General features: G+C 43.8%; 1 protein-coding gene across 1 annotated transcript; it reads right to left on the bottom strand.

Annotated features, from left to right (window-relative positions):
• Positions 1 to 25,960: 25,960 nt before the first annotated feature.
• On the bottom strand, positions 25,961 to 104,561 carry LOC126456880 (carbonic anhydrase-like). The gene is made up of 8 exons (XM_050092701.1): positions 104,499 to 104,561; positions 83,693 to 83,719; positions 70,972 to 71,004; positions 54,097 to 54,267; positions 52,569 to 52,707; positions 45,324 to 45,429; positions 36,550 to 36,780; positions 25,961 to 27,487 (listed from the first exon to the last, which is right to left on the bottom strand). The coding sequence occupies exons 1-8, from the start codon at positions 104,551 to 104,553 to the stop codon at positions 27,239 to 27,241; spliced, it is 1,011 nt and encodes a 336-aa protein (XP_049948658.1). The 5' UTR covers positions 104,554 to 104,561; the 3' UTR covers positions 25,961 to 27,238.
• Between the last annotated feature and the right edge of the window lie 39,618 nt (positions 104,562 to 144,179).

Below are 144,179 nucleotides of genomic sequence, written 5' to 3'. Positions count from 1 at the left end.
ACACAGCAACAGAACGTACCGGCGTGACTTCAAATACTTTGTCACAGGAAATGTTCAAAATGTCCTCCGTTAGCGAGGATACATGCATCCACCCTCCGTCGCATGGAATCCCTGATGCGCTGATGCATCCCTGGAGAATCGCGTATTGTATCACAGCCGTCCACAATACGAGCACGAAGAGTATCTACATTTGGTACCGGGGTTGTGTAGACAAGAGCTTTCAAATGCCCCCATAAATGAAAGTCAAGAGGGTTAAGGTGAGGAGAGCGTGGAGGCCATGGAATTGGTCCGCCTCTACCAATCCATCGGTCACCGAATCTGTTGTTGAGAAGCGTACGAACACTTTCACTGAAATGTGTAGGAGCTCCATCGTGCATGAACCACATGTTGAGTCGTACTTGTAAAGGCACATGTTCTAGCAGCACAGGTAGAGTATCCCGTATGAAATCATGATAACGTGCTCCATTGAGCGTAGGTGGAAGAACATGGGGCCCAATCAAGACATCACCAACAATGCCTGCCCAAACGTTCACAGAGAATCTGTGTTGATGACGTGATTGCACAATTGCGTGCGGATTATCGTCAGCCCACACATGTTGATTGTGAAAATTTACAATTTGATCACGTTGGAATGAAGCCTCATCCCTAAAGAGAACATTTGCACTGAAATGAGGATTGGCACATTGTTGGATGAAGAATTCGCAGATGTGTACCCGTGGAGGCCAATCAGCTGCTGATAGTGCCTGCACACGCTGTACATGGTACGGAAACAACTGGTTCTCCCGTGGCACTCTCCATTCAGTGACGTGGTCAACGGTACCTTGTACAGCAGCAACTTCTCTGACTTTGACATTAGGGTTATCGTCAACTGCACGAAGAATTGCCTCGTCCATTGCAGGTGTCCTCGCCGTTCTAGGTCATCGCCAGTCGCGAGTCATAGGCTGGAATGTTCCGTGCTCCCTAAGACGCCGATCAATTGCTTCAAACGTCTTCCCGTCGGGACACCTTCGTTCTGGAAATCTGTCTCGATACAAACGTACCGCGCCACGGCTATTGCCCCATACATCAAATGGGCATCTGCCAACTCCGCATTTGTAAACATTGCACTGACTGCAAAACCACGTTCGTGATGAACACTAACCTGTTGATGCTACTTACTGATGTGCTTGATGCTAGTACTATAGAGCAATGAGTCGCATGTCAACACAAGCACCGAAGTCAACATTACCTTTCTTGAATTGGGCCAACTGGCGATGGAATCGAGGAAGTACAGTACATACTGACGAAACTAAAATGAGCTCTAACATGGAAATTAAGCAACTTCCTGGCAGATTAAAACTGTGTGCCCGACCGAGACTCGAACTCGGGACCTTTGCCTTTCGCGGGCAAGTGCTCTACCAACTGGGCTACCGAAGCACGACTCACGCCCGGTACTCACAGCTTTACTTCTGCCAGTACCTCGTCTCCTACCTTCCAAACTTTACAGAAGCTCTCCTGCGAAACCTGCAGAACTAGCACTCCTGAAAGAAAGGATATTGCGGAGACATGGCTTAGCCACAGCCTGGGGGATGTTTCCAGAATGAGATTTTCACTCTGCAGCGGAGTGTGCGCTGATATGAAACTTCCTGGCAGATTAAAACTGTGTGCCCGACCGAGACTCGAACTCGGGACCTTTGCCTTTCGCGGGCAAGTGCTCTACCAACTGAGCTACCGAAGCACGACTCACGCCCGCTACTCACAGCTTTACTTCTGCCAGTACCTCGTCTCCTACCTTCCAAACTTTACAGAAGCTCTCCTGCGAGAGGTTTGGAAGGTAGGAGACGAGGTACTGGCAGAAGTAAAGCTGTGAGTACCGGGCGTGAGTCGTGCTTCGGTAGCTCAGTTGGTAGAGCACTTGCCCGCGAAAGGCAAAGGTCCCGAGTTCGAGTCTCGGTCGGGCACACAGTTATAATCTGCCAGGAAGTTTCATATCAGCGCACATTCCGCTGCAGAGTGAAAATCTCATTATGGAAATTAAGCGTTTCCGGACACATGTCCACATAACATCTTTTCTTTATTTGTGTGTGAGGAATGTTCCTGAAAGTTTGGCCATACCTTTTTGTAACACCCTGTATTATGTGGCAGGTGTCATTAGAGCACAGTTAATAAAGTAATTTCTTGAAATAATGGATAAACTAGGCACTCATCTTTTAGTGTTTCCCACGCTGGTCTCGTTGTGAACTCATGGCTCAATCGTCGAAAATCTAGGTAGTGATGATTCCAAGCTCTGATGCAAAGAGGCCTAGGTGTTATTCTGCGATATTCAAAAGTTTTATAGATGTGTTTCATAAACCATTCTTGAAGAGTAAACTTTTGCAAGTTAGGACTATGGTGATGTAAAAAAGTAATCAGCTCTCCGAACTTAAGTTACAATTCTTTTTTATTACTTTTGTTGCAATATCACGTAACTCGTTCCAAAACATCACTTCACGATATAAAACATACTTGAAAATATCTTCCTCACTGTTAAATTTCACATTTCGTAAACTGACATCAATTTGCGTCTTTTTAACATGACGGCCACAGCTTGACTCTCTAATAACCGCTTATGCGGCCAAAAATCAGAGTTACAAGTACGTCAAAGATCATAGTGACAAAAGAAAGAATACACATAAGAATAATATCATTGCAATATATACATATCGATGTATTGAAGTACCTCTACATTAATGAAATCAAATCTAAATGTTGTCCCAGAAATATGTTAACTATTTTACAGAAACAGTAGAATATTGCTGGTATCGAGAGGTTGAGGTGAGGTGCAGTAACGGTTACTTAATTCAAGTACCATTACAAATTGTGCACGTTTTAAGGAGCTTTTGAGCATGCGCTCGTGACGTAATTGCCTTATCGGCCAAATGCATAAGATTTGGTAAACAACGAGCACGGTTCACCTTGTGCACAGCTAGCCCATACCACTCAACTAGAAGTTTACGTCAGTGCCGCCAGGTGGTAGCACACTGCGGCTGACTCTTATCCGAGTTCGCTCAGCATAAATCCTGCTAGATGATAGCACACTTGTCAGCCATGTTAATTTACTCACTACATACTGTAGTAAAATTAGATCGGACGTCAAAAAAAAAAAAAAAAAAAAAGAAAAAAAAAGGTTCAAGTGGCTCTGAGCACTATGGGACTTAACTTTTGATGTCATCAGTCCCCTAGGACTTAGAACTACTTAAACCTAACTAACCCAAGGACATCACACACATCCATGCCCGAGGCAGGATTCGAACCTGCGACCGTAGCGGTCACGCGGTTCCAGACTGAAGCGCCTAGAACCGCTTGGCCACTCCAGTCGGCAGATCGGACGTCATTGTATGTTAAAAGGTGCACTGACAGTAAATCTATTTTGTGGGTTTCTGAATGAGTTATTGTATATTAGCTTAATAATTTTATCGTACGGTAAACAGCCGCGCGCGATGGCTGCGTAGTCTGAGGTGCCTTGCCCCGGTTCGCCCGGCTTTCCCCGTCTGAGGTTTGAGTTCTCTTTTGAGCAATTGTGATGTGTGTTGTCCTTAGCGTAAGTTAGTTTAAGTTAGATAAAGTAGTATGCACGCCTAGGGACTGATGACTTAATCAGTTTTGTCTCATAGGAACTTACGACCACCAAATACAGTAATCCTTTTGAGGCGCTGAGAATATAAGTGGCTAAAGCACATCGCCGTCGATTGTGAGATTGCAGGATTTATTCATGCTTCTGGAATCTGTTGTTGTTATAGTGAGTCACGTTATCTGTACAGTAGGCCCACGCTGCATTGATGAAGATTCACGATAAGCTGTCTCACTGCGAACTGTCGTTTTTAACCGGGATTTGTGTGGGAATCAACGTTGCAAGGTGTAAGTAGGCTGTTTAGATTTTTATGTTGGTAACGCCACGTAGCGCTCTGTATGAAAATCACAGACTGCACGGCCCAAAACAATTTGTAAAATTTTTTATGGGGACCATGGGGGCTAAGTAAGTAGGCTGTTAGGGTTTTTATGTTGGTAACGCCACGTAGCGCTCTGTATGAAAATCACTGACTGTGCTGTGTGCAGTCTGTGGCTGTTTGGCATATATATATATATATATATATATATATATATATATATATATATATGAGGCCTGTCCAGAAAGTAAGTTACGATATTTTATTTGTAACAGTTAGCTACACCTTCCAGATACTTCTCTACGTAGTCGCCGTTCTGACTTAGACATTTGTCGTAGCGTTGTACCAACTTTTCAACACCCTTATAATAGAAGGTAGCCGCCAGTGGTTTCCGCCAATTCTCCATGCTGGCCTACAGCTCGTTGTCTGTGCCAAAATGTTCTCTTCATAGACAGCGCTTCATGTGACCATAGATGAAACTCAGAGGGAGACAATTACAGGCTGTATTGTGGGTAATCAAACATTCCCAATTGAAAACGATGCAGGAGCATCTTCATTGCCCCTGCAGAATGCGGCTGAGAATTTTCTTGAAGAAGAGACAGCACGACAGTTATGTAATGTTGGCTGCATAGTTTCTGGCGAAATTTCTCACCAGGCCCTAGTACTTGGCGGGAGACACTATTTTCTAGACATCTTTACGCGCTCACTGTGAGTTCAGAAATGAGAAGAGCGACGTGATGCTGCCTGAGGTCATACTATAGACACAGCCCAACACAAATGTGCGAAGCTTTATCGGATTTTCTAAGTCGTTTCCATTTCGCCACCGATTGGAACTTACTTTCTGGACGTCTCTCCGTATATACAGGGTGTTACAAAAAGGTACGGCCAAACTTTCAGGAAACATTCCTCACACACAAATAAAGAAAAGATGTTATGTGGACATGTGTCCGGAAACGCTTAATTTCCATGTTAGAGCTGATTTTAGTTTCGTCAGTAGGTACTGTACTTCCTCGATTCTCCGCCATAATTTCATACGGGATAATCTACCTGTGCTACTAGAACTTGTGCCTTTACAAGTGCGACACAACATGTGATTCGCACGATGGAGCTCTTACACATTTCAGTCGAAGTGTTGGTATGCTTCTCAACAACAGATTCGGTGACCGATGGATTGGTAGAGGCGGACCAATTCCATGGCCTCCACGCTCTCCTGACCTCAACCCTCTTGACTTTCATTTATGGGGGCATTTGAAAGCTCTTGTCTACACAACCCCGGTACCAAATGTAGAGACTCTTCGTGCTCGTATTGTGGACGGCTGTGATACAATACGCGATTCTCCAGGGCTGCATCAGCGCATCAGGGATTCCATGCGACGGAGGGTGGATGCATGTATCCTCGCTAACGGAGGACATTTTGAACATTTCCTGTGACAAAGTTTTTGAAGTCACGCCGGTACACTCTGTTGCTGTGTGTTTCCATTCCATGATTAATGTGATTTGAAGATAAGTAATAAAATGAGCTCTAACATGGAAAGTAAGCGTTTCCGGACACATGTCAACATAACGTATTTTCTTTCTTTGTGGGTGAGGAATGTTTCCTGAAAGTTTGGCCGTACCTTTTTGTAACACCCTGTATATATATTAAGGTAAATACATTGTTTGTTCTCTATCAAAATCTTTCATTTGCTAACTATGCCTATCAGTAGTTAATGCCTTCAGTAGTTAGAATCTTTTATTTAGCTGGCAGCATTGGCGCTCACTGTATTGCAGTAGTTCGAGTAACGAAGATTTCTGTGAGGTAAGTGATTCATGAAAGGTATAGGTTATTGTTAGTCAGGGTCATTCTTTTGTAGGATTATTGAAAGTCAGACTGCGTTGCACTAAAAATATTGTGTGTCAGTTTAGTGTTGATCGGAATAAGTAAAGAGCGAAATGTCTGAGTACGTTCAGTATTGCTCAGCTGTTTGAAAATAAAATAACGTAAGAGGTTTATCAGTACAGTAATTCAATAATTTTTCTAAGGGGACGTTTCAAAGGAAAGGATTGACCTTACTGACGCCCTTTTTGTGATCCCCTAAGGCATTTTCGTTGTCATTCTGAGCGGTTTGTGCCTAAAAAATGTACCTTGGCTACCCAAAATTCATAAAACAGATTTTCCTTTGAGATCAACAGTTAGTGCCATCAATTCCCCCACGTACGAAATAGCGAGATTTCTAGCAACTCGTTTACAATCATATATTAGGAAAACTGACACATATATAAAAGACTCGCGTCGTTTTATTGAGAAACTTGAAGGACTAATTCTAGCTCCTGAGATATTCTTCTAAGTTTTGACATAGTGTCCTTATTCACTAAGATTTCAGTTAATGAAGTTATGATTTTCATAACGGATATTTTTCCAGGAGATTTGACTGCTCTTTCTGCACATTGCCTTACATCGAGTCAGTTCCAGTGGGACAATGAATTTTATGAGCAACTTGATGGTGTACCAATGGGTAACTCATTAGGTCCTGCGATCGCTAATTTCTATTAGGAGAAATTCGAACAGTCGGCTCTAGACAAGGAAAATAAGAAACCATCTCGCTGGTATCTGTTTGGAGATGACACATTTGTGGTTTGGCCCCGTGGTAGAAAGGCTTTGCTCGAATTCTTTGATCATCTAAATAAAATTAAAACTTCCTGGCAGATTAAAACTGTGTGCCCGACGGAGACTCGAGCTCGGGACCTTTGCCTTTCGCGGGCAAGTGCTCTACCAACTGAGCTACCGAAGCACGACTCACGCCCGGTACTCACAGCTTTACTTCTGCCAGTACCTCGTCTCCTACCTTCCAAACTTTACAGAAGCTCTCCTGCGAACCTTGCAGAACTAGCACTCCTGAAAAAAGGATATTGCGGAGACATGGCTTAGCCACAGCCTGGGGGATGTTTCCAGAATGAGATTTTCACTCTGCAGCGGAGTGTGCGCTGATATGAAACTTCCTGGCAGATTAAAACTGTGTGCCCGACCGAGACTCGAACTCGGGACCTTTACACACTCCGCTGCAGAGTGAAAATCTCATTCTGGAAACATCCCCCAGGCTGTGGCTAAGCCATGTCTCCGCAATATCCTTTCTTTCAGGAGTGCTAGTTCTGCAAGGTTCGCAGGAGAGCTTCTGTAAAGTTTGGAAGGTAGGAGACGAGGTACTGGCAGAAGTAAAGCTGTGAGTACCGGGCGTCAGTCGTGCTTCGGTAGCTCAGTTGGTAGAGCACTTGCCCGCGAAAGGCAAAGGTCCCGAGTTCGAGTCTCCGTCGGGCACACAGTTTTAATCTGCCAGGAAGTTTCATATCAGCGCACACTCCGCTGCAGAGTGAAAATCTCATTCTGGAAACATCCCCCAGGCTGTGGCTAAGCCATGTCTCCGCAATATCCTTTCTTTCAGGAGTGCTAGTTCTGCAAGATTCGCAGGAGAGCTTCTGTAAAGTTTGGAAGGTAGGAGACGAGGTACTGGCAGAAGTAAAGCTGTGAGTACCGGGCGTGAGTCGTGCTTCGGTAGCTCAATTGGTAGAGCACTTGCCCGCGAAAGGCAAAGGTCCCGAGTTCGAGTCTCCGTCGGGCACACAGTTTTAATCTGCCAGGAAGTTTCATATCAGCGCACACTCCGCTGCAGAGTGAAAATCTCATTCTGGTAAATAAAATTAATCCAGTTCACCATGAAAATGGAAAATGATAATAAAATATGTTTCGTGGATGTTTTAGTTATGGGACGATCCGATGGAAGTTTGGAACATAAAGTTCTTCGGAAAGTAACACATACCGACAGATATTTGCATAAAAATTCCAGTCATCATCCACAACAAAAGAGAGGTGTCAGTAAAAGTTTTGTCGATAGAGCCGAGCGGATATGCACATCGGAACACCTGGACACTGAAATAAAACATTTGAAGAAAGTCTTCGAGAAAAATGGCTACTCTGGGAAAGAGGTAAAAAGAATTTTACGACCAAGGAACAGAAGACCGAAGGACAAGGGTGAACCACAACGACGGAAAAATACCATTCTTTCCCTTTTATTAAAAAGCTATCGGATCAGATCGGTAGAATTTTACGGAAACATGACATCAGACCGGTCTTTAGACCAACAAAGAAAATGAGTCAAGTGCTCCGATCTGTGAAGGATAAACGCCCTCCTCTGCCGACATATGGTGTATACGAAATACGGTGTACGTGTGGTAAAGTTTATATTGGAACTACCAAGAGGAGCGTAAATACACGGCTAAAAGAGCACAAAAGTCTTTGCCGACTAGGAAAAATAGAGAAATCACCTGTAGCTGATGATGCTCTTCAGTCAGGAAACCACGAAGTGAAGTTTTCTGAAACAGAAATTTTATCTACACGTCAAATTGTTATCCACGACTATGTAGAGAAGCCATTGAAATTTGTAAGCATCAGGATAATTTTAATAGAAAAGAAGAGACAATGAAACTTGGTGGTATATGAACAGTATCTCTGCAGAATCGCTAGACAGTTTTATCTTTGCCAAGACGACAATCGATAGTTAAGTTTTATCTTTGACAAGGACGATCTCTGCTCATCACGTGTTACTTCGACCACGCCACTTTCCTACAGTATATATGTCGCTCTCTGACGTCCGACCAGGCATCAGAGGGTTGGATCCCCTCATTCGAAGGCGCCAGATTCCAAAGCCTGGGCTACTCTCTGGTTGGAATCTCCGCTTTCGAAGATTGTGTCCGTCTGTCTGTCTGTCTGTCTGTCCGTCCGTCCGCCTGCCTGCTCGCTGTCCGTCTCCGCTGCTGCCTGCTGTCCGTCCGTCCGTCCGTCCGTCTGTTCGCCGCCGCCGCCGCCGCCGCCGCCGCCGCCGCCACCGCCAGCCGGTGCTCGCCGCCGCCGCCAGCCGGTGCTCGCCGCCGCCGCCGTCGCCGTCGCCGCCAGCCGGTGCTCGCCGTCGCCGTCGCCGTCGCCGTCGCCGTCGCCGTCGCCATCCGCCCTGGTCGTCCGACCCTGGTCTTCGTCCGTCTGCGTCTTCGCCTGTTCCCAGTTTGTGTCTTTTCCTTTTCGTGCTGTGCGTTTTTTCTTCCTGTCGTCATGTCCGCCCCCACCACCACCGTCACTACTACCACCACCGCCATAGTCTATACATCCCCTTCCGCCGCCTCCACCACTATAACCTGGTGTGCCCAGTCCCACCCCCCTCCTTCCATCCCACCTCTCCTCACTCTCCCTTCACCCTCTCTCTTTGTCGCCCCCTCTCCCCCTTCTTCTTCTCGCTCCTCTCGTTCTAATCCTTTCCCCCCTCTCCACCAGCCTGTCACTGCAGCTCCGGCTCGGGTGGTGGCCCGTCGGGCCACTGTCCACGCCCAGCTATCCCCGTCGCCTTCACCATCACCGCCACCACCATCATCATCGTCGCCGTCGCCGTCGCCGTCACCGTCGCCTTCGCCTTCGCCTTCACCGTCACCGTCACCGTCTCCGGCGCCGACTGCTGCGTCCACGCCGGGACCTGTCCCTTCCCACCACCTCCCCATCGCTCCCGTCCCTCATGTCACCACCCGCCCTTCTGCCGCCGTCAAACGCCCTAGTGGCACCCCCACCTCCTCCGCTCCCATAAAGGCCCCGCCCCGACCTCCATCCCCCCCCAGAGTGCCATGGATGTCTCCCCGCCTGGCCCTGGTCCCACCTCCTCCTCCTCCTCCTCCTCCTCCCCCCCCCCCCAGTTTATACAAATATCCCCTGTCCCATCCCGATCCTTCCTTTCTCGAGGCCCAGAATCTCTCCCTCCTCCTCCGCCAACATTTCCCTGGTGCCCCCATCTCTCTCCTTACTCCCAGACGGGATTCTGTTCTTATCTCCTCCCCCAGCCCAACCCTCCATACTGACATCCTCTCCCGCCTCCCCATCACCCGTTTTGGTCCTAACGCCTCCCTTACCACTGCTCATTCTCCATCTCCTACCCGCCAACCCCAACCCCCGCGTCGCCCACCGACCCTCACCGCCGTGATCACGCGGCTCAGTCCGTCGATCACGGAGGAGGAGGTGTTGGCAGAGCTCAAGGTTCATCCCACGCTGGAGGTGCGGGCGGTCCGCCGCATTTACAACTCGACCGGCCCCACCCGCCTTATGCGGGTTTTCTCTAAGGACGCCCCCTCCATTGACCATCTCCTGAAGGAGGGTGCCCTCCTCTTCAACCAGTGGTACAAGGTCGACCCCTCCCGTTCCCCTCCTCAATCCCTGCGCTGCCAGAGGTGTCTGCACTATAATGCACACCCAACAGCTGAATGCCGCGAGGCCCCCACCTGCCCGCATTGTCGGCAAGCGCACTTCCTCCAGCAGTGCCCTAACCTCCAGTCCCCTCCCTCCTGTAATACCTGCAATTTCCCCCATCCCACCTACTCCCAAAAGTGTAAAGCCCGACCCCCTCCAACCACTCCTGAACTCACCATACCTGTCCGTCCTCTCGACGCCCCCACTCCTCCTGGCAATTCCCTTCGTCCCCCCCCCCAACCGCTGAGGACATCATCAGGTTCCTCACAATCGTCCTTCAAAATGTTCATCCCTTTCAGCGCCCCCACACCCTCCAGCAGATCTCCCTCGCCGCCCGTTCCATATTCCAACTCAAGATGTACGCCACCTACTCCAACAACCAGGCCCATTTCATCTTCTCCCGCCTTGACACCCTCATCTAAATCCCTGTCATGGCGCGACAGCATCGTATCCTTTTCAACAACATCCGCTCCCTTACCGCCAACAAGAACCTCTTCCTGCACACCCTTGCCACCCACCGCGTGGATGCCTTCCTCCTTAATGAAACCTTCCTCCAACACCACCACACCATCCACACTTCGCCCTATCTCCTCCACCGCTCCGATAATCCCCTCCCAATTGCGCGTGGTGGAGTTGCTATTGGTCACCGCCGCCAGATCCCCGTTCGGCTCCAACCTCTCCTTCCCGACCCCACCGAACACCTGATCCTTAGTCTCTTCTTCCCCGGCCTTACTGTTACCTGCGCCACCATCTATGCCTGCCCCAACGCTCCTCTTCCCTTCGACTTCCTCTCCCACATCGACCGTACCTTCTCCTCCTACGTGATCGCCGCTGACCTCAACATCCATAGTCGTTCCGCTGCCCAGTTACAGCAGTGGCATCGGTTCCGCTCCACCCTTCAAGGTGATCTCATCCCCATCCCCCAGCACACCCGTCCCGAATCCAACTCCACTCCCGATGTTATTCTCTCCTCCCCCAACCTCCTTGGTCGCATAACGGTGGATGTCCTGGAGCCTATTGGTAGTGACCATCTCCCTGTCCTCATCACCGTTTCAGACGGACGTCGCCCCCGACCCGACCCCCGTACTGACCCTCCCCCTACATTTGTCCATGACTATTCCCGTGCCGACTGGAATGCCTACCGGGATACCCTCTCCACCCAGGTCGATAGCCACCCCTTTACCTACCGCCACCCTGCCGATGTCACCCATGCCGCCTCCTTTCTCCAGCATACCTTGTCTGAGGCCGTGGAGGCCCACGTCCCTACTGTCGCCATCCACCCCCACCATCCTACCTTACCCCCACAGGCCGTTCTCCTCCTCCGTGAATCCCGTCGTCTCTACCGTGCCTTCCTCCACATGCGTGACCTGGACACACTACGACGCCACCGGCAACTCCAGCGACACATTCGTAATTTGCTCGCAGCTAAGAAACGCCGGGACTGGCGACAGACATGCACCCGTTTAAATGCTACCCTACCACTCAACTCGTCCAAGTTCTGGTCAGCCTTCCGTCGCCTTACCGGAACTAAACCCTCCCCCTATTATCCTCTTCTCCATGATGATCACCCTTTCCCTGACACCCTCAGTAAGGCCAATCACTTTGCCTCCTTCCTCTCCGATGTATTTTCCATCCCCGATGATCCCCAGTTTGATTACTCCCTCTTCCTGGATATCCGCGATCGGACTGACACATCCGTCCCTCCCCTCGCCCCTGGTTTCCAGTACTTGGGCAACATTGCACACACGGAACTCAATGCTCCTATCACTACACAGGATCTCATTGTTACACTCCGCACCAAACGCAACACCGCTCCTGGTCACGATCGTGTCACCTACCGTCACCTTCGTGAAGCTCCTGTCTCTTTCCTCTCCACCCTGGCCCGGCTCTACAATGTAGTCCTGTCCACCGGTTACTACCCCGACCTGTGGAAAACCTCCCATATCCTCATGTTCCTTAAACCTGGCAAACCGCCGTCCGCCGTCTCCTCCTACCGTTCCATCAGCCTTACCTCGGTCTTCAGCAAGGTCCTGGAATCTATCCTCACCCACCGCATCCACCAGCATCTCCGCCAGCACCGCCTCCTTCCCGTTACCCAGTGTGGCTTTCGGCTGTCCTTCTCTTCCGACGACCTTCTCCTTCACCTCACTCATCTCCTTTCCGAGCAGCTTAATTCCCGTCGCTCCGCAATCTTCCTCTCCCTGGACCTCGAACATGCATATGACCGCGTATGGCATTCTGGTCTCCTCTTCAAGCTCCAAACCTTCGCCCTTCCCATTAACTACGTCCGTCTGATCGGCTCCTTTCTCTCCCGCCGTCCTTCCTATGTCACCATCCATAACACCGATTCCTACACCTTTTTCCCCTCCGCCGGTGTGCCCCAAGGCTCCGTCCTCTCCCCCCTTCTGTACCTGTTGTACACGGCGGACATGCCGCCGCCGTCACCCCCGTCCACCTTCTCCAGTTTGCCGATGACACCACCTTCCTTGCCCTTGCCCCCACCCTACAGCGCTCCCAACGCCTTCTCCAATCCCATCTTGACCGGTTCACCGCTTGGTGCAACCAGTGGTTGCTCAAGGTCAATCCTTCCAAAACCCAGGCGATCATTGTAGGCAAAACCACCCCTTCCTTCCGCCTCCTTGATTTCTATCTCACCGTCTATGGCCGTCCCATCGCCCTCACTCCCACCCTTAAGTACCTTGGCATCACCCTCGACCGTCGCCTCTCCTGGACTCCCCATCTCCAGCCAATCCAAGCCAAGGCACGTTCCCGCCTCCGTCTCCTCAAGCTCCTTTCCGGCCGTACGTGGGGTCTGGACCCCTCCACCATCCTCCACACCTATAAATCCCTCATCCGCCCTATCCTTTGTTATGCCCATCCAGCATGGATCTCCGCTCCCCCTACCTTTTATAAATCCCTCCAAATCTTTGAACGCCATGCTCTCCGCCTCGCCTATCGCATCCGTCTCCCCTCCCCCATGCGGATCCTCTACGATCTCATCCCCTTCCCCCACCTCCTCCTTTTCCTTGAAAGGATACAGATCCTGTACACCTCCTGCAAACTCGATCCTCCTCACCCGCTCATCTCCCCGATCCTCTCCCACCCCCGCCCGCTGCCGCGCCTGTATTCGCACGTCCCACCCGGTCTCCATCTCTCCACCCTCCTTACCCTCTCCCAAGGTGGCTTCCGCCAGCCCCCCCTCCCTGATGATGCCCTCCTCCCCTCCATCTACCCCTCCTACGAACTTTGATCCTCCCGCCCTCCTCCTGTACTTACTCCTCTGGGCATCCTCCCTCCCTCCTCTGCTTTTTCCCTCCCTCCTCCTTTTCTTCCCCCTCCTCCCCCGGGCCTCCCCTCCCCTGTTCCTCTCCTCCTGCCCCCGACTCCTCAGCCATGGGCATCCTTTTTCTCCCCTCTCCCCCACCTCACCCCTGTTCCCCTCTTGGCAGGTCCCCGGACTCGCACACGTTACGTGGACATTCGCGCGCCGGAGATCACCGCCATCAGTGTTTTGTGTGTGTGCCGTCGTGTTTAGTGTTCAGTGTTCACCGTCCACTCCATCGTTCGCCAGTGCCATCGTCATCTTCAGTGTTTGTGCGTCGTCTCATCAGCTAGCAGTGTGGATTATCGACGAGTGTGAACGGCTCCGTGTTTGTCTCTATGTGTCTCCTGTTTTATTGCCCACCGTTCTGTGACTTACGTGTCTTCTCACTGTTTTTGCTCCTTGTATATTCTATGGCTGAAGAGCAGCGTAGTGTGCTGCTGACAGCCTGCCTGTTGTACAGGTTTTAAAATAACAATAAAGTAAAAAAAAAAAAAAAAGTCCGACCAGGCAGTCGGCAAGACTCAGCGGAGGAGCGCCTCTGAAGACGTCCAGCGCAGTCCTGGACGAAACGTCAGGAACGGAAGAGTTTCTGGGATCACGATCTCACATTCCGCAAGGTTTACCAGTCATCCCGTTCTGAAAGCCTTCATGCTATGATACGAGGCTAATCCCAAAAGTAAGGTCTATTTTTTTTATAAGTACATACACCTGTTTATTTCTACAATGGTTTACATCAGTTTACAGCTTGAACATTTAGCTATTTTTCGACATAATCATAATTTCTGTCGATGCATTTTTGTAGACGCTGTGGCAATTTCTGTATTTCCATGTCATACTAGCTCGCCGCCATGCTGTTCAGAAAGTTATGAGGCTCTTCTTTAACCTCGTCGTCGGAGCTGAATCGCTTTCCGGCCAAATGTTTTTTTTAACTTAGGGAACAGGTGATAGTCACTGGGAGTCAAGTCAGGACTATAGGGTACGTGGGTGATTATGTTCCACTGAAACTGTTGCAGGAGAGCAACGGTTTGACGAGCGATGTATGGGCGAGCGTTGTCATGGAGAATGTGTACGCCCTTGCTCAACGTTCCTCTTCTCCGGTTCTGAACTGCCCGTTTGAGTTTTTTCAGAGTCTCACAGTACCTGTCAGCGTTAATTGCGGTCCCAGTGGGCATAAAGTCGACCAACAATACCAAAAAAACGGTTGTCATGACTTTACCGGCAGACTGTGTTTGTTTGAATTTCCGCGGCTTTGGTGAAGAAGAATGTCGCCACTGGCGTGATCGTTGCTTGGTCTCAGATGTAAAGTGGTATGCTCAGGTTTCGTCACCCGTGACAATTGAGTCCAGGAAGTTGTCCTGTTCGGCTGCAAGGCGGTGAAGAAATGCGCCGGAAGCATCAGCTCATTGCCACATGTGGTCCTCAGTCAGCATGCGTGGCACCCATCATGCGCACTCCTTCCGGTAGTTCAATGTTTCCGTTAAAATTCTTTGAGCGGTGCTTCGGGAAACCTCAGGAACCAACGTGCAGAGATGATCCAGGGTGATCCACCGATCTTCACACATGCTTTGCTCAACCTTCACACTGTCTCCTCAGAAATTGACGGTCTCCCGGTTCTTTGTTCGTCGTAAATTTCGGTCCGACCAGCTGCAAACTCTCTGCACCACTTACGAATATTTTTGACATCCGTGCACGACTCACAGTATACATCCGTCAATAGGCGATGGATGTCAATCGGCGCAGTGCCCTTTGCGTTCAAAAACCGATTAACTGGTCGTAATTCGCACTTGGCGGTAACATCCAACGTGAGCTCCATTCTCAACGGCTGCCAAGCCAAGATTGAGCGCCTCAGCGCGGCGTGCGCATGTTTACACATAGCGCGTGATGCGCTCTTCATAACAGTGTGACAAACTGCCACACAAATAGAGTTCTGAACTCGTAAAAAAATAGGAGACTTTACTTTTGGGATTACCCTCGTACCAAGAAGAAATCCGTGTGGTTTCAACGCTGGGCGTCTCTGTTCCGAGCTCCGAAACAGAGGCACCAAAAGAACTTCTGACTTTTGTCCTTAGTTCCGTGTGTGTCGACACCCCTGTTGTTTGATGTGTCGCCGAACTACAGGGCGACTTGGAAAGGCGCCCGCAGTTTCACCGTAAGAGAGACATGCTGTAGGCACGTTTGAGCCATATTTGCAACTTCTGTGTAGCAATGGGAAACAATAATGGCGTTTCGAACAAAGTGGTCCTTTAATTGTATTGTTCAGTGCAGCTGAAGTCTGCGTCTGCTCCGTCAGAGTTAGAGCCTTCAGTGACTAGCACTTCAAGTGAAAGAGATCTGCGTGTTTCGATTGCAAGTTCTGGGTTTTCATTCTTTATTACTGGAGTTGGGATTTTGTGCAGTTCGACCGCCACCTGTGCACAAAGGGAAGACACCACATGTAGAGTGCTTGTTAATGACTGGGACAAATAGTTATATGTAGCATGAACCACAGTTCATATATTTTTCAGATATCACAGGAATTAGGCAAATTACCAAATTTGGTTGGAAAGCTACGACTTACGTCGCTTCGTAGCACGACCTTTTACTCTCATGTGACTAAATCATGATAGAGGAAATTTTATCCCCTTCAGTCACTATGTTGCATTGTCTGTTTTATTAATAATATTAATATTATATTTGCATTAGTTCCCAGCTTTTCCGACTTTACTTTTGCGATCGCTTGCTCTAGTGTTTCCTTAAGGTTATATTTAACCCTGGTTCCTCCAAATGAGGGTCCATATAGATTATATTGTCAATCCGACGTTAGGTCATGTATTCCAATCATAATAATAGATTCACAGTTTTAATCAGAGTTGTCCATCGAATTTCTCTCCTCGCCATGTGTACCACACATACTCTAAATGTTCCCCGTAAAGCAACAACCGAGCCATATGAGGAGGGTTTCACAACGACGCTATTTAATATTATGATCTTGTTAGAGTCTGAAAAGTTTCCAGACTGTCGACATTGCACTCCGGTTGTCTAAGAGTGAGACTTGAATTACACTTAGCCGGCCCCGGTGGCCGAGCGGTTCTAGGCGCTTCAGTCCGGAACCGTGCGACTGCTGCGGTTGCAGGTTCTAATCCTGACTCGGTTATGGATGTGTGTGATGTCCTTAGGTTAGTTAGGTTTAAGTAGTTCTAAGTTTTAGGGGACTGATGAGCCATGGCTCAGAGCCATTTGAATTACACTTATTACCTGGTTCCTAATTTCGATAACCCAGGACAAGTAACAAAAGTGCGTGATAAAAGCCGCTTGCGTTACTACACACTAATAGTAACAGGCAGTCCTCGCAGGTTATTTACATTATGTAGAGCGACATCAGAGTCAAATTGGTATACCTAAAATAGTTAAGTCTGATTTTCATTTATCATGCCATATTATAGAGCAGCAACCTTGCCCTCTGACGTTCCTGACAAGTTTTTAACAAAAGATTCTGGTAGGAGTAGTAACCCTGGAAGTTTACCTAAATACCGTTGCCACAATACACATCAAATGCGTGAGATAGAAAGTTATTAATAAAACGTAAGTTGGATTTCCTGTTTTAAATTATTGTACCAAATTTATGACTGGAAGCATTTGCTAGATCGTATGTGAACGGTGCATGCTTCAGTTCACTTCATCCTTATTTTCCATGAATGGGCAAATCATGGTTTATCAGTGTTGTTAGTGAAAGCATCATTTTGTTTTTTGTTTTGTCCTGTCTGGTATGAATACTTAATATTTCCACTGAAATCGTTAGAATTTTTTGTAGCTGGATCTATTTGAATATTTCAGTCGGTGATTTTTTATTCGTGCATTCATTATCAGTACAGTAGTAACACGTACAATTTCTCACTGCTCTATAACTAATCTCACATCAAGAGTAAAATAGCCGTCGTAATTCAGAAGTTAGGCTTCCATACACCGAGGATACTATTTAAACGTGTCTCACAATCAATACAAAAATTTTTATAGACAGTGTGGCTAAGACGGAACCAGAAAGAGAAAATTTATTGTGACGTAATCAAGATTTTCACTGAGCATCATTATAATTTTACCTGAATTTGGAAACAAAATAGCCGTTCAAAATAGCAAGCCGATGTCCTGCATCTACATCTTCATTCACACTCTTCAGTTTTTTCAGCATTTCTGTCACTCTCTCCGATGGGTCTAGCTTTGGTGCTACCCTTCCAAGCTGTTACACCCGGGTATTTGTATGAGTTAAATAATTCTAGCTGTGACTCATTCATATTGTAGTTATAAAATTGTACGTTTCTGCGTTTCATCAAGTTCACATTTCTGACCATTTAAATCAAGTTGACAAAGATTGACAATCTTTGAGCCACTATAAAATCTTATCGTGATTTGATAGAACATTCGCAACAACTGTTTTACATTTGCTTCATTACCCAGGGCGATTCGTATAAGACATTTTTTACATATCGTGAACGGTTCAAGGTATCAAAACGAGCTTTTCGGCAAATAATAGTAGGCAGAACGGGTTCGCAACTCCGTTAGACGCTTAATACTCTGAACTGTTGAATCAGTCGAGGTACTGAAGCAAAGGGGAAAATACACTGTTATTTAACCATCGTAAATTTTGCTAGACCATATTTTATTCGAAGAAGTCATAATCTATAGTTTATTCACTAGTTAACTACTATTGTAAGGTTCAGAACAATTCGACAAGATTCGAACGTGATCCGAAACAGCAAATGATGTACACACTTTTTCAGCCCTCCTGCTTCGCACCTTCCTGTGGCCTGATCACAGGAGCGTGCGAAATTGAGACGGGAATGAACCGAACGATATCCTCGGTACTAGTGGCGAACCTTTGTTGAACACATGAAAAATGTTCCAGAGATAGCTCTTCACTGATTTCTATTCGCCATTCCATCATGGTTGGCATCTCTTTCGATTATTAGATTTCACATGCTGCTAATAGACGTCAGATCAGCGACGTAGCTTCATACAACTCATCGGTGCCGAAATGATTGCCTGTCACACGGGGGCGTCGGAGTCTAAGAGTGACTACCTCTGTACAGGTACATTTCTAAAGTACCCAACAAAAGTTCATCGGTGTCACCGAAGATGTTGCCGAATTGGGAGGTCTTTTAGAGACCATTTGCCGTTTTATTCACGCATGTTTCAAGGTCACAAACTCACATGATGACGCCACAGGACGGCGCAAAACAGGAGGGCTCAAAAAGCTTAGACAACACTTGCTGCTGCAAATCACATTTAAGTTTCGTCGAGTGGTTTTCAGCAGTACCTTGCGGTACGAACCTGTACACCAGAGCGAAAACTGTGGTTACTCCACGCTTCATAGGGATGCGATCACACTCAATGGGACTGCAAGCCCACGATGTTCTTCGAGAAGGATTAAACTGTCTTGGAGGGTGGTTAAGTAGTGTGAAAGGCTGTCAAGAACGTCTTTATACTACTCATCGCCCTTCGAACTCTCGTTTTCGAGCATGAAATGTTTGAGAATCAGCGCCCCAAGGGGGCGGATAGCTTCATTGATGCCTTTTATCTCGGCCCACGAGGGCTTTTCGTGTCCATGCCGAACGGCGGTTGTGTCTGAAATGTTTTCCCCAGCCAGTCATAGGAAAACCGCGTGATTTCAAAGCTGGGCGTCATGGTTCTGACCATAGCACAGGTGTCAAAAGTAGGGGTTAAAGGTGGATAAGAAAGGATGTGACAATCTTCCCATCGTATGATACGTCCATGGTGGCGTTGGGAAGAATTTTGGTGAAATTTCATGCCAATGTGACATCATTAACCCACCTTACTCCTCACATGAACATTTCAGCTCTGGCTCTTTTTTCGCGTGCGTCAATACCTGGCAGGGCACCACGCTTTCGCAGGGTTGTAGGCAACTTTGACCAATTTTTAAAACTTCTTTGCGGCGATGAGAGACAATTTCGTGGCTTTGAAGAGTGACAATTAAGTTGTGTTTTATCTATGACGTATGAAATGAGGCCAAGAAAAAATAAATTTTTTGTTGGTATCGTAGGCCTAATTTCCCGATGCATAAACGACGGAACATGGGGTAAGAGTTCCACTTGGCTGCGGCATTAGTCTATTCAGATCACTTTGTCTTTCAATTTCAGCTCATTTCTGGGGTACTAAAGTGAAAAGTTTTAACGCCAATATTAAGAAGCATCATATAGCTGTAACTGCGTTTCATGAGTTTCCGAAATCCGTTGGCAACATATCACAGTTCTCATATGCACAAAAAAACGATGATTAGCGCGTGGTTCAGAAAACGTAAGGCAGATCTGTGGAAGTGACTTCGCCATAGGTCGTTCAGAAGCTCACAGAACTTTCCTTTACATTGAGTTAGGTTCGTCTCAAAATCTAACAACATTCAACGAGCTGGAACAAACACCACTTTGTGCGAGGCGACTCGTCAGAGAAGTTTGTCCGAAATTGAAACAATGTAAAGGCACAGCAGAAGGATGTCATAAAAGCTGTTAGCTGCATCGGTGACGTCTTTCACTCAAACAAGTTCTTTGTGAGTGAAACGTTCCGCTTGTTTATTACTGGTAGCGAAGGCTAGGCTGCCCCTTTCGGAAGTAGTTCAGTTTTCTGTTGTTTCATATGTCCACATGCAATACAAATGACTCAGAAAACGGCATTACAGATTTTAAATAACTTTTGGTTTCCTGAAGAACATTACTCTTCAACTACATTCAGTCTTTATTTCATTAGTATACATTTGAAGAACAAGGTGCAATTTCATTTAAAAAAATGCTGTCCTCAGACAGATAAGAAATATAATACTGTGGAGGTTCATATGTTAACCCCTCCCCCCCCCCCCCTCCCTTCCATCGAAAGTGTGGTCACCCACGTCAAGTGCTTTTCAGGTAAGCTCTTTGTCTCGTGACACAACTGTCACTCTACACAATTCTTGATGCTAATATATATTGATGACTTTGTTAATTAGACGCTGATGTAGTGCTCCAAGTTGCAGCCAAACTGTACGTAGCCAAACTGTACGTAGGTATTTGAACAGAACGGAAGAAAATGGCTAGATATTATAGCAGTAGAAAAGGAATCACTGTATGAATACATGACTGCTTTCATTTGTAAACAAGTAATACATTCAGTAGTGCAGCTAAAGTGATTGCTATTATCCTTTAGAAGCTCACTTAATTTCTTACTCTGAAGTATTTGAACCTAAACAATATACATCATACCACCACACAAATACTAGTGCTCTAATTTAACCGGGTGTTAGGTATTTTGAGGTATATGGAACAATGTCAGTCAGCCTTTGACTGGGTGCTTTAGGAAGTGCACATCATTGCCTTTGGGTGATGTATCGTAGCTGACTGATTTGTGGCTTCCATCCTGCATATGTGACGTGACAGGCAGTGTTATTATACGCATAGCTGCAAAACACCACTGTAGTAGGTGTTTAGCAGTAACAACCCTGGCTGATTATCATCACTTACGTTGATGAGCAAAGCACTGAGTGAAATTCGCAAATGTATGTCTCCCATAATGCAAGCAAGTGTCTTACAGTGTGACTATCATCAAGTTTCCTGTCTGCACCGTCATTCTGAAACGTTCACCCTTGGTGTGTCCTTGCGTTTTGTATACCGTCTCAAACTCTTCGTCCCTCCTATAAAATTATTTCTTAGCAACTGATTTTTCTCTTCTGCGCCACTCTCTATTTACACACTAGAGAGCATACACCTGACAAAAAGCGTTTCGTGTAAACATTCCACAGCTATACTTAGTTTTGCAAAGTTTCTCCTAGAACCTTTAAATTCAGTTTTCTGTTGGGTAGTAATAATTATTTCACTTCAGTCAGATGTGTGGCTTGTATATCGCACTCGATCAACACTGAAAAGCCGACCAAACAAACGAGACTTCTGTACTGTAACTTTAGAAATAGTCCTGTACCCTTGCCTTGGGTACCTCTGTTCGACAAGATAAATTTTTCCCCTGTGTGGACCTTACCATGTATAGGCAGATAAAAATATTATTAATATATTTAGTACAGCTTATAATAAGTAACTGAAAACATGTGGCGTACAACTCCGCAAGACTTGCAACGAAAACAGTTACAACATGCTGGCAATACAATTGCTCCTGGTGTGACAGCCATTTGTAACTGTAGCGTGTCATCATAAAAGCGTACAGGCTGACACTTATTGAACTTTATGAAATGAAATCGTCATAACTTCTGAACCGTTTGCGTTAGTACGTTCAAACTGCTCTGTCGGCCGCGGTGCTTGATGAGAATTAGTAAGTGCATGCGCATTAGCGACGAAGCCCACTTTCATTCGGATGGATTGGTGGTGGGTGTGAAATCTTAAGGGGCCAGACTGCTGAGGTCATTGGTCCCTAGACTTACACACTACTGAAATTAATTTAAACTAACTTACGGTATGAACGACACAAACACCCATGCCCGAAGGAAGACTCGAACCTCCGTGACATGGAAACTCAAACCACGCGGCCACTCCGCGCGGCCGGATGGGTTGGTCAATAAGCAAAACTGGTGCATTTGGAGGACTGAGAATCCGCATTTCGCGATCGAGAAGTCTCTTAAATCTCAATGCATGACAGTGTGGCGTGCAATGTCCAGTCACGAGATAGTCAGAGCGATATCCCTTGATGGCACAGTGACTACCGAGCGTTACGTGAAGGTTTCTAAAGATGATTTCATCTCCATTATCTAAAGTGACCGTGATCTCTACAAGATATGGCTTATGAAAGACGGAGGTCGACCCCATCGAAGCAGGAGAGTGTTTGATGTCCTGGAGGAGTACTTTGGGGACCGCATTCCCGCTCTGGGGTACCCAGAAGCCACTGGCATGGGCATCGACTGGTCGCCATATTCTGGGGGTAGGAACACGTGCGATTCCTTTTTGTGGAGCTGTATTAAAGACAGGGTATACAGCAATAACCCCAAAACAATTGCTGATCTGAAAACAACCATTCAGGAAGTCATCGACAGCATCCATGTTCCGGCTCTTCAGTGGGTCACGCAGTACTTCACTATTCGCCTGCGTAACATCGTCGCCAATGATGGCAGGCATATCGAATACCTCGTAACCTAAATCCAAATATCTGTAGTGACGTTGACATATTGAATAAAGTGTGTGCACGCCGTAGTTTGCAGATAATTTACATTTTTCTCATACGCTTCAATAATTGTCACCCTGTACGTCTACGCTAACATGAAGAACAATCTGGATTAGCATATAAACTCAGCAATACAGTTAAAGGACCACACTTCTGATACCCCGAAATTATTTCCCAATTTGAAATTTGTCTCAAAGGTGCCTACAGCCCTCCTCTGTAATACTCCAAAAGCGTGCCGCTATAGGACGTCATCCAAGATCTCGACACGTGCGAAGTGTAAGGAGAGTTAATGATATCATATTGTAAATAAATTTCGCCACAATTCTGTCCAACGAATCCACGATGGAGATCAGAAGCGCCACACTCAGCGCTGAAATCATGCGGTTCTCTCGCGCCTGGCCGAGGAAGATGTTTCAGTCGCACCGCCTCTCAGACACTATCTCGCTTCCCGCGCCCGGGTTCCCGGGTTCGATTCCCGGCGGGGTCAGGGATTTTCTCTGCCTCGTGATGATTGGGTGTTGTGTGATGTCCTTAGGTTAGTTAGGTTTAAGTAGTTCTAAGTTCTAGGGGACTGATGACCGTAGATGTTTAGTCCCATAGTGCTCAGAGTCATTTGAACCAGAACAGACACTAGAAGGCTTCAGGGTGTGACGTGAAGGGCGTCTATGAAACCACTCCTTCCCTTCAGGCCCTGATTCGCACATGTTTTGCTGCCTAAAACGGCAGTTACAAGTGTGATAAGCAACACGACGACGCTCTTGACAATATCTGACACCTTTGACACCCCGTGGACGCTTCAACTCTTTTCTAAGGACATCGTGGGCTAGCAACACAACTGGACATGAACGCATCCCTCCGGAGCGCAGTGCGACAGCAATTTTTGCTCTCGTGTACAGTGTGGAACCACAAGGGGCCGTTTAAAACCATTCGACGAAATCTGAACGGAGTCCGAAGCAGGAAAGAGTGCTAATGATTACGTCTGAAATATTTTCCTTGGCCATATACAAGAAATCAGCGTGATTTCGACGCTGGGCGTCGCGATTCTAACCTCAATCGCAGAGGCCTCAAAGAAGGGGTAAAATGTTGGTATCAGGGATTGCGACAACCTTCTCATAGTGTCACACGTCTATGATGGCGTTGGGCACAATTGTGGTGAATTCGGTGCCAAGGTGACAGCATTAACCCACCTTACACCTCACATGAACTTCTGTCCTCTGGATTCCTTTACGAATGTGTCGACATCTTGCGATTTGAAGCACCAACGAGCCCGAGGTTAACGTCGCAGGGCGCCAAAGGAAGGTTGTAGGCACCTTAGAGCTAATCAAACTTATTCAAAATGGGATATAATTACGTGGTTTTGAAAAAAATGATAATCTAATTATGTTGCACAGTGTTGGTTGATCGATGGAATATGTTACTTTTGCTACATTTCTTCATATTTGTATTTCTGTACTGCGATGTTTGTTTGCAATGACATGCTAATCCACCTGGACGTACAGACAGAGACACAAACAGAAATGCCTTCCCCCAGAAACGCCTTCTCCCCAGCTGGCTAAATGTACATTACTTAAATTTATCAATGAATATTTTTTGAGAGGACCAGTTTTTAGATTATGTGTGTATCTTAGAACTGATCACTGTTTTGTGATTGTGTCTAGTATGGAACAGCATTAATGGCTTACTGAAGTGTGAAGAGATAAAAGTATTCAGTAACTTCCGCAAATAATTGTACCATTTAGAAGTGTTAGTTACATTTAATTACAGGTGAGTACGTTAGATGTGCAAGCTGGTTCCAAATTTCATTCATTTCTACACTAACTGTACGGGAGAATGCAAAGAATAAGGTCGCAGCATTACGGTAATACCACAAATGATTCACCAAAAAAAGTTACAATCTTTGGAATAACGTGTCATCAGTTCCAATATCATAGCCATTCCTGTCTGGTTCAGTACACGACTCACGTGTTAACTGCTTAATAGTAAAGAAAAGGAGGAAAAAAGTTACATTTTTAAAGAACAGTTGTGTAATGTGTGGGAGCGTTCAACATCATGCAAAAATACACTGGAGAGCTAATGGAATTGATATAGGCATGCGTATTCAAATACAGAGGTATGTAAACAGGCAGAAAACGTCTATTTAAGACAATAAGTGTCTAGCGCAGTTGTTAGATCGGTTACTGCTTCTACAACGGCAGATTATTAAGATTTAAGTGGGTTTGCATGTGGTGTGCCGTGAATATCAGGAATCCGGTAAAACATCAAATCCCCGTCATCGCTCCGGCCACAAAAAGATCCTGCAAGAACGGCACCAACCATGACTGAAGAGAACCGTCCGACGTGACAGAAGTGCGACCCTTCTGAAAATTGCTGCAGAATTCAATATTGGGCCATCAACAAGTGTCAGCGTGAGAACCATTCGACGAAGCATCATCGACATGGGCTTTCAGAGTGAAGGCTCACTCGTGTGCCCTTGATGACTGCACGACACAAAGCTTTACGTCTCGCCTGGGCCCGTCGATATTGGTTTGTTGGTGACTGGAAACATGTGGCCTGGTCAGATGAGTCTCGTTTCAAATCGTATCGAACGGATGGGTATGGAGAGAACCTTATGAATCCATGAACCCTGCTTGTCAGCAGGGGACTGTTCAAGCTGGTGGAGGCTCTGTTAATGGTGTGGGGCGTGTGCAGTTGGAGTGATATGGAACCCCTGATACGACTGTGAGAAGTGACGCGTACGTAAGCATCCTGTCTGATCGTCTGCATCCATTCATGTCCATTGTGCATTCCAACGGACTTGGTCAATTCCAGCAGGACAATGAGACACCCCACACGTCCAGAACTGCTACAGAGTGGCTCCACGAACGTTCTTCTGAGTTTTAACACTTGCGCTTTCCACCAAAGTCCCCAGGCGTGAACATTATTGAGTATATCTAGGATGCCTTGCAACGTGCTGTTCAGAAGAGATCTCCCACCCCTCTAGTCTTACGGATTTATGGACAGCCCTGCAGTATTCATGATGTCTGTTCCCTCCAGCACTACTTCAGACCATGTCAGGTCGTGTTGCGGCACTTATGCATGCTTGCGGGGGCCCTACACGATATTAAGCAGGTGTATCAGTTTCTTTGCGTCTTCAGTGAATAAACTTCGTTACAGCTTGTTCTTAGCACATTTCTGAGGCTCATAAATCTGTATCATTTAGCCTGCTTCCGCCATTAAGTTACTTGTAATTTTATGCTGTTGATAAATTATTTGTCAAAAATTTTCCACTGAGTCTCACATGCGAAGTAGTGATAATAGTTGAGAAAGCGTCAGAGAAGGTAAAGGATTGAGGTAAGTTTTGTGAAACATAACAGCTTTTGAATGTGGAAGTTCTTTATTGTACACGTGCAGATATACGAAGGGAGTGTGGTACAGAAGTCATCAAAACGTTTCACCAAATATTCCGTGGAAATTACAAAAATGAGCATTCTAATACATTGCCACAGGCAGCTGCAATAAATGTGACGCTTCACAAAGCTCCAAAATAATTAAGCATCCACAACTGGTCCTTCTGCAGCAGGTCTTTATGAGTGAACCAATGACAAATATTTTTGTTTTGGCAGCGGTAACTGTATTCTAGTTTAGCGTAAAAAAGGAGAACATCTAGTTACGTGATAACAGCTCCTGTTAGTGCTGTCGAATCTGGTCGACAGAAAAATAAAAAATTAATTGCCTTGTGTGCTCCTCAGATTTATACAATCTATATTTCCGAATGTCTTAAGGTACCTTTACACTATACGAAACTGCTCGCGAAATAAACGTGCGAGGCTATTTCGTGAGACAGCTGTTTAACCGTTTTCATTTACGGAGGTCGAAACGATATGCGAAACAGGCACACAAACGGTGAAATGTCCATTTGGGCGACACAGCCATTTCAACGTGGTCTTTTGTAATCTCAGAAGTTGCATCCCCATGCGCCCTCACAGATTCAGCAATCGTTTTACTTATTTATTTTTTAATTTTAGATTTCAGTGTTGGTACAGTGCAAATGGCATAAGTGCTTAAGCGCCCAAAATGGAAAGAACAAAAGACGTAACACTGGATGCTGAAGAATCATAATTCCATCCTCGCCTCGTCCCTTCTTGCCCGGTTGTGTTCTGGTCTTTCTTAGCTGTCCAACATATGCGAGTCGGTTTTATGGTCTTGGATGACATGGAGGGTTTCCCCGAGGTGTCTGTCTCGCTCGCAACAAGTAATGGCGTTGGTACTATGCGAAACGAGAGAAGCAAGGCATTCTGATACGGACACATCGGCCGAATGGGGTTTGTATGGCCGAGAAGCAGGCTCTCGTAGCACAGTGGGGACGACGTTAATGCTGCACGAAATTTGCCTCTCTAAACTGTTCGCGAGGCTGTGTCGCTGAATGAAAACGTACCTCTACGTATTTCGTACTCCGTTTCCTTGGAGTTAATTGTTTTCAGTAGATTCGATTTTGTACTTGTAGTGAAATATTTTGTGGAACTTCATTTAAGTTTGCCTGTAGATGCAGGATAATATTCTAAGTGTAGGTATAGGCGTCTAGTGAGTACGGTCCTGTTGGTATTGCTGAGGATTCTGGAGAAGCTGTGTGCAGCAGGCACCGAAGGCGGGCGACTAGTGCTGTCGGCGACGGGTTGCGCCGTGATGCTTGGAGGCGCCGTGCTTGCTATGGCGACCAGACTTTGTTGCGTGGTGACGCGTGCCGGCGCGACGCCGCGCTGGCCTGCCACACGTCTCACACTCTCCGAGGCACGTGGAACCTTTGTTGCTCCTGATCACCTTGCGGCCGTTGAGCGGCTGCGTGGAGCGGAAGTTGTTCACCAAGGGGCCGTTTGTCGACTGGAGAGTCCGGAACACCTCCAGCTGTGGACACGTAAGACACCGGTTATCACCACACTCAATATTAAGCACGAACTGTCCGGATTACACTGCTGGATCTTGAGTTTGTAACACCATGGAAGGCAGTACATAACGAAATTTTACGTATTATGCGTCTAGTTCGAAGAATGCATGATTTACCCTAGTTTTTATACCCTTGGTCCATTGGACGCAGAGACAGCTTTAACTTTCAACTGCTGTACGAAAGACATAAATCTGAGCCCCTACTCCATCAGGTATGCTCTCATCCAACATTCAGCGACACATCAGAGACACTATTAGAAATTAGTTTTATACTTTCAAGTGTTACTTTTACACTTATGTGACAGAAGGCGTGGAATAGCGGTATGCACATATACAGATGACGGTAGAGTCACGTACACAAGGTATAAAAGAGCAATGCACTAGCGGATCAGTCATTTGTCACGAGCGGTTCTAGGCGCTTCAGTCCGGAACCGCGAGACTGCTACGGTCACAGGTTCGAATCCTGCCTCGGGTATGGATGTGTGTGATGTCCTTAGGTTAGTTAGGTTTAAGTAGTTCTAAGTTCTAGAGGACTGATGACCTCAGATGTTAAGCCCCATAGTGCTCAGAGCCATTTGAAGAGTCATTTGTACTCAGGTGATCCATGTGAAAAGGTTTACGGCGTGATTATGGCCGCACGATGGGAACTGACAGACTTTCAACGCGGAATGATAGTTGGTGCTAGACGCATGGGACAGTCCACTTCGGGAATTTTTAAGGATTCTAATACTTCTGTATACACAGTGTCAAGAGCATCCCGGGAATACCATGTTTCAGGCATTACCTCTCATCGCCGACAACGCAGTAGCGGAAGGCTTTCATTTAACGATCAAGAACAGCGGCATTTGTATCGGATTTTCAGTGCTTACAGACCAGGAACACTACGTGAAATAACTACAGAAACCATTGAGGGACGTACTACGTACCTATTCGCTAGGACAGTGCTACGAAATTTGGTGTTAATTGGCTGTGGCAGCAGACGCCATGGCGTGTGTCTTTGCTAACAGTACGACGTCGTCTGCAGCGGCTCTCCTGGGACCGTGACCATATCAGATGGACCCTGGCCTGATAAAATGAGTCCCGGCATAAGTTGTTAAGAGTTGATGGTAAAGTTCGAATGGGGCGCACATCTCACGGAGTCATGGACCCTAGTTGTCAACAAGGCACTGTGCAAGCTGGTTGTGACTCCATAATGGTATGGGCTGTGTTTACATGAAATGGACTGGGTTCTGGTCATGTTAGGCCACCTCATTTTCAGCCATCCATGGACTTTATGTTCCCAAGAAAATATGTAATTTTTGGTTGAGAATGGCCAAGCCATGGGCCACAATTGTTTGGGATTGGTTTGAAGAACATTCTGGACAGTTCGATTGAATGATTTGCCCACCTAGATAGCCCGATATGAATCCCATCGGAAATTTATGGGACATAATGGAGAGGTCAGTTCATGCACAAAATCCTACACCAGAAACGCATTTTTATTTACGGACGAGTATACAGGATGGAGAAAAATTGTGTCACGAAATTTTAACCCTGGATAGTTGATGTCAGTACGAACCAGAGTTACTAATGTCGCGTAGGTCGACAACGGACCATTTTTAAACTAAGGAAACTTGGCACCACGCGTTCCGATTTTCCATGGGATCACCCTATTGCCGTTTGCCGGTTGAGGGGCAGCGCTATTGTTGTCGGTTCCCATATACAAACGTCCCTCGCTCTGTCACTGCCGCCACGTGATACGCACACGTGTCGAATAAGTCTTCCTGTTTGTCCCAACCTCAAGCCAGAGGCATTCACCCATAAGCTTCGTTTCGGAGCGCAAATACGTCACCTGCGATTTAGTCATACAGTAAGCCTGGCGGAACAGTATATTCGTTTGAAGAACAACGAGATATGGTTTTTGTTCATGGACTAGCCGACGGTAATGCGCTTGAAGCTCGACGGTTGTATGAGGAGCGGTACCCAGCAAGACGCCACCCACACCCGCAAACGCTTACTGCAATTCACCGGCGACTTGGCGAAACAGGCTCGTTAGCGGGATGTCATGGTGATGCTGGAAGACCTCGAACACGACGGCATGCTACATTTGAAGAGACCTCGAGCACTACGAGGAAGCACCTACGACAAGTATTCAAGAGCTCATCGGTTAGTCTGGGAGGTTTTCAAGGACGACGGGTAACATCTATTCGATTTCCACCCTGCCCAAGGCCTAAATCTTGTGGTGGACTATGAACACAGGCTAACATTTTGCCGGTGGTTTCTGCTACGTGTTGCGCGAGATCCGACTTCCCCGCCGTTGTGATGTTTACCGACGAGTGCACCTTCCATCGACATGGTCTTCACCACACTCGAAACGTTCATTACTCGGCAAGATGAAAACATCACGTCACATACGTTCACGGACACCAGGAACGATTTTCGTTTATCATTTGGGCAGGCGTTGTGTGTGACCATCTGATTGGAGCGGTCCGTCTACCTCCTCGACTTATCGGGGCAAATTACCTTCACTTTTTGCAAGAAACTCTACCTGGCCTGCTGGAAGATGTTCCCCTGGACATATGGCTACGCACGTGGTTGCAGCATGATGGTGCTCCCGCACGTAACAGTAGTGTTGTGCGGTGATATTAACTCTTAGACGACCGGCTAGTTGGCAGAGGAGCTCGTAGAACGATCACTGACCTCACGCCACCAGACTTTTTCCTGTGGCGATTCTTCAAGGTTCTAGTCCACCCACCCGGACGTGAACCACCAAGGAACGAAGAGGAATTGATGGATCGCATTCAACATGCGTCAATCACATCAGTTCAATGCCAGGAATCTCTGGAAGAGTTCGCCAAAACACCGTTTGACGTTACCAAGCTTGTGTCGCGTCAGAGGGTCGCCAGTTCGAGCACCTGCTTTAAGTAAACAATGTTCTAGCTTCAAAAAACGCCCTTTTCAGGGCGGACCAAATTGGTATAAGAGGAGTTGACGGGTTTGTTCCCGGCACGTCTTATCATGAAACTACAATGGATGTGTCGGGACCCGGGCAGATTCGCTCCCAGGCCCCTAGAGTGGAAGGCTGGAGCGCTACCATTGAGCGTGCGGTCCTCCTTGGATACATCGTGACTCCGGCAGGCAGAGCATTTGCGGCCATGCGTTGTCCAGAGCATCGGGCAACAGGACAATCCCGCGGCTAATCAGGGCGCGTGATGCCAAGTTTCCGTAGTTTAAAAATTGTGCGTTGTAGACCTAATTTTGATTCCTACTGGCATCCGCTACCCAGGGTTAAAATTTCACGACGCAATGTTTCTCCACCCTGTAGAGACAGAATGGCTATATTTATGATGGGGACTTGTTGAGTCCATGCCACGCCGAGATGCGGCCTGGGCTGTGCCAAAGGAGAGCTGACGCTATATTGGCTGGTATGCCATGACCTTTGTCACCTCAGTGTATTTTCTGAGCTCACATATAACAACACTTTTACATAACCTGTGTCCGATGGACCCACTGGTTCACGTTGTGGTGTCGTTAAATCAGATTGGGCTCTAATCAATTACATTTCGTTGGAATTCAGAGAATATTTTATTGGAACACATACTCATTTTTGTGACTGCAGAAAAAACATTGTTATAACTTGCAGCTTAATTAACTGTCAGACAGTTTACTACTCTGTTGTGTAAGAGAGCAAAATATTGAGCTAGGTAGTTTCCAGTGTGTGAAGCAGTGTAGAAATGTGATTGACATTCGATACTCACTCATTTGAAACACGAAATAATAACATCAACAGCAGTTATATTCCTACAGTCCATAGGGGAAGAGGCATTATTTATTCATATTATTCTTATTCAGATAGAATGCCTGAATTTACATCTAAAAAACCAAGCAGGAGAGAAGACAGCATATGTTTTGGAAGCCCAAATCTCAAATCAGTTGTTATTCGGCGGAGAGCTAAGGATGACGATTTCCTTCCAGATGTAAGTACTGCTTCGGATGAAATCCGTGAAGTAAGGCAGCGGCATGCAACTCTTTAGATGAAGAGCAAAATAGTGGTGGTGGTGGAGGTGATGGAGATGGCGATGAACATAATAGTGCCTTTAGACAAATAATCGGTGAAACTATCAACATACTTGTTGTTCCAAATGGAGTAAAAGCCCTCTAGTGCAACATAAAATGTCTGCACGCAATCTAGTGAAATTTATACCAGGACCAGCGAAGGGTATAGTCGCTCACACACTCAAAGATATTTAGGATCCTTTAGGCACTGTGGATGAAATTGTGAGCTGCACAAACTAGAGGCAAGAATAGTGTGTGTACCAAAATGATAAACTGGTATGACTTAACTAGAGAAGAAGTGTAATCCTTCTGGGAAATTTTGTGTCGTAGTCGAAAAGGTTAAGGCCTGACATTTTACAATCAGGGAACTTTTTTGAGAAAGTTTTGCAATTCGTCATATAGGGCTACCATGTCCATGAGTCGGTTAGAGGCAATAAGAGGATTCATTAGTTTTCGTAGGTACAGGAGATGCTAAGTTACAAACCGATAAGCTTGCTGCTGTATTGTATGAATGGGAAATATTTATGGGACAGTGCAGGAAAGAAATGAGACTCAAAATTAATTTTACAGTCGGAAGACAACTAGTTCCATTTACGAGCTGTTGTGGATTTGTACAATATAATATGTCAAATGAGGGTGGAAAGTTGTACCACAGATGGGACTGTATATGAAGGAGGACAACCAGACGAGTCACCTCTGCAATATTTAGGCCTTACCACAGTGAAGAACCTTCGAAGCAATATTACTGGTGCAGCCGGAAATGTTACTATAGATAATTATTTTATAGGCGTACCATTGGCAGAACAACTCTTGAGTAGAATCCTAACTCTTATGATGACATTGAGGATGAATAAAAGAAAAATTCAAAAAGAGATGACGCTAAATAGTCTAAGAAAAAGTCTATTTCCATTCACAACAACAGATATTCAAGTGCACAGAGGATAATAGGGTACCAGCGTAACTAGATGTATATGTAACATTATCTGTCAGACTACCAGAGATGTAAATTTGTTCCAATAGACTGCTGTTCTGTGACATTTTCAGATTAAATCTGACAACTGTGTTCTTCGCATGCCACTCTTAAAACCTTCTTCTTTCTGGCCCCTCTTCCCTCTTCTTTCCCCTCCCCTCCCCCCACCATTCATCTGGAGCTGTCAGCAATATATATACAGTTGGAACACGAAATTTCGTGCATCGGAAGAGCAGATATACGGATTGGGCAGTGTCTTGAAAGGAGGATATAAGATGAACATCAACAAAAGCAAAACGAGGATAATGGAATGTAGTCGCATTAAACGGGGTGATGCTGAGAGAATTAGATTAGGAAATGAGTTTTGCTATTTGGGAAGCAAAATAACTCATGATGGTCGAAGTAGAGAGCCTGTAAAAAGTAGATGGCAATGGCAAGAAAGGCGTTCCTGAGCAAGAGAGGTTTGTTAACATCGACTATAGATTTAAGTGTGACAATAAGGGAATAGAAGCTTTTGAGATGTGGTACTGCAGAAGAATACTGAAGACTAAATGGGTAGATCATGTAACTAATGAGGAGGGGATAAAATTTTCTCGGGCTTCCAGCCGCGTCCAGTGGTTTAAAATACACGAGCTTTCGGCCAATTTCTCCTCGGCCATTGTCAATGGTGAGGAGAATTCCGCTAGAAGCCCGAGAAATTTTATCAGTAAATATCGCCACGAAACAATGCATTCGTATGATGAGGAGGTACTGAACAAAATTGGGGAGATGAGAAATTTGTGGTACAGCCTGAGTAGAAGAAGGTATCGATTGGTAGTACACATTCTGAGGCATCAAGGGTCACCAATTTAGTACTGACGGAAGCGTGGGCAATGAAAATCGTAAAGGGAGACCAGGAGATGAATACAGTAAGCAGATTCAGAAGGACGCAGGTTGCAGTAATTACTCGGAGACGAAGACGCCTGCACAGGATAGAGTAGCATGGAGAGCTGCATCACGCCAGTCTTTGGACTCAAGACCACAACAACAACAATGCATTGGAGCTTAAAAGAAGTCATACAGCTATTGATAAATGACTTTATCACTCAAATAGCACACTTGACACGTTTCGAATTTATTTCCATCATCACATATCCTAGTGCACAGAGGGTCACAGGATACAAGAATTACTAGATGTAATTGTAATAAAAGGTGACACGGTGCTCATGTCGGTCATCTTAAGTTCCATATAGAGACCACCAAAGCCTGTCGTATCCTGCGACATTCTGTGTAATTGGATATCAGATGATGGAAATAAATTCGAATAGCGTCAAGTGATCAATTTGAGTAACAAAGTCATATTTCACCGATTGTATGACTTTTTTGAAGAGACCTATTCGGCCCCAATACAGTACTACACCATAGTATAAAAAATGGTGTTTTATGGGCCAGGATCTCCTTATCCACCTTCTTCTGAGCTGGGGACAGCGACCAGTCCCACATGACACATTTCCGAGACCATCCCGGAACTATCTGAAGCGTGCTTGTCTCCCTACACTGTCCCCGCGATGGAAGGTTCCATGACACTTTTGATGTAAACAACATCAACGATTGTCGCTTTCACGGCGTTTGGTGTGAGCGGGGCTGAACGTTGTTATTTCTCCCTTGCTGGAGTGGTGATTACCTGTTTGAATACTGTTGACAAGCCTGGAAACTGCTGGGTTATGAGGTAGCACAAGTGGAAGTTAGCAACCTTGTATCTACAGCGGGCCTGATGCAACACTGTTTGTGGAAAACTCGATGTCAACAACATGGGCCCATCGCTTAAATGAAGACTCCACACTGAAACTTCAGTTTTTTTCAAAGCAATTTTAATGGCTATTTCACTTCATTGGAGTGTTTACTCTTACATCCCAAAATTGGGAATTGCATGGACGTCTAAGAAATATTTGAAATATGAACTGCGCGAAAGGGCCATGCCACAATGGCAGCTACCAAAGTGGCCAAGACAGTACCTGTCTATCAGAGACTTGCGTCTGATGCACTATTGGCAAGATGCACTGCTGGCAAGACACAAAATCGAAATGCAAGTTTGTACAGTGTCATCTTGGGTCTTAAAACTGTTTCGCAGTTCAATATGCACTTTATCACTTCCCTGAAGAAGATCTCTTTATCTAAAGATCGATTGAACAAGCAGTCCTCAATATGCTGCATGTAGAAGAAAGGATACAAGAAAAAGTCTACCTTGGTCTTGGAATTACAACAAGAAGAAGCCTCACGTGAGCAGGAAGGGAAAACGTGTGGTGCTGGTGAATTGTAATGGGTATGAAGTGTCTTCAAAGCAGGGTATAAGATGAACATCAACAAAAGCAAAACGAGGGTAATGGAATGTAGTCGAATTAAGTCGGGTGATGCTGAGGGAATTAGATTACGAAATGAGACACTTCAAGTAGTAAAGGAGTTTTGCTATTTGGGGAGCAAAATAACTGACGATGGTCGAAGTAGAGAGGATATAAAATGTAGACTGGCAATGGCAAGGAAAGCGTTTCTGAAGAAGAAAAATTTGTTAACATCGAGTACCGATTTAAATGTCAGGAAGTCGTTTCTGAAAGTATTTGTATGGAGTGTAGCCTTGTATGGAAGTGAAACGTGGACGATAAATAAAAAAAATGGTTCAAATGGCTCTGAGCACTATGGGACTCAACTGCTGTGGTCATAAGTCCCCTAGAACTTAGAACTACTTAAACCTAACTAACCTAAGGACAGCACACAACACCCAGCCATCACGAGGTAGAGAAAATCCCTGACCCCGCCGGGAATCGAACCCGGGAACCCGGGCGTGGGAAGCGAGAACGCTACCGCACGACCACGAGATGCGGGCTGGACGATAAATAGTTTGGACAAGAAGAGAATAGAAGCTTTCGAAATGTGGTGCTACAGAAGAATGCTGAAGATTAGATGGGTAGATCACATTACTAATGAGGAGGTATTGAATAGAATTGGGGAGAAGAGGAGCTTGTGGCACAACTTGACTAGAAGAAGGGATCGGTTGGTAGGACATGTTCCGAGACATCGAGGGATCACCAATTTAGTATTGGAGGACAGCGTGGAGGGTAAAAATCCTAGAGGGAGACAAAGAGATGAATACACTATGCAGATTCAGAAGGATGTAGGCTGCAGTAGGTACTGGGAGATGAAGAAGCTTGCACAGGATAGGGGAGCATGGAGAGCTGCATCAAATCAGTCTCAGGACTGAAGACCACAACAACAACAACGTGTGTCTTCTACTAGCATTCATGTTCTACTAAAATTTAGAATTCATTGTCCCATAAGTTTGTTTTTCTACGTTCAAGTGCTAACTTTTTAAGCATAAATATTAACCAATCTCAACGATATTTTTGTAGGAAGTGGTCTTGAGGAATTTGTATGCTTCTATGCATTAGTATTAGCCACAGTGTAGTTTGTCAATTTCATTATCACATTTACGTACTGATAATTAAACAAAATTTAAGTTTGAAATTTAGGAAAAATGCTGAATTTTTTCTCGTAAGATGAATGCATAGAATTGCTGAATAATGTGTGGTGAATATACCTAAAGAAACTAAAATGTAAAAATTGAAGACAGAACACAAAAATTTGACTTTCAAACAAACCATTAAAAGTCACATTAAAAATTGGGAACTAAAAAACCAGTGAAGCCTGGACTTCTAAGCTTGGGAATTGCTACATCTTTATATGATATACACGATTTTAAACAGCGGCTCAAATTGCCAAAGTAGAAGGAAAGTTATATTGGGTAGAGTCTCTCTTTAAGATGTCTCCTGGTTTTGTGCGTGCCGAGCCAGAGGTGCAGTTTTTGGGATGGAGTCGCAATCGGAAGGACCCTCAAAACGAGCGTTCAGATCTCTGTTGTCTGTTCATCCGTATTAATTGGCGCTTCTCGCTTCGCTGGTTACTGGCACAATAAGCGGAGCAGCAACAAAAACCAAACAGGTCTCATTTGAATCAGTAATGCTAGAGCGCTGAATGACAGTGTTACCTGCGATTCGGAGACGCCATTCAGAGGGGGAAAGACGAACCACATGACGGTCTCCGTGCAGGGCGGAGTGGTGAAGCTGCCGTTGTAATAGTAGTAGTCGTCGACGGGGTAGCCGGAGAAGATCTCGTCGTAGGTGAGTTCCTCTTCCGGCTCTGTGGTGTGTCCAGGATTCACAACTTGGGGCAGGGCTCGCACGATCGGAGCCAGCGACGGGTTGTCTCCATCTTGTAGCTGCAACAACGTAGCACACAATGCAATATGTACAGGGAATACTGATTTTCCTGTTCTTGCTCGTGTAACAACGTGATACATAAGTTACGCACACAAATCTCTGGAGATACTGATTTTCGTTTTCCTGTCCCTGTAACAAAATGGCACAAGAATAAAGCACAATATTCTTCATTAATGCGGTCATGGTGTCCGTAATTGCTGTGTTACTACTTTAGGTATTTCGAATCCGTCTTCGCAGTTACTAAAAATGCGTATACGTTCTATGAAAAAGAAAAAAAGGACCGTACCACGAAGGAATTATCCGAATGGGATCAAATTCGGTGAATGTGTTGTAGCTGTAAAGACAAACAAATGATTACAGTTTCAGAAAAATTCGACGATTCATTCAAGAGAAAGAGCTCCACAAACTGAGCAAGTCGATAACGCTTTAGGCCACCTCGGACTCATATGAAAGTAATTATTCGGCTTTGGATTGCTTGACAGAGTGGTTGGATTCCTCCTGAGGAACCAAATTCAGTTCAATTGGCGTGTTAGATCGTCAAAACCCCGAGATGGCTAGACGTCCCTACCCATAACGCTACAGACGTTCTGAACTGGGGAGAGATACGGCGACTTTGTTAGCCAAAGTTTGGAAGCACAAACACAAGCAGTAGAACGCTCCCGGTGTTCAGGGAGGGGGGGGGGGGGTTGGGCGGGGGTTGGGGAGGGAGGGGGGGGGAGTGTTACCTCGCTGAAATGTAAGCCCAGGGTAGCTTGCCATGAATGGCAACAAAACGAGGCTTAGAATATTTTGTCGACGAACCTCTGTGCTGTAAGGGTGCCGCTGATGACAAACAGAGGGGTCCTGCTATGAAAAGAAGAAGCGCCCCAGACCAACCTTCCTGGTTGTCGGACCATATGGCGGGTGACAATCACAATGGTATCCTACGGCAGTCCAGGGAGTCTCCAGACCTGTAATCTCATTGACCGGAGCATAAGTGTCTTCGGTCATGAGTCTCACTCCGAATTGAGCACCGCTGACCAGCGAAGCCATATCTTGGACGACCTGGACAGTGGCGGGATACCAATGTGACGTCACCCACCATCCGGCCCGACCACCAGAGGTAATGGTCTGGGGTCCCATTCCAATTCTGGTTGTAAGCCGCGGCACACTTACATCACAGCGGTAATTCGACTATCTCACACAGCCCGTTTTATTGCCCTGGTCTTACATTTCAGCAATGCGGCACCCGCCCGCACACGGCGAGTATTTCTGCTACTTGTCTTTGTGCTTACCGAACTGTACGTTGGCCAGCAAGGTAGCCGGATCTCTTTCCAATTGAGAGGGTTTGGAGCATAATGGGCAGGGCCCTCCAATCAGCTCAGGATTTTTACAATCCAACTAGCTAACTGTGCAGAATTTGGCCCAATATTTCTCAGGAGGACATCGAGCAACTCCGTCAATCAGTGCCAAGCGGAATAATTGCTCGCATTAGGACCAGAAGTTGGCCAACACGTTATTGACTTGCTCAGTTTGTCAAGCTCTTTCTCTTAAATAAATCATCCTATTTTGTCTGTATTTTATCTATCCAAAAGCTGTTTCTAAATGTAGGGAAAGTTGCGTGATATGTTTATATATTTGCCAGCTTTCATAAGTCAGTTTATTTCGTATCGATTATCTGCTAGCAACCTTTACTTAAGCCGCCAGCACACCATAGCGGAGAAACGAGGAAACTGTTCCCGAACTGAAGACTGCCATTTGCAGGGACGAATATGAATAATGGGGTATTATTTAAAGGGTATGAGAGAAAACGAAAGGAAAAGCACTGAACAAAATGAAAGGCTGTTTACTTAACAATCCCCGCTGAGTCTGTCTTAAATGAATGAAATTTGCCAGTTTTCTGTATTATATCTCCATCGAAAGACGGGAAGCAGTTAATATATACTGAAGAATGTAGGGCTCATTCTTACAAGTAGGGGCGAAAATGCATCAAATTACCGATTCAGGATTGCTGCATGGAACTTCCGAAGTCTCAGACAGTGAGACTATTGTATCATTCATTAAGTTTTGCAGTTTCGGTTCTTGTTTCATATTTCGTGGCACTCACAACACGTCTATCTTTTGAGATTATTTTTCAGTCTTTAATTCATTTTTGTATGTCATAATTTTACCTACCTGCCTTTCCACAATTTTATCGTATTTTCCTTCGAATTATTTGTACCTCAATGATTGCGATGTCCAACATGACTTGAGCTAGCGACTTCATTTTCACACTTTTTCCTAACAGTAGGCTCCCAGAGTCGTTATGGACGTCAAGTGCATCGCCCTGCAAATGGCGCCTTCGATATGGTAAAGCTACACTAGCGCCAGTGAGTTGTGTAGTTACTTTTAGTACGTCTGTGCTTTGGGCCCTTAACTCTGAGCCCACTGATCAACTACTGCTCCACTAATATCTCTGCTGTCTAAGCCAAGAGGGTATGAAGGCGGACAGACGGCGGGCATGCTTCGCAAGTTTCTAAGGAGAACAAAGCTATCGCTTCGTCCTACTCTCTTCGTACCTGCAGGAGAGAACAGCTTTATGACGTTATGGTGTGAAATCGTGTGCTACTGAAACTGGTTGCATTTATACGTGCTGAGGAAGAGAGAGAGAGAGAGAGAGAGAGAGAGAGAGACAGAGCTACATGTATGTGCAAGCAGCAATAGTTTGTATGTGTCAGGTATTTTATGAAATAAATCTCCACTAATGTAACTATTCTGGATAAAAGGTAACACTTTTGCTTAACCGAATGCGGGGCGAGCCAACTCGGTTTCTGAAGATTTGTCCAGCTCAATTGCTGAATTTGCGGCAGAGTGGCTCTCGCGAATGCGATTCAGTGCGACATTCCCATTCTGTTCCCGAACTGCAAGTATTTCGCGATCGGGTTTAGTAAGTCGTGTTTTCATTCGCCAAACAGATTCTGCTTCTTACATGATTTTCAAATGTATGTTGCACAACTGTTCTTCATTTGGCTGTGGCAGCAGGCAGTACGTGTGTCATCCACAACTAATCAGTGCGGTCTGCGTAAAACGTCTGTATTTCTGAGGCACAATAACAACTGCAAGGTTAATAAAATGTTATACCTTTATTCCAAATTCATACCATTCATAAATTCACTTAAATTAAATAATAGTTCCGTAGTGTAATAGATGTGTACAACGATAAGGCCTTGCAAAAATGCATTATCTGGAAGTAACTAAACTGAATACTTGTTCCCTTTTTCCTTTTTTTCTTTTTTCGGGATAAATTTGTCAGTCATCAGTTGCTGAAAATTACAGTCAAAACTATGAATATTTGTAGTAACTAACACTCAGAGGTAAGCCGCTCTTTGCATTAATAAGTGACTTTCAGAACACGGAAGGTAAGTTCTCCTCGAGATCTTCGAGAACGCAGCTGCTCCACGATCTGATTAAGTGTTTTGTGACACTATGGTGTGGTGTGGCTCACCACGACCTAGTATAACCACTTTATACACTGAAGCGCCAAAGAAACTGGTATAGCCATCCGTATTCAAATGCAAAGGTATGCAAATAGGCAGAATACGGCGCTGCGGTCGGCAACGCCTATATAAGGCAACAAGTCTCTGGTACACTTGTTAGATCGGTTACTGCTGCTACAATGGCGGGTTATCAAAATTTAAATGAATTTTAAAGTGGTGTTATAGTAGCCCCTCGAGCGATGGGACACAGCAACTCCGAGGTAGCGATAAGTGGGGATTTTCCCGTACGATCATTTCACGAGTGTACCGTGAGTATCAGGAATCAGCTAAAACATCAGATCTCCGACATCGCTGCGGCTGGAAACATATCCTGCAAGAACGGAACCAATGTCGACTGAAGAGAATCGTTCAACGTGACAGAAGCGCAAACCTTCCGCAAACTGCTGCAGATTTCAGTGCTGGAACATCAACAAGTGTCAGCGTGCTAACATTCAATGAAACATCATTTATATGGGCGTCCGGAGCAGAAGGCCGACTCATGTACACTTGAAGATAGCCCGACACAAAGCTTTACGTCTCGCCTGGACCCGTCAACGCCGACATTGGACTGTTGATGACTGGAAATATGTTGCCTGGTTGGACGCTTCGTTTCAAATTATAGCGAGCGGATGGGTGTGTTCAGGTATGGAGACAACCTCATGAATCCATGGACTCTGTATGTCAGCAGGAGATTGTTGAAGCTGGTGGAGGCTCCGTAATGATGTGGGGCGTGTGCAGTTGGAATGATATGGGACTCTAGATAAGACTCTGACAGGTGACACGTACATAAGCATCCTGTCCTATCACCTGCATCCATTCATGTCCATTGTGCATTCCGACTAACTTGGCAATTCCAGCAGGATTATGCGACACCCTACACGTCCAGAATTGCTACAGAGTCGCTCTAGGAACACTCTTTTAAGTTTAAATATTTCCACTGGCCACCAAACACACCAGACATGGAAATTATTGAGGATATCTGTGATGTTTCTTTAAAGTAAGTACCGCCATTAGACTGATGTTTATTTACAGGGTTACATTTACACCTACACAATCATGATTTCGGCTTCAAAGTGCCATTATCAAGTGTTTTCTGAAAGCAGGTTAGACAATAACAGTGAAATACATAACAAGTGATATAACCGTATAACAATCCATATTTGTAATGCGGATGGATATCCCTACTTTTATATTACGTTAAATTTAAATGTGCTGTTTAACATGAAATCTTTTTATACTTTTATTTGCTTAAATGCTTTTATGTACATGACCTGTTTCATATACCTGTATTATTTGCACGTATTCCTAAGTAATGTTCCAACACATACAACAGGATTTACATGCCTGATGATACGTACATCATAAATATCGCTTCAAACTTCATTGGCTAATTAATGAGTGAGTAGAATAAGTAATTGCCGTGTATTTTATTAATTCTGAATTGAGGCAAAATTACACAACTTAGAATTGGCTATATGTTAATTTCACGTATAAATCTGTATATTTACCCACTAAAATGTACTTTAAACACCGTCAATGACTAGCTGGACTTCTATATTTATGATGCAGTGAATATCATCGAGAGATTTGTTAGTGTTTATGTTTATGAGCAGGCAACTTCATCGTATACTAAGATAAACAGGTACTGCAAAGATGTAACAACTACCAAAGAAAATAAATTGCTCCTAACCTTTCCTATCCTACCGGACACTGACTCCAAAGACTAAGAAAGGTTGCGTGCTTGTAACAGGAATTTTTTTTGACCAAGACAATTTGACACTTAGCCAACTGTCATTCAGTCAAGATTGTGCACACAGTAATGGAACAAAGCAGTAGGCTATGCCAGAAATATCGACTCTTAGACAATGTTTCTAATAGCGTATTTTAATACGACAGTATGCCATCCCAGGTAATTTACAATACTTGTAAGGAAGCATTACAAATATGGATTGTTTTATGGCTATATCACGTGTTATGTACTTTACTGTTATTATCTAACCTGCTTTCAGAAAACATTTGATAATGACACTTTGAAGCCGAAATCATGATTGTGTAAATGTAAATGTAGCATTGTAAATAAACAACAGTCTAATGGTGGTACTGACTTGGCAGAATTACACTATGACTGTCGCCCCGCATTGTGAAAATATTATTAAATATCTGTGATGCCTTGCAACGTGCTGTTCAGAAGATTTCTCCGCCCCCGCGCACTCTTACGGATTTATGGAGAGCACTGTAGGATTCATGATGTCTGTTACCTCCAGTACTACTTCAGACATTATTCCAGTCCATGTTACTTCGTGTTGCATCGCCTCCTAGTGCTCGCTGGGGACCTACACGATATTAGGCAGGTGTACCAATTTCTTTGGCTCTTCAGTGTATATGACTTGATCTGAATCATCGTGACATTTGGCTCTGGGGACATGTAAACGGCCGGCTGGTGTGGCCGAGCGGTTCTAGGCGCTTCAGTCTGGAACCGCGCAATCGCTACGGTCGCCGGTTCAGATCCTGCCTCGGGCATGGATGTATGTGCTGTCCTTAGATTAGTTAGGTTAAAGAAGTTCTAAGTTCTAGGGTACTGATGACCTCAAATGTTAAGTCCTATAGTGCTCAGGGCCATTTGAACATGTAAACGAACGCTTTTACCAGCGACACTTTCGGTGTCTACGTTATCTATAGGTCAGTATGTAGGAACACGTTGCCTATATTCTACCTAAACTGCTGCAAGCAACTGTTGATCAGTTTCACAGATGCACAATCTCGTCAACGTCTCCGGTGCTCATAATGAACAATCTCTGTAACCAGCCGTTCATAACAGAATCAACATTATGCCTTTCTCATTTATTTTACCTTTTCTGAGCACGCCCAGTTCCTAATCCATTACATGTGGAAACATCCTTTCTTGCATTCACAACGCTAGATAAGCACTCGTTGGCCAAAATTGGAACTAATATTTTACTGTGTAAATCAGTGTCGTATCAACGCATTAGAACATCTACCAAGATTCGCTCTAATTAAAGCTCATACTTGATCTCAGTGAGTAGTTGCACTTTATTTATAACCACCAGGTACTAATTAAGAGGGTGAGAATTACTGAACTATATGACATAAAATCGTCATAACTTCTGAACGGTTTCCGTTTGGAAGTCCAAACTGCACGGTTGGCCATTTGGGGTAATGGGAATTAGTATGCGCATGCGCATGCGCATTGTTGATGTCAGCAATTTTCATTTGGATGGGTTCGCAAATAAGCAGAATTGGCGCATTTGGGGGTTTGAGAATACCAATTTCGCGATCGGGAAGTCTCTGCACTCTCAACGTGTAACTGTGTGGTGTGCAGTATCCAGTCACGTGATAATCAGTGTTGTGGGTTGGCAGGAGAGCCAACACTGGGTACTAGAGGAAGCCGAAAGGCACGCGTTTTAGCCCACGCAGGCTGGCGTGAGGTCTGGAACAGGACAAGGAAATTAGACTTTAGAAAAACGGACGTAGCTGGTGGAATACTTAACTTTAATCCATAAATGGTGAACGTCGCTCTTGACGGTACATTATTCATAATCTCAATAGTAACTGGTAATGGCGCCTTGCTAGGTCGTAGCAAATGACGTAGCTGAAGGCTATGCTAACTATCGTCTCGGCAAATGAGGGCGTATTTTGTCGCTAGCAAAGTCGGTTGTACAACTGGGGCGAGTGCTAGGAAGTCTCTCTAGACCTGCCGTGTGGCAGCGCTCGGTCTGCAATCACTGATAGTGGCGACACGCGGGTCCGACGTATACTAACGGACTGCGGCCGATTTAAAGGCTACCACCTAGCAAGTGTGGTGTCTGGCGGTGACACCACAATCAGTGCGTTATTCCTTGATGGCACGGTGGCTACCGAACGGTACGTGAAAGGTTTTGTAAGATGATTTCATCCCCATTGTCCAAAGTGACCCTGATTTCGACAATTTGTGGTTCATGCAGGACGGAGCTCGATCACATTGAAGCAGAAGAGTGTTTGATGTCATGGAGGAGCACTTTGGGGACCGAATTCTGGCTCTGGGATATAAGAGGCCACTGGAATGGGCCTCGATTGGCCGGCATATTTTCCGGATCTGAACACATGCGACTCCTTTTTCTGGGCTGTTTTAAAGGCAAGGTGTACAGAAATAACCCCAAAACCATTACTGAGATGAAAACAGCCATTCGGGAGGTCATCGACAATCGACAGCATCGATGTTCTGGCATTTCAGCAGAATTTCGCTAACCCATCTGCGCCACATCATCGCCAATGATGGCAAACATATCGAACACGTTATAACCTCAATCCGAATATCCGTAGCGACGTTTGGGTGTTGAATAAAGTGTGTGCATGCCATAATTTGTAACAAATTTTAGGTATTTGTTTTCATATACTTCAATAAATGTCACCCTGGTGTGAGGCTTCCTAATTTTCAAAAGAGAAATCTTGTATGGGACGTAATAACTGCTGGGTGTTGCAGTATAAACTGCAACAGGATAAAACAAGTGCTTTAAATTTGTGTTTCCCATTTTAACACATCTCTTAGGATAAATCGCAGGGTTATAACTGCCTCATGTCGTACTACATTTCTTCAGAACCCAAACTGATCTTCTGGCATATGTTACATTCTTCCGTAGTTAATTCGTGTTAGTATTTTGCAACCATAAGTTGTTAATCTGATAATCTGCTGAGAATTACACTTGTCAGAATCTGCCTACTTTAGTACTGGGAATTTTACATTCTTCTTGGTGACTGTGGGTATTTTACTGGTCTCATGGGAATTAATTTTCATGCCAGGAGGGACAGCTATGCCATAGTTGGTTCTCCAAATGATCTTAATAGTTCTAAGGGATTGTTATCGACTCTCTGTGGGTTGTTTCGATTTAGATCTTTCAGTGATCTGTCAAATTCCTCTCGCAGTATCACATCGTCCACCCTTTCCATAACTTGCCATAAAGTTTCTCTCCTTCTGTGTATCCCTTCCACTTTTCAGTCTCCCATTCCGACTTGGTACTGCTTGGAATGTGAACTGTTGGAGCCATACTCACAGGGTACAGCTGGGAAATCCTCAAGACCGCGCCTGGGTGCTTGGACGCTTCCTCGTAGCTTGAGTAGTTCTCGGAGTACAGTGCCCACTGACCTTCCAATGGATACCTGAAACAGTTAGAAATTACAGATCAGCTGTATCTACGTTCACTGTCACACGCAAACACAACAAGTTAAAAATTATGGAACAGGTGGACGTGGATCTATGCACAGCTTCAGGGTTACACACACACACACACACACACACACACACACACACACACACACACAAACAATCGCACACCACTGACAGCATATACGTAGCACAAAAACGTCTAACAAAATTTCGTCCAATGAATATTTTTCGTAGAAAAGATATTTGTGTACATCAAAGAAAGGCAATTTGCCAACGCTGTAATTACATGTACACAATACTGTGAAATTGTGCTCCACACCAGATGTGGTGCGTTGAATTTTGCGTTGGAATGCTGGAGTTTTAAAGTTTGATTTCACATCTAGTTGCATTTTTCTTTTAATTTCGTAACCTTGGCTGGGAGTGACAAGGTGTCTGTCTTCTTAGGTGCTATACTCCAGTTACAGCAGTTCTTGCTCAAAACATGTGATTATTTGAGACCAACACTGACATGACAGAACAATCGTTGCATTATTCCGTTTTTAAAATCGGCTGTTAAATGTTACACATTATAATTAGCAGAAACTTACTTACTACCGTAATGTGCAGCTGTGCTATTGTGGTGGATTCCTGAGACAGAATGTCTTATTAAGCAAAAAACTGGCGACCTGAGATGTCAGTAACTCACAGCAAAACTGATTGTGTGAGTTCGCAATAACATAAGTGAAGAACTTTCATATTTATTTTCATGACATGGGATTCTCTTTTCACTAGATGTCGATGTACCCTAAAACATTATAGTACTGCATTGTAGAAAAAAAAAAAGAAAAGGAAACTGTGGTGTCACCGCCAGACACCACACTTGTTAGGTGTTAGCCTTTAAATCGGCCGCGGTCCGTTAGTATACGTCGGACCCGCGTGTCGCCACTATCAGTGATTGCAGACCGAGCGCCGCCACACGGTAGGTCTAGAGAGACTTCCTAGCACTCCCCCCAGTTGTACAACCGACTTTGCTAGCGATGGTTCACTGACAAAATACGCTCTCATTTGCCGAGACGATAGTTAGCATAGCCTTCAGCTACGTCATTTGCTACGACCTAGCAAGGCGCCATTACCAGTTACTATTGATACTGTGAATCATGTACCGTCAAGAGCGACGTTCACCATTAATGGATTAAAGTTAAGTATTCCACCAGCTACGTCCGTTTTTTCTAAATTCTAATTTCCTTGTCCTGTTCCAGACCTCACGCCAGCCTGCGTGAGCTAAAACGCGTGCCTTTCGGCTTCCTCTAGAAACACGGTGTTGGCTCCCCTGCCAACCACAACATAAACTATACCTACTGCTGTATCACTACAGAGAAGAAAATTTCGTGTATTAACTATATGGTCAATGCCATAATTTCACAAGCCTGATTTTGGTATCTCGAACCTTTTAGGAGATACAGTAGACGTTATGAATATCCCATTCTCATTGTATCATTAGCTCACACAAGTGCACTACATAAAATCATTTTTATTGACTTTAGAGATGCATGTAGATCTCCTCCCCACTTTAAAGAAAAATTTCATAAACAGCAACGTATAATCTAATGTCCACCAAGCACAGAATCTTAGAGACCCCTATTTTTCACTGAAAACTTCTAGTATTTTGCGCATTGTGTTAGTTAAATGCGAAGTATAACAATAACTATGACCAATATGCACTCAGCATTACTCTGACATGTAAAGGTACATGTAGCGAAAATATATTTTTTTATTATGTAGTTTCTGTACAATCGTTCGAGGCCTCGTGCCTCGATTTTGACAGAGCTACGTGCCGTCGACCGCTGACGTGACGTCGACTCTCGCAAATAATTTCTCGCGCCTTCCAGTTTGCACGCAGGCACTGTCACTGTGCTGTGCCAGTAGATAAAAAGGGAATCTTGTTGGCGGAGGCTCAAGCCGCCTGTCGCTGGCTTCTGTTCCGCAGATAAGTTTTTTTCTTCGTGTGCACACCCTGAGCGAACAAGCTTCCAATAGGCATGTTCTGTAATGAGACGGGGACGTCCAACATGTTGACACCTAATCGTGGTTTAACGTCCTTCAGTCATACTCCATAAATGTGCTCAGTAACACTGGGTAACAGTCGACAGCTTCGACCCATGTGCTGGGCCATAATCATCTGCCCTTTATCACCCTGATCTAACGATAAACGTGATTCGTCGAGTTAGATGACACGTCTCCATTGATCCACCATCCAGTCTCGATGGTCCTGCTCATTGCAGTCGTAACCGATGATATCCTTAGCTCAAAGGAAACATGCAGATATCGTCTGCTACGGAACCTCACGTTCTATATAATATGTGCTGAGCGATGTGCTCCGAAATATTTGTGCCTCCTATATCCACGATCTTAGATAAGGAGTGGATGTCCAACATCTTGACGTCCACTAGTGACTTCATCTTCCTTCGCAGCGTTGCTGCCTCTCGATCACGGGGTCCCGGGTTCGATTCCCGCCCGGAATGGGAATTGTCTCCGCCCATGGACTCGGTGTTTGTGTTGTCCTCATCATTTCATCACCATTAATGAAAGCGGCGAGATTGGACTGAGTAAAGATTGGGAATTTGTAGAGGCGCTGTTAACCGCGTAGTTGAGTGCCCCACGAACCAATCATCATCATCTTTCTTCAGATACTTTCCATAGATGCTCACAACAACAGCACGCCAACAGCCGATCACCTCCACTCCTTCCGACATGTTCTTTCCCAGGCGCTGAGCCGTTATAATCTCGCCTGTGTCAAAGTCGCTGATGTCAGTGCATATCCCCGCTTTCGGACTGTATCGCCGCTAGAATGATTTCCGATACGTCTCTGGTTCACTTCTATATTTTTCTTACACCATCACTTGCCTGCTGTGCTAAGAGTCAGGTCTCAATCTCGATGTAGCTAGTGTTCGTACTGTTTAGGCTTATCAGTGCATTGTACGATTCTTCTTGGGAAACTACACATTGTATCCCATTTCGTTAGGACTGTGTAACTGCTCTTTTAATTGAGAACGAATAACGTCAGGCTTATTCCCATATAGGGGATAGGTGATCGATAATATCGGTAATAATTAATAGCAGTGAAAAAGTTTTTAATTAAATTATCGATATATAATCTCACATCAGAATAACGTCCGCAGCAAAGTAGATCCTCAGGGAAATCAAAGAGAGTTCAGCCTGGATACTTTTGTTTCCAAATTCTACTACATAAACTATGCGCGGGTATTGTTAATTCTCTAGTTTTCTGCGCTCTGAGTAAGTCTAGGTAGCTGCGGCGTGCGATATAGCTGGTATTTCCGTGTGATATTCCACGGAAGGGATCAGGGAACTTCTGTTAAACTGCAAGAAACGTGACTATAGTTAATTTATACGGGACAGACTTATGATGAAACTTATACTGAGGTCTACAAAGATCTTTGCGGTAAGGTCAAGGACTAAGAATATCCGAGGAATTGTGTGCGCGGGAGAAAGCAGTGCTCTGTATTAAACCCAATTACATATTGGGACATAATTGGATCTGTGGACTATATGAAGGGACGCTAAATTGAATATAAGAACGGAATTGGACACTTAGCTTTGTGAAGGTAAAAGCATACGAAGTTTGAGTAACTATATCGAAGTATAGTAATGGACCACAGTCATTGTTATAACATCTTTGAGTGACAAACGATAAAAATCAGGGACATTTTAGTTGCCGTAATTGTTGAGAGTAATTGTAGGATCAACTCTCCTTTTCTCAATATACAAAACGCATTCATTCATGATCATTTAATTTTTATTAAATGTTGTTAATAAAAAAATTAAAGTGATTTCCACAGTAGCGTACGTATTAGTCAACGATAATCAAAGGCAAGCCGCAAACTGTATCTCTCGATGACGGAAGGTTAGATTATGAAACATTACGAAGTGTAAATTTTTACTTAAAAGCTATTTAACATTTCATTTCCATTTGGACAGAAACAGTGCGGATAAGTAGTAACGTCGGAAATAGGAAGCTTAAATAATAACTAACATCCAAAGACGTTATTAATTATCTTGTCGCCCGCATCTCGTGGTCGTGCGGTAGCTTTCTCGCTTCCCACGCCCAGGTTCCCGGGTTCGATTCCCGGCGGGGTCAGGGATTTTCTCTGCCTCGTGATGGCTGGGTGTTGTGTGCTGTCCTTAGGTTAGTTAGGTTTAAGTAGTTCTAAGTTCTAGGGGACTGATGACCATAGATGTTAAGTCCCATAGTGCTCAGAGCCAATTATCTTGTCTTCGGTAACGCAGCAACTGCGCAAAAAGTCAACATTAATTATTATTATGAAAACCCGAAGTTTAGTCGCCGTTACAGTGAAGACGATTGTGGCTGCTCCATCTGATGTTTAGATATAATTAAAATTCGGGCATATACAGTAGATAACAACATCAATATCTAACGTTAGAGAAGTCGACGACAGCAGACCGGCGAAGGGCGGCTAGAAGTGCTTGTGTGAAATTCCAAAATGCAATACTATTTCGTGGCGAGCTGTCGCGTCAATTTCCTTGAGCTTTCAACAACAGCCGTGTAGGACGTCAAAGAATATAGCAATATTTATCGACTCTTCTCGGAAAATGACTGTGGAGCAAGAGGTAACAAGTATTTTAAGTGTTCTATCGTCTGCAGACGAGAATTCATCGAATTCGACCCAAAAATCGAGAGGCAGTTTCCAGGTCGCTACTCCATGGCAACGTCCCAGCCCCGACACCGAAGACTGTGAGCGAATTTTTGGCCAGTAAATCGATAGCAGTGCTGCATCATCACAGTCCTGGGTCGCCGTATTGGTCAGTTTTGACCCCAGATGACCCCTGGTTGATCCCGAGTTGAAGTTGGCAATTAAAGGACACAATTGCGACGCAACTCAGGACATTCATGAAAATTTTACTGCGGTACTAAATGCTATTCCGATAAAGGACTACAACGTCTGTTTGAAAACGCTTTTAAAATGATTGTAGTTGTGTGCTGATTCAGGGGGAGACTGTTTCGAATAAATACAGTGATTTTGTGAACATAATCCATGATTTTTATTTTTCATAGCCATAGTCCTAACGAAACTGGGACACTATGTTAGTAACGTATGTTTGATTTGTCAATTATAAACATTAAAATAGGTTGCAGTATTTGTAAGCAATAAAAATAATTTAATTAGATAAATGCAGTTTCAGAAATGTAGGTAATGTAGGCAATAATTGTTTTTATTTGTACAAAACTGATACCTCTTTAGGCCCCACGTTAATTAATGGTTGCTATAATTCAGTGTTTTAAGACCTTACTCTGAAGTGTTTGATCCGAAACAGTTGACAATAATATAATCAATCTATTATTATGACTCCCACGATCATTCCCTTCACCGTTAGGTGTTACTTTTTGTGAAGCAGACCCACTACTTTGAAATATTAGGGCCTTTGATTACTAGACAGTCTGTGGCCAATGAGCTTCACGCCGCATCCATCAGCCAGCCAGCAGTGACCGCTTGAATCGATCAGTGTTTCAGCATCTCGATCCCCAGTCCTTGCGGTCCCGACCAGAGCCTTGGGCCATTTTGCAGCAGACACTTCTCTGTCTCAGATGCGGCTTAGCAGAAGCATGTTCAGCAGAAAGGCTTGACGTTCTGCGAAACTCGTTCCGGGTTTGACTGGCCAACCAGATTCTTCTTCCCCCAATGGAATTATTTGATAGCAAGTACTGATTTTAGATTTCCAGTATGTAACCTGCTATGGCCTGTGTCCTATCATGTCATAAAACTTCATCTACATCTACATTTATACTCCGCAAGCCACCCAACGGTGTGTGGCGGAGGGCACTGTACGTGCCACTGTCATTACCTCCCTTTTCTGTTCCAGTCGCGTATGGTTCGCGGGAAGAACGACTGTCTGAAAGACTCAGTGCGCGCTCGAATCTCTCTAATTTTACATTCGTGATCTCCTCGGGAGGTATAAGTAGGGGGAAGCAAAATATTCGATACCTCATCCATAAACGCACCCACTCGAAACCTGGCGAGCAAGCTACACCGCGATGCAGAGCGCCTCTCGTACAGAGTCTGCCACTTGAGTTTGCTAAACATCTCTGTAACGCTATCACGGCTACCAAATAACCCTCTGACGAAACGCGCCGCTCTTCTTTGGCTCTTCTCGATCTCCTCCGTCAACCCGATCTGGTACGGAACCCGCACTGATGAGCAATACTCAAATATAGATCGAACGAGTGTTTTGTAAGCCACCTCCTATGTTGATGGACTACATTTTCTAAGGAGTCTCCCAATGAATCTCAACCTGGTACCCGCCTGACCAACAATTAATTTTACATGATCATTCCACTTCAAATGGTTCCGCACGCATACTCCCAGATATTTTACAGAAGTAACTGATACCAGTGTTTGTTCCGTTATCATATAATCATACAATAAAGGATCCTTCTTTCTATGTATTCGCAATACATTTGTCTATGTTAAGGGTCAGTTGCCACTCCCTGCACCAAGTGCCTATCCGCTGCACATCTTCCTGCATTTCGCTACAATTTTCTAATGCTGCAACTTCTCTAAAATACTACAGCATCATCCGCGAAAAGCCGCATGCAACTTCCGACACTATCTACTAGGTCATTTATATATATTGTGAAAATCAATGGTCCCATAACACTACCCTGTGGCACGCAAAGGTTACTTTAACTCTGTAGACGTCTCTCCATTGATAACAACATGCTGTGTTCTGTTTGCTAAAAACTCTTCAATCCAGCCACACAGCTGGTCTGATATTCCGTAGGCTCTTACTTTGTTTATCAGGCGACAGTGCGGAACCGTATCGAACGCCTTCCGGAAGTCAAGGAAAATAGCATCTACCTGGGAGCCTTGTAGTCCTAGAAGGACTTTTAGTCCTTAGATTGGGTACGCTACTGCTGGTTGTCTCTATGACCTGTAGACAAAAGCAGAGGTCCAACTACATAGGCGCTCAGGATGGCTAGCTTGCTGCGTCAGCTACTGTCGAGATGTGCCCCTCCTGCCTTTTGGTCCGCCCACGTATCGTGGACGCGCCAGAACCAACTCCAGTGTCACTCGACTATTAGCTACAACAGCAGAAGAGAATATGGTCAAAGGCTCACTTCACACCGTTGAAGCTGTGGTCGCTGCCCTTGGAGTCGTCTGATCCCCAGCAGAACTGCAAGTTGTGCAGATAGTAGCGAGAGTGTAGGGGACCTCCCTCCAGGTACAGGTAGTCGGCGTCCAACAGCTCCACCGTCACTGTGGACAAGAGGCAGGGTGTAGGCAGGTCTGTGTGGAGTACTGGGTTTAACGAATGAAAATGAGTTTGTAAATTAAGAACTACTTGAAACTTCCTTGCAGATTAAAACTGTGTGCCGGACCGAGACTCGAACTCGGGACCTTTGCCTTTCGCGGCCAAGTGCTCTTCCAACTGAGCTACCCAAGCACGACTCACGGCCCGTCCTCACAGCTTTACTTCCGCCAGTACCTCGTCTCCTACCTTCCAACTTCACAGAAGCTCTCCTGCGAACCTTGCAGAACTAGCACTCCTGGAATAAAGGATCTTGAGGAGACATGGCTTAGCCACAGCCTGGGGGATGTTTCTAGAATGAAATTTTCACTCTGCAGCGGAGTGTGCGCTGATAGTTCGGAAGGTAGGAGTCGACGTACTGGCGGAATTAAAGTTGTGAGGACGGGGCGTGAGTCGTGCTTGGGTAGCTCAGCTGGAAGAGCACTTGCCCGCGAAAGGCAAAGGTCCCGAGTTCGAGTCTCGCTCCGGCACACAGTTTTAATCTGCCAGGAAGTTTCATACCAGCACTCCGCTGTAGAGTGAAAATTTCAGTCTAAGAACTACTTGCTACCATCAACGAAATATTATATTTAAAAGCATATAAATCTTGCCAAATTTCACTAACATCACAGTAACGCTGTATTTTTAGTTTCTGCGGTGTGTTATTCGCAAAGGAAAAGTAAATTTGGTTATGTGACTGCACAGTTACTATTCAATTGAAAGTTGTGCTCTTTGTTACCTGGAAGTCGGAGCGTGAGAAGTAATCATGCACGGAAGTTACGATTACTTATTAATGCCAGTGGATTTAGTCAAGGAGAAACCACTTTCACAACGGAAAAAGCCACAGAGAACAGCACGAATGTATTCATCTCGAGGAGTCATGATTATTTCTTAATGCCAGTGGATTTATTTAAGGATAAAGCACTGTCAGTCACGATGGATAAGGCCACAGAGAATACCAGGAATATAGTAAAGTTGTCAAGTGACTGGTGTGCAAATTATATAAGAAAGCAAATGATGTGGGTGGCAAGCAGATTCTAGTACAAGAAACGAAATTTTTACTGTAAACATTAAACTGATAATGTGAATTTCTCACGAGGCAGCAATTTATGCAGTATTATGAGCAACAACAAGAGTATTTAGAATGGAATGAGGAGCAAACGATATCACGAAATGCACACATCGTAATTATAGCAAAGCTTGTTTTACCACTGGTGCTATCGCTGTAAAAACTCCATTTTTACTGAACAATAAAGGCCGTGACTGTCACTTAATACAGACACAAATTTACAGTATCATTCTCGCAATATGCATTGTCCAATGTTCAACGTCTGGGGAAAATTCCCCGCTCTATTCACCTGTGTAGTTGTCGTTGCTGACGCTGAAGTGGAATGGAATGCTGCGGTCTCGGTAGAAGGGCCCGTTGACGTTGGGCAGGTCTTCCGTAATGGCGTTTTTGCACTCGACGTCTATGGGGCTCTGCTTGTCGCCGTTACACGCTGGCGAGCACTCTCCCCACTCTTTTTCTTCTGTGGACACAGACATAAATAGCTAAAGACAACGCAAGTTCGAGAAAACACTCCCCGTGTCACGATCCTCTTGTCCTGTGACTCCACAAGAGGGGGAGCTTCTTATATACGTGTATGTTCAAAACTAAAAGTCAGTTGGTTAAATTGGTTTCTTAGATCATACATTATCAATTAATCAGTGCTAACATTCACTTAAGAACTATACAGGTAATGTGTTGAACCCTGGAACATTTTTTAACTTGTACGCAGCCCTGTTATATAACTTCAGTATATTTTCTTGTTCCATTTTTAAAACATAGCAGTCACATTTTGTACTTAACACTCTTTTTGTGAAATTGCAAAAATTACTTCGGAAAGTTAAGTTTTTCCATTTGTGAATAAATGTTGCAAGGCAGAACACAATCACATAGGCTACCTACTGAAATTTAAAAGTGTTGCAATTCAGTAAATCTTGTCACTACTGTACTGAATAGTCTAACTGTTGAATTATTATTCTGCGACGCACGTGTTAACTCTAAATGGAATCAAATTAGATACAAGTGTTATCGAAACTTAGTGACAGATTAAACAGATTTTGATATAGAAGCTACTAGAAACTAACACAAATTTCCGATTTCAGAACTCGTAAAGTTCTTACCACATTGAAGAAACTCAGTTCAGTTGCAAATTGCACATGCTCCTTGACAGAACACCACCTACCGTTACAAGACACGAAATATAGCTTAACCATCCCCAAGTCATATAACGAGACCCAAAAGTAAGGATGATTCACAGAGATATGCAAATATTTTAATATTTTATTCTAGAAGTAAAACTAAAGAAAAAAGTTCATGTAAACATAGGTCTACAAATATTTAGTTACGGAGGTATGGCTAATAAAAGATTTTGCCTGAAATTTAACAACTTCGCTAATATGAAGCCATCGCAAAACTGTAAAAGGTTAAAGTAAAGCACGATTTCTATTTGTTTTGTTGTTATTGATCTGGTGAATCTAATAAAACAGGTCCTAGCTGTGTATCTGCAGTAGTTTTCCAGAACATCCAGAGAAGCAAAGATTATTGTACAAGTAAATTTGTTTACTTTCCATTAAGAATGTAGAAACGATACGTCATTATTGGCAACTGTCAGTGACTTTTTTCAGTCGTTTCAGTCATCAGTAAATAAAATATATTTGTATAACCGCCGATTAGTATTTAACAAGTTTCACATCTCCAAGCCAAGGGTAGGATCTCCCACATGTAAATGATGCACTTTTTGTTTATGTTAAGGACACAGATTATTGTACTTCAGTGTACGCCACACTTTAGATCGTGAAATGCGTAATCATTGAGAGATTCGTCGTGTACTGGTACCCAGGCTAAGTTGAACAGCATCCACAATATCCTCACTATCGTCTTCACGTATCGAGCGCTCGTACTGATTATGAACGCTAGGGAGAGAACCTGTCTCTCGTAACATTTGAAATACTGCGCTAATGGTTCGCGCATTCGGACTCCAAGTTGGATAACGTACGCGATATTCGTTAACTGCAGCCGTAGCTTTGCCATCACATTTGCCATAAATAAACGCCATATTGTCGTATTCCTCTGTCGTAAATTTGAACGGCATCCGTATTTCATAAATAATCTACAAACTGCAACAGTTACTATGTAGTTTCACTTAAATACACTGTTGTTACAGAAAACTGACTCGTTTCAAGGTTAAGCAACGACTGAAACAACGCAGTAATGGTTGCCAATTCTTAATGGAAAGTAAACAAAGTTACTTGTATAATAATCTTCGCTTCTCTGGATGTTCCGGAAAACTACTGCAGATACACATCTGGGACCTGTTTTATTAGATTCACAGACCACTAACAACAAAATAAATGGGAATCGTGCTTTATTTTAACCAAGTACAACTTTGCGATGGCTTCATATTACCAAAGTTGCTAAATTTCAGGCAAAATCTTTTTTAGCAGACCTAAGTTTATATGAACTTTTTCTTCAGTTTTACTTGTAGAATAACATATTAAAATATTTGCATATCTTCGTGAACCACCCTGTGTATAGCAGTTAACTCACCAAAAATTTGTGCAGCTGAAGAATTAACCATACCTCCCAAATAGGTGTAACACACGACCCAGCACATAAATGTGTTGAAGGCAAAATATCTACAAACATTGCTTTAAAACAAGCGTTCAGTGCATAGTGTTGTGAAATGGGGAAAAAACCGCAAATTGGCGTTCACAAGAAGAAGAACAACACCAAAAATGCAACAGGAGCGTAATATGTAGGAAATTGTCCACGCAACCTGCCGCTGATGATGCCTTGCAGAAAACAAAGGCGAAACGCGTATGGCACTAAAATTGTGTTTTATTCAGTTGCTGTCAGACGGTCCATAAGTCAAAGTTATTAATATACCGTAATATTACACGCAACTGAGGAAGACAGGACTATAAAAGTTGAAGATATCTACAAATGCTGTTCAGAATATTACCTCGTATCTCACAACAACAAAAACTGTAGAAAATACCAGAAACTTCTTATAGCGGTCTCAAGTGCGCATTCTTTCATGTGCTGTAACCGGTCAATGGGTTTGAAAGATCGACTAGGAAACATCATGTATTCCTAGGTACACTAACCTCGATGTACGACACTCCCCACTTCAGGTAAACGTGATGTCTTCCTGACACATTTGCTCTGTTATAAAATCTTGGTGCAGTTCGTGACACGCCATAGCCAATAGGGTAGGGTACTAAAAAACAACGTGTCACAGGTCTCGGACAGGTCACTAAAAAAGGTCGTTGTTTTGAGACATCAGCAAAACAACCCGTAAATCGTAAAAATATGACCTATATTAAGACTTGGAATCTACATTAAGATTCGACGTTGTTCAGCTGTTATTCATCCTTTCTGTGTACAAAGGAAACGAGTAATTCTTCTTTAACTAGACACATGCATGTTACGCGGGGTTATTATTTTCAAGTGTTAATGGAAATGGAGACTATAATCTGTTTTGTGACAGCAAATGTTTGAATTGAAAAATTTGTAGTTATTTCACTCAGATGGAAATATATAGTAAAAGTGTGAAGCAAATCATTACAGTTACGTAGTTAGTCAAAATATAACTTTAAAAAGCCTAGCGCACATTTCCTGTTCCTGTTCCTATTCCTACTGCAGTGCAGCTTGATTATCTGTATTTCGTTTCACATCAGTATTAGTAAAATGCTAAACTTGTTTTAGTTTCAAGTCGCCTATCTAACGGTTTACAGAGACAAAAAAAGTTGATGTTCAGTATTTCATATCGTCATTTACTTACTACACAGTAACAAATCAAAGCTCACACGGGTCACTGTAATTGGCAAATAAGTGAAAGATAGCGTAATAGATAACAGAATTCTTTTTAGAGGGGCAACACAAAATGCAGGCTTTCACGACAGAAAAAGATCTGCAAAGGGAAAAAAGTAGACCTGTGAATAAAGGGAACGATACTCCTGAAGGATGAAGGAAAACTGGGAGCAACGACAATTAAACACCTAGATGCAAAACAAAACTTGATTTATCGTACCCTCCAAAACGGTTATTCGAATAAATAAATAAATATTAACTGAATTAAAAAATTTAAAATGCTGTCATAATTCATTAAGTTAAAAAACGTATGCTTAAGAATTAACACAGTAAGTACTAAAGTTAGAAAGTGTGTATATATCTTGAGACATTGCAACTCAAGGCGCGCAAATCATCCACACTATGTTTACCCCTTATTCGAGAATAAGCGCATTTAGCGAATTCAACAAACATCACACATCATTTCACAGCTTTTCTCGCTGACACGCACCACGAAAAAAAGAGGAAAAAAAAGTATATCTGTTACTACATTTTGGCTATTCATGCAGTAAATCTTCACCATCATGCATGACGTTTAAGCTTCTTTTTAGTAAGTAAAGTTCTAGTATCACTCCTTAAAACATTATTACGAAAGGTGTTTTGGAATATTTCCATTTCGAATTACGTCTACGTTGTCCTGACGTATATACAACATCTAATGTGACTGCATCTGGTTCTTGTCAATTTCCACGTGAAGTTCTAAAATATCGATTTCTCGTCGATTTTGTGCTGTTTTATACCGCGTGGCGTAATGTTTTGGTACAATATTGTAGAGACTTATATTTTCACAGTTCACACCATAGATGTTTTTTAGTTTTTTCCAACACTAATTCTTATCGCAACACTTTTGCAAACATTATCCACATATACCACTGAATTTATCTGCTAAACACCACTTCACAACTGGAAAAATGAAGCACCGAGAACGGGAAGAGGAAACGAAATGAAACTTCGCGGATTTACAAGGTATGTGATGTTATTTCAGTGATTACATTATCGAGTCAGACTTATATACAACCTTACAATACGAACCACATTTGCCAGTATGACACTGCACCGCAATGTCACTTGGATACATGCTCTGATTTGTTTGGGAAGGGTGTCACGAATATGTTGTATCTTTTCCTGGGGCAAGCAGGCTCACAGCTGTTGTAACTCGTCCTTGATGGCCTGAGTTATTGGTACTGGGACTGAGTTGGCGCCCGATTTGGTGCCACACGTGTTCTAACATAGACAGATCTTGCTGGCCACCGGAGTACCTCAGCTTCACACAGACGCTTCAGAGAGATATACGTCACATGTAGACAAGCATTGCCTTGTTGAAAAATGGTATCATGATACTGTCGCATGAGAAGTAACACATAAGAACACAGGCGTCTGTGATATCCTCAGAGTCATACCCGATTGCTCACCATCGAACAAATCCATAAGTAACACCGCTGTGCCTCTTCAAATTCAAATGGCTGTAAGCGCTATAGGAATTAGTCCACTAGACTTAGAACTACTGAAATCTAACTAACCTAAGGACATCACACACATCCATGCCCGAGTCAGGATTCGAACCTGCGACCGTAGCAGCAGTGCGATTCCATACTAAAGGGCCTACAATCGCTCGGTCAAAGGCCGGCACTCTGCGTCTCTCCAAACCAGTGGAAGAGTGGGACATGTCCCAACATCACCGGCACAATGGCCGACGACAGTCATCCAGGATAGTGCAGAACCGCGATTCGTTGCGAAAGACAATACGGCGCCATTCTCATACACATGAGACGTTGCTAGCCTGCAACGAATGCTCCACGATAACACAGTATGTTGCTAAGAATACATTACTTGCTCGCAAGTCACAGGCGCAGATGTGAAGGGATCAGGATGTGCTTGTCGAATAATACGGTGACCCTTCCTTGTCATGCTCAGACATGGTCGACTGGTACTGTAACCACGAGTACGCCTTCCTGACAGTCCCATGCAGCCCAACACTGGGCCGCTGTCACGTTTGGGTGACCCTTATTGTACGTGTCCACCAATGATTCAAATGCAGACAAAAAATGTGGCCCCAAAGAAACTCTGTGAGGTGTTATTTTCAGCCATAATGGGTATGTTTGTGAATCGTGACCGTGTGGGGTAATTATTTATTTCAAGCCTTTCACACTATTTTCGTAACACATAACTGATGCAAATTTATGTGCATCCTATAAAGGCTGTGATGTACATAGTCAACCATAAAGAAGAAAACCAGCAGAAGACATCACCGATTTCGATTTCTAGCCATACACTGCCCCCCTCCTTCCTCCAAAACGCCACACCAGCAGCTACAGTAAAAAACAATGGACAAAATGTTCTAGATTAATCTAGTTTAAGACTGTTTATTTTTAAGTAACGTTTCTCTATGTATGTATGTATGCATGTATGTATAAACACCTGAAGATGAACAGAACATGTTCGAAACGCGTTGCATTCTGTTAAATTAAGCATAAAATAAAAACTGACTGGTAGCAGAAACTTGAAATAAATAATTCTGTCAGGTGTGGTTAACCCTGTCTCACGTGAGTGTGCAGCATCTCTGTGGCCTTCACAGTAATCACTCAACCTCTAACACTGTTCACACCCCTTGTGTTCTCTACTAGGCCTGCTGTCAACATTAATGCGTGCTGATGGCTGTTCTGTCAGAGAGAATTGAAATTGAAGTTGCGCTGACGTAAACTGTCACCAGTGCAGCGGTCAGCAAATAGGTTGCATGAGGATCGATAATAGACGCTGAATCAAGTGCGAATATCAGGAGAAAGGCCAAAGACAGACCCGCAAGCAATGTGCCGCCAACGACCTCTGACTGCCAGGACTTAGATCACCGCCGCACACTGGAGGGCCAAATCGGTCACAGACAGTCAGCCCAGTGGCAGAGAGGCAGTCCCTGTCAACGCAGTCAGTAGCTCAGTTACTATTCTAGTGGCATCTGTCAGTTCACATCACTGGCTATGTGAGTGTAGTGTTTATAGCAGGACTAGTACTTCACCAACAGTGATGCTAATGTGGACTATTATGGAATAACTTGTACCACACCACATGGACTAGCTTAAAGATAAGTAGCTTTCTGTTCTGGTTAGTAAAGAACCGTGTTAACACCTGTGAGCAGCTTGCATTGTAAAAAGGGGATACCAGCCACCAAACAACATCCTCTCCTTGCTTCGCATGATACAAGATTCGACAGTGGCAACGAGATGACACAAAGCCAGTCATGTACATACCCGCCTAACGTGTGTACATTGTTGTGGCAGCAGACACAGTTGAGACTTTGCAGCCTGTGGTGAGATGTGTAAGAAAGCTGCCTACGAAATCCTATGCCAGGTGCCAAAATACTGCTGGCACAGCACCCTGCAACGAAGGGAGTCCGCCTCAGCAGGCCGGGTTTCCACATGCTGTAGCACAACTTTATGCTTCCGTGGTGATTTATGTCACTTGGGGCAGAGGAACTATAAATATCGACCGCTCAGCCGTTAGCAGTACTTGTGTTCGTACTACGAGTGATTCCACGTCTTTCGACTGTAACAGATACAGTAACGGACCCCACACCAGTTGACCCTCCTATGTGGTCCAAGTAGTTTAGACCACCTAGCAGTGTCATCAGCCTAGTAGCTAGCCTACAAGCCGCCGCTAGGCCTGATGATTTGGGTCCTGATACGGTGCTGCCAAAGGAAGATACCTTCTAAGTGTTTTCTTTCGCCACTCTAGGCAACTCCAATGGGTCTTACAGGGTGTTTCAAAAATAACCGATATATTTGAAACGGCAATAAAAACTAAACGAGCAGCGATAGAAATACACCGTTTGTTGCAATATGCTTGGGACAACAGTACATTTTCAGGCAGACAAACTTTCGAAATTACAGTAGTTACAATTTTTAACAACAGATGGCTCTGCGGTCTGGGAAACTCTATAGTACGATATTTTCCACATATCCACCATGCGTAGCAATAATATGGCGTAGTCTCTGAATGAAATTACCCGAAACCTTTGACAACATGTCTGGCGGAATGGCTTCACATGCAGATGAGATGTACTGCTTCAGCTGTTCAATTGTTTCTGGATTCTGGCGGTACACCTGGTCTTTCAAGTGTCCCCACAGAAAGAGGTCACAGGGGTTCATGTCTGGCGAATAGGGAGGCCAATCCACGCCGCCTCCTGTATGTTTCGGATAGCCCAAAGCAATCACACGATAATCGAAATATTCATTCAGGATATTAAAGACGTCGGCCGTGCGATGTGGCCGGGCACCATCTCGCATAAACCACGAGGTGTTCGCAGTGTCGTCTAACGCAGTTTGTACCGCCACAAATTCACGAAGAATGTCCAGATAGCGTGATGCAGTAATCGTTTCGGATCTGAAAAATGGGCCAATGATTCCTTTGGAAGGAATGGCGGCTCAGACCAGTACTTTTTGAGGATGCAGGGACGATGGGACTGCAACATGGGGCTTTTCGGTTCCCCATATGCACCAGTTCTGTTTATTGACGAAGCCGTCCAGGTAAAAATAAGCTTCGTCAGTAAACCAAATGCTGCCCACATGCATATCGCCGTCATCAATCCTGTGCACTATATCGTTAGCGAATGTCTCTCGTGCAGCAATGGTAGCAGCGCTGAGGGGTTGCCGCGTTTGAATTTTGTATGGATAGAGGTGTAAACTCTGGCGCATGAGACGATACGCGGACGTCGGCATCATTTGGACCGCAGCTGCAACACGGCGAACGGAAACCCGAGGCCACTGTTGGATCACCTGCTGCACTAGCTGCGCGTTGCCCTCTGTGGTTGCCGTACGCGGTCGCCCTACCTTTCCAGCACGTTCATCCGTCACGTTCCCAGTCCGTTGAAATTTTTCAAACAGATCCTTTATTGTATCGCTTTTCGCTTCTTTGGTTACATTAAACCTCCGTTGAAAACTTCGTCTTGTTGTAACAACACTGTGTTCTAGGCGGTGGAATTCCAACACCAGAAAAATCCTCTGTTCTAAGGAATAAACCATGTTGTCTACAGCACACTTGAACGTTGTGAACAGCACACGCTTACAGCAGAAAGACGACGTACAGAATGCCGCACCCACAGACTGCGTTGTCTTCTATATCTTTCACATCACTTGCAGCGCCATCTGTTGTTGAAAATTGTAACTACTGTAATTTCGAAAGTTTGTCTGCCTGAAAATGTACTGTTGTCCCAAGCATATTGCAACAAACGGTGTATTTCTATCGCTGCTCGTTTAGTTTTTATTGCCGTTTCAAATATCCGGTCATTTTTGAAACACCCTGTAACTTTAGCACTGGGTACCAGCACTCAAGGGCTGCTGTTCACAGCCACTGTGAAGTGAGCCAGCTGGCCTTCATTCTGAAGTATTACCCATAAAACAAGTTGAAAGATCGTACAGGACAATTATAATTTCTTCCAATTGTCCAGAATATTCTTCAAACTAATCGCGAAAAATTGTGGCACAGTGACGTGTCGCATCCATAATACTTCCATCGTTTGGCTGAAAATGGTCTCGCAGTAGCCGAACATAACCATTTCTACGAAGTGATCGGTCCAGTTGGACCAGAGGACGAAATCAATTCCTTGTAAACACAGCCGACACCACTGTGGAACCCCCCAGCAGTTTGCTCAGTGCCTGGTTGACAACTTGCGTCCATGACTTCGTGGGGTCTGCGCCATACTCGAATCCTACTATCAGCTCTTAACCACTGAAACCGGGATTCATGTGACCAAGCCACAGTTTTACAGTCGTATGGGGTCCAACCGATGTGGTCACAAGCCCAGGAGAGGCGCTGCAGGCGATGTCTTGCTGTTAGCAAACGGACTCGCTTCGGTCGTCTGATCTGCCATACCCCTTTACACCAAAATTCACCCCACTGTCCTAACGTATATGCTTCTCGTACGTCCCACATTGATTTCCGTGGTTACTTCAAGCAGAGTTGCTTGTCTGTAAGCACTGACAACACTTCTCAAACGCTGCTGCTCTCGATCGTTAAGTGAAGGCCGCCGCCCGCTGCATTGTCTGTGGTGAGAGGAAGATCAGGAAACAAGATCACTGTTTAACGTCTCGTCAACAACGAGGTTATTCGAGACGGAGCACAAGCTCGGATTCTGGAAGGATGGAGAACGAAAGCGGCATTTGTCTTAAGCGATTTAGAGAAATCGCGGAAAACCTAAATCAGGATGGCCGGACGCCCGTGGTGAGAGGCAATGCCTAAAATAAGGTATTCTCGGAATGCTCTTGACACTTGGGAGCTTGGAATGCTGAATCTCGTAACGATTCCCGAAAAGGAATGTTCCATGCGTTCAAAGTCATTTAATTTCCGTCGTGCGCCTACAATCATGTCGGAAAACTTTTCATATGAATCACCTTATTACAGCTGACAACTCCACATACGAACTGCAGTTTTATGCTTCGTATGTCCGCCATCTGCATACATGCACACCGCTATCCCATATCTCACCTCAGTACACACTGTAATGTTTCGCATTAGCGAAGTGTAAATTATCTTCACAATTTACAGAATCGAAATGTGAATCGCCGGCACGGATCCACGCTTCGAGATGATGCCGTCTATGCCCTTGCTATCACCGAGTCACGTTCCACCGTTGGTCATCTTGAATCGCAACCATCGCTCTCGTCCTTTATTTCTAGTAGTGTTTGAAAAACAAAACACTCTTCTAGTTTGACGTCTCGTCAACATGTGAAACCTTATGGTCAACTGTAGTGAACTACTTTCCTTTGATCTTTGTTCAAAAACGTTAAACCTTTGGTGCACAACTTATTTCATCTGTCCGTGAGTGTTTACAAAACCGTTCACATTTTCTTCCACTGCGATGTATCCTGCTGCTGTCGTCTTGAAAAATGGGGGTATCAGTAACATACACATCATGCAGATGTTGGCCGGCCGGTGTGGCCGTGCGGTTCTAGGCGCTTCAGTCTGGAACCGCGCGACAGCTACGGTCGCAGATTCGAATCCTGCCTCTGGTATGGCTGTGTGTGATGTCCTGAGGTTAGTTAGGTTTAAGCAGTTCTAAGTTCTAGGGGACTGATGACCTCAGATGTTAAGTCCCATAGTGCTCAGAGCCATTTGAACCATTTGAACCACAACTTATTTCAATTTTCAAATCATATTTGGGCACATCCCAGCATTGTAACTTGCTGCTCACCTACTGCTCCATCATCAACCTTGATTAATAATTGTAATTATTCGTTGTTTGATTCCCACCCGTAAGTACAGGCCAGTACTATGCATATGAGGCGATTCAGAAGCGAACTGTGATTCCTTTGGTATCTGTTGATACAGGACTTGGTAGAAAAATTTGGTGTACGTAAGTCTCCCAGTGGCGACTCCCGAACTGACTGCTTCATACATTGAAGAGCCAAAGAAACTGGTCCACTTTCCTAATATCGTGTAGGGCTCCAGCGAACACACAGAAGTGCCGCAACACGACCTAGCATGGACTCGATTCCTGTCTGAAGTAGTGCTGGAGGGAGCTGACACCATGAATCCTGCAGGGCTGTCCATAAATCCGTAAGAGTACGAGGGAGGGGGGAATCTCTTCTGAGCAGTACGTTGCGTAGCATCCTATACATACTCAATAATGAGATGTTTGGGGAGTTTTGTGACCAGCAGAAGTATTTAAACTTAGAAGTGTGTTCCTGGAGCCACTCTATAGCAATTCTGGACGTGTGGTATGACGCATTGTCCTGCTGGAATTGCCCAAGTACGTCGGAATGCACAATGGACATGAGTGGATGCAGGTGATCAAACAGGATTCTTACGTACGTGTCACCTATCTAGACGTGTCAAGGGTCCCATATCACTCCAACTGCGCGGGCCCCGCACCATTACAGAACCTCCACCAGCTTCAACAGTCCCCTGCTGACAAGCAGGATCCATGGATTCATGAGGTTTTCTCCATACCCATACATGTACATCCGCTCGATACAATTTGAAACGAGACTCGTCCGTTCAGGCAACACGTTTCCAGTCATCAACAGTCGAATGTCGGTCTTGACGGACCCAGGCGAGGTGTAAAGCTTTGTGTCGTTCAGTCATCAAGAGTTTACGAGTGGGCTTTCAGCTCCGAAAGCGCATATCGCTGATGTTTTGTTGAATGGTTCGCACGCTGACATTTGTTGATGGCCCTGCACTGAACTCTACAGCCATTTGCGGAAGTGTTGCGCTTCTGTCTCGTTGAACGATTGTCCACCGTCGTCGCTCTTGGAGGATCTTCTTCCGGCCGCAACAGTATCGGAAATTTGATGTATTACCGGATTCCTGATATTCACGGTACACTCGTGAAAGGGTCGTATGGGAAAATATCCACTTCATCGCTACCTCGGAGATACTGTGTCCCATCGCTCGTGCGCCGACTATAACACCACGCTCAAACTCGCTTAAATCTTGATAACCCGCCTTTTTAGCAGCAGTAACCGATTTAACAGATGCGTCATACACTTGTCTTACATAGGCGTTGCTGACCGAAGCGCCGTATTGTGCCTGTTTACATATCTCTGTATTGGAATAAGAGTGCCTATACCAGTTTCTTTGGCGCTTCAGTGTATAGTGACCTTCATCATACTGAACTGAAATGGGAAAGAATTTGACTTCCCTAAGTATGACTTCCGTGTATATGTATTTTTTGAAGGGCGCTCGTATTGAGGGACATACATAAATCCAGAACATTTACTGAAGTTGTTCCTGGAAGCGCCTCACGATTATCTACAGTAAATGATGCGTAACGTTACTTATTTTTGACCGAGCTCGTCACATTCCTGACAGAAGTGAAATTTTCTCGAACGGTGTCTTCTGCATTTCGTTATATCGTAATCTAAACAAAGAAGTAATATCTATCAGCCAGCAATAGCAGACACAAGTCTTATTTGTAAGGGACATCGCCACGACAGCCAGTTCTGAAAGAAGAGGCTGTATATTGAGAGCTCTGCTACATGTTATTCAGAGATTTTAGTTCCTTCTGGGACATATCTTACGTCACAGGAGTCATTTTTGAACAGTTACCTTGCGTAGCATGTTCTGATTGGACGGTTATTATGGCCTTCCTGTTTACCGAAGGCATTTGTCCTTGAGCACGTTGTGAGCTCTATAGGGATTTGTGTGATATTAACGGCATTTAAATGCACAGGGTACTTAGCAAACGAACCCCCCCCCCCTTTTTTTTTAACAAATGGTGTCTCCATGGGGTAGTTTTAAGTAAAGAGACCTTGCAGCGTAGTTTGTAACCTATCATGCTATGTGCAGATTTAGCTGATAAGTCCTTAGTGGTTAGTGCTTTGCGTTAATACTTATTCATTTTAAGATTGCCATTTAAATGTTAGGTTGCTTTGCCGTTGTTACATGTGAGTAGCGATACTGAATGCTATTGAAGATTTCCCAGTACACCATATGCCACCATTTGCCAGAAATTGTTAGTATTTGTTGATGTGGAGGCAACAGTGGAAATGTCTGTAAGGTACCCATTATTTGTAGATAAAAACGCATTTTACTTTATCTCCGGTTTTGCTATTTCATATGCGTATGTGAAGTGAATGTGTCAGCGGCGCTGCAGTACGTACTGAGTAAGGGGAGAGCGGTAGGATCCCACGCTGGTTAGCAGAGGCGGTTGGCTATCTGCAGCTTTCAGAGCCAGTGGGATGAGGTACCGATGCAGAAATCGCTCGTGAAGTCAGCAATGAGAATTACGTAAGGAAAGTACATTTACTCTCAAGAAATTGTTATTAACAAATAAGTGCTAGCAAAAGTTGCCTTTTACCACTCAGACATTAGGAGTGTACGGGTCATAACTACTATCTTTTAGTAATCTTAGAAACCCAGGAAATGTTTACTAATAAATGAATGAGTAACTTTATTATAACCGCTGATGCACAATTTTATATCGATTGTATGCTCAGTTTACAGACGGCAGTCGCCGAAAGGACGCATTTCGATCTAGTCATTCGGTAGACCAGCCTCTCATGCCATCGGTAGTTAGCTTGTAATTAGTGTGAACAACTTCATTTTACGGTGTTTCTCAAATAAACGCACCATAATGACATGTCACATAAAATTATTTGCAAAAAAAAAAAAAAAGTTTTCCGTTTTCCCGCTACATTACGTAAAATATAGACATCCGACAGCGCTGCTACGGATGTGCAGGTATACATAAAACTATGAGATCAGAATCACATAACAGGTAGGAAGAATTCCTCTCCGGCGAATCACTAAGTCAGTTCAAGTACGGATTGGACTGCGCGACTGCTACGGTCGCAGGTTCGAATCCTGCCTCGGGCATGGATGTGTGTGATGTCCTTAGGTTAGTTAGGTTTAAGTAGTTCTAAGTTCTAGGGGACTGATGACCAGAGATGTTAAGTCCCATAGTGCTCAGAGCCATTTGAACCATTTGAACGGACTGGATTAAGTATCTCAAAAAGACAGTATTTTCATCACTGTGTTGACTGTTTCATACTTTTATATGTTGGCTGAGATTCTTGGTTGCCATTTTGTATTTTGATGTTAACAGAGCAAAAATTCATCAACCAAAATCGTCTTCGTGTCATTTGTGTATCTGAAAACAAATGTCTAATGAAAAGTGCAATTGACCAGTAATTTAGCTCGACCCACCACATTTCTCCTTTTTGAGTTTTGGATATGTTGATATTGTATTTTGTTCTCCAGCAATAAGGGAAGAAGTGATAGGTGGGGCTGAGCTCGGAAATGGCCTAATGAAAAAGCCGAAATCGGCAGTGAACTCAATGCTCTGTAGCAACTAGAGCGATTTTCGGATGCAGCACACAGTCCGAAACAGCAGAAACTAGTAATTATGTAAACGGTCAGCATGTTGCCATATTTTCCCCCGTGAAAGTGCACCACATATTTAAAACTGACTCGTCCCACAGCGTAGCGATAGACCGCGGTTACGATCCATGGACCACGCAAACAACTAAAGTAACCTTAGCCACTGCACATACTCGCTAGAGCCTTATCCTGCCACCTGACGTTCTACAAACTGACTCATTCCAGCGAGCTAAATCGCCCTACACTTCTTCCACCATTCCGTGGAACTAACGTGCGTGAAAAGGAGGATGCAGAGCAAACTGGACAATACCACATCAATGGATGGACCCTACAACGAAGTTTTAACAGTGAAGAAGTTACAGTGATGTCGACCCAATCGTCACTGAACACACGTGACCTGCAATTGCCCCATCAGCTTGAATACAAAGGCGACTACCTCACTGGTCTGGATGTACACTCCTGGAAATTGAAATAAGAACACCGTGAATTCATTGTCCCAGGAAGGGGAAACTTTATTGACACATTCCTGGGGTCAGATACATCACATGATCACACTGACAGAACCACAGGCACATAGACTCAGGCAACAGAGCATGCACAATGTCGGCACTAGTACAGTGTATATCCACCTTTCGCAGCAATGCAGGCTGCTATTCTCCCATGGAGACGATCGTAGAGATGCTGGATGTAGTCCTGTGGAACGGCTTGCCATGCCATTTCCACCTGGCGCCTCAGTTGGACCAGCGTTCGTGCTGGACGTGCAGACCGCGTGAGACGACGCTTCATCCAGTCCCAAACATGCTCAATGGGGGACAGATTCGGAGATCTTGCTGGCCAGGGTAGTTGACTTACACCTTCTAGAGCACGTTGGGTGGCACGGGATACATGCGGACGTGCATTGTCCTGTTGGAACAGCAAGTTCCCTTGCCGGTCTAGGAATGGTAGAACGATAGGTTCGATGACGGATTGGATGTACCGTGCACTGTTCAGTGTCCCCTCGACGATCACCAGTGGTGTACGGCCAGTCTAGGAGATCGCTCCCCACACCATGATGCCGGGTGTTGGCCCTGTGTGCCTCGGTCGTATGCAGTCCTGATTGTGGCGCTCACCTGCACGGCGCCGAACACGCATACGACCATCATTGGCACCAAGGCAGAAGCGACTCTCATCGCTGAAGACGACACGTCTCCATTCGTCCCTCCATTCACGCCTGTCGCGACACCACTGGAGGCGGGCTGCACGATGTTGGGGCGTGAGCGGAAGACGGCCTAACGGTGTGCGGGACCGTAGCCCAGCTTCATGGAGACGGTTGCGAATGGTCCTCGCCGATACCCCAGGAGCAACAGTGTCCCTAATTTGCTGGGAAGTGGCGGTGCGGTCCCCTACGGCGCTGCGTAGGATCCTACGGTCTTGGCGTGCATCCGTGCGTCGCTGCGGTCCGGTCCCAGGTCGACGGGCACGTGCACCTTCCGCCGACCACTGGCGACAACATCGATGTACTGTGGAGACCTCACGCCCCACGTGTTGAGCAATTCGGCGGTACGTCCACCCGGCCTCCCGCATGCCCACTATATGCCCTCGCTCAAAGTCCGTCAACTGCACATACGGTTCACGTCCACGCTGTCGCGGCATGCTACCAGTGTTAAAGACTGCGATGGAGCTCCGTATGCCACGGCAAACTGGCTGACACTGACGGCGGCGGTGCACAAATGCTGCGCAGCTAGCGCCATTCGACGGCCAACACCGCGGTTCCTGGTGTGTCCGCTGTGCCGTGCGTGTGATCATTGCTTGTACAGCCCTCTCGCAGTGTCCGGAGCAAGTATGGTGGGTCTGACACACCGGTGTCAATGTGTTCTTTTTTCCATTTCCAGGAGTGTAGTTAGCAGTCATCGCTGATTTACCATAGGTTGTCTCGTTCATCAAACAATTTATTTATAAATAATGGAGTGCTTCCGAGACATTTTGTTGCAAATGGGTGGTCGCAGAAATTTATAGACAAGAGATATTCTCTGCCCCTACAATATTAACGTGGACGAGCTGTTCGAAAGCAAAATACAGTTTAAAATACAGTACTGTGGTGGCATGCAAGGTGACCACTAACTCCACCGTCAAAATTTCGGAGGTTGAACAGGGATGTTTTCTGAGTATTTTGGTACTAGATTTCATGGTGAGTGATGGCTGGTTACAGTAATAGCATTTAGTTTCATCACTTACACTCATTTATCTTTTTCTCCGTTTTGCACTGAAAATATTTACACGACAGTGCAGATATTGAGCTGTCCGGTGTCCGTTGTTCGGAAATAAACTTGTATTCACTTATGGTACAATAGCAGTGCCCAGTTTACTCTTCACCTTCGAGCTTCTTTTCAGAAACCATAACTTCTGTCTGTGACATTCTGCCAGTGGAGTTCGCTCTCACCCTATACAGTGTACCGAAAGCTGTACACGTAAAGTTAACGTGACCAAGACATGCATGCACACCGCATCGTGATTTCTTCTTAACGTAAAAACCAGTTTTGGTACTTACGCTCTTCCCCGAACCCGAAACTTGAACAGGATCCTGAAAGAGAAAGAACAGTTTGGTTGAAATGTAAGTATATTTAAGGCACTATAAAGTGTTCTAAACTTAGAGAGGTAGTGCGTGTTGAACAAGTCCGTCACAGTTTCCATTCCTTACATTATGTGAGATACATGTTCGCCTTGAACCCATATGCTTTATACTGTTGTCATGTTTATGGGTGAGCAAAACAAGAAATAGGCGTATGTCTCTCTCCATACAGACGTTTCTAGACTACCGAGCATTTATCGTCATGCCCTTAGAAGAAGCGCCATGTCCATAGCTGGCTGGCTACAGTAGAAAGAGGCGTCTCTGGACTTCAAGTGTATTCAAGATTTGGTTTTTCTTTATTGCAATTTCGTTCCATTTGTAGCAGCTTCCCTCGAGCAATAAGCATTTATTACAGAAGAACAAGTTGAAACGGACCATTAAAAGCCGAGCAAAATGCAGACTTACTAAAGCAGGTCTGTTCTTTATGTGGTAAAGTTGATTTAGATTGTGATGTCCATGACTCCTATCAGATTTTGATGATGATAATGTTGAGGCTCGATGATTCAGTTCCAGTTTTGATGACTGCTGGTAAGAGGATCGGGTGGAGGGAAATCCAGTTAGGATGTTATTAAGGCGCGGTTTAGGGATGTGAACTGGAGGAAGGTGTTTGCTAGGGGGGTATTGTAAGGGTTGGAGTAAAGAGTAAAGAACTTCCCATGCTGCGCAGGGTGGGATGGAAATATGCTAAGTCTGCGATATATCCTTGAGAAAATGATTTGGCAGTGGTTTTGGAATTTAGATGGAATGCAGTGTGGCATCCACTGTGACTCGTTGAATGATATTGGCAGTATTCAAGTAGAGGAATAGATAAGTTCCATAACAGAAGAAACAACATGGTACTGTCTGAGGATTATCAATTAAGTTTTGTTGCGAGGTGGCTTTCTCTCGCATTGATATGAGTGGGCCGGGTAGGATGGGTTTCAGATGTCAAATAATAGTCGGCATTGCGGGTTGGGATGCAGTGTGGTGTTCTTGGGTGGTTATTACACTCGTGGGTATATAGTCATCGTAGATGAGACGTTTATAGAAGCTGCATTCTACAATTCGGAGTGGGATGATTCTGGACAGCATGTTCATTGATAAATGACAGCAAATTACTTGATCAGATGATAAATGATTTTGATTCACACAAGATGTGGATGAGGCATGTGGGTAAGTTATGTAGAGATTTGCATGTCTTACGCCCCATTCTAGCTCCTCCTCTGTGCTCAACCCCTTTGACCAAGACAGTTGTTACGTTTTTTGTTTGTGTTTCATTCCCTGGCCAAATGATTTGAAAAGTTTATTTAAAATCCAGTCATTTATAGAGCTCAGAGTTTTTGAGCCACATCCTATAGGAGTGGAAGGAGGCTTTTCTTTTTTCTTACATGCGTGTCATTCTTTCTTTTCTTTCTTTCTTTCTTTTGCTACCGCCTTATCCCACATAGTGCGCAGGGTCGGTAGGGTTAAGCACGGAATTGGCATGGTTAATTTTAATGGGTGGCCTGATGCCCTTCCTGCCGCCACCCCATACCCCCCCCCCCCCCCCCAGGACGGAAGCAGTGTACCCCAGCTGTCTGCGTCTAGTGTAAATCGTGAAATACTGCGAATGAGTTTCAGATGTCTGCGAGTCGTGTAACTGAGGCGGGACGTGGGGACCAGTTCGGTATTCGCCTAGTAGGATATGGAAAACCGCCTAAAAACCACATCCACGCTGGCCGGCACACCGGCCGTCGTCGTTAATCCGCCGGGCGGATTCGATCCGGGGCCGGCGCGTCTCCCCGCGTCCAGGAAGCAGCGCGTGAAACGTCCCCTTAGAAAAATTATACATGACTGTGCTTAAACTGACACACAATATTTTTTAGCTCAACGCAATCTGACTTTCAATAATCCCTACAAAAGAATGGCCCTGACTAACATTAACCTATACCTCTCATGAATCACTTACCTCACAAAAATCTTCATTACTCGAACTACTGCAATGCAGCGAGCGCCACTAATGCCAGCTAAATAAAAGATGCAAACTACTGAAGGCACTAACTACTGATAGGCATAGTTAGCAAATGAAAGATTTTGATGGAGAACAAACAATGTATTTACCTTAATAGTGTTCAGAAGTCATAATATATATACCAGTCCATGATATCCAATATTACAAATTTACTCTTTCTGATGGACACACGTCCAGATCGTCCGCTCTCAAAATTCCGCCATCTCTGTCCCCACATCCACCACTGCTGGCGGCTCACCTCCAACTCTGCAATTCACACTTAAGTGCCTGGCAGAGGGTTCATCGAACCATTTTCATACTACTTCTCTACCATTCCACACTCCAATGGTGCGTGGGAAAAAGGAACACCTAAATCTTTCCGTTCGAACTCTGATTTCTCTTATTTTATTATTATGATCATTTCTCCCTACGTAGGTGGGTGTCAACAAAATATTTTCAGATTCTGAAGAGAAAGTTGGTGATTGAAATTTAGCAAATAGATCTCGCCGCAAAGAAAACCGTCTTTGTTTCAGTGACTGCCACCCCAACTCGCGTATCATATCAGTGACACTCTCAGCCCTACTCCGCGATAACATGAAACGAGCTGCCCTCCTTTATACTTTTTTGATGTCCTCCGTAAATGCTACCTGGTAAGGATCCCACACCGGCCGGGGTGGCCGAGCGGTTCTAGGCGCTACAGTCTGGAACTGCGCGACCGCTACGGTCGCAGGTTCGAATCCTGCCTCGGGCATGGATGTGTGTGATGTCCTTAGGTTAGTCAGGTTTAAGTAGTTGTAAGTTCTAGTGGACTGATGACCTCAGAAGTTAAGTCCCATGGTGCTCAGAGCCATTTGAACCATTTGTTTAATGGTTTTAGGAAATATGTTCCTTCTATTTGCTAAAACTAACATGGAGGAGATGGATCGTTCCGGCTCCCCATAAGTGATTTGAGTTGTTTCGCAACACCTAAGATATCCACTATTTGAGTACAGACAAAAATTTGACTCGTCAGAGCACATACATTCCTCCAGTCACCTACTGTATACGTTATATGTCTAGCCCACTGCAGACACGCAGCCTTATGTGCCTTTGTGAGAAATAGCCTCTTAAGACTCTGACTCCAAATGTTCGCTGCATACAGCTCACATCGCAATGTTCTCTCGCTAACTGGCGGGGATGGTCCTTCATACAAAGCCTGCAGCTGTTCCTGTCGGCTTTGGAAGCGATTTTTATTCAACAGCCGTGAAATCCTTCCGCGGTCTCACTAATGTTCTTTTCCCGACCACAGTTCTGACGTCTGTTTCCTGGTCACCATCGCTTGTAGACAAGTTGAACAGTCCGCCGCGAAACGCCAAGAAATTCAGTAACTTCACACGTCCAGTGACCATGGGCAAGGCGTTACATTTACCAATATTTATGTAGAATGTCCGGCTGAAACGTAAATCTCTTACTGATCGTTACTTCCTTACGCTCACACAGGGGCAGTGTGCGAACAATTGAGTATGCTGCCAGATAGCTTCACCGTCCGTAAATGTTTAACGATTCATCTGTGTGTGAGCACTGGGGTGACTAATTTTTACTCCTATGATCTTATTAGTGAAGCAGACGGAATCTCATTTGCCTACAAAGCAATGTAAACCTCCTGAAAACGTTGAATAGTATTGAAAGATGGGAACTACTTTTAATTCAGTTTCATATGAATCTTCTGACTGGTTTGATGCGGTCCGCCAAGCATTCCTCTCCTGCGCCAACCTCTTCATCTAACACTTGCACCCTACGTCTCCAATTATTTGCTGAATGTATTCCAATCTCCATCTTCCTCTGCAGTTTTTACCATGGAAGTTATCCGCTGATGCCTTAACAGATGTTCCTTCTCCTTGTAACCTTGTAAGTGTTTTCCTTTTTCTCGTCGATTTTGCGGAGAACCAGGCCATCCCTTACCTTATCGGTACACCCAGTTGTCAACATTCGTCTGTCGCATCACATCTCAAAGGCTTCGATTCTCTTCTGTTCTAGTTTTCCCACAGTCCGTGTCTCACTACTACACAATGCTGCGCTACAAGCGTACAGTCTCAGAGATTTCGTCCTCAAGTTAAGAACGTATGTTTGATACTAGCACACTACTCTTTTCTAGGAATGTCCTTTTGACCAGTGCTGGTCTGCTTTTTATGTCCTCCACACTCCGTCTGTCGAAGGTTATTTTCCTGCCTAGGTAGTAGAATTTCGTAACTTCAGCTACTTCGGGGTCCCAATCCTCAAGTTAAGTTTCTCGCTGTTCTCATTTCTGCTACTCCTTATCACTTTCGCCTTTTTTCAGTTTACTCTCAATCCATATTTCGTACTCATTGGACTGTTTATTACATTCAACACATACTGCAGTTCTTCTCCACTTTCACTGAGGATAGCAATGTCATCAGCGAATCTTATCATTGTCCTTTCACCCTTAATTTTAATCCCACTCTTGAAGCTTTCTTTTGTTTCCATCATTGCTTCTTCTATACATGCAGGGTGAGTCACTAACTACTGCCACCAAGAAAAACTCCGAAAGTATGACAGGAGCTGAAAAGTTTGTGGGACAAAAGTTGCATGGAAAAACGGGGACCATAATATGATATTGAATTTTTGTTGCTAGGTGGGGTCGCTTCAGAGATATGAAGGTCAACTTTGTGTTTTTTAAATGGAATGCTATAGCTTGGTACTTATATCCTGATAGCGGCTATCGAGACGAATCCAGTGATTTGTAACAGGAAGGTATTTGAAGTCCACCGAAGGTCACACAGGTGGCGTGAACGTCCATTTACAGAAGGTGTTTCGAAGTGATGATCATTGGTATCAATGTAGAGCTGCAATCTCCTTATCATGGATTGAATGGTATTCCTTATCACAACTCTCACATTTCTTCAGGTGTAGTTGGAACGTCTTTATAAACAATGTCTTTTACGAATTCCCACAAGAAAAAATCCAGAGGCGTCAAGTCTGGCGAACGAGCCGACCACGACGCATCTCCTCCGCGTCCAATTCAACGACTTGGAGATTGTCTCTGCAACTCATTTCTAGCCATCAGCGAAATATGTGCCGGACACCTATCGTGTTAATACCACCTTCTGTTCCTTGTTCCTAAAGGTATATCTTCCAATAAGAGAAATAATGTTTCTTGCAGGAATGTGGTGTACTTCCTACCATTAAGATTTCCTTCGACGAAATAGGAGTCTATAAATTTCTTCTCCAGAATCCCACATCATACATTCAGCGACCAGAGTCTCCGGTGTGCAACTTGCCGCACAACAAACATGGATTTTCAGTTGCCCAGTAATGCACGTTATGCAAATTAACATTTTCATGGTTCGAGAAAATAGCCTCGTCAGTAAATAAAATCAAATTAATAAATGTGTCATCACTCTGAATCTGAAGTTGACCCCATCGGCAGAATTCAATGCGACGCATACAATACGTACCAATTAATTCTTGGTGGAGACTGATATGGTAAGGATGATACTTATGGCGATGCAGAACACGAACAAAACTTCTCTGGCTCATGCCAGATTCCTTTGTGACTTGACGCGAACTAACACAAGGATCTCGAACCATAGCGGCAAGAGTACCAATTTCCGTTTCCTCGTTAGTAACTTTTCTTTACTGGATATGTTTCCGATGCGTTAAAGATCCAGTTGTTTTCAATTTATCATGTTGTTGTTGTTGTTGTGGTCTTCAGTCCTGAGACTGGTTTGATGCAGCTTTCCATGCTACTCTATACTGCGCAAACTTCTTCATCTCCCAGTACTTACTGCAAACTACATCCTTCTAAATCTGCATAGTATATTCAACTCTTGGTCTCCCTCTACGACTTTTACCCTCCACGCTACCCACCAATGCTAAATTTGTGATCCCTGATGCCTCAGAACATGTCCTACCACCCGGTCCCTACTTCTTGTCAAGTTGTGCCACAAACTCATCTTCTCCCCAATTGTATTCAATACCTCCTCATTAGTTATGTGATCTACCCATCTAATCTTCAGTATTCTTCTGTAGCACCACATTTCGAAAGTTTCTGTTCTCTTCTTGTCGAAACTATTTATCCGTCCATGTTTCACTTCTATACATGGCTACACTCCATACAAATACTTTCAGAAACGACTTCCTGACACTTAAATCTATACACGATGTTAACAAATTTCTCCTCTTCAAAAACGCTTTCCTTGTCATTGCCAGTCTACATTTTATATCCTCTCTACTTCGACCATCATCAGTTATTTTGCTTCCCAAATAGCAACTCTTCCTTTACTACTTTAAGTGTCTCATTTCCTAATCTAATTCCCTCAGCATCACCCGACTTAATTCGAATACATTCCACTATCCTCGTTTTGCTTTTGTTGATGTTCATCTTATATCCTCCTTTCAAGACACTGTCCATTCCGTTCAACTGCTCTTTCAAGTCCTTTGCTGTCTCTGACAGAATTTCAATGTCATCGGCGAACCTCAAAGTTTTTATTTCTTCTCCACGGATTTTAATAGCTACTCCCAATTCTTCTTTTGTTTCCTTTTCTGCTTGCTCAATATACAGATTGAATAACATCGGGGAGAGGCTACAACCCTGTCTCACTCCCTTTGCAATCGCTGCTTCCCTTTCATGCCCCTCGACTCTTATAACTGCCATCTGGTTTCTGTACAAATTGTAAATAGCCTTTCGCTACCTGTATTTTACCACTGCCACCTTTAGAATTTGGAAGGGAGTATTCCAGTCAACATTGTCAAAAGCTTTCTCTAAGACTGCAGATGATAGAAACGTAGGTTTGCCTTTCCTTAATCTATTGTCTAAGATAAGTCGTAGGGTCAGTATTGCCTCACGTGTTTCAACATTTCTACGGAATCCAAACTGATCTTCTCCGAGGTAGGCCTCTACCAGTTTTTCCATTCGTTTGTAAAGAATTTGTGTTAGTATTTTGCAGCTGTAACTTATTAAACTGATAGTTCGGTAATTTTCACATCTGTCAACACCTGTTTTCATTGGGATTGGAATTATTATATTCTTCTTGAAGTATGAGTGTGTTTCGCCTGTCTCATACATCTTGCTCACCAGGACTGGCTCTCCCAAGGCAATCAGCAGTTCCAGTGGAATGTTTTCTACTCCCGGGGCCTTGTTTCGACTCAGGTCTTTCAGTGCTCAGTCAAACTCTTCACGCAGTATCGTATCTCCCATTTCATCTTAATCTACATCCTCTTCCATTTCCATAATTTGTCCCCAAGTACATTCCCCTTGTATAGACCCCCTATATACTCCTTCCACCTTTCTGCTTTCCCCTCTTTGCTTAGAACTGGGTTTCCATTTAAGCTCTTGATATTCATACAAGTGGCTCTCTTCTCTCCAAAGTTCTCTTTAATTTTCCTGTAGGCAGTATCTATCTTACCCCTAATGAGATAAGCCTCTACATCCTTACATTTGTCCTCTAGCCATCCCTGCTTAGCCATTTTGCACTTCCTGTCGATCTCATTTTTGAGACGTTTGTATTCCTTTTTGCCTGCTTCATTTAATGCGTTTTTATATTTTCTCCTTTCATCAATTAAATTCAATATTTCTTCTGTTACCCAAGGATTTCTACTAGCCCTCGTTTTTTTATCTACTTAATCCTCTGCTGCCTTCACTACTTCATCCCTCATAGTTACCCATTCTTCTTCTACTGTATTTCTTTCCCCCTATTCCTGTCAATTGTTCCCTTATGTTCTCCCTGAATCTCTGTACAACCTCTGGTTTAGTCAGTTTATCCAGGTCCCATATCCTTAAATTGCCACCTTTTTGCGGTTTCTTCAGTTTTAATCTACAGTTCATAACCACTAGATTGTGGTCAGAGTCCACATCTGGCCCTGGAAATGTCTTACAATTTAAAACCTGTTTCCTAAATCTCTGTCTTACCATTATATAATCTATCTGATACCTTCTAGTATCTCCAGGATTCTTCCATGTGTACAACCTTCTTTTATGATTCTTGAACCAAGTGTTAGCTATGATTAAGTTATGCTCTGTGCAAAATTCTACCAGGCGGCTTCCTCTTTCATTTCTTACCCCCAATCCATATTCACCCATGATTATTAAATTTTCGTCTCCCTTCACTACCTGAATAATTTCTTTTATCTCATCATACATTTCATCAATTTCTTCATCATCTGCAGAGCTAGTTGGCATATAAACTTGTACTACTGTACTAGGCACGGGCTTCGTTTCTATCTTGGCCACAATAATGTGTTCACTATGCTGTCTGTAGTAGCTTACCCGCACTTCTAGTTTTTCATTCATTATTAAACCTACTCCAGCATTACCCCTATTTGATTTTTTATTTTTAACCCTGTATTCACCTGACCAAAAGTCTTGTTCCTCCTACCACCGAACTTCACTAATTCCCACTATATCTAACTTTAACGTAACCATTTCCCTTTTTAAATTTTCTAACCTACCTGCCCGATTAAGGGATCTGACATTCCACGCGCCGATCCGTAGAACGCCAGTTTTCTTTCTCCTGATAACGACGTCCTCTTGAGTAGTCCCCGCCCGGAGATCCGTATGGGGGATTATTTCACCTCCGGAATATTTTACCCAAGAGGACGCCATCATCATTTAACCATACAGTAAAGTTGCATGCCCTCGGGAAAAATTATGGCTGTAGTTTCATCTTGCTTTCAGCCGTTCGCAGTACCAGCACAGCAAGGCCGTTTTGGTTAGTGTTACAAGGCGAGATCAGTTAATCATCCAGACTGTTGTCCCTGCAACTACTGAAAAGGCTGCTTCCCCTCTTCAGGAACCACACGTTTGTCTGGCCTCTCAACAGATACCCCTCCGTTGTGGTTGCACCTACGGTACGGCCATCTGTATCTCTGAGGCACGCAAGCCTCCCCACCAATGGCAAGGTCCATAGTTCATGTGGGGCAATTTATCATATACACATTTAAATGTGCGTCGTGTAGGGTGAGTACGTTGAGGATATCTTTCAGCGTATAAGTCTCTAGCCCTCAGCGAATTTCGTTGGCATTCTGTTTTACTTTTCACTTTCTCCAGTCTGTAGAGCGGGCTGTTTGAGCTAAGAGCCAGCTTAAGAGTCTCGATTCTTATCGTTCAAACACCAGGCGAGCCAGCAGTAGGAAAGAGGGATTTCTAGTTGCGAATAAGTGGGAGTTGTTCAGTTCTTCCGATATTACCTGACAAAGGAAAACCTTGGTCAGAATTGGTGTATTTGGATTATTCTATTTCATTCCTGGGACAATGTCAATCATTGTAGCCAACAAAAATTAAGGTTTCATGAATAAATTTTGTGTATATATCTGTTTATATGCTTATCTTTTACATTGTATGTGTTTATTTGATCAGATATGTTGGAATTACTGCATTATATTTGCTCATATGAAACTAAATATCTGAGTATCAAAATTGCGGGATGTACCAATACTTCCTTTTTGTAATTTATATTACACCATGAATCAATACTGAGCTAAATGTTGTAAGCGTATTGACGAGTAAGTACCTCAGTGACAATGTATTGCTGGACACATTATGCAGGTGAGACCAAAGGTCTAGGATGAGTAATGGTAGCCCCATCGGTCGACTAAATGTATATTTGTCACTTGTCTGTTAGTGAAAAGATAATGGCGTTGCAGAAAGATTTTGATACAATAAGCGTGGGATTGGGAAACTGATGAATAATATACTGATCGTAAGAAAGGAGAATTTTCCTAGCGTGGCATGTAAAAGTATTGCCTGTGCATTTCAATGAAGAACTTTGCATAAGATCTCTGGATGACAAGGCATGCACAATCAGACAGTAGGATATCGGTCGAGAACACTAATTTAAGTAGAGGCTTCATTAAAATATTTTGGACCAGGTCCCGTACAAAAAATAATCTGGTGATCCCACTTAATAACTATCCAAAGGAAGTTCACAATAGGCTGAAACTGCCAATCGGCCTCACGTGGGCTTACATCATCCCACCATTCTCCACAGCTATAAAAGTCACATTAAACTCTTTCCTCTCCTAGATCGATAAATCCTTAGCCCTCCTAATCCTGATTACAAAATCCCTGTTGTCTCTTCAGTGATTTCGAACCCTGGGTCCCTCCCACTCCACTTATTACCGCAATGGACCTCTACCAGGATCTGCCTTTCCTACCCAAAACTACAACTATCCTATTAACAACAGTCTCCTCTCCTTACATCAAGGTCTCATTATCCCACGAATACTATTACCACAGGCCAGAACTTCTCACTTAAAACTTCCACCTACTGCACACTCACTTCCCTCCACACCACTTCAATACGCACGAAGTAGACACTTTGTCTAATCAGTGTTGTTACTTATCCCTCCACTCCTTACGTGTACCGAGGTGACGGGCATGCACAAATATCCTTCGCCTGCTCGACAGACGCAACAGCTACACGTCACCAACAGTCGCGACATCGTCATCTGTATTTCTTGTACATCTATCATCAGTACAAATCGGCTTTCATTATTTGTAATACTTAAATTGTAGACCAGCAATAATGCTGCTACGAGTCCCCTATCCCGCCCCCCACCCTCCCCCCGGTTACTTTCCGTTCGTTACGTCAAAGGAAACGAAATATGGTAGAAAGGAAAAAAGTTATATCTATTTATATGTCAGCTGGTTCTTAGACAGTTTTAGCAACAATTCGGTGAAAGTATTTAAGTGTACTTTAATCTACAAAGCAAGTATCTTGCCACATTTTTAATATAGTCCAATACAGGGTAAATTTGCGTTTATGTGTTGGTGGGAGGGGGAGTGTTACTCTTTCTTTTTACCTGTAGTGGCAGTTTGGAAAATGAGAGTAGGGGTAGATGGGAAACTGATATGTATTAACTTGTGTGTGTCTTTGTGTTGGAAGATAAGAAAGACAATGCAGATTAGTCAACATACGTAAGCATGTCTTATTTTGTGTAACAGTCCGCAGCTCGTGGTCGTGCGGTAGCGTTCTCGCTTCCCACGCCCGGGTTCCCGGGTTCGATTCCCGGCGGGGTCAGGGATTTTCTCTGCCTCGTGATGAATGGGTGTTGTGTGATGTCCTTAGGTTAGTTAGGTTTAAGTAGCTCTAAGTTCTAGGGGGCTGATGACCATAGATGTTAAGTCCCATAGTGCTCAGAGCCGTTTGTGTAACAATACAGCGCAATTTTCAGTAGACTTGTCAATTACTCGTGTGAAATAATTCATCCTGATAAATGTGAGTTGTTTTTGGGCCATGGCTTGCTCAATTAGAAAACTCTTGCTAGTTGCCACCTATTCCTTCGTGGCGATCAGCGTCGTCAGTGATCAAAGAACTGGCGACGGCGTGCTGCTCACTGTGACAAACGTCATCGTATGGAATCGACGTGAGTGCCCATTGGAATTTTGCGACGCGTGGCTGATTCACTGATATGTACACACCACCTGATCTGTGTCCAATGAGTGGACATTAACAAGCGGTGCGCCCACCCTTAGACATAAGGCGGCTAGAGCTCTACTGGAGACCCTATCAATGAGGTGTCTGAATTCCAGTGTATTAGTCCCCAAGAGCCGAAACCAGAGAATGTAGTGATGTTGGACCTGGGGTCTGGAGCGAAGTCGTCGTTCTAACTCATCCTACGGGTGTTTCTTTGGGTTCAGATCTACACCCTGAGGTGGCCAGTCCCTTTCAGGGCTGTTATTGTCCACAAAACATTGGCTCACAAATGGCGCTTTATGACAGGGTGCATTGTCAATCCGATACAATCAGTCATTGTGTCCCATCTGTTCCTCTACTGTACACACTACATAGTGCTTCCGCATTTGATGTTCCATTAAGCGCGTTAAGGGAACCACACCGTGACCACAAAAAATACCCCCATATCGTCACACCAACTTCTCCACAATTGACTGCTGAGACTACACATGATGGCAGATAACGTTCTACAGTATTCCCCAAACCCAAATCTTGCCATCGGATTGTCACAGGGTGTAGCCTCGTTTCCAGTCATTCGCTGTCCACCCCTCAGCTATGACTATGGAAATGTGCAGCTGACGAGGAGCTCTTCGATCATTGTCCACGATTACTTTTAACTCCCTACACACAGTCATTGTGCAAGCTGGACTGATGGCATCACTGCAGAATTTACGAATGATTCCATCTGCTGATTTCATGCAACTGTTTACAACCACTCTCCGCAGTGCTCGACGGTCCCTGACCATCAATACATTAGGTACGCCTGGCCGTAACTTAGCAGTGGTCTTACCTTCTCGTTTCCATTTCGCAGTCACATCATCAACAGTCGACTTGTGGGCCTATGGAAGGGTTGAAATATCCCTGATAGATTTATTTCTCAGGTGACGCTGAATGACGAGTTCGCATTCGAGGTCACTGAGCTCTCGTGAACGACCGTGTCTACCGACAAGACAATGGTCCTAAACTCATTTTACACTGGCGAGCCCGTGTCTCGTGGCATCTTGTGGTCGTTGCCGTACTAAATAGGGGCGTTTGCATATTTTTGGTCAGACTGTGTACGTGCAGCTCCACCACCTACATTGGCTGTTCAACTGTTAAATTAAGATGCAGTTTCTCTTCGTTGGTACTAGTGTATTACGCCCCCCCCCCCCCCATCCCTCGCCCCCTTAAAGTATTTACCATTGTATTGAAGAATGTAGAAATGTAGAATGATACTCACCATCGTCAGAGTCAGACGCGCTGGTACCTGAAACAGAAACGTCAATGTTAATAGACTTCCAAATGTCTGTTTGCTACAGACATAAACAGCAAGAAAGAGCCACCTCAGGAAAAATGAAACTGGATCTTTATAGCTCACTCACCTCTTTGAAAACAAAAGTGTAATCGTACGTCACGGACTGAACCCTTGTAAAAGTGAATCATTATAACTGTATGATTAAGCTGTTTTAATTTACTTAAAACAATCCTGTCACAAATCCACAGTTCTAGTACAAATTATTCCTCTTTCTGAATGTTGTTAGGCATTTAATTCGCAAATTATTAGAAATTCAAAAAACCCTTTGACAATACAACAAATCACGATGATCAAAGATGTAACTTAGTTCTACTGTTTATGCAACTACAAATATGTCAGTTTTTCCTTATACGGGGAGATTCTCTGATCATGTTACAGACTTTCAGGTCATCATCATCATATTGGACAGTTTCCAACCTGTGGCTGGGTCTGTATGGAACATTGGCCTCTCCATCGTCTTCTGTCTTGCCACCATCTCTCACTCTTCACCTCGGTACAGTCTCCTCCTTTCTTCTGGACGCATTCCTCTACTCCTTTCAGCCATATGTCTCTCGGTCTTCCTCTTGTTTCATCTCGTGTACTCTCCTGGGTATATTATTCTCCTCTATTCTCTTAACGTGTTCACACCATCTCAGCCTTGATTTCTCTATCTTCTCCTGTAATGTTTCCACCTTCATTAACTCTCTGATCCTCTCATTTCTTAACCTGTCTATCTTTGTCACTCCAGTACTGTTTATCAAGAATTTTATCTCACTAGCTTGTACTTTGCTTTTCTCTCTTCATTTCATAAACCAGGTTTCTGATGCATATGTGATAATCGGGATATAACCGGTATATAACCTTTTTACTGATTTAGGGTACATCCTTACTCCATATCAGGTTTCTGACACTCTTCCGAAATGCGTCTGCTTTTCTACCTCGCTCGTTTATTTCTCTGTCGTTTTCTGCTTTAAGGCTTTCAGGTGTTATGGAAAAATTAAGGGACTCAGGTCCAAAAACGACAGAGTCGAAAGTTGTAAGTGAAAGTCATTCTGATTACTACAACAGTGGCTTACATGTAACGGCACTATTTTTGCTAAGATTGTAGGGTACGCAGTTCTCAGAAGTGGTAGTGTGGACCTAAACAAGAAAAAGAAGTCCAGTAAATAAGTGCTCCAAAATGGGTGCCTCAAGAGCTGTGGGCACTTGTTCAGTACGAGAGGTGTGTTTCACAGTAGCGGAGATGATCAAATGGTCGTAGCTCTTAACGTATACATTTTAGAGCCCATGTCTAGACACTTTTTCTTGTTTCGTCTATCGTGATAGACAAGATAAGATTAAACTCCTAAGGACTGATGTGATACCAGAAAAAGGGCACCATGTAAAACACTACTTTCGAATGTTTGGAGTAGTTTCAACCAAATGTGGTTGACATGAGAGCGTACTGTCTAAAAAAATACTTTAGGCTTAAGACACCCCTAACAGCCTTATTTGCAGTGGTGCGGGAAGGAAGAACTGACAGCTCGCAGCGTAATTTCAACCAAACTTTCTACGTCGGCCATGGAACAAAGTATTAGTGAATCCTTAAAACAGCAGACTGTCGTTTTGGAACGCTTTAGCTGGAGTAGAATAGCTACGTGGAGATCAATTCACCCTTCATCACTGATGTAATAAAATGGAACAACTGCAGCCGTCCTTTCGATGTTATTTGATTGAGATGATGTATTTGTTAATGAATGCAGGTCCATTTCGACTAGTATCCTAGCGGACTTTGCAAAGTGTACAGCTTGCAATGAGCACCTGGAGTCAGGTACCTCCCACAAGACGACTGCTGACAGCGGCACATAAAGACTCTGCAGTTCTTCAGTGCGTCGGACATTTCAGAAACTAGGCAGCAGTTGACGAATGGGGTAGTGTCGTCCGATGAGTGAAGCTTCCGCCGCTTTCCGAATTAGCCATAGCGTCCAGTGCATCTACGAGCTAACGAGGCTTTTAACCAGCAATGTTTGGAGGGAGTAATCCAGGCCACAGTTGACTCTTTGACTTTTGCGGTGTCTTTCGTGCCGTTAATTGTGCACCACTCGTTCAGATTACGAGGGAGCGCCCTAAAGAAACCGAACAAATTTTTTGGTTGGTAGGGCTTTTTTAATACTGCGTTTTGTCGCTAGGAGCACATAGAGGGAACATTCCAAAGTGAGTAAGCCGAATGCCGTCACTGTAGAAGTGTGGTGTCACCGCCAGACACCACACTTGCTAGGTGGTAGCTTTTAAATCGGCCGCGGTCCGTTAGTATACGTCGGACCCGCGTGTCGCCACTGTCAGTGATGGCAGACCGAGCGCCGCCACACGGCAGGTCTAGAGAGACTTCCTAGCACTCGCCCAGTTGTACAGCCGACTTAGCTAGAGATGGATCACTGACAACTACGCTCTCATTTGCCGAGACGATAGTTAGCATAGCCTTCAGCTGCGTCATTTGCTACGACCTAGCAAGGCGCCATAGCATTTGATGTTGAGATTATAACATGTACCGTCAAGAGCGATGTACACCAATTGTGGGTTAAAGTTAAGTATTATATCAACTACGTACTTTATTTGCTACTATTAATTCCCTTAACTGTTCCAGACGTCACGCCAGTCAGCGTGTAATTAAACGCGTGCATTTCGGCCTCCTACAGCAACACAGTGTTGGCTCTTCTGCCAACACTTCATATGGCGACGAGTATGAAAAAGGTCTTGTTCTTTATACTTGCTTAACTTCCTTGTGTCATGGCTTCGCCACAATCTCCAGATGTACTGTCCGAATTTTATCGCTTCCAGAATCAGCAGACGCAGGCGTTATTGGATGCCCTTGGACAGCTCGTCCAGGGTCAACGTGCAATGCAACACGATGCGGCCGCCGCCGCTCCACCGCTACAGCAGCCGCAACACGCTGTTGCACCACCTTTTCGTTCGTTCAATGCTGCTCTGGAAAGCTGGACGGAGTGGTCACGCCAATTTGGATTCCATCTCGCCGCCTACAGAATTCAAGGTAACGAGCGGCAGCCTCATCTCCTTTCTTGTGTAGGTGTGTCCACCTACCGTGTGATAGTGAAATTGTTTCCCCGACGCGACGTAGCAACTCTGTCCTACGAAGAAATTTTGTCTGCATTAGATGCATATTTCAAAGAATCAGTCAATGCGGTTGCAAAAAAGGTATACTTTCTTTCGTACAAAACGTACGACCGGTCAAACTAATCGGGAGTGGGTTCCAACTTTGCAAGGCCTTACTAGGGATTGTGCTTTTGAGTGTGAATGTGGACTTCCTTATTCAGATACAATGGTACGTGATGCAATTGCACAGAACGTTTCTGATGTTCGCATAAGGGAACAGATTTTGAAACTAGTCAATCCCTCCCTTCAACAAGTGATGGACATATTGGATAGGCAAGACACACTTGACTTTGCTCAGGAATCATTTGAAACTTCGCCAGCCGTGTGTCACGTTAACCGGCCCGCGGGGCGAGCCGCACGGACCTGTAAACAGCCCTCGTGCCCGTCCGCGCAGCCGCGTGTGCCACGTAAGCAAGCAAATGCAGTGCTAAAATCATGCCCGCGGTGTGCTACTAGACATTAGCGTGAGAATTGCCCGTCACGCCAAGCTATTTGCTTTTTCTGTAACAAAAAAAGACACATGTGTGTTTTTTGCTCGTGACTTGCCATATCTGGGACGTGTACTCAATGCCCAAGGCATACATCCCAGTCCAGAGCACCTCCGTGCCATACAAGACTTGCCTTCGCCGCAGAATTTGAAGCAGCTACAGAGTGTGCTGGGAAAAATCAATTACTATAACAGATATGTGCGCCACGCCTCTTCCATTTCAGCTCCGCTTCATCGCTTACGCCGTAAAGGTGTTCCGTTCGTCTGGACGACGGAATGCGAACGCACCTTTCGCCAGTTGAAATCGGCGTTGCTTTCCAATACTTGCCTTACGCCATTCGATCCCCTGAAACCCCTTATGTTGATGGCGGATGCATCGGATTTCGGGATCGGTGCTGTGCTTGCGCACAAAGATGGTTCGCATGATCGCCCTATTGCCTTTGCGTCCAAGTTGCTGTCGTCTGCGCAAAGAAATTATTCACAGATCGAGAAAGAAGCTTTGGCTCTCGTATTTGGTGTTACAAAGTTTCATGACTTCTTGTATGGTCGTCACTTTACCATCATCACCGACCACAAACCTTTGACATCGCTTTTTCATCCGACCAAGCGTGTACCTCCACGTACAGCGCAGAAATTCATTCGCTGGTCTATTTTCCTCTCGCAGTACCGCTACGATATCTTGTATCGGTCCACTGCTAAGCACGGAAACGCCGATGCGTTGTCCCGTTTGCCTGTTGCTGAGGATAGAGCATTCGATTCTTCCGACCTTTCTTGCATGTTCATTGATTCGGAAACCGATGACGTGGTCGAATCGTTTCTGATTGATTTTCGTCGTGTAGCTACACCCACAGCTGCTGACCCTGTCCTTGCTACCGTTCTGCGTTTTGATGCTACGCAATGGCCCTTGTCAAAGTCACGGATCGAGGATCCGTTGGTTCGCCGATTTTTGGCTCACAAGGAGAGACTTTTTGTACGACGTGGTGTTTTGCTGTTGCGTTCTGATAATGATCAGTCCAGGGTCGTGGTTCCACGTTCGTTACAGTCCTCTGTTACGGCTTCTCCATCAAGGACATTGGGGTATAGTGCGAACGAAACAACTCGCTCGTCAGCACTGTACTTGGTTCGGAATCGATGCTGCGATTACGCGTATGTGCTCTTCTTGCATGGCGTGTGCCGAACAACAATCCGCACCACCGCGGAAATTCTTTGCATGGCCAAAAGCCACTTCCCCTTGGCAACGCTTACACATCGATTTTGCTGGCCCCTTCTGGAATGCTCGATGGTTGGTTCTGGTCGATTCCTTCAGTAATTTTCCTTTTGTTGTCCGGATGTCTTCCACGACGTCTTCTGCCACCATCCAAGCGTTGTCCGCTATCTTTTGCATTGAAGATCTTCCACAGACTATTGTTTCCGACAATGGCCCACAATTCATGTCCGCGGAATTTCAGTCATTCTGCAAGGCCAATGGTATTCAACATCTGACATCCGCGCCGTTTTCGCCTCAGTCAAACGGTACCGCTGAACGTTTGGTCCGGACTTTCAAGTCACAGATGTTGAAGTTGAAAGAGTTGCATTCTCGGGAGGACGCGTTATTGCTCTTTTTGTCCTCGTATCGCTCTCAGCCCCGAGATGGTCGCTCGCCGGCTGAGTTGCTCCATGGTCGTCCTCATCGAACCTTGATGTCTTTGCTACATCCGCCGCATCAGGTTCCTGTGCAGCGACAGACACCTGCTTTTGCTCCAGGCGACGTTGTCTATTATCGCAACTATCGCGGTTCACGGCGTTGGCTCGCAGGGCGCATTCTTCGCTGCCTCGGCCGCGCGATGTATCTGGTTTTGGGGGCCTCTGGTGAGGTGCGTCGGCATCTCAATCAGCTGCGCCTTTGTCGTCGCACGGGTTTTGCCGCTCCCCGTCTGCTTTCAGCAACGGTGCCGTCCGGTCAGCGCCCTGGGGACCCATCTACTGGCTCGCCTCATCCCCAGGCGTTACCGACGCTGCCTTCCATTTTGCCCCATGGCGACGCGCCGCCACCGCCGCCGCCGCCTGTTCTCTCGCCGGCGCCGCCCGCAGTGGACGGGTTGCTGCAACCGCCGGGCGCCTCCCTGGGTCACGCGCCGCCGATCGCTTCCCGTGACCAGTTGTCCTCCGCCATGGAACTCTGGCCCGCTCCGGACCATCTGTCGTCTTCGCCAGTCGGGTGCTCCGACTCGATGGAGGTCGACCCTTCGGCGCCTCCTGACTATCTACGGGCGCATACACCGCATGTTGGCGTGCACTCTGGACTAGGTTTTCAGGCGTTTCCTAGCTCCCCTCGGACCGAATGGCCGGATGCAGGTGGCACAGCCTCGCCTGTTGTTAGGCTCCCCACCTCGTCGCATACGTCAACATGGGGTCCTCCCCACGGCGGGCGGAAGCCTTATAACACAACCGTTCGCCGATTTGCGGGGGAGGAATGTGGTGTCACCGCCAGACACCACACTTGCTAGGTGGCAGCTTTTAAATCGGCCGCGGTCCACTAGTATACGACGGACCCGCGTGTCGCCACTGTCAGTGATGGCAGACCGAGCGCCGCCACACGGCAGGTCTAGAGAGACTTCCTAGCACTCGCCCAGTTGTACAGCCGACTTAGCCAGAGATGGATCACTGACAACTACGCTCTCATTTGCCGAGACGATAGTTAGCATAGCCTTCAGCTACGTCATTTGCTACGACCTAGCAAGGCGCCATAGCATTTGATTGATATTGAGATTATAACATGTACCGTCAAGAGCGATGTACACCAATTGTGGATTAAACTTAAGTATTGTATCAACTACGTACTTTATTTGCTACTATTAATTCCCTTAACTGTTCCAGACGTCACGCCAGTCAGCGTGTAATTAAACGCGTGCATTTCGGCCTCCTACAGCAACACAGTGTTGGCTCTTCTGCCAACACTTCAAGAAGCTCAGGTCTAGTTTCGACATAGTGACAACTCTTTTGTGTCATTGTCGCGTTTGCAATGTCTGATTTTCGTGAACACAATGCTGTGATGAAATTCTGCTTTTTGCTCGCAAACCGTGGAATCGAAACTCTTCAAATCTTAAAAACGGTATGAAAGGACGATGCTATGGGAAAAACTCATGTGTTTGAGTGGTTTTCCGTTTTCAATAATGGTGAAATGTTAGTTGATAAGAAACATCATTCTCGTCGTTTTCCGCTGCCCAGACACATGAAAATGTTGAAAACATTTGTGCAGTTATCAACAAAGATCGAAGACGAACCACTGAAGAAATTGTGGAGCTGTCTGGAGTGGCTTGGAGTTCACTGCAGTGAATTGCGAAAGATTTGGGAATGAAAAGGATGGCTTCCCATGGAACCTTGCTGTGCCTTGAAAGAAGAGTCCAGAAATAACCAATATTCAAAAATTATCACAGGTGACGATACTTGGTGCTATGCTTACGACCCTGAAACAAAGCAACAATCAAGCCAGTGAAAAACGTGGCCTCTCCTCAAGAAAGCCCTGTCTGTACGACGATTCTTGACCAAAAATTGTACGGCTCCTGTTGCTCGTGGCCCCTCCCCCTCCCCCCAACACCACAACCACAGCCTCACGCACACGACCTTGCCCAGTGCGACTCTTTTTTGTTTCCTAGAGTGAAAACGGACACAAAAGGAAAGCGTTTTGATGTCATTGTTGAGGTGAAGATAAAAACGATGGGGGCACTGTCAAGCATCACAATAGATGAATCTAAACAATGTTTTGAAAAATGAAATAAAAGATTAGACAAAGGTATTAATTAACTAGAGAATACTTGGAAGGGGACTGATGGTTTGTGCTTAAAATGTGAATAAATAAGTTCAAAACAATGAGTTCGGTTTCTTTTGGATAACCCTCGTACTTCACCATGAACCATGATGTTTATTTCAGCATTCCAGATGACGACTTGTTGTCCATTCTTCTACATCTAAATGATGTGTATGCTGTGGACATTCCCATCTACCAAGATAACAGCAGGCCTGTTCAGAGGGCTGCACGCATTCACCCTGGTTTGAAGTTCCCCATTGCACGGCGACTGGCCCGTTGGATTGCTAGATCTAGAAGTCTAGATGTCTAGAACTATTTGGAGCAGTCGGTGAAAAGCAGCAACCAGCATTGCTGCATTTGGTGGCTCTACTTGGTCTAACCATAAATGAGTGGTTCCTGCTGCAATTGGAATACCTGAGGAAACTTGTGAACTATCTTTCTCGCCGAATTCAGGTCCTCATCAAGTCTAGAGGTGGTTTCCTGCGACAGTAGCGTGATATCTACAGAGACAACAAAGGTGTTTTTTGGTGTGCTGGCATGACTTACTGTATGGAAAAAAGTACCGTTTTTTGGGTGAAACCCCATCACCCTTAGGGATGGACTGTGGGTATGTGTAAAAATAATCGAAACGAAGGGTATTAGGGTTGAATACTTCATGTTTTTGGTCGCCAATCCAATTGCTGGCAGTTCTGATATTTAAGCTATAGTGTGGGAATTGAGTTAGGGTGTGCTGACTTATTACATGCGAAAAAATTACTGTCGATTTAGGACAATCACAGCACTCGTAGGGACGGGGGCGTAGGCAGGAGAAAGGAGTGAGAGACATGTAAGAGAGAGATGGGATATATCTGAAGAGTGGAGGTGGAAAACTTTCGGGATATATCTGAAGAGTGGAGGTGGAAAACTTTCGGGATATATCTGAAGAGTGGAGGTGGAAAACTTTCTACGCGCCAAATTTTGCCTTCGTCAGGAGAATAAAAAAGAGGGTTGTAGCCTATCCCCGATGTTATTCAATCTGTATATTGAGCAAGCAGTGAAGGAAACAAAAGAAAAATTCGGAGTAGGTATTAAAATCCATGGAGAAGAAATAAAAACTTTGAGGTTTGCCGATGACCTTGTAATTTTGTCAGAGACAGAAAAGGACTTGGAAGAGCAGTTGAACTGAATGGATAGTGTCTTGAAAGGAGGATATAAGATGAACATCAACAAAAGCAAAACGAGGATATAGAATGTAGTCGAATTAAGTCGGGTGATGCTGAAGGAATTAGATTAGCAAATGAGACACTTAAAGTAGTAAAGGAGTCTTGCTATGTGGGAAACAAAATAACTGATGATGGTCGAAGTAGAGAGGATATAAAATGTAGACTGGCAATGGCAAGGAAAGCGTTTCTGAAGAAGAGAAATTTGTTAACATCGAGTATAGATTTAAGTGTCAGGAAGTCGTTTCTGAAAATATTTGTATGGAGTGTAGCCATGTATGGAAGTGAAACATGGACGATAAATAGTTTGGACAAGAAGAGAATAGAAGCTTTCGAAATGTGGTGCTACAGAAGAATGCTGAAGATTAGATGGGTAGATCATATAACTAATGGGGAGGTATTGAATAGGATTGGGGAGAACAGGAGTATGTGGTACAACTTGACTAGGAGAAGGGATCGGTTGGTAGGACATGTTCTAAGGCATCAAGGGATCACCAATTTAGTATTGGAGGGCAGCGTGGAGGATAAAAATCGTAGAGGGAGACCAAGAGATGAATACACTAAGCAGATTCAGAAGGACGTAGGCTGCAGTAAGTACTGGGAGATGAAGAAGCTTGCACAGTATAGAGTAGCATGGAGAGCTGCATCAAACCAGTCTCAGGACTGAAGACCACAACAACAACAACCTCTTCTTGTGCACAATTTATTTGTCTCCAAAAACTTCGGATAAGTACCAGTAGAACACGTCCACCGAGGGTTCCGTACAAATTTCACTATGTGTTCATCCATCCTGGGAATCGAGAATTTCTATGATTATTGCCTGTGATTGTTACTGGTATCACATCGATCCCGGGAATTCCATGACTTAAAGGAATAGCATAAAATATCTTTTTTCGTGTAATATAATTACAAATTAACAGTTTTCGGATTTTTTTCCTTTATTTGTAGAGTGACGCTTGATTCTCGCCAAATTTCATGTTTCTGGCTCAACAGGAATTGCCCTATACGTTTTGATAAGTGAACTTGAGGGTATCAAAATGTGTGCCACACGTGGTCGTATATTTGACATAAATGGCCGTATTGTATGACCGCGTTGACGTAGAAGCTTCAATTTTTTAACAGCTGAAGGAGCGCAGACCTTTGTATGCGACTTACGTTTCAATTTGATATGTTTACCAGTTCCTGAGGAAAAGTGTTTTGAATAGTTTAACAGGCAGGTAGATAGGCAGAGAGGGACAAAAAAGTGATGCTGCAAGGGTTCCTTTTTCGCCGAATGAAGTACAGAATCCTAAAAATTGAGAAAGTATTCTGATTCCACAGAATTATGGTGAACATCTCATGGCTGCAACAGGTAATGATTGTTGTTGTTGTGGTCTTCAGCCCTGAGACTGGTTTGATACAGCTCTCCATGCTACTCTATCCTGTGCAAGCTTCTTCATCTCCCAGTACCTACTGCAACCTACATCCTTCTGAATCTGCTTAGTGTATTCATCTCTTGGTCTCCCCCTACGATTTTTACCCTCCACGCTGCCCTCCAATACTAAATTGGTGGTCCCTTGATGCCTCAGAACATGTCCTACCAACTGATCCCTTCTTCTGGTCAAGTTGTGCCACAAACTTCTCTTCTCCCCAATCCTATTCAATACTTCCTCATTAGTTATGTGATCTACCCATCTAATCTTCAGCATTCTTCTGTAGCCCCACATTTCGAAAGCTTCTATTCTCTTCTTGCCCAAACTATTTACCGTCCTTGTTTCACTTCCATACATGGCTACACTCCATACAAATACCTTCAGAAATGACTTCCTGACACTTAAATCTATACTCGATGATAACAAATTTCTCTTCTTCAGAAACGCCTTCCTTGCCATTGCCAGTCTACATTTTATATCCTCTCTACTTCGACCATCATCAGTTATTTTGCTCCCCAAATAGCAAAACTCCTTTACTACTTTAAGTGTCTCATTTCCTAATCTAATTCCCTCAGCATCACCCGACTTAATTCGACTACATTCTATTATCCTCGTTTTGCTTTTGTTGATGTTCATCTTATATCCATTCAACTGTTCTTCCAAGTTCTTTGCTGTCTCTGACAGAATTACAATGTCTCTCGGCGAACCTCAAAGGCCGGCCGCGGTGGTCTAGCGGTTCTAGGCGCGCAGTCCGGAACCGAGCGACTGCTACGGCATGGATGTGTGTGATGTCCTTAGGTTAGTTAGGTTTAAGTAGTTCTAAGTTCTGGGGGACTGATGACCACAGTAGTTAAGTCCCATAGTGCTCAGAGCCATTTGAACCTCAAAGTTTTTATTTCTTCTCCATGGATTTTAATACCTAGTCCGAATTTTTCTTTTGTTTCCCTTACTGCTTGCTCAATATACAGATTGAATAACATCGGGGAGAGGCTACAACCCTGTCTTACTCCCTTCCCAACCACTGCTTCCCTTTCATGTCCCTCGACTCTTATAACTGCCATCTGCTTTCTGTACAAATTGCAAATAGCCTTTCGCTCCCTCTATTTTACCCCTGCCACCTGTAGAATTAGAAAGAGAGTATTCCAGTCAACATTGTCAAAAGCTCTCTCTAAGTCTAGAAATGCTAGAAACGTAGGTTTGTCTTTCCTTAATCTTTCTTCTAAGATAAGTCTTAAGGTCAGTATTGCCTCACGTGTTCCAGTATTTCTACGGAATCCAAACTGATCTTCCCCGAGGTCGACCTCTACTAGTTTTTCCATTCGTCTGTAAAGAATTCGTGTTAGTATTTTGCAACTGTGGCTTATTAAACTGATTGTTCGGTAATTTTCACATCTGTCAACACCTGCTTTCTTTGGGATTGGAATTATTATATTCTTCTTGAATTCTGAGCGTATTTCGCCTGTTTCATACATCTTGCTCACCAGATGGTAGAGTTTTGTCAGGACTGGCTCTCCCAAGGCCGTCAATAGTTCCAATGGAATGTTGTCTACTCCGGGGGCCTTGTTTCGACTTAGGTCTTTCAGTGCAGTGTCAAACTCTTCACGCAGTATCGTATCTCCCATTTCATCTTCATCTACATCCTCTTCCATTTCCGCAATATTGTCCTCAAGTACATCGCCCTTGTATAGACCCCCTATATACTCCTTTTACCTTTCTACCTACCCTTCTTTGCTTAGAACTGGGTTTCAAATTGAGCTCTTGATGTTCATACAAGTGGTTCTCTTATCTCCAAAAGTCTCTTTAATTTTCCGGGTAGGCAGTATCTATCTTACCCCTAGTGAGATAAGCCTCTACAACCTTACATTTGTCCTCTAGCCATCCCTGCTTAGCCATTTTGCACTTCCTGTCGATCTCATTTTTTAGACGTTTGTATTCCTTTTTGTCTGCTTCATTTACTGCATTTTTATATTTTCTTTTATCATCAATTAAATTCGATATTTCTTCTGTTACCCAAGAATTTCTACTAGCCCTCGTCTTTTTACCTACTTGGTCCTCTGCTGCCTTCACTACTTCATCCCTCAAAGCTACCCATTCTTCTTCTACTGTATTTCTTTCCCCCATTCCTGTCAATTGTTCCCTTATGCTCTCCCTGAAACTCTGTACAACCTCTGGTTTAGTCAGTTTATCCAGGTCCCATCTCCTTAAATTCCCACCTTTTTGCAGTTTCTTCAGTTTTAATCTACAGGTCATAACCAATAGATTGTGATCAGAGTCCACATCTGCCCCTGGAAATGTCTTAGAATTTAGAACCTGGTTCCTAAATCTCTGTCTTGCCATTATATAATCCATCTGATACCTTTTAGTATCTCCAGGGTTCTTCCATGTATACAACCTTCTGTCATGATTCTTAAACCAAGTGTTAGCTATGATTAAGTTATACTCTGTGCAAAATTCTACCAGGCGGCTTCGTCTTTCATTTCTTAGCCCCAATCCATATTCACCCACTATGTTTCCTTCTCTCCCTTTTCCTGCACTCGAATTCCAGTCACCCATGACTATTAAATTTTCGTCTCCCTTCACTACCTGAATAATTTCTTTTATTTCATCATACATTTCTTCAATTTCTTCATCATCTGCAGAGCTAGTTGGCATATAAATTTGTACTACTGTAGTAGGTGTGGGCTTCGTATCTATCTTGGCCACAATAATGCATTCACTATGCTGTTTGTAGTAGCTTACCAGCATTCCTATTTTCCTATTCATTATTAAACCTACTCCTGCTTTACCCCTATTTGACTTTGTGTTTATAACCCTGTAGTCACCTGACCAGAAGTCTTGTTCCTCCTGCCACCGAACTTCACTAATTCCCACTATATCTAACTTTAACCTATCCATTTCCCTTTTTAAATTTTCTAACCTACCTGCCCGATTAAGGGATCCGACATTCCACGCGCCGATCCGTAGAACGCCAGTTTTCTTTCTCCTGATAACGACGTCCTCTTGAGTAGTCCCCGCCCGGAGATCCGTATGGGGATTATTTCACCTCCGGAATATTTTACCCAAGAGGACGCCATCATCATTTAACCATACAGTAAAGTTGCATGCCCTCGGGAAAAATTATGGCTGTAGTTTCATCTTGCTTTCAGCCGTTCGCAGTACCAGCACAGCAAGGCCGTTTTGGTTATTATTAGAAGGCCAGATCAGTCAATCAACCTGACTGTTGCCCCTGCAACTACTGAAAAGGCTGCTGCCCCTCTTCAGGAACCACACGTTTGTCTGGCCTCTCAGCAGATACCCCTCCGTTGTGGTTGCACCTACGGTACGGCTATCTGTATCGTTGAGGCACGCAAGCCTCCCCACCAACGGCAAGGTCCATGGTTCATGGGGGGGGGGGGGGCAGGTAATGATACGAATTAGAAAATAAATAATTTATCACTAACGTTCTACGTGCAATACCAGGAAACTGACAGGTTCTAAGTGTTGGTAAGGGAATTTTTGTTCTTCGCGACATTGATACGGAGACGTCACTTTTATTTGTGATAATACAAATACAGCAATAAGGCAGAGATATTTTAAGTAGAAGAACAGTAATCTACAGAAACATTTTCTCCTATATGTCACTTTTTTTATACAGCAGGATAATAAAATTACTCCATGACAATGTCCATCAGTATTGACTGCTGCATCTAAGATAGCTTCATTCTTGGTGTCAGATGTCGAGAAGTTTCTTGTGAAACGCCCAGTGTAGGTGAGGCAGAATGGGCAGCATCGTGTACAGGACTTTATATTTTACAACTGATAAAAATGCCTGGTTGTCGTCCGAAGTATGGCTTGGCATAGATCCGCTACGATTTTTCCTCTTTTGAATGCGTTATCATTTATCGATTCTTATGTTTCAGAGTAAGGACTTTTAATAGCTGTTTGGGATGCTTAATTGTGAGAGACTTTGATCATACTGCATTTTCAGATCATACACGGCTACAATTAAGTCAGTTGTATGGATTGGAAAAGCATTTGGAACTCGTGAGGGAAGCACTGCTTAGCACAAAGACTATGCACCTTCTAATAATGAATGTTTCAAATACTTCCGTCATTTTCTGACACTTGGAACAAGTGAAGGGAGATGCAATAGAGCTCCGAAAACAAAATAACACTGAAGGCGCGTTTCTGAAAGAAAATAGCACTTGGAACGATTTCCAGCTTCACTCTTGATATGAAACACAGCAATACTAGCCGATTAGATGTTGATTTATAGTAAAAAATATTCCAACTACTGATGAAATCACGGGTGCATCCATAGCAATGCAGTGTATTCGTAATTCTCATCTTGTATTTATTATGGATAGCATTTTACTAAGACATTAATTGCTCTCCTATAATCTACGTCGTTTCCAGGATGTGATACTCATTTAGAGAGTGGCCTGTAGCTCAAGAAGAGCCACCTGGAGACAAAATCAGCAGCGCCTTCGAAACATTGAAGTGCAAGAATTTTGAAAAACGGCATTGCCGAACAGTTTAGACAGTTTCATACTCTAAGATGACACCATGCTGAGTTATATCCTTCATTTATGTTACTACACACGTCGACCGTCAAACTGAGAATCACGTGTCACTGAATGTGGCTTCGTTCCTTGAACGTGCCCGTGTATATCGAACTTCCTCGTCGTTTTAACAAGGGCATAATACTACGTTTTCGGCAGATAAACAGCACGTCGTGCACCGTTTCTGACACGCTCAACTGTTAAGTGGAGGCTAACTTTCAGCTAACTAACTAACGTAAAAAATGTCCCCGAGGAGTCGTATGGCATTGTGGGCTGCGTATCTCGAGGAGCTGTCAGTATTTTGTACTCGTACCTTAGCGCATAGTAGTTCCTTTCCATGCCGTGTGAGAGCTATGTCTTAAATATATTTGTTGTGTGTAGATGACCAAAATAGATCTATGAATAGTGTGTTAGCTGACAAACCTGACATTGCTCCGTTATTCATTTTTCCATCTTTCTATTAGAAACGAAAACAAAAATGAGCTCTGTTATAGTGTAAAATAGGAAAAAAATTCATATTTATGTATTCGTGGAAACCCTTTCCAAATAATGAAACAATCGTACCGAGAAATATGAATAATGTACGAATATATAAGTACAGTATTCCAGGCACTTTGTGAACGCCGGGTGCAGATGCTTCTCGTGGCTACAACGCGATTTTGTAAACGTCTCTAAGGCCTATTCATAGCTCTGTAGATGGCTATTGTTTTCGCCTACGCCCTTCTCCGCTTCGCAGTACAAAGCTGTCAAAAGTGCTGAAGGGAGTCAGAGATTTCCTCTAGTTGATTCGACTTAGGAGTGTCTTAGCACTAAACAATAAATGTATTAAAATTTAATTCACATAACGCGACATTTTTTTCGCACATTTCGTTGTTTGTGATGTAATACACTATGCGCTCAAAAGTATCCGGACAACCCCAAAAACATACATTTTGCACATTAGGTGCATTGTGCTGCCACCTACTGCCAGGTACTCCATATCAGCGACCTCAGTAGTCATTAGACATCGTGAGAGAGCAGAATGGGGCTCTCCGCGGAACTCACGTGGTCTGTTGGCTGGGTGTCACTTGTGTCATACGAGATTTCCACACTCCTAAACATCCCTAGGTCCACTGTTTCCGATGTGATAGTGAAATGGAAGCGAGAAGGGACAAGTACAGCACAAATGCGTACAGGCCGACCTCGTCTGTTGACTGACACAGACCGCCGACAGTTGAAGGGGGTCGTAATGTATGGTAGACAGACATCTATCTAGACCATTAGACAGGAATTCCAAACTGCATCAGGACCCTCTGCAAGGGCTATGACAGGCGGGAGGTGAGGAAACTTGGATCTCATGGTCGAGCGGCTGCTCATAAGCCACACATCACGCCGGTAAATGTCAAACGACGCCCCGTTTGGTGTAAGGGGCGTAAACATTGGACGATTGAACAGTGGAAAAACGTTACGTGGAGGGACAAATCACGGTACACAATGTGGCGATCCGATGGTAAGGTGTGGATATGGCAAACGCCCGGTGAACGTCATCTGGCAGCGTGTGTAATGTCATCAGAAAAATATGGAGGCGGTGGTGTTATGGTGTGGTCGTATTTTTCGGGGAGGGGGCTTGCATCACTCGTTGTTTTGCGTGGCTCTATCACAGCACAGGCATACATCTATGTTTTAAGCACTTTCTTGTTTCCCACTGTTCAAGAGCAATTGGGGGATGGCGACTGCATCGTTCAACGCGATCGAGCACCCATTCATAATGCACGACCTGTGGCGGAGTAGTTACACGACAGTAACATCCCTGTAATGGACTGGCCTGCACGGAGCCCTGACCCGAATCCTATAGACATCTTTGGGACGTTTTGGAACCCCGACATCGTGCTAGGCCTCATCTACCGACATCGATAGCTTTCCTCAGCGCAGCGATCCGTGAAGAACGGGCTGCCATTCCCCAAGAAACCTTCCAGCACCTGATTGAACGTACCCTGCGAGAGTGGCTAAGGGTCGGCCAACACCATACTGAATTCCAGCATTACCGATGCAGGGTGCCACGAACTTGTAAGTCATTTTCAGCCAGGTGTCCGGATACTTCATATAGTGTATGTCTTGAAGTATATGCCGTGTGCGGATATATTTATGGAGGTACATTAAGCGGCATATGTCGACACCGTCTGTGAAATATGTTGCGAATAGATTCAGCAGCAAAGAAGCAGTTAATTTAAACGTAATGCATGTTGTGGCAGTTTTTCATTCATTTCAGTGTGTGTGGCGTCTTAGCTTCTGATCTCTCATGCTATGACGTAATATTGCAGGAACATTCAGCGGTATTTGTGGATACTGTCTGCAAAATGCGTTGGCATCGAGTTAACACCAAAGAAGAAATAAATTTAAATCTCATGGAAAATGCAGCAGCTTTTTCGCATCTCATTGTTTATAACATCATATCCCCTGAAGTATGATACACAGGGGGTGCTTACATAGAGAGCGATTGTCACCTGACGTTAAGGGATATGTGTACCAAGTTTGGTTGAAATTGATCCAGTGCTTTAGGAGTAGATGTTGAACATGCATGCGGGCAAACACACACACGCTCATATGACTTATTAAACACCCGGGGTTTCAGCTACATCAACTGGTTATAGACTCACATGCTTTCAGTCAGGCGTTTCTTGGCCTCTGTCAAATGGTAATTGACTGCAGCGTGTTTTTTCATTCTGTGGGTGTCCTCAGTCCAGACCACATTAACGTAGCACTGTCCTTGTGGGTGAAGACGTTTGCGTGCTTGCATCTGAAATTTAAACTGGCCGTAGCATTACTACTGGTTGTGTCACCAATGATGGACAGGTCTCCGATGAGGAGCCGGATAACGTTTGTTCTATATTGACTTCTCTTCCAGTACCTCTCCTATAATAATCCTTCTCTACTCACAGGAACCAATGGGTGAGTCAAGCAACTCCGAAGCTTCTGAGCCCGTCCTTCCATTATTTTATTTTTATTTACTTTCCCCGCCGTAGTAATTTATAGTAACCAGGACAATTGAGTTTCTCATTTCGCAGGTTGGGAGTTGTGGGAAGACTGGTATCAAGTCCATATAAATCTTTATATTACTCATAAACTTCAGAACAGAAGCCAGACGAAGTTTGTGATGACGTCAAAGGTGAGGAAAAAGGATAAACAATTTGGAATCAAAGATTAGTTGAAAATAGAAAGTTGGAACGTAATAGATACAAGAATCAAAGATGAAGAATTTGATAGGCGCCCATCTAGAAAAAAAATTGTGTTCCTATAATTACAGAGACATAAACTGAAGTGCAAGGAACTGAAGCAGTTGGCGATGACACACAGCAAGCAAGAGCTGATACTTTCTCCCGACACACATCTCACAAAATGATCACGGCAGGAAAATCAGAAAAATTATCTTTCATGAGAAGACATAGGGACGCACCACGAAAACGAGGGCGTGGTAGAGTTACCATAGGTATCCATGAACATACACTGCGAGGCAGTTTGTGGTGTTTACACAGAGACGTAGATTAACTGAAGATGTAGAACGCCAGAAGTGTCGTTGTAAGGAGCGCAACGAACTTTTAAATTACTTTCAGAAGTAAGTAGAGCTCCCATGTGTGAGTAACCATAGAGCATAAACGATTTTCTGTGCTGGGCTCTGAGTGATATTAGTGGAGAAATTACGTGACACCAGCGGGCCTGCAAGCACTCAGCTCGCCTCAGATTCCTTTGAAAATTTACTGAGAAGACTGAAAAACCTAGCACTGTAAGGCACACCGTCAACCACATGTCCTAGTTCTCGCCATCATCACGTGCAGACATAAATCTTTACTAGATTTAACAAAAACACAAAAGATTTCTCTGTAATCATTTCACTAGTCCAAGAAGAATGATAGTAGCAGTAGAAGCACCCTCTGGCATCTACCCTGAGGTAGTTATGGAAGTACATTTACTGGGATTGTTCCTGCATGAAAAGCAAGTCGAATGCTTTCGTTGGTAAACTGTGCCAAAAAGCCCCTCTTATCGAAGGACGTAGCTAATTAACTGGAGGACAAGGAAAACGGCTTACTATCTCCTTCATGACCTTATCATGTTGAGGACGGATAAGAAGGCAAAAGAAGGAAGAAATATTTCCGCTATATCCCAAGGACGTTATCCAAATATGTCAGACAGAGCGAGGTGGCAGAGTGGTTGGTACGCTGGACTCGCATTCGGGAGGACGACGGTTCAAACCCGCGTTCGGCCATCCTGATTTAGGATTTCCGCAGTTTCCCGAAATCGTTCAGGCAAACGCCGGGATGGTTGCTTTAAAAGGGCACGGCCGATTTCCTTCCCCATCAATTCCTAATCTGAACTCGTGCCCTGTCTCTAATGATCTCGTTGTCGACGGTACACTACTTCTACTTTTGCTACTACGTGTGATATTACATTTTCCTAGGAATTCTTGCCTGAAATGCGATGCTGGAGTCGGCAGTTAGTTTGCTTAAATCACGCTCTATCTCTCTCTCTCTCTCTCTCCTCACAGGTAAGTGCCTGTTAGACGTGTTTTTGGCCAAAGATTTATGTTACCGCGTACTCCATACCTGTGACTTTTTAAAATTTTGGCTTACACTGTCCGTTGTTATTGAATTTGTGTCGACTGAGTTTTTGTTTGATGTTGCTGGAAACAGTCGCTACTGCGACGTCTACAATGGTCGGAGCCCAAGTACTGAGCAACGAGTTTTTGAACCTCTGTCCTTCTGAATACCAGTCCAGTTTCTTGCCTCGCTGCATTATATTACAACAGGCCAGCGATATGTTTACCAGCCCTGCAGTTAGTATTTTCTGTAGGCAGTGCTACAAGCTGTAATCCGTATTTACTCACGGACAAACAGTTTCGATCAAGAGATCATCTTCAAGTCACGGATGAACATAACATCAGGTTTCTTGGCGTCTATCAACAACTCTCATCGATTCCAGGATCTGCCACCTGTACGTGAATCCACCATCTTATACATGGCTCATGGATAAATGTTTAAGATAACTGTTGCATTTACAAGTGACAACCAACAATAATTATGTTTATGACGACAAGGAACCATTTCTCAATCTGATTTTACATTCACCCGTGGCCTGAAGATGGTCCCTTGACCGAAACTTTCTGTCCGTCCACAAATACACATTATTATAGGAGTTGTTGGTGATTTCCGTGATATCACTTTATTTAGTACCTAACATATTTTCGAATTTAAACATACTAAACAAGGAGAAAAAATTACAGTGTTTGAAGTCAAAGATGGCAACCGTGATTCATTTCTTGGTCTCCTTAATTTGCCTATAGCTACGAAAACAGCAAAACTAACAGAAACTACTGCACATCTTCCATAGCGTTTCCACAGCTATAGTTTCAGTCAATATTTTTTTAGTATTTGACTCAAGGAAGTTGGATTAGGTACCTGATTGCATTGACGAAATATAAGAACTGACTCCGGTGGGAGAGGGCCTTATGATAGAGTAATCGACAGGTGGGTTACTATCGTAAATAAATGAAGTATTGCACATTTTTTCGTCTTTACTTATCTGTTATTCTACTGCTATTTAAAAGAGTTTTCTGTATAAATGTGCAGAAATGTCGGCTGTATTTTTAAGAAACTACTGTCGTTAACGCGCTTGCTACTGAAATACGAGATCAAATTCCCAGCTAACTTGTTTTAAACTTTCTTTATGATACTTTCCTCTGTCGATTTCGCTGTGAGCACTTGCTAAAAAGTTATTGTCTCGAAAACATTGTTATTTACCACTAATTATTTATATTCGCGATACAGTTTTCTGGTTATTAGTTAGTAACAGTGCTAAATAATAGGCTAAATAAATAATTAATGAAACAAGTAGAAAATAAGTGTATCTTAATTGCTGTAATGTCTTTCAACTAATCACCATCAATTGGTCTAATTGTTTTTATTTCTGTGCTGTTATCAAGCGTTATACGTACTTCCAAACACGTTGCAGAAATGAAACTGACGAAAAGAACCAACAGATAGTGAATAGTTACTGTCACTATAAACGTATTTATAAATACAAACAAAACTAAATAGAAACTGAGTTGTCGAGAGTGGAAAGCAGTAAGTCTATTGTTGAATTGTAGCGGGCTATACAGTAAACATTTTCAGGAATCATTGAGAAAGAAATATGTATTTACGTACCTGACCAGGCGCAGTATAACACAGCAAATACGATTACACTTGTTACGCACTTCATCCTGCAGTTCTCCTGTTCGGAAAGCGCAGCTAAAGCGCTATATACACTGCTAACTTCCCCTCTGCCCCTCCTGCCTCCCCCCTTCGGTACAGATAGCCAACACGAAGCAGATAGGAAACCAGTCCGAACACTTGGCAAAAGCTGTCTTCAAACATATGGCGCTATCTCTTCGTTTTTAAGTCGCAACTAACATACTGCACTAAATTTCTATTGAGCAGTGGGAAAATTGCTTGTATGGTGTGAGTATTGGTGAGTATGTTTCTTGTAATAGTTTGATTCAATTTTTTGAAACTGATATAATTTTAATGGCTTGACAGTAGCTATCCTAAAAGACCAGAGCCAGGGGGTCCATACCCGTGTGCTACGGCCACACCTGATTCTCAGGTAAACAGGGCGGAACTGCAACATACTTACAAGCCGCCCCTCCCCTACAACCTTTCATGCGAGCGCTATTGGTCAGAACTACGTGTTTCGTTAGGTAAAGGCGTACATCGTAATATGAAAAAGCGGCCCAAGAATTTACAACTCCCCTTCATGCAGTAGCTTGCCTAAGCTGCGGCCAGGGATTCAGTTCGTGAGATAGGTAACCTTTCTACCCTCATTACGATTTCTCCTACTCCTGTACTGGCCTTCTCCTCCTCCATGGCCAATTCTTGTCTTGGCCAGTATGGCCTAGCCATGGCCTGAGATCGTGATGGCCTGCACCCATCGTGGTCTAAGCCTGCCACGCATAACCTTCTCATGGCGTGTGCTTGTCATGGCATGTTCTTGTCATGCACATCCTGTACTTTTCATGGTCTTTTCCAATCATAGCTTTGTTTCGAGTCATCATTATTCTGACTGGTTTGATGGAGTGTGCCATGATTTCCTGTCCTGTGCCAGCCTATTCATCTCATAGTAGCACTTGCAACATATGCCCTCAATTATTTGCTGGATGTATCCCAATCTCTGTCTTCCTCTACAGTTTTTATCCTCTACAACTCTCTGTAGTTTGTGAAAGTTATTCACTGATGTCTTAACAGATGTCATACCATCCTCTTCTTCTTGTCAGTATTTTCCATATATACCTTTCCTCACCGATTATCGGGAGAACCTCCTTGCTCTTTATTAATCCACCTAATTTTCGACATTCGTCAGTAAAACCACATCTCAATGCCAGTGTCTGTCATGGGCTGTGACTGTCGCGTCCTACGCCAGTCACGCATGGCCTGTGTTTGTCATAGCCTGTGCTCGGAATGGTCTCTGATTTCCATGGCCGGCACCCATGATGGCCTGAGCCTCTCATAGCCTGAATCTTTCATGACATATGCGTACTGTACTCTGTGCCCATCACAACATGCATAACTACTGCATCCTACATGACCTGAATCTGTAATGGTCTCTGCCAGTAATGACCAGTGCTTCTTATGGTTTGTGCTACTCGTGGGAAGTGTTAGTCATGGATCATGATTTTCATGACTTGGACCGACAATGGCCTGTACCTTTCATGCATAGCCTGCACTTGCTATGTCCTGCGCTTGTCATAGTCTGAACTTATCATTAACTGTCCTTGTCACGGGCTGTCATGCACCGTATTTGCTTGTTAAGCGTGAAATGCGGTTCTTATGGTCCGCGACAGTCATGGCCTGCACTTGTCACCACCATTACTTGTCATGGCCGTGCCTGTCATGCAATACTTGTAATTGTCGTGGCCCGTGCTAGTAAATGTGAAACCTCCCTTTAGAAAAATTTATGAATTACTGTGCTGATAAACATCTTACGTTATTTGATTTTCAAACAGCTGGGCAGAACTGAACTACTCAGACGTTTCTATCTTTACTTATTCTGAGCAACACTAAACTGACACACAATATTTTCAGCGCGACGCAATCTGACTTTCAATAATCCCTATAAAAGAATGGCCCTGACTAACAATAACCTATACCTTTCATGAATCACTTACCTCACAAAAATCTTCGTTACTCGAACTACTGCAATTCAGCGGGCACCAATACTGCCAGCTAAATAAAAGATTCTAACTACTGAAGGCACTAACTACTGATAGGCATAGTTAGCAAATGAAAGATTTTGATAGAGAACAAACAATGTATTTACTTTAATAATATTCAAAAGTCATCATATATATATATATATATATATATATATATATATATATATATATATATCAGTTCATGATACCAATCTTACAAATTTACTCTTTCTGGTGAACACACGTCCAGATCATCCGCTCCCAAAATTCTGCCATCTCTCTCCCCGCATCCACCACTGCTGGTGGCTCACCTCCAACTGCGCAACGCTACGCGGTCTTCACATCCAACTGCCCAACACTACAATAGCGAATATTCCAACAATGCCAACCAACCACAGACTGCACGCAGCACAGCCAGTGATTTTCATACAGAGCGCTACGTGACGTTACCAACATAAAAATCTAAACAGACTACTTACAAATGATCCATGATTATCATAGCCTGTACATCTAAGGACCAGTTCACGTCATGTACCCCGCAAACGTTGTATATGTTATGGTCTGTGCCCATGACAGCCAGAATGCTTCATGACTTCCCAGCTATCCGTCATCCACCATGACAGCCTGCGTCTGTAATGACTTGGATCATTCATGACATGTGCCAGTCATAACCTGTGATAGTCATGGCATGTAATTGTCATGGTCTGTGTTTCCCATGCATGACGTGTACATTCCACAGGCTGTGCTCATCATGTACCTGAGTTACGTGTCCATTTGGATTTCGCACGGTGGGACAGACATTAGAGGATCTATTATTCCGATGGCGGGACAGAGATTTGTATCTCTGTTATGTTTTTACGATCTGATGAGGTTCCACACATGTTATGTCACTGAAATCCTCTGCGAAGGCTTACAGAAGAAATGAGTAGTTCTCTTAAAAAGGGTTGGCCTCATATTCCAGTAGCACAAACGTTAAAAATTGCGTCTCTACATAAGAAAATTTGTGACACTGTCCGCTACACCTTAGCGAAAACCGCAACTCGATATATTTAGTAGTTCGTCATATATCTAGGGTGCCCTGCCTCAGCTGTCTCGCCTTGTACACAACAATTTCATTAGTAGTTTTCAAAATCTTCCTATTTCTCCGCTTTCGAAAGTTAATCTTATTGATTTTAATACTAAGTTCAAACCTAGCACCAACGATTATAGTAGCTGTGCCCACCGCACACCGGCTACTTCCAATATACAGCAAAGCCGCTACTCTAGCGACCTTCAATTGTCTCCATTTGCCCCAACGATACAGCACTCCATCCTGGCAGCCAACTACGTACCACACTCACTGCTGAATGTTGTGCACATTACATTACTACCCTCTTACAGAGTATAAACCTATTTGTACGCCTCCATAATCTCCAAAAAAATACGTTGGCCACCTGTTCCGAGTAAATGTTACTGTGGTCTACTGCAAGATTCACTAATTTTTTTTCCGTGTAAGTTGCTTTGTATAGCCTAACTTCATTCTAAACCTCTTCAGCAGACCCCATCCATATGCCCCCAGCCATCTCACAAGAGCGGCAAGATTGTTCCCCTTTATACCGAGCCTCAAAATGCTTCCTCAACCAGCTGTCTTATCCAGTTCGCGCCCATAATGTCATGACTCTATATGCAAATATCACTGTCGTATCGTGTGTCACTGTATAAAACCGCCCTGGATTTCTAGTTTTTCAATATGTCCCTCAAGATCGTCTATGTTTGACCATCTGCAGAGAAACACAATCAAGCTACAATCAAATGAACACCGTCATCTGAGTATCACATACATTTCTTCATCTTTTGATGTGTTTCCAACTATTTTATTTTAAATGTATGTTTATTGTTAAGATCAGACGTATTAGTGTTGCCATATCTTCCCGCATGATGGAATTCAATTACAGTAACGACATGAACAATGATAAACCACTTTTTTTAAAAAATAGTCAATTACTCTCACGTCAATTTACTTACGGGAAGCTCATTATGACTGCACACCAGCAGTGAGGACATGAATTTGAATACTACCATTTATGAATATTGTAGATTTTATCTTGTACCCGATTCCCGATTGGGTTTTACTGTGAAGAATGAGATGATAAAAGTCCTTCCGGCATGATGGATCCTTGCATTAACGTTCATGAGATTTTAGAGGTAGAAGGTGGCGCATAAGAACAGGTACATAACATTCTGAATGAAGTTTTTCAATATGCGGGTACCGAGTTTTACGTAGCTCGAGTTTAAAGCTCACCAGCACGGACAACTGAAATTCTGTTTGGGTGGATGATGAGTTATTTCAGTACATTTACATTGGCATCAAAATCCAGTTTTCTATAAACTGATTACCAAATACCGTTATTGTACTTGCTCATATAGAAACTCCAAGATCGTCTTTAACGTAGGTCTGAGCGTCTCGCGACTGATGCTGGCGCATCTTCGGCGACGGTGACACTTCGTTTGCTGCCACAGTCGCTATTGAGCGATGGCGAAATAAATCTGCGGCACAACGCAACGAGTCGGTAATAAAGCTTAGAAGTTATCGATTTCACAATTTAGTTAACGTTGAATTGTCAGATGTTTGGATACATACGTTTGCGTGACTAATCAGAGCTTTCTGGCGTAGAATCTTGGACTTTGGGCTATTTTCTTGCTTTGCTTGGGATCGAGTAATCACTCATACCGACAATCAAGGGAGCGCTTGTGTCTTACTTTTGTGTTCGATGTAACAAAAATCCTTTTTCTTATTCATTGGCAGTTTGATCTTACCTCCTAGTACTTCAATGTAATATTGTTAACATTCTTTAGATGTTTATGTTGTGTTCTTCCGTATGGTCCACTTTTTTTATAACGCGTATTTCCTTAAGCTTTTATTACGTTGATATCGTTTTGAAACATTGAAACTCTAATGTCCTGGATATCATCATCACAATCTACTTCCAAGGATTAGATGTCGTAGTCATCTGTTCCGGTCTTTATCATCCATCCACACGGTCTACTTAGTTCTCCATTTGTAGTCGGCCGATAATTCATTACTATTTTTGGCAATCTATTTCCTATCATTCTCTCAACACAATCCTTCAGTTTCATTCTACTCTATTGCATCTTGTCATTAACTGAAGAGATTTTTAAATCTGATCTGATCACTTTATTCCTTACTTTATCCGTTTTATTATAGACCCTTACATATATTATGAAATTCATATCTGCTGCCTGTATACGTTATTTTTCTCTTTCTGTTACTGTGATTCGGAACCATGCAAAAGAGTAAGGCCAGCCATAACTAAGAAATTTCACTTGTGTCTCCTATCTTGTTCTTCTCCCATAAGTTCTTCCAATTGTTCCGCCGATAGCTTGACATTTATTATCCTTCTTCTGAACGTCTTTGTTGTAGTTGAAACTAATATAACATTCTAGATAAATGAAGTGGGACACTTGATTTAAAATTTTACATTTATTATTATTTTCGATCTGATCAGCTTCTTTCCTTTGAAAGCCATTATCACTGTCTTATTTGGAGATATAGTCAAGTTGTAATATATCGTGTGTTGCCTCAATCTACGTACAAATCTTTGTAAATTATCTTTTCTTTCCTGTATCATCAGCATATACACAGTATTTAACGGTACAGTAGTTCCTATTTCAATTCCTTTCCACTTCATAACTAGGTCATCGATATGATATTAAATAACGCGTGTTATAGACTACACGCTTGTGAAACACGTTGATTTATTAGAACATCATCTGACATCTTCGAAAGTGAAGAACTATTTATAGACTCTTTGTGGTATTAATAATTAGTTTAGAGAAACCTATTATTACCAATATGTTCCACAAAAGTGATCTTTTTTACATTACCAACGATTTTCTTATAATCAGTAAATGCTAAATGCGTTTGTAAACCAAATTTCCAAAGTTTTTCAATAATCTTTCTTCTTGTAAATATGTTATCATTACACAAATGACGCTTTCTGAACTCTGATTGTTCTTCTGAGATTATTGCATCAACGATAGTTTGTTGTCCTTGATTCAGAATTTTCACATAAATTTTATGTCTTGCATTTAGTAAATTTATTCCTTTACAAATTTCTATACTTTCGTATAGACTTTTTTAAATGCAGAAATAACTTTAGTTGTTTTCCATTTTCCAGGCGCGGAACAGTTCTCTCAACAGGTCTTTAAAAAATAAAGGAACCAAAATTCTGAAATGATTCCTCCATATTTCATTCATTCAGAATTAATGCCATCTAGGTCAGTAGCTTTTCCATTTTTTGTAATATCCTGGACATTGAACTTGATTTCGTAGTTGTATTTTGTGCCTCCGCTTAATTGTACACGGGGTCTCCGTCGCCATAACATTGTTAATAGGGACTAGATTCTCATCACATTAATTTCATATTATTCGGGGATCTTACAAGCATTTCGCAGCCCGGAGTGGCCGAGCGGTTCTAGGCGCTTCAGTCCGGAACCGCGCGACCGCTACGGTCGCATGTTCGAATCCTGCCTTGAGCATTGATGTGTCTGATGTCCTTAGGTTAGTCAGGTTTAAGTAGTTCTAAGTTCTCGGGGACTGATGACCTTAGAAGTTGAGTCCCATAGTGCTCAGAGCCATTTGAACAAGCATTTCCGCAGCGCGACACTTTTATGGTAACTGGATTCATGTGAGTAGTGTGTTTCATGAGGGTCCAGGCGTGACAAACGATTTTGATCGATCTTTGTTTCGAAACCCAGACGGAGCCTCACAGGTTACAAGCCGGATATTTTTAGAACTTCTGTGAATGCGTTCCGGTGTCCGTTCTAAGCATTTTTGAATCGCCAAGAAGGATACAGCTTAAAAAAGCCTGTTTCTTTGTAACAAGAATGGCTTTAAGCTCTCCGCTTAAATTTACCAGGTCCTAATTAACTTGGAGACATCCTTAGGTTGTCAGATACTTTTCAAACTGATGACCTAAACGGGACACTCCATCCACAGTGAAGCATAACAATTGCAAACCGCACCAGACTTGGGTAGAGCTTCTGCCAATCCTCTTCCACTTAGTGTGTAACTTCCCTAGCTCCTCATCACTGAAAGCCCTCTTTCATGATGAGTTTATGAGCATGCAATGTGAACGAACGAATAAATGAAAGAATGAGTGAAATCGAAATAGCTCTTTAGCCTGCAAATCTGGCTAAATTATTAACTTCTAAGCCTACCCTTCCATTTAATATAAAAGGTTCTCGAACACAGTGACTGATGACAACACACTCTTTAATGTTACTATGTAAGCATGAATGGGAATGGTCTTTATTCCATTTCTAGCCATTATGGATCTCCAAAAGATTTCACGAACAATAATCTTTCACCAGTAGTCACTTCTCACTTGTTTCCGGTACATGCGTGATTTAGGTGGATGCAAAACAACAGTTTTACACACCTTATTTCTGCTGCATAAGATTTTAAAATGTCACTAGAACCGACGGATTCAGAAGTTCGATCTTAGTTGGCCCCAAGTTGTGTCACATACAGGGTGTTACAAAAAGGTACGGCCAAACTTTCAGGAAACATTCCTCACACACAAAGAAAGAAAATATGTTATGTGGACATGTGTCCGGAAACGCTTACTTTCCATGTTAGAGCTCATTTTATTACTTCTCTTCAAATCACATTAATCATGGCATGGAAACACACAGTAACAGAACGTACCAGCGTGATTTCAAACACTTTGTTACAGGAAATGTTCAAAATGTCCTCCGTTAGCGAAGATACATGCATCCTCCCTCCGTCGCATGGAATCCCTGATGCGCTGATGCAGCCCTGGAGAATGGCGTATTGTCTCACAGCCGTCCACAATACGAGCTCAAAGAGTCTCTACATTTGGTACCGGGGTTGCGTAGACAAGAGCTTTCAAATGCCCCGATAAATGAAAGTCAAGAGGGTTGAGGTCAGGAGAGCGTGGAGGCCACGGAATTGGTCCGCCTCTACCAATCCATCGGTCACCGAATCTGTTGTTGAGAAGCGTGCGAACACTTCGACTGAAATGTGCAGGAGCTCCATCGCGCATGAACCACATGTTGTGTCGTACTTGTAAAGGCACATGTTCTAGCAGCACAGGTAGAATATCCCGTATGAAATCATGATAACGTGCTCCATTGAGCGTAGGTGGACGAAACTATAATGAGCTCTAACATGGAAATTAAGCGTTTCCGGACACATATCCACATAACATCTTTTCTTTATTTGTGTGTGAGGAATGTTTCCTGAAAGTTTGGCCGTACCTTTTGTAACACCCTGTATAAACATGGAGATTATTTGATTGGGGACGAAGAGGATTTACTGTCACAGCCTATAGACAAAACCGCAGTCCAAAAAGTGGGTTGTGCAAAGTGACTATCCTGGTTAAGAAACTTATTCACGTCGTTCTGCATCAATGCTCTGGAACTGAGTCTAGAAACTACTAGGAGGCGGGCGAATAATCGACCCCGACAACAGGCCATTGCTTTATTCGATTTCTAGCCATTATGGATCTCCAAAAGATTTCACGAACAGTAATCTTTCACCAGTGGTCACTTCTTACTTGTTTCCAATACATGCGTGATTTAGGTGGATGTAAAAAAACAGTTTCACACGCCTTAATTTTGCTGCATAAGATTTTTAAATGTCCCGCGAACAAACGGATTCAGAAGTTCTATCTTCGTTGGCCACAAGTTGTGTCGCATATAAATATGGAGATTATTTGTTTGTGGACGAAGGGGATCTACTGTCACAGCCTATAGACAAATCCGCATTCCAGAAAGTGGGTTGTGCAAGCTGACTTTCCTGGTTAAGAAACTTATTCACGTCGTTCTGCATCAATGCTCTGGAACTGAGTCTAGAAACTACTAGGAGGCGGGCGAATAATCGACCCTGACAACAGACCATTGCTTTACAGTCGCAGGGGCTCACCGTCGACCGGCGTGTCTTTGCCCTAATAACAGCAACAGTTGTCTAGAATAGGTTTTGTCTGGCAAGCGCAGATTACACATGTAAGGCTTGGTATATACAAGGTGTCCCAGCACGAACGGTCAGTACTCAGGTATATGACAGGAACGATAATTCGAATCAAGGAAAGTAAAGTAAACAGTGACTCTAAAATGCATACCTTAAAAGCTATGAGCACTTTCTCAGTAGATGAGGTTTGTTTCACAGTAGCAAAGATGAACAAGTGCTCTTAGCTCTTAACGTATAGATGTTGGAGTTGATGTTTGCTTCTAATGATCAATCATGTCATAGAATAATGGGAAAGCTCAGTCTAGTAAGGAGTTTGCTTACAAAAAACTGTTTACACCCATTTTGCAATATGTCACAGACGTTTGTGACCCATACGAAGTGGGACTAACAGGGAGAATATAACGCATACAACAAAGGGCAGCACGAAATATACCGCGAAATCTTACTTGCAAAACTAAAGAACCAGTGTTAAATGGGGTGACTAGCTACATACTACAGCCTTCTACACTACTGGCCATTAAAATTGCTACACCAAGAAGAAATGCAGATGACAAACGGGTATTCATTGGACAAATATATTATACTAGAACTGACATGTGCTTACATTTTCACGCAATTTGGGTGCATTGATCCTGAGAAATCAGTACCCAGAGCAACCATCTCTGGCCGTAGTAACGGCCTTGATACGCCTGGCCATTGAGTCAAACAGAGATTTGATGGCGTGTACAGGTACAGCTGCCCATGCAGCTTCAACACGATACCACAGTTCATGAAGAGTAGTGACTGGCGTATTGTGACGAGCCAGTTGCTCGGCCACCATTGACCAGACGTTTTCAATTGGTGAGAGATCTGGAGAGTGTGCTGGCCAGGGCAGCAGTCGAACGTTTTCTGTATCCAGAAAGGCCCGTACAGGACCTGCAACATGCGGTCGTGCATTATTCTACTGAAATGTAGGGTTTTGCAGGGATCGAATTAAGGGTAGAGCCGCGGGTCGTAACACATCTGAAATGTAACGTCCACTGTTCAAAGTGCCGCCAATGCGAGCAAGAGGTGACAGAGACGTGCAACCAATGGCACCCCATACCATCACTCCGGGTGATACGCCAGTATGGCAATGACGAATACACGCCTCCAATGTGCGTTCACCGCGGTGTCGCCAAACACGAATGTGACCATCACGATGCTGTTAACAGAACCTGGATTGCTCGAACAGTCCACGGGTGTACTGCCGGTCCATAGTGTCCAACGGACACCCGTGGACTGTTCGGGCAAGATATACGCTGGGAGAAGTTGAAGAATTACATCAGAACCTGGATTCATCCGAAAATACGACGTTATGCCATTCGTGCGCCCAGGTTCGTCGTTGAGTACACCATCGCAGGCGCTCCTGTCTGTGATGCAGCCATGGTCTCCGAGCTGATTGCCCATGCTGCTGCAAACGTCGTGGAACTGTTCGTACAGTTGGTTGTTGTCTTGCAAACGTCTCCATATGTTGACTCAGGAATCGAGACGTGGCTGCACGATCCGTTACAGCCATGCGAATAAGATGCCTGGCATCTCGACTGCTAGTGATACGAGGCCGTTGGGATCCAGCACGGTATTACTCTCCTGAACCCACCGATTCCATTTCTGCTTACAGTCATTGGATCTCGACCAACGCGAGCAGCAATGTCGCGATACGATAAACCGCAATCGCGATAGGCTACAATCCGACCTCTATCAAAGTCGGAAACGGTACGCATTTCTCCTCCTTACACGAGGCATCACAACAAAATTTCACCAGGCAACGCCGGTCAGCTGCTGTTTGTGTATGAGAAATCGGGTGGAAACTTTCCTCATGTCAGCACGTTGTAGGTGCCGCCACCGGCGCCAACCTTGTGTGAATGCTGGGAAAAGCTAATCATTTGCATATCACAGCATCTTCTTCCTGTCGGTAAATTTCGCGTCTGTAGCACGTCATCTTCGTGGTGTAGCAATTTTAATGGCCAGTAGTGTACATATAGCTCCAGATAGGACTGCGAAGCATAGGTTGAAAATACCGCTTCGGCTGTAAATTTATTTATTTTCACATGACCAGTTTCGGACTGTTATGAGCCCATCCTCAGGTGTCGTAGCTGTGCTGTGGTCCCCGAGCGCCGCGTGTAACAGGCGCGGTGTGCTGCCTATGAGAGCAGAACAGGGAGTAGCGGATGCGAACGAGGAGGCAAATTGGTAAACCAGAGTGGCAAAAGTGCTGCCATCTATTGACGGAGAGAAGAACGCGGAGCCACTAGCCCGGACGTTCACAATTTGAATTTAGTGGTTTACATTTAAAATGAAGAAAAAACAAAAAAATTACATAAAAAGACACGAAACAAGTTAAAAGTGCATTATGCGTAGTAAAGGAGCATTTTGAACAGGTCGGTACTGAACTGTAGTAAAACTGAGTGGAAGGTGCGGTATAAAATTATAATATAAACCGTAAAGCGTAATGAAACTATCCTTTTACATGGGTGGCAAATTTAAAACTCCCAGTACCTATTGCAGCTTACATCCTTCTGAATCTGCTTAGTCTATTCATCTCTTGGTCTCCCTCTACGATTTTTACCCTCCACGCTACCCTCCAACACTAAATTGGTGATCCCTTGATACCTCAGAACATTCCTACCGACCAATCCCTTCTTCTAGTCAAGTTGTGCCACAAATGTCTCTTCTCCCCAATTCTATTCAGTACCTCCTCATTAGTTATGTGATCTAACCATCTAATCTTGAGCATCCTTCTGTAGCACCACATTTCGGAAGCTTCTATTCTCTTCTTGTCGAAACTATTTATCGTCCATGTTTCACTTCCATACAAATACTTTCAGAAACGACTTCCTGACACTTAAATCTATACTCGATGTTAACAAATTTCTCTTCCTCAGAAACGCTTTCCTTGCCATTGCCAGTCGACATTTTATATCCTCTCTACTTCGACCATCATCAGTTGTGCATAGAACTTCTCGTGCCACTTGGGACAGTCTAAGCTAAGTCGTTGTCCTTGACTTGCAACGCTCTAGAAGTAACGGCCCCTCAACTGGAAGAGGAGGAGGAGATTAGTGTTTAACGTCCCGTCGACAACGAGGTCATTAGAGACGGAGCACAAGTTCGGAATAGGGAGGGTTGAGGATGGATGGCTGGACGCGGATTTGAGCCGCCGTCCTCCCGAATGCGAGTCCCCTCAACTGGTTTTCCTACCAAACATACACGGAAACTTCGTGGACAGTATCCTCCTCCACCATCCAAGATGCAAAGACACTGTTAGCACTGTTTGAAGGCGTCGATGCTGAGGCTTCGTCGTCTGTACAACATTCCGCAAATAATGTAAGGTGCCTGCATGGAGGACAAATGTGTTATATCGCGTAGCTGTTAATAAACTTGGTCCAGTCTTAACATTAATTTACCTCTTTTCACTATTGTACCATCAAACATTGAAGAAGACAATTATATTGATAAAATATTTACTTAGCGTGTCCAATTACCATCGCATACGTGATACGGTCTAGAAGAAAGCAGGTGTTGACAGATGTGAAAACTACCGAACTATCAGTTTAATAAGTCACTGCTGCAAAATACTAACGCGAATTCTTTAAAGACGAATGGAAAAACTAGTAGAAGCTGACCTAGGGGAAGGTCAGTTTGGATTCCGTAGAAATATTGGAACACGTGAGGCAATACTGACCCTACGACTTATCTTAGAAGCTAGATTAAGGAAAGGCAAACCTACGTTTCTAGCATTTCTAGACTTACAGAAAGCTTTTGACAATGTTGACTGGAATACTCTCTTTCAAATTCTGAAGGTGGCAGGGGTAAAATACAGGGAGCGCAAGGCTGTTTACAATTTCTATAGAAACCAAATGGCAGTTATAAGAGTTGAGGGGCATGAAAGGGAAGCAGTGGTTGGGAAGGCAGTGAGACAGGGTTGTAGCCTCTCCCCGATGTTATTCAATGTGTATATTGAGCAAGCAGTGAAGGAAACGAAAGAAAAATTCGGACTAGGTATTAAAATCCGTGGAGAAGAAATAAAAACTTTGAGGTTCGCCGATGACATTGTAATTCTGTCAGAGACAGCAAAGGACTTGGGAGAGCAGTTGAACGGAATGCATAGTGTCTTGAAAGGAGGATATAAGATGAACATCAACATAAGCAAAACGAGGATAATGGAATGTAATCGAATTAAGTCGGGTAATGCTGAGGGAATTAGATTAGGAAATGAGACAAAGTAGTCAAGGTGTTTTGCTATTTGGGGAGTAAAATAACTGATGATGGTCGAAGTAGAGAGGATATAAAATGTAGACTGGCAATGGCAAGGAAAGCGTGTCTGAAGAAGAGAAATTTGTTAACATCGAGTATAGATTTAAGTGTAAGGAAGTCGTTTCTGGAAGTATTTGTATGGAGTGTAGCCATGTATGGAAGTGAAATATGGACGATAAATAGTTTGGACAAGAAGAGAATAGAAGCTTTCGAAATGTGGTGCTACAGAAGAATGCTGATGATTAGATGGGTAGATCACATAACTAATGAGGAGGTGTTGAATAGGATTGGGGAGAAGAGAAGTTTGTGGCGCAACTTGACCAAAAGAAGGGATCGGTTGGTAGGACATGTTCTGAGGCATCAAGGGATCACCAGTTTAGTATTGGAGGGCAGCGTAGAGGGTAAAAATCGTAGAGGAAGACCAATAGATGACTACACTATGCAGATTCAGAAGGATGTAGGTTGCAGTAGGTACTGGGAGATGAAGAAACTTGCACAGGATAGAGTAGCATGGAGAGCTGCATCAAACCAGTCTCAGGACTGAAGACCACAACAACAAGAACGTGATACGGAAAGTGCTACGGCATTAAATTCCTCTCTCTCACGTATGGAGAGTTATTTTAGCTGAAGTGCCTGTGGGCCGGCCGCGGTGGCCGTGCGGTTCTAGGCGCTGCAGTCCGGAACCGCGGGACTGCTACGGTCGCAGGTTCGAATCCTGCCTCGGGCATGGATGTGTGTGATGTCCTTACGTTAGTTAGGTTTTACTAGTTCTAAGTTCTAGGGGACTAATGACCTCAGAAGTTGAGTCCCATAGTGCTCATAGCCATTTGAACCATTTGAAGTGCCTGTGATACTAGAAATAATACGAGTAAATGCACTTGATTTGACTTCCACTGTTTGCTCAAGAGATTTTAGCACTTACTTGCAGTAGTCCCCAGCTCGTGGTCGTGCGGTAGCGTTCTCGCTTTCCGCGCCTGGGTTCCCGGGTTCGATTCCCGGCGGGGTCAGGGATTTTCTCTGCCTCGTGACGACTGGGTGCTGTGTGCTGTCCTTAGGTTAGTTAGGTTTAAGTAGTTCTAAGTTCTAGGTTGCTGATGACCATAGATGTTAAGTCCCATAGTGCTCAAAGCCATTTTGAACTTACTTTCAGCCATTTTGTTCTCTGCAAGTGTTCGACAACGTTGAGGCCCTCCGGCTTCTTGAAATATGATATCTTATCCAGTTCTGATTGTTGATAAATTTTATTTGTTTCTGAAAGCGTCGTTTTACATTTGTTGGAGTGCTTATTTGACTCCCGGGTGCATTCTCAGCACAGTGATCCTGTGCGTGCTATACCTATGGCACAGGCAACTGCAGCGTCGGACCACTGTCAGCTTCCATAGTTTTGATAGCCTCTCGAATTCTTCGAGAAACTGAATTAATTTGTCGGCTACCTGGTAATCTCAGTTCCTAAAGAAGAGTATTTCCCCGAATCCACGTGAAATTTCAGCAATTTGTTCATGCTGTATAAAAACGGATTTCAGGATGACACTCAAAGTATTCCACTATGTCTCACCGTATCGCTTTACGGACACTACAACCGCGAGCCTTTCATATGACCACTTCCTTTTAAATAATTGACGGCATTTTTAGTTGATTCCGACGACGGATGAACGTCAGGATATTATTCGTGCAGTCATTTACGCTCAAGGTTCAAAATGGCTCTGAGCACTATGGGACTCAACTTCTGAGGTCATCAGTCCCCTAGAACTTAGAACTACTTTAACCTAACTAACCTAAGGACATCACACACATCCATGCCCAAGGCAGGATTCGAACCTGCGACCGTAGCGGTCACGCAGTTCCAGACTGTAGCGCCTAGAACCGCTTGGCCACTCCGGTCGGCTATGCTCAAGGGTGTGGCTCCTAGTGCTAGGAGAGTGATTGTTCCACAAGCTGCGTCATGATCACGTATTGAACAGTGACCCGAAAATAGAATAAATTTTCTTTACTTTAGGTCTGTGATAAATTTTTCGGTCTATAATCACCATCTTCAGATCCGTTTTACAAAAACATGTCCTAATATACTGGAGCCATAGTGGGAGTGATCTTTGTACGGGAGACGACATTAGTTCTCTAGTACCTTTTTAATATTAGCCTCCTAATCGGTAACAAACTTAAGACCAAAGAGATGGTTTGTAAATATCCCTAACTTGCTTATGCTATTTTCAATTTCGTTCCGTAAAATTCTAGTACTCTTCTCCAGTTAGTATTTTATCCATCTACAACAACTGGATTTCTATTTACTCAAATAATCACCAACCAGTTGCACAAAAGAAATCTTACTGCCTTTACCGGTTTCAGACATCTAGTGCCCTTCTTGTAAACATTATAATTATCACAATATTTGCGAGTGTTCACTATGAACTATGGCCCACAAGGCCACTGCAAAATTCTGCGAACATCTTATTTTTGACGCCGGTAGAAAAAATGAAGTTCCTTTTGTGCAGGTGAATGCTGATTATTGCAGTAAACGTTTCTCCATATCAGATGGGAACTTTGCAACAAACAGGACCCGATTTTCGCATTGCAACTCTCGCGAGACTGAATGCGTTGTAAGAGTCAGATAACGTCTTTTAGTGTACGCGTCTGTCTACATGTCAGACGTACACGCGCACGCACCATCCTCCACATCCTGCAATACTTAGGGGGCTGTAGCCATAAGTATACGTCTGCGACTTCTTTTCATGGCGAGATATTGTTGATGGGTGAGGAACCACGTCTCTTGCACTTGCAGTGGGGTTCTGTGCTCTTATTTCTGGTAGTGTCCGTACAAGATCTAGAATGTCTTCTCCTGCTTCTTTGTTGAACGGCTGCAGATCTCTTGTGCTCATTGTTGCACACTTCTCCAGGACAATGGATTTTGTTGACACCGGAATGTTGCCACTCCTATTGATCTGACTATTAGGAGAAGCTTTGCAGGTATTCAGTTGTCGCACAGATAACTGTTACTGTCATCACGGAAACCTAATAACGTACGACAGCCACTACACTCTGAAAAACCTACAGACATATTTTGACTGTCCACAACTTGTGTAAAATTTTGCCATACCACGCTCACTCCTGATTTCTTCAGGCGATTATCGGTTCCCTCCTCCAGCTTCAGCGAAACTCTTTTTTCTCCTCAATATATTTTCTGCTCCGTGGACGTTGGAAGGGCCTTTGTTGTTCGATGTCTATTTCAGACGTAATAATGATAATAAGAACAATAATATACGCTAACGCAAAAGGGACTGGTCACAGTGTCTTGCTCTCAACTGTCAGCACAGAGCTGCACTATAGCCGATGTTAGGGACGGTAAACGGATATTTCCGACACATTCTCGTCTGGACCTGCAGTATTCACCTGTGCATTAGTGGAGACACGATGTTGAGAGCGTCAGCTGCAATTCCCGGGACAGGTGATCCGGCCTCCTTATGTTGCGGTCACAGTGGCTCCGATGTCGGTGGATCCCGCCAACGACCGACATCTTTTCAAAACAGTACGGCACTACGTGCGCGGACGCAGATTTTAACTGTCCGCCACAACCTGCCGGAATTCCCTTTTTTTAATCATTTACGTTGCAGCTTGGATTTGCCGCCTGATTTATCAGCCGGCCGGCCGGAGTGGCCAAGCGGTTCTAGGCGCTACAGTCTGGAACCGCGCGATCGCTACAGTCACAGTTTCGAATCCTGCCTCGGGCATGGATATGCGTGATGTCCTTAGGTTAGTTAGGTTTAAGTAGTTCTAAGTTCTAGGGGACTGATGACCTCAGAAGTTAAGTCCCATAGTGCTCAGAGCCATTTGAACCATTTTTTATCAGCCGTTTTAGTGAATGACGCGTGAGCTGTCGTCCAAGTTTTACTTTTTCCGCCGCAGAAATTGGGCGAAGGCCATTTAATTTTTAGTTTTGGACCTCCATTACTGTATGGTGTTTTTTTAGCCCTTTTTCGGGCTTTCTTGTTTTTAGCTGCCTCCTATTCTGTCCATTGGGACTGACGCATAGTCGTTTAACTACACTCTGTGTTCGTGTTCTCTAGTTTTCACTTGGGCGCGTATGACCCCAGGTGTTTTTGTGCCCTAAAGCAAAAACAAACAAACAAACTGGCGTTTTATGCCAGTAGAACAGTTATTGTGTTAACAGGAAGTAGTATGCAAATGTAGTGCACGGTATGTATTTCCACTTTTAAGTGGTTTAGGTTTTAGCGTATCTTATGCTTCGCTTTTTAGCTTGTCTTTCACTCGTGTGCTAAATGACAATCATTGAAGGTTAATTGACGCACGTCTGCACAACTTTGTAACAAATTCAGCGAAACACAGTGTTTATAACTTGCTTTTCAAGGTTACCACGTATTAGCTCGAGTATGTAACAGAACGATTGTCCCGGCATCACATATATTCGTAAAATTGTCTGTTTATTCCGATAACTGAGCACAGCGTGTATAGTACTCGCCACGTTCTTTACGAGACAAGAAAGCTCTTTCACTTGCCTTCGGCGTCTCTTTAATAGCAGCATGCGCTGGGCACCACTCGTATCCAAGCACAGAGGCGTCGTGGTGTGCACCCCACCCTAAGAGGTTAAAATCTAACCTACTTCACTCATGGAATAGAGTCTAACCTAACCTGACCTCCTTGACCCTGACAAAGGAGATCGGACGCGGTACGTCCATTCTGTCGGCCGATGTTATCGGGCGGCCTTTGACGACAGCGTCTGACGTCTTTTGTCGGTGCCAGTGTAAACTTAGCGTTAACTGGGTGCACATTGTGCATTTCTGCAGCAGTGAGTGAGACCGGTTCACGAAGTCAATGAGTTTTCCTGCGTGACAGCGTGTTCAAGTTGCTTCCGGTATGGCGAAGGGCCGGCCACTGTGGCCGAGCGGTTCTAGGCGCTTCAGTTTGGAACCGCGCTACCGATACGGTCGCAGGTTCGAATCCTGCCTCGGGCATGGTCGTGTGTGATGTCCTTAGGTTAGTTAGGTTTAAGTAGTTCTAATTTCTAGAGGACTGATGACCTCAGATGTTAAGTCCCATAGTGCTCACAGCCATTTCAATTTTATGGGCTAAGGATTTGACCACCGACACATTGAGAACTTATAAAAGTGTACCGCAAACGACTGTGTTTGTCGAAAATTATCCAGGAACATTACACGAAGAAGAATTTTTAAAATTAGAATGTACAAAAAGGTGGTTGAAACATTTGTGGATGATATCCCTACTGTGGATGACAAAAATAATAACAACTTAGCTACAGTATTTGAGATGAAGTGTCATAAAAGGGATCAGGAAGACGGAAGGGAAAGCATGAATTGTATAAAGCAATAAAAAGTTGCTTGTACTATGTTCATCACTGTATTACAAGCTACTATGTTGTACCCATTATTTTGCATTACGAGTTATTTTTCTTTACAAAGGCTCAAGGACACCATGTTCCTTGTATATCAATCCTTCACCGATTCTCAAAGGAGTACAAACGATTCAGAAAGCAACTCCGACCGCTTGTGGACAGTCATTCCCGCCTCCCAGAGCTGTCGACACCTGGGCTCGGTCGCGTACCAGACCGTGCTGCTGCCCTCGACGGCGCATCGCGGCTCACCTACTCTGCTCCTGGGAAAATTAAGCTCGATTACCGGCGGTGCTGGCAGCGGAACGGAGCAGTCGGCCGCACGCGGGCTCACGAGTGTAAGTGCGACGAGATGCACATATCTACTCTCTGCCATTCGCTTCAAAGTGGTTCGAAGTGTATGGATCTCAAGTTGGTGAAGAGTTTGTCGTACATTTATCCAACTCTGAGGTTTCAGGTGTTATTTATAGTGCATAGTGTACACATTTATACACCAAAGTGCCAAAGAAACTAGTATAGGCATGCGTATTCAAATACAGAAATACGTAAACATACAGAATACTGCGCTGCGGTCGGCAACGCCTTTATAAGACAAGCGTCTGTCGCACTTGTTAGATCGGTTACTGATGCTACCATGACTGGTTATCAAGATTTCAGTGAGTTTGAACGTGGCGTTTGTAGTCGGTGCACGAGCGATGGGACACAGCATCTCCGAGGTAGCGATGATTTGGGGATTTTCCCGTACGACCATTTCACGACTGTACCGTGAATATCAGGAATCCGGTAATACATCAAATCTCCGACATCGCTTCGGCCGGAAGAAGATCCTGCAAGAACGGGACCAACAACGAATGAAGAGAATTATTCAGCGTGGCAGAAGTGCAACCCTTACGCAAACGGCTGCAGATTTCAGTGCTGGGCCATCAACAAGTGTCAGCGTGCGAACCAAGAAAATGGCTCTGAGCACTGTGGGACTCAACTTCTGAGGTCATTAGTCCCCTAGAACTTAGAACTAGTTAAACCTAACTAACCTAAGGACATCGCACACATCCATGCCCGAGGCAGGATTCGAACCTGCGACCGTAGCGGTCTCGCGGTTCCAGACTGCAGCGCCTAGAACCGCACGGCCACTTCAGCCGGCCGTGCGAACCATTCAGCGGAACATCATCGATATGGAACCGAATGCCCACTCGTGTACCTGACACGCGCCTTTGCATCTTAGCATTACACAGAAAGCAACAGGGCCATAATATCAAATACACAGAGCTTGTGTTAAACAATTTTATCTACCTCACACAGTTTAATACAACATGACAGCTTGGTGTTTAACAACCTCACCACAATTACTATAAAACCTTTCTCAAACCCCTATGAACATTTACTTAACCAGTGTATAAAGCATTAATTAAAGTTGCTCCGGCGCTTCAGTCCGGAACCACGCTGCTGCTACGGTTGCAGGTTCGATGGATGTGTGTGATGTCCTTAGGTTAGTTAGGTTTAAGTAGTTCAAGTCTAGGGGACTGATGATGATCTCAGATGTTAAGTCCCATAGTGCTTCGAGCCATTTGAACCAATTTTTGAAAGTTGCTCCTGGCACAAACATTTAATAAAACCAGAACTTACCAAACTCAGAACGGCAATACGATGCTATACAATGTCTTAACATAAAAAAGCCGACTAACCAAGAGGAGCCTTAATGAATTTGTTCGGGCGCTAATGACAGAGCGCCACTCAACATTACAAAATCGAAGTCATACTTCAAGCCTAAAGTACATTCGCCAGAGAGACGAAGGAACGGGGTACCAAGCTTAACGACCTGACGGAGCCAGAGAACAAGAGCGAAGCAATACTAAAACATAAAGAGCTGATCGAGGAAGAGGACCTCCACATGGAGGCGGTCAAACGAATCACAGTTCCGCTGGCAACGGCCAAGTCGTCAAGCCCCGATGCGACGCCCCACCGTACCAGACGAAATGCACTGCGCTCCACCTAACGGAAACATAAATCAACTACAACAGCACACGTGCATTTACACATTCATACTACACAAGACATAAAACCATAACTTGTAAAACAGGAACGCTCGCCTAAAACAGGTTTTTAACTCAGCTACTTAAACATTCACCAAACACCACGCGATAATAACAGCTGAGTTTATTTTAAAGACAAGACCGAAGTATATTTTCATGAAACATGAAACGAGACAGCATCGTCTTTCGTTATTCCTCACAAATGTGCAGATACTCTTGTTTAAAAAGCACGGTTAGCACCACCATAAACATACAATCACCAAATAATGAGCAGTTCACCAGATTTGCTTACATATATCTGCTGATCCTTTATCAAGTAGTAAGAAACCGAGGTGGAATACCTAAGGCATTCAAACTGCGGACAACATTGATTAACTATTAATAGATATAATTAGGCACACAGTTGCATCAGCTTTAATCAAAAACACACCATATGACCAGGCAGAAGGTTGATCCAGGTGGCGCTCCGGCAAGCTCTTCACCTCATCGTGCACTGCGTGGTGAGCACAAAACCAAACACCACGCATCGTGCCAGAACCCAACTTCGCCGCCGTCTCCGGCCGCAGCACCCCACTCGTATCAGGCGCAATGATCCTGCGCGCCAAGTAAGGGTCAACCTCCCGATCCCGTAGTAACTCGCGACAGACAGACCACTTAGTCCGTTGTTGCCTCGACGCTGCAGACTTAAATAGCCGAACCAGCAATGAACAACTGACTTGCGGCTTTCCAAAGGAAAATCGAAAGCAAAGATGACACTAGCGGGACAGAAGTACTGGCGCCAGCCGCGCGACGTATAACTACCTTTGATCGCTGCACGACACAGAGCTTTACGTCTCGCCTAGGCCCAACAACACCAACATTGTTGATGACTGTAACATGTTGCCTGGTCGGACGAGTCTCGTTTGAAATTGTATCGAGCGGATGAACGTGTACGGAATGGAGACAACCTTACGAACCCATGGAGGCTGCTTGTCAGCAGGGAACTGTTCCAGCTGGTGGAGGCTCTACAATGGTGTGGGGCGCGTGCAGTTGGACTTACATGGGACTCCAGATACGTCTAGATACGACTCTGACAGATGAAACGTACGCAACCATCCTGTCTGATCGTTTGCATCCATTCATGTCCATTGTGCATTCCGACGAACGTAGACAATTCAATCAGGACAATGCGACGCCCCCGAGCAGTTCTAGGCGCTTCAGTCTGGAACCGCGCGACCGCTACGGTCGCAGGTTCGAATCCTGCCTCGGGCATGGATGTGTGTGATGTCCTTAGGTTAGTTAGGTTTAAGTAGTTCTAAGTCTAGGGGACTGATGACCTCAGATGCTAAGTCCCATAGTGCTCAGAGCCATTTGACACGTCCAGAATCGCTAAAGAGTGGCTCCAGGAACACTCTTGTGAGTTTAAACACTTCCGCTGATCACCAAACTCCCAAGACATGAACATTATTGAGCATATCTGGGATCCCTTGCAACGCGCTATTGAGAAGAGATCTCCACACCCTGGTACTCTTATGGATTTATGGTCAGCCCTGCAGGATTCATGGTGTCAGTTCCCTTCAGCACTACTTCAGACATTATTCGAGTCCATGCCACGTTGTGTTGCGGCAGTTCTTGTGTGCTCACGTGGGTCCTACACGATACTAGGCAACTGTACCAGTTATTTTCGCTCTTCAATGTAGAAATGTGGTAAGTTAAAATGACAAAATATAAAAATATCTTTTATTGTGGCTTTACCTATTAGAAAGCGAAAAATTAACAAAGAAAAGTATCTAAGAAATGTTGGACTAACCTAAGCCACCAATCTGTGCATTTCATAGCTCCAGATTCGATGTTCTTGGGTGCACTTTAACTCTGGCGTAGTAGGTAATATGAGCTACGAGCTTATTAACAACGGACAAGCGACAATACGATAAAGTGCACTGAAAACTCTACATAACAGCAGGTGTAATCCCTTCTTTCCGTTTGACAGTAAAAAGACAGCAACATCTCAGTTGTGACACTAGTTGCAAACAAGTGAAATGCCGTTGAATTTATCTCTTGAAAGTTGTAACCCAAATTCATGCCTAATACTGAATGCAGATTTGTGAAATGCATGTACAAATCCCATGGTACTTTGTAACGCATTTGTGTCTCTACTTTTGAACGGGATCTGACCGTACTGGCAAAGTAACGACATTCAAAATCTGCAAAGCGCTGACAGCCAAACCTTACGTCATACCCAAAGCACGTGAGCTGGGAGGCAATGTCCGTTGACGAAAAGAAATTTGATCTTCGCATCTTAATATTTACTCCATAGGTATTGAACTCTGTGCATTTAGTTCAACTTATTACAGATGTACTTCAAAGACAGCAGACTCAAACATACCAGTGCAATGAAACTACCATCAGGCAGTATTTAGTATCCAGTCGAGTGCAAAAGAGCAGTTTGTCTAATACTAAGAAAACATAAAAAATTCCGTAGCTGCTACGAAATACGAATATTCCAAAAAACGTGTTAATTACGTAAACGCTCGAAACATTGTCCAGTTCTTTTACAATCGTGATTTTATAACTGACACAGCGTAAGTTTACAGCTTTCCTAAGAATTGTTTTGTTGAATATAAATTTTCCCCTTAGTTAGTGAGTTAGTTAGTTAGTTACTTGTTCCATATATCATATTCCCTACAAATGTTGTAATGTGGAATATGTCATTTATATCGCTACACACTGGCCATTTACAGTTTTTTTGTGTAATAATGATCAGTCCTGCTAAAGAATTCCGATGTGGTATAAAAGGAGGTATTAAAGAGAAACATCATTAAGCTACATTTAAAACCACTTCTGCTATCTGGGAGACATCTTGCTACCATGGGTAGACTGTAAAAGTGTCTCATAGCTGCGTATTTCACCTCTTTCTGTGCTAAAATTTGATTCGTTAAAGGGTAATGGACTCAGTTTTTCCTTCTAATGTTGCGAATATCTCAGATACTCTCAAACTCAGGTGGATTTTTGATAACTTCATAAGGGAATAAATATCCTGCGAGGCTGTAGTTAATATTCCCAGATGCCTTCAAGCTGTACAAGTGTGAACCCAACACACACTTCTAACTACTTCGATTTGTGTAATGTATACTTTTCCCTAAGTGAGAAATTGTCGTTAAGACATTAGTGAATGACAATACGCAGAATACTTTAAATTACTGATTTCCATATACCCAAAATTGTTTATTCCTATGGCAAAAGTGGCCGAATCTCAGTGTTTTACCAGGTCTTCTGTATGATTTTAAAGTTCATGTTTTCATCAATGTGCACACTTAAGAACTTAGAACTTTCTTTCGCGTTTAGTACTTCGTGTTTGTATACTAGGTTAATAAGAAGGGGGATATTTTTGACAGTAAAAAAATTGGTTGTGCTGTGTATCATACAAGTTAAGTTTGTGCAAACTAGTCAGTTACTGCTATGTCACAAATGTCACTTGTAATGCAGGATGACGGTGTAAATAGCAGAACAAAGAGAACTTTATCAGAAAGAACATTGTGTTCATTAGCATCAATATCGCGAAGTATTGTTCAGGAACTGGAAGTACTCGTACGTTTTCTCTGTAATTATGGCAGGAAGTACGCTGGGCTACATGCTGAGACCACAATGCGTACATCGCGTTGACCTACCACTGCCCTTGTCGCACTCATTCTGAAGCTATGTTTCTTATCTTACTTCTAATAGCTATCGTAGTAGTTACATTACTTAGCCTGGTACGAACATTCTTGAGACAGGTCGGCTCTAGTACGGTAACGCCTGACGGTTTAATTCTAACCGGCTGACAATTGCGGAACGAAAGAGTAAAAGACATCTGTAGCCGTTTCTTTACTCTGCATATTTGCTCTGTAAGGTACGCTGTTTCTTTAAACCGTTCAGTTCTTTGCATTTGTGCTCCCGTTAACTTGAAAATGCTCCTCTTTAGCCCACAGAAAGTAGTGACGGGCAGAATAGACAACTTCAAGGAAGTTGCTCGAGAAAAAAAAGGGACTTGAATACGCTTTCGAGAACCGAGAACTTTTACTACAGCCTATCTTCATGGGTGATTGTACGCTTAACTACGTAGCTGGCTAGACTTGTAATGTGCAAGTAACATACCTGTGTCCATGATGTGGGATATAATTTCTATCTGCAGCACCTGTAAGGAACGTAGTTTTTAATTAACTGAATCAAAGCTCCAAAAGTTTCTGAATTTAGTTTTCTTCATAAAATTTTTTATTTTTTGAATAGAAATAAAAAATAATACTTTCCGGTCAGCATGTTTTGGTTGCTGTGCAGTCTTTCTCAGGCAAAATTAAGATAAAAATTCGGTTACGAAAGAGGTTCTTACGCTTATTATAGTCTCAAATGACGGCTTTTCTTATTGAACTTACTAAATCTTTGTGGCTCGGTGGGTCAGTGGTTAAGTGCTCGACTCCGCATCCAGAGGTCTCTGGCTCGATGCCCCGTTAGTCACAGGAATTTTATCTGTCACTTATCGCAATGGCAGTGTTTGTTAATGGGGAAAATGCCTCCTTCGTCTATCTGAACCCTCGTTAAATTGTAGGTCTGCATCCAAATCCATACTCCGAAAACCATGGCGAAGAGCATGGCATAGAATACTTACCATTGCGCCAGTTACTAGGGCTTCTTCCACCGAGCGTTGTGGCTCAGTGGCTAGCACACTGGACTTGCATTTGGAAGGACGGCGGTTCAATCCCGTGTCCGGCCATCCTGATTTAGGTTTTTCGTGATTTCCGTATATCGTTTCAGGCAAATTCCGGGATGGTTCCTTTGAAAGGGCACGGCCGACTTCCTTCCCCATCCTTCCCCAATCTGATGAGACCGAAGACCTCGCTGTCTGGTCTCCTTCCCCAAAAAACCTACCTGGGGCTTCTTCCCGTTCCATTCTCATATGGGGCGCGGGAGGAATGATTTGTTAAACATCTCTGTCCACGCTGTAGTTACTCCTGTCCCCCGCGATCTCTACGGGTCTGGTAGGTAGGAGATTGTAGTAGCCGGCCGCTGTGGCCGAGCGGTTCTAGGAGCTTCAGTCCGGAACCGCGCTGCTGCTACGGTCGCAGGTTCGAATCCTGCCTCGGGCATGGATGTGTATGATGTCCTTAGGTTAGTAGGTTTAAGTAGTTCTAAGTCTAGGGGACTGATGACCTCAGATGTTAAGTCCCACAGTGCTTAGAGCCATTTGAACGATTTGATTGTAGAAAATTCCAAAATCAATTTCTTGAGGCTGATTCTTCGCATTTTGTAAATAGTATTTTATCGGGTAGACTCGCATCTTTATTCAAAAGTCTGTCATTTAAGTTTTTTGAGCATTTCCGAGACGCTCTCCCGTCTCTCAAAGAAACCTATGATCATTCGTGTTACCGTTCTTTGTTTACGTTCATGACGTCCTTTCAGTCATGCTTGGTGCGAGTCCCACATGACAGTTTTCTAAGATGGGTCAGCCGAGTATGTTGTAGGCAGAGTGACTGCATGGCCCTCGTAGTCTAGCGATGAAGGGGAAGTCTGTCACTGTTTTACTTGGGATGGGGCCTATATGGTCTTTCTGTTTCATATCCCTACAAACTGCCACAGCGAGCTATTTGTATGAGTCGATAAATTCTAACTTAACTCACTGGCACTGTAGTCATATTATGCTACATCTTCATCTACTTCATTACTCTCGAATACAAAATTAAATGCCTGGCAGAGGGTTCATGGAACAGCGCGCAGGAAAAACGATCACTTAAATCTTTCTGTGCGAGCTCTGGTATCTCTCATACGATTATGGTGATCAGTTCTTACCGTGCACATGGACGCCAACAAAATATTTTCACACTCTGAAGCGAAAGTTGGTGACTGAAATTTCATGAGAAGGTCCAGCCGCAGAAAAAAAATCCCATTGTTTCAATAACTGCTCCCCAATCCGCGTATCATATTCATGGCGCTCTCTCACCTATTTCATGATAATACAAAACAAGCTCCCCTTCTTTAAGTATTTTCAATGTACTCCGTCAGTCCTATCTGGTGCATATCCACACAGCACAGCAATATTCCAGAAGAGGGCGGACAAGCGTAGTGTAAGCTGTCTCTTTAGTACATCTCTTACATTTTCTAAATTTTCTATCAATACAAAGCAGTCTTTGGCTTGATTTCCCCGAAGCATTATCTACATGATCGTTCCAATTCAAGTTTTTCGTAATTGTAATCCACAAGTATTTAGTTGAGTTTACAAATTCAAATGGTTCAAATGGCTCTGAGCACTATGGGACTCAACTGCTGAGGTCATTAGTCCCCTAGAACTTAGAACTAGTTAAACCTAACTAACCTAAGGACATCACAAACATCCATGCCCGAGGCAGGATTCGAACCTGCGACCGTAGCGGTCTTGCGGTTCCAGACTGCAGCGCCTTTAACCGCACGGCCACTTCGGCCGGCAGTTGAGTTTACAACCTTTAGATTTGTATAACCGGAATTTAGTACTAATGTGGATGACTTCAAACTTGTCATTATTTCGAGTCATTGCTACTTTTCACACCATACAGATATTTTGTCTGTACCATCCTGCAATTCGCTTTGATCATCTGATAACATTACAAGACGCTAAATGACAGCATCATCTGCAAACGCTTTGAGAGGGCTCCTCAGAATATCTCCTAAATTGTTTGCATAGGTCAGGAACAGTAGAGGGCCTGTAACACGCCAGATATTACTTTTGTTTTACTCGATGACTTTCTGTTAATTACTATTAACTATGATCTTTCTGGCAGGGAATCACGAATCCATTCAAACAGCTGAGACGATATCCATAGGCACGCAAATTGATTAGAAGTCGAATCTGGAAATCTCTATATATGGAATCGGTTTGACGTGCACTTTCGATATCATTCATTATTTCGGTTATGTTTGTGTTTCACAAGAACGATATTTTCCGAATCCGTGTTGGCTATTTGCCAATAATTCGTTTCCGCGAGGTAACTCGTAATGTTCGAGCACAATATGTGTTCCAAAATATTACTGAAAATACATGTTAGTGTTATGGGCCTGTAATTCAGCGGATTACTCCTATTTCCTTTCTTGGGTATTGGTGTGACTTGTGAAACTTTGCAGTTTTGGGTATGGATCTTTGTACGAGCGAACGGTTGTATATGATTGCTATGTATGAAGCTATTGTCTCACCATATGTTTAAAGGAATCTGACAGGTATACAGTCTGGACCAGAGGCCTTGCCTTTATTGTTTTAAGCTGCTTCGCTACAGTAACTCTGTTTCAGTGGCACCCATCAGTGACATCATCATTGTTATCGTGTAGTGAAGGCACTGATTGCGTCTTGCCGCTGGTGCACTTTGCATGCGACCAGAATCTCTGCCAGATTTCGAGAAAGGTTTTGGTTGTGAAACTATTAAGAGCATCTCGCACTGAATTTTGTGCTAAATTTCGATCTTCCGTAAAGATATTTTACGTTCTTTAAATGTGGCATGTTTTTTTTCCGTTGCTTCTGGAACAGTGTTACGACCTGTTTCTGTACCATGAAGGATCAGTACCATCTCTCATTAATTTATTTGGTGTATATATCCCTTGACTGCCTTCGATACTATTTCTCTGAATTCAATTTCTTAGGAAGGCGTCAAGCAAATTTTGATCTGCTTTTTTAAATAGATGAATATTGCGTTAATTTTTGGTGATTTGGATGCTACGGCGTTGGCTGCCTACAAAAATCTTGTTGTCATTAATCCCTGTATGTGTCATGATGCTCCCTTTTTAGTAAAGATTATTTTTTATGTCTCCATATAATTGGCTGAGTAAGTCAGTTCAAATTCTGGAGGAAGGCAGTTACAAAAAACCTCCAATAAGACTATTCATGGTAAAGCACTGTGGTGTCAAACCAACCTGCGGGTTTTCGATGGGTATATTGGTGATAATTGTTAATATACTCTGAAATTAAGTAAATCACGGCACGGAAGTCAAGGAATATGCAATGATAAATATAGTCACTGAGTATTTAGCCTTTAGTTCATCTTACGTCATACACAACTGAGTCTGAAATGTATCTAACGTATCTAAATTGTTATTCATGCTGAAGGCAATGTATAGACACCAATACAGATCCGAGTAATTTTTTCGAGAACAACCAATAGCTATTCTCGTTCTGGTCTCTAACACTTCTGACGCCACTCGAACCGCAACGTGAAACGGGAGGTCTTGTTCTTTGACATGGAACTAGAATTCACTGCGTTAGATCTCGAAAACACAGACAGCGTGTTCGAAACAGGAACTATGGAGTAATTGGTTCTTGGATTACCTAACAATAAAGGCCTATTAAATACACTTTAACTTCAAAACACCATTTCAAACGATCCCTGACTTTGATAATTCAAGTTCTAAGGCCTCCGATTTTTTTTCTCCAGACTGGAAAGAGATAGAAACATGCGCATTGTTTTAAAATGAGGCCGCGTTCATTGTCAATACGTCCCAGAGATGTCAGCACCGTACGGCAGATGGAATTTTACCGCCAGCGGCGAGAATGAGAACTATGGCTACGTTTTCCTTACATGAACAGCGTGCAATCATTCGTTTTCTGAATTTGCGTGGTGTGAATCCAATTGAAATTCATCGACAGTTGAAGGAGACATGTGGTGATGGAGTTATGGATGTGTCGAAAGTGCATTCATGGGTGCGACAGTTTAATGAAGGCAGAACATCGTGTGACAACAAACTGAAACAACCTCGGGCTCGCACAAGCCGGTCTGACGACATGATCGAGAAAGTGGAGAGAATTGTTTTGGGGGATCGCCGAATGACTGTTGAACAGATCGCCTCCAGAGTTGGCATTTCTGTGGGTTCTGTGCGCACAATCCTGCATGACGACCTGAAAATGCGAAAAGTGTCATCCAGGTGGGTGCCACGAATGCTGAGGGACGACCACATGGCTGCCCGTGTGGCATGTTGCCAAGCAATGTTGACGCGCAACAACAGCATGAATGGGACTTTCTTTTCGTCGGTTGTGACGATGGATGAGACGTGGATGCCATTTTTCAATCCAGAAACAAAGCGCCAGTCAGCTCAATGGAAGCACACAGATTCACCGCCACCAAAAAAATTTCGGGTAACCGCCAGTGCTGAAAAAATGATGGTGTCCATGTTCTGGGACAGCGAGGGCGTAATCCTTACCCATTGCGTTCCAAAGGGCACTACGGTAACAGGTGCATCCTACGAAAATGTTTTGAAGAACAAATTCCTTCCTGCACTGCAACAAAAACGTCCGGGAAGGGCTGCGCGTGTGCTGTTTCACCAAGACAACGCACCCGCACATCGAGCTAACGTTACGCACTAATTTCTTCGTGATAACAACTTTGAAGTGATTCCTCATGCTCCCTACTCAATTGACCTGGCTCCTAGTGACTTTTGGCTTTTTCCAACAATGAAAGACACTCTCCGTGGCAGCACATTCACCAGCCGTGCTGCTATTACCTCAGCGATTTCCCAGCGGTCAAAACAGACTCCTAAAGAAGCCTTCGCCGCTGTCATGGAATCATGGCGTCAGCGTTGTGAAAAATGTGTACGTCTGCAGGGCGATTACGTCGAGAAGTAACGCCAGTTTTATCGATTTCGGGTGAGTAGTTAATTAGAAAAAAAAGAATCGGAGGCCTTAGAACTTGAATGCACCTCGTAGTTTGAAATATATCAATTCAACTCCACTCATCTCATTCCTCACGGATACCTGTTTCTGTGTCTTAACCTCCACACTGCTAAGGATATTCAGATTTAATATTCGTTCAGTTGAGCTCGTGGTATCTCTAGCACATGCATTACAAGACGTGTTCATTAATAAACCAGCGGAAAAATGCTCCTACCAGTGCACAAAAAGTACGAATATGTTCCTGTTTACTCTAAAGACTCTGAGGCGTAGCGCCATATACCGATCCTGCCTTGGAGGCGGTTAAGTGGGAGATGTGTCTCAGAACTGGATAGTGACAGATAGTGACACGAGACTGGACGCGCACTTAGTTTATGTATCAGCCGATAGAGGACAATATTGGATAGGGGGACTGTGATTGTACCCACTAGAGTGCACTAAAGTAATAGAATATTTTTCATAAACTGTTCTAGTATTTTCATAAAGTGTTATTATGTCGTTTTGTGTATGTAAAATGTTATAAATGTGTTTTAGCAGTATGAATAATGCGTGAGTGTGGATTTAGGTTGAAAATGGAAATGAAGTCCCATGCTTCTTTACAGAGCGTAGGGGAACGGGAACGATGTGGGAGACCCGCACCGCCTTACTAGGCAAAGTCCTAACGGAGGTGGTTTGCCGTTGCCTTCCTCCGACTGTAATGGGGATGAATGATGATGATGAAGACTCAACAACACCCAGTCATCTCGAGGCAGGAAAAATCCCTGACCCCGCCGGGAATCGAACCCGGGACCCCGTGCTCGGGAAGCGAGAACGCTACCGCGAGACCAGGAGTGGCGGACGGTTTTAGGATACTATGATGATAAGTGTTTAACTAGTTATGTACTGGGATTTAGTGTGGTAACATTTCGAAGAAGTATGGATATGGACAAAGGGGATTTTTGCAGAACAGATTTGTAAAATGAGTTTATTTGAAAAGGGAATGTTAATTCAGGTGTAAATAACTTTATGCATAAAAAAACTTCAGCATATTAGATAATTACGTCGGTAAAAAGTGCAGTCGTTAGGTTTACTATTTTGCTATTGGCTATTGATGAAAAGCGCAGAGTGACGCGGGAGAACGTTGGTTGGCTATTCGGTGTTGAGAAAACTGACCAATGGTAAAGCAATATACAGGGCTATTACAAATGATTGAAGCGATTTCATAAATTCACTGTAGCTCCATTCATTGACATATGGTCACGACACACTACAGATACGTAGAAAAACTCATAAAGTTTTGTTCGGCTGAAGCCGCACTTCAGGTTTCTGCCGCCAGAGCGCTCGAGAGCGCAGTGAGACAAAATGGCGACAGGAGCAGAGAAAGCGTATGTCGTGCTTGAAATGCACTCAAATCAGTCAGTCATAACAGTGCAACGACACTTCAGGACGAAGTTCAACAAAGATCCACCAACTGCTAACTCCATTCGGCGATGGTATGTGCAGTTTAAAGCTTCTGGATGCCTCTGTAAGGGGAAATCAACGGGTCGGCCTGCAGTGAGCGAAGAAACGGTTGAACGCGTGCGGGCAAGTTTCACGCGTAGCCTGCGGAAGTCGACGAATAAAGCAAGCAGGGAGCTAAACGTACCACAGCCGACGGTTTGGAAAATCTTACGGAAAAGGCTAAAGCAGAAGCCTTACCGTTTACAATTGCTACAAGCCCTGACACCCGATGACAAAGTCAAACGCTTTGAATTTTCGGCGCGGTTGCAACAGCTCATGGAAGAGGATGCGTTCAGTGCGAAACTTGTTTTCAGTGATGAAGCAACATTTTTTCTTAATGGTGAAGTGAACAGACACAATGTGCGAATCTGGGCGGTAGAGAATCCTCACGCATTCGTGCAGCAAATTCGCAATTCACCAAAAGTTCACGTGTTTTGTGCAATCTCACAGCTTAAAGTTTACGGCCCCCTTTTCTTCTGCGAAAAAAACGTTACAGGACACGTGTATCTGGACATGCTGGAAAATTGGCTCATGCCACAACTGGAGACCGACAGCGCCGACTTCATCTTTCAACAGGATGGTGCTGCACTGCACTTCCATCATGATGTTCGGCATTTCTTAAACAGGAGATTGGAAAACCGATGGATCAGTCGTGGTGGAGATCATGATCAGCAATGCATGTCATAGCCTCCACGCTCTCCCGACTTTCTGTGGGGTTATATGAAAGATTCAGTGTTAAAACGTACCAGAACTGCGAACTCGCATCAACGCTGCTTTCGAACTCATTGATGCTGCGCCGAGTGTGGGGGGAACTTGACTATCGGCTTGATGTCTGCCGAATCACTAAAGAGGCACATATCGAACATTTGTGAATGCCGAAAAAAATTTTTGAGTTTTTGTATGTGTGTGCAAGGCATTGTGAAAATATCTCAAATAATAAAGTTATTGTAGAGCTTCAATCATTTGTAATAACCCTGTACTTCGCGCACCGTTCTCTGCTGGTAGAAAAGACTTGAAGTATTCTAGAGAAGAGTCGGAGCCTAGCCATGAAACAGTTCGGACGTGTTTAGTAGTAGTTCCGATGGAAATGATAAGCTGCCGGATCTAGCAGTCTTTCGTACATCAAAAGTGTTGTAAAGTGACGGCATAATTATTCCGATGGGTGTTTAGAAATTTCGGAATTTTTAAGTGAATTTTGTGACGAGAAAAGACATAAATTCCGCGTGGCGTATTGAGCAGGTCGGTGGCTAAAAACTGTGACTGCATTTGGTACTGACAGACTTAATATTTGGCGAGCATTCTCAATCAAAAACGATCAGTATTTTTGTAGCTATTACGTTTTCGGGAAATGCAACACCATAAACTTGCTAACGTGAGCGAAAGGGATTGTGAGTGACTGTGTTAAGACTAGCACGGGCTTGGCAGTGATACTTGTTCACCTAAGTTTCAGAATATATTAATTGAGGACAAAATTTCCAACCTTTCATTTCATATGAAAACTTTATCCCGAAACGTAGATTAGTGACTTTAATTGCAGCCTGGTTCACGTCAAAGTACAGGAGGTTTCACTCGACTTCCCTACTGATGATCTGCTGAGACAATGTTCACAGGTAGGTGCAGGTTCGTCGTAAAGGGACGGAAAGAACCGCGCCGCCGCATCTCTGAATGAAATGTGAGGTGTCAGCTGTCTCATTCTATCTTCTTCAGCACATTTAATTTTTTTTCCAAATATTTTTGCATGCGAACATATTTGTGCTTTTTTGTACGTGCAGCCCACATCAAACTCCCAGAAGCTCTCCTAATTGTAACTCACTGACATCTAGTACTCCATCGCTGAAATTCGCTCATACTCATCCACACCCTGTTACCCTTTCTCACTCATTCATTCAGTCCCCCTCATTATCGTTATCTCTTTGTGTCTCTCTGTCATTGTCTCCTGTGTCACAGCCACTGTCCCCTTCGATTTGTCCTACTACTATACTCTCCTCTCAGTGTAACTCATTGCTTCCTTCCTACTGTTGCTGTCTCTTCTCGCTGTCACTATCTCTCTCTACCTCGTCGTCATTGTCATACGCTGTCTCTCATTATTACTTGCTCTCATCTACTTCCACTTTCTCTTTACCCCTCTCCCCCCCCCCCCCCCAACTGTGGTCTCTTTCACTCTTTTCCCAGCGCTGAGCGCTGTTCTGTCCATTGTCCACTGTTTCCTTCTCTTTCTCTCATACTGCCATTTTCACCTTTCTATACCAGAACTACTGACCACTGTATTACACTATTTATTATTTTTCCGTCTATTTGCCAGTTCCACTGTCTTCTTCTCTCTCAGCATAAAAATGTGCGACTATGTACGCATGCCAAAATTCTTGGGAAATATTTTAAATTTGCCGAGGAAGAGAGGACAAGGCAGATGGTGCCCGACTTTTCAGTCGGCGACTTTTCAATAAACAGGGGCATACTCGCTTTTTTTATTCTCCAGTAGGAATATTTTTCCACTGCTTCGTTCCTTCTCCCTGCTGCAGCAAGGTATGTAACTTACATAAAAAACTATTTGTCAACAAATTTAAATAGTTTACTTACGTGAAACAAAAATCATGCAAAAATAACTGTAAACCTCAGGCCGGATTATACATACGGAAAAAGGCATGTGTATAACATGGGGTTCCCACATGATAACGGAGACGCTTTACAGCATATTTATCCATGCTACGTCACTTTATAAAATACATTTTCGTCTCACACTAGACTTAGCGTGCTTATTTTACGGGTACAAGTACGGTAACATTATACATCTGTACTTCGGAAACGGATAAAGATATGAAGAAAATTTTCAATGTCGTTCGTGATCAGGTCTTGAACTGCTACCCCTGAAGAAACGTTATAACCGGCTAGTGATCAACAGAAGATCCCAAAGAGGATGGCAATATTTAATCACTTTAGAGTACGACATCAGTTCTGAGGAAAACCGCACACCACTTCTGAGCTGTGGTTGCCTGACTGACGTATCTGAAGATTCCGGTGAAGATATCAAGAGAAGGTACTGACAGGGTATAACACCATAAATTGACATTACCCGACTAGCGTATCAAACAGATTTTCAAAGAATAGTGCCAATAGGCAATCAAAGCATAATACAATCTACCTTCTTAGTTGTGGAATCAGTAGAAACGATTAGCGGTGTTAAAATATATTGATGTTCAGTTGTGATCTCTCAAGATCAATATCGTAAGTCAATCCACAATATATAAGAAAACTTTTGAGTACACTACAGAGAATCTTTAGAGATGGATTCTCTAAACTAATGTATGTTCATTGGGCTTATACTTTGGTAACAACAACTTCCTTCAGTAACGTAACACCACAGTTTTATTTAGGCCGTTAGTGTTGAAAAGAGTACGCAACCTGTACGCGTACGTTATATGCAACATAATTAATCTGACACCGACACATTGGTTAAATAGTTTTTTTTTTTTCTTTTCAGAAGATGTCCAGCTCCGCATCAATTCAACATCCAAATAAAAACTCACAACGTTGTAATTCCAAGTCGTCAAATCACAAATTCACAAATTACTGCCCTACTTATAACTTCCGCTCAAATAAATGCCAATATAGATACTAGTGGGACTCTCAGTGCATAGACGCACAAAATATTACGTACCCGAGTATTGCAATCTGTAAGTCATGTTTCCTTACGATAAAACAATCCTATGTCTGTGACCTGTATTTGAAGAGGATTAATGTAAAAAGGTATTTCTTTAGATAATAAAAGAAATCGTTATTTCAATCAGATTGTTAAATCAACGCTAAAGAAAATTCACGACACAAAAACGCCTATTTGCGATCAGCTGATCTGATAGACAAATGACTTCTGTTTGCGTATTGTTTCGATGTGATAAAATATATCTTTTCTACCAGAGGCACTTAACCTCTCTGACAGCTTAAACTTTATATCGTAACTGTCAAAATTCAGTCTTATGCTTTTCTTTTCACTTTAGAGAAAAACGTTACTAAATATTTCTCTTCAGAAGTATTTGTATTATTATTTCTGCTTTTAAAATGCTCAGAGACATTGACACAAGAATATAAGTAGTATTAACTAACTACACAATAAGTTCGGACACCAGTGGAACTTTGATTTTAATTTAACCTTGAGGAACGTTACACAATATTTCAGTCTTTTATGTTTCAACAATTTCAGTTGTTATATACTCTTTTGCTGGAAAATATTTTTAAAAAATCCCTATTTTCGGTATTGAATAATAAATCAAAAATAAAGAAAAACAAATCACTAAGTTCCACCGCCACTTTTGTCTCTGTATGAAATAATGTACAAGACTCAACCTCTTCAGGCGTTGGACATTCGTGGTTACTAACCCTTTTTAAAATATCTTTTTCCAGCAATGTAGAATAAGAACTTTTTTTTTAGTATGTCCGGCAATTGTTCACTTTATTTACTACCCAATAGTAATGTCATCACCGCAAGTGCTCACAGTTATTGAACTCGCAATTGCTTATTTCAGTATGAAATGGGAAGAACAACTATTACAATAGTATAAATTCTTTAGGTGAAATGACCAGGATTTAATCACACAATCGTTTACACTCTCCACAGGGGTTAGTAGTCACAACCACCAGCAAATATACTATACATATACCGACACCTATCACCAAAATAAATCAATATACGACAAAGGCTTCACTTACGCTTGTCGTCACTTTCTCATCAATTGATAGGTTCGCGTGATTTACAATATAGAATTACTACCCCGAAGACAACGAAAATTCAACCAAGATCACCTGCGTCACTTTTCAACCCAAACAAAATTTATTCTGAAATTAACTTCAGATACTACGCTGAACCTCTGTTCAACTTTCTAGGACAGCTCAGTCCTTACTTTATAAACCATTTGGAAGGATCTAGCTTCGAAACTTCCCATTTCAATCAACATAAGAACAATCTCCGACCCAGAATTATTCCCTTTTTTACAACGAACTTTATATGGTTGTTCACTCACCTTAAGTGAAAACAGACTTATCTTCTTCAGAATTAAACGAAAACATGAGCCTTACGTAAGTGATGACAAATTTCAAACTTTGTAGTCAGGATAGAATCCAATATTATCTTGCTAATTTTCCTTTCTTTACGAATCGATGTAAATACGTAAGTCAGATCATAAATTCTCCTACTGCAAGATATAAGCAAGATTAAGCGTCAAACGCCGAACTAGTGTCCTAACCACGATCAAACGACGAACTCTGTGTCTACTTCAGACCTACTTCGGACATACTACTAAAATTCTTATTCTTGTACATCATTGTTGTTTTAAATGATTAACTCTTCTTTGGCCTTCAGTATTCTTTTCTCTTTAGACGCCAGGTCGCTGTTGTACCGCGATCGGCAGCCAAGCCCACCACTTTGTCGTGCTCTCTATAACATATAACAGAATTCCTTTTAACAAATAAAATTTATATATTTATTATCCAACCACTTTGCGTATTTGAGGCTACGTACATCTTGTGCTGATAAAATATGAGCGAATTTTTACTCAGGGGCAGCACAGTCTTCGGAATATATCATAAAAAATTGCAGCCCTTTGCTGTGCATAGCGGTCTCGGAATCTGCGGCTGGGTTTTGGTACCGAAAAAACAAGTTTTTGGGAGTTCCTCGATAACAGATAAAAGGTTTTGAAAACTGCGAGATGGCTCTTCCAGATAAATGTCTAGGGAGTATTCCCTTAAAATATGAGCAATTTACTGCGCTTATTTAATATTTAGATTTCGCCTCATACATGATTTTAAGTGTTGAAGTGGAGTAAATTTGAACCTCTGTATGAGAAATGGATAAACATATCAAGGAAATTTTCAAAGTTTTCGAGATCGGGATTGTAGGAATATATCGTAAAAATTTCAGCCATTTGATGTTCATAGCCGTCTTGCAATCCTCGGCTGCGTTTTGGGTCACTGGTGAAGGCGAAAATACAATAAAAAACCTTTTGTGGGGTTTGTCAAGGAATCCCCCATGAACTAATGGTGCCCTCACAAGTTTCTTCTTTGTTTTTTGATTGGTGAGTCATCTCTCTATTCTGATGTGGTCCACTATGAATTCCTATCGTGCACCAACATCCTCATTACAGAGTAGCACCTGTAGCCTACGTCCCCAGTTATTTGCTGAATGTATTGCAATCTGTGTCTTCCCCTTCAGTTTTTTCCCTCTACAGTTCCCTCTAGTACCAGGGATGTCAATCCCTCATGCTTTAACGCACGTTCTGTCATCCTTTCCTTTCTTCTTGTTAGTATTTTGGGATATTCCTTCTCCAACTCTGCGGAGAACCTCTACCTTCTTTATCATCCACCTGATTTTCAACGTTATTCTGTAGCACCACATCTCAAACAATTCGACTCTCTTCTCTTCCGATATTCCTGCCGTCTATGATTCACTACCATACAATTCATGTGGTCCAATCGTACATTCTCAGAAATTTGTTCCGACAATCTTGGTCTACGTCTGACGCCAGGTATGTCCTCTTTGGCTTTGGAAGTCTACCTTCAGCTCTTCCTTGCTTCGTCCATCATGGGTTATTTGGCTTCCGAGGTAGCAGAATTCCTTAACTTCATCAACTTCGCGACCACCAATTTGATGTTAAGTTTCTCGCTATTCACATTTCTGCTAGTTCTCATTACTTTCGTCTTCTTCCACTTTACTCTCAAACTTTATTCTTACTCATTAGACTGTTCATTCCATTCAACACATGGTGCAATGTCATCAGTGAACATTATCACTGATATCCTTTCACTCTGAATTGTAATCCCACTCATGAATCTTTCTTTTATTTCAGACCTTCTGCATTACTGAGATATTCAAACGATCCTTCTTGGTGAGGACAGCTTCTGATGTATGAGCAATATTGATGAGTACTGCTGCAAGGTAACTGTTTGCACAGACTAGAAGCGCTGAACAACTTGTCTGGCGTAATGGTAATGAATAATATACACAAATTGTCCTCGTAAAAACCATTTCGAATTTCCCACAATACTTTCTGCGAAAAATTAGGAAGGGTACTCTTTTTAATATTTCTACGGTTGTATCGTGTTCAGAATTGTTTAGTTTTACGGCATGGTTCTCAAAGTATGACTTGCTTTACATACTTCTAACTCAACACTACATTTAAGAACGCAAAATAATTTTATATAGGCTCAAACTGAATGCGGGAATGAGTCCGGGGGTGAGGCAGGTTTACGCACCTATAATTTGGCCTACACAGAAGTTTGAATGTTAATGAAGGGCCCGTCCATCACCACTACCTGACTTTCAATTTATGCACACAAAGAATTGTGTTTGTTGCGGCACAACTACTATTAGACATAACACACTGGATCCATTCTTGGTTCCTTTTTGCGTCATTTACAGGAGTAAATAAAAAGGCAATTTTTATTTGTTTCATCAGACTGCTGCAGGTTAGACGAGAAACGAAGAAGAACTGGATAGGATATTCATCGAGATTGGAGTGCTTGCTTAGAGACCCATTGGATGAATTACATTGTGAGAGGAAATGAAGAGGCAGGAAGAAATGCAAGATGAGAGACGGCGTAAAAGAACCGAAAATTAGGCGGACACGATGAGGATGGCACAAGAGAAGATAGCAAGGAGGCTTATCGTGTGAAAACCTGCCTTTGTCCAGAACAACTAATGATATCAGAAGTAGGCCTATTCACAGTTTTCCTTGTTCTTGGTTTTAACAAATTCTTGTCTTGTCAGGCCTTGTTCACACAGAATTAATTCTTTCTTCTTGAGATTCTTCAGGTTCAGACAGCTTTTCTAGCAATTTCTACCTTTTATTCTACTGTCATTTTTACTTCATTTCCAAGTGCTGTTGTCTCGTATAGTTACCTCGACT

This window comes from Schistocerca serialis, chromosome 2 (assembly GCF_023864345.2).
Source record: "Schistocerca serialis cubense isolate TAMUIC-IGC-003099 chromosome 2, iqSchSeri2.2, whole genome shotgun sequence".
NCBI classification, from domain to species: domain Eukaryota; kingdom Metazoa; phylum Arthropoda; class Insecta; order Orthoptera; family Acrididae; genus Schistocerca; species Schistocerca serialis.
This window is presented reverse-complemented; position numbering and strand designations above follow the sequence as displayed.

Bases quoted from the DNA above. Each gene is read 5' to 3' on its own strand.
- LOC126456880 (XM_050092701.1), bottom strand. From the start codon at position 104,553: ATGAAGTGCGTAACAAGTGTAATCGTATTTGCTGTGTTATACTGCGCC. The intron at 83,720-104,498 runs GTACGTAAATAC...TTTCTGTTTCAG, and splicing joins GTTATACTGCGCCTGGTCAG to GTACCAGCGCGTCTGACTCT. The intron at 27,488-36,549 runs GTAACACTGTCA...ACGTGTCCACAG, and splicing joins ATGGCGTCTCCGAATCGCAG to CTGGAGGTGTTCCGGACTCT.